Below are 142222 nucleotides of genomic sequence, written 5' to 3'. Positions count from 1 at the left end.
GCAGAGCTAATCTGCTACCCTCCGGTGAAGAGGAGGTTGGGGTGGGGAAGGGCTACAACTCAGTGACAGAGCAATGAGGTGGTAGAGTTGCGATGGAGTGAGCTCCCGTTGCTCTGTCCCAGCTCCTGCCAACCTAGCAATTCAAAAGCACACCAGTGCAAGTAGATAAATAGGTACCGCTATGGGTGGAAGGTAAACGGCGTTTCTGTGAGCTCTGGTTTCTGTCATGGTGTCCTCTTGCACCAGAAGCGGTTTAGTCATGCTGGCCACATGACCAGGAAAACTGTCTGTGGTCAAACATCGGCTCCCTTGGCCAGTAAAGTGAGAAGAGCGCAACAATCCCATAGTCACCTTTGACTGGACTTAACTGTCCAGGGGTCATTTACCTTTACGTAAAGCGATGGTGCTGGAGGAGACTCTTGAGAGTCTCATGGACTGCAAGAAGATCAAACCTATCCATTCTTAAGGAAATTAGCCCTGAGTGCTCACTGGAAGGACAGATCCTGAAGCTGAGACTCCAATACTTTGGCCACCTCATGAGAAGAGAAGACTCCCTGGAAAAGACCTGGTGCTGGGAAAGATGGAGGGCACAAGGAGAAGGGGACGACAGAGGACGATATGGTTGGACAGTGTTCTCGAAGCTACCAGCATGAGCTTGACCAAACTGCGGGAGGCAGTGGAGGCGTTCTCTGGTCCATGGGGTCACAAAGAGTCGGACACGACTAAATGACTAAACAACAACAGAGCGATGGCTTTGGCGGGTGGGGGCTCAGTCAGTCTCTAGGGCGGGCCAGCCCTGTCCATAGGACTCTTACAGACAGAGGTTATACTGGCCTTGCCTGACAGCTTGGCTTTATGACTCTTTCCTGCCATTTGGAGTTAAAGGTCTAGGAGAGTGTCCGTCTTTTGCATACTGCTGTAGCTCTATCCCCCAGCCCTTTTAAACTCCGAGGGGAATGTACACAGCTACCATGTCATCCTGCCTGTTTTCATGCCCCTGGGATCGGGTTTTATTTCCTATTGCATATGAGGAGATAAGAAACAGCTAGAAATTTGCTAGGGCAACCATTGAGGCTAGTTTCCCATCTGGCCCTCCAGCCTTTCCATGCCTGCTCTGACATTATAGCCCTCTGGCAAAGTATTGGTTTCCCTCCCTTCCTGTAGGATGGCCAAATTGCTGAGAGCTCAAGGCAGGCAAGCAGGCAGGCAAGCAAGCATTGCCCTCGGCCAGGTCTCAGCAGGAGGGTTCAAACCTGTTTAGGCTTTCAGCAATCTGGCCATTCGCAGACAACTGAGATAGGCATCAAACTGCTCTGGAGGGCGAAAAGAAAGAGGAAAAGCTATTCATATAATTTTTTCCTGTCTCCCTGGGTTGCGCAAGGCTAAGCCAGCTCACTTCCCCTTCTGAAAAGACCCCTCCAGGTTTATTGAGTGTTCATCCTGATTTGCTTGCACAAAGCTTATGCGGAGGCAAGATTATATCCTGTCTTTATTGACCATTCACTCCGATTGGTATACATGGGCAGTGGTGTGATAATAAGCAAAAAAAAAGCTAAATGAGAATAGGCATTGAAGGCATGACTCCCCCACTGATGTGAGCTGCGCTTCTGGTCCATGGTGGACCACTGATAATGCTCCCCTAGATTTATCTCAGTGATGGACCTGGGACATACACAATAAGGCTTGAGGTATCTTGTGTATCATAATCTAGCATTTATCCCAATAGCTTTGAAACAGCTACTATTTTTGCTATACCAGTCTTGACCATCCTCTCCCCCCCCCCATAAAGGAAAATCTGCCTTAACAAGGTGCGATTAGGCTACATACAACACAAGCACGATGCCCGCCCATCCCTCAAGAGTGTGTGGCTGGGGCACAGCAAATGCACCATAAATGTCTAATGTGGAATTGCCCACGGAGTCCAAGAGATCCTGAGAAGAAGCAAAACAAAGCTGTAATGAATCACTGGCTGCAAAGATGCTATGAAACTAACAAAGCTGATTTATTAAAATAGAAAGCACTAATATACAATTTTATTAAAAGAGGCAGCGCGGATATAAAATAGAAGATGCTAAGTTATTGAGCTGGCTTATGAGGATCCAAATCAAGGCAGCTGGCGGGTCTTAATGGAGATTTTATTCTTGAGGGCCAAACGGGGAATAGGCTGTCTGGAGGGATACTTGACTCTTGTGGACTCTTCAAAAGATAATATGAATACATTGGGCCAGTTTCAACTTTGCTGTTCTGCTCACTCAGCCTCCCTTTCCCTGCCTCCCCTTTCCCTGCCTCCCTTCCCATCATATGCTCCCTGCACCTCCCTCAAAGCCACTCTGGAGGGTGGGGAGAACACCCAGGACAGCACAGGGGAGAGGGGAGACAATTCCATTGGGCAAGCAGAAATGCTAGTGCTGATTGATGTAGCCCTACGTTAAGCAATGCATTCATTTTAATTACTGATATCCTTCCCAATAGCAATAAATTCATTCTTCCCCACACCTCTGAGTTTTTCCTTATTTCTCTCCAAAAGCTCTTGTATAGTGATCCTTAAAAATATTTATATTCTTAGCTGTTGTCCATACTCCTAAATATTAAACTTTCTTCTCAATCATCAGTTCCATTACTTGTTGTAGGTCTTATTTAAATTGCTCTGTCACATTTTTCATCAATACTTTCATTTTGCTTTTATTTAGTTTAAAACCTGCTGCTTCTCTAAACTTGAGAATCTGTTCCAAGACCCTCAATATGCTAGCCACAGGGTCTTCTACTGTTTTCCTTTGGACCAGAACACCAAGGCCAAGGGTGGGCAGCCCGGGACCTCCATACATACTGTCTAGGCTTGTGCCCCAGGGACATCACTTTGATGCTGCTACCGCTGCAGTTTGACTTCACCTCTGAAGGCGCACTCCATTGTTTCTGTTATAAGAATTCTAAGGTCCCAAATATAAAATAAACGTTCATAAAAGTACGAGGCAAACACATACATAAGTATATAAACCACGTGTCTGAAATAGTACAGGAAAGCTATCCCGAAGCCATTTGCTGAAGAAGAAGAAGAAGAGTTTGGATTTGATATCCCGCCTTTCACTCCCTTTAAGGAGTCTCAAAGCGGCTAACATTCTCCTTTCCCTTCCTCCCCCACAACAAACACTCTGTGAGGTGAGTGGGGCTGAGAGACTTCAGAGAAGTGTGACTGGCCCAAGGTCACCCAGCAGCTGCAGGTGGAGGAGCGAAGACGCGAACCCGGTTCCCCAGATTACGAGTCCACCGCTCTTAACCACTGCACCACACTGGCTCCATTTTGGCTTTCCCAGTGAACTCAAATATTTCTCTGCAAGGAGAAAGGGAAAGCGAAAGCCTCCCCATTGTCTTTTGCTTACCAATCCTGTCTTAAGGGTGTATTTGTGTATGAATAGGGTGAGCCTGTGACCTGGATTCAGGAACTAAAAGTATTTACCATCACAAAAGAATGGCCAGGCTGCCCGTGTAAAGCAATCAGTGACCATTATCAGATATCCTGGCAGACAGGATTTCTGCTGTAGACCGCCTCCTTCTGTGATGTATGTATGATGTTTTAGGAGGGTGGTCTTGGGCTACAGGGTGGGCAATTTCAAAAGTCTGTGTAAGGGCTTGTGCACCATCGTTCTGGGTTCTCTCCTCCCTCCTGTGTGTGGTGAGTGGGGAACCCTGTTGCAACAGTTAATAAAGATCAGGCTTACTGGCTGCTTTGCTTCTCAATATTCTCTGGTTGGCCTCTGTTATTTTCTCCAACCGATAGGGAACCCACTTAAGGACTGTATACTGGCTCTTGGATACCCCATAAGGGAAAAAGAGCAGTTTCCCCCCTATAACATCACTCAAGACAGACGGAGGCCAACAACAACTTTCACAAAATCCACACTCTGGCTTAAGCACAGTCACCTCATGTTGCCAAAAGGAAAGAAAAAAGGCAGTCACTTGCAGTATGGCCTCTAGCTACTTTCAGCTTGTGAGAAGTCTTTTCCAGAAGAGCAGTTTGCCAGAGTATCTCTTGCTAATTACGAAGCCTCTCTCCACTCTGCCAGCTCCACTAACTTGGCCAGGATCACGCAGTCAGAAATGAAAGGGCGAGGGAACATCTCCATCGACCCTCTGGCACAAATCAAACCCATTGCTGCCCTGCAGGGATACTAATTGGCGATGTGCTTGCCTTTGGAAGCATCTGAAAAGGCACCTCCGTAGGGGTGCAGCATTGGCAGTGAAAAACATACAATGAGATTAAACCAAGCGGCTCTGGGGGAAGATACACCTCCCGTCAGGATCACCTGCTTCGTAGTCCTCGCCTGCGTATTTACACAGAGAGTTTTCCGCAAATGCATCTGTGCTCAAACAGGGTCATGTTAAATAAATAAACAAATCTAAAAACCAGTATAATATAATAATGGTACAAAACAAAAAGTACAGTATCTCTGCCAGCATAAAAAAGCATTTAAAAAGAAAGTCAAACGTCAGCATTCATTTAACATTCATCAAAAGTGAAGTGAACTTAAAGATCACCAATAAGTCCAATAAAAAAATCCAACAACTTCACATCCCAAAGTAACCCCCAAGCTGATGACTTATACCTGAAGGAGCATCTCCACCCCCATCGTTCAGCCATGAGGTCCAGCGCTGAGGGCCTTCTGGCAGTTCCCTCACTGCGAGAAGCCAAGTTACAGGGTACCAGGCAGAGGGCCTTCTCGGGAGTGGCGCCCGCCCTGTGGAATGCCCTCCCATCAGATGACAAGGAAATAAACAACTACAGTATCTGACTTTTAGAAGACATCTGAAGGCAGCCCTGTTTAGGGAAGTTTTTAATGTTTGGTGTTTTGTCGTGTTTTTAATATTCTGTTGGGAGCTGCCCAGAGTGGCTGGGGAAACCCAGCCAGATGGGTGGGGTATAAATAATGAAATAATGAAAGCCCCAAACTTTTATCCCTCAGCCCAATAAGCCAGAAGGTCCCCTCTGTGTTCCTCTAGAGGCAGCTCTGTTATGATGGCTTCTGGGAATGGAGGGTGGGGACAACCATTTCCCCAATGGGATTCCCAACACTGTACCTCTCTTGTCATGCTGTGTATGGTGTAGTGGTTAGAGTGTTGGATTAGGACTTGGGAGACCAGGGTTCAAAGCCCCCCTTGGCCATGAAATTCACTGGGTAACCTCAGGGCCAGTCACAGTCTCTCAGCCTGACCTACCTCACAGGGTTGTTGTGAGGATAAAACGAGGGGGAGCAAAACCATGTACGCTACTTTGAGCTCCTTGTCAATAATAATAATAATAATAATAATAATAATAATAATAATAATAAAAGTTATTTATACCCCACCCATCTGGCTGGGTTCCCCCAGCCACTCTAGGTAGCTTCCAACAAAAGATTAAAATACAATAGTCCTTCAGATATTAAAAGCTTCCCTAAACAGGGCTGCCTTCAGATGTCTTCTAAAATCTTGGTATGAAAGGTGGGATACAAATGCAAAATTATGATAATGATGGGCATTTGATGGGCAGGCGGAGTTATTTCAGCAGCCTCTGAGTCTAAATATAAGCATGGCTTGGGGGGGGCAGGGATTTAGGAAGGCATTCCCAGCAGTGGCGTAGTGTGGGTTGTCAGCACCCGGGGCAAGGCAAGTAATTTGTGCCCCCTAACCCGTGGATTTGCGCCCCCTAACCCTAACCCCCAGATGTTGCGCCCGGTGCGGCCAGGCCCCCCCCTGCACCCCCCACGCTACGCCACTGATTCCCAGGGAGGAATTGGTGGATGCTGGGGATTGTAGCCAACTAACTTTTACTCAGAGTAAACCCATTGAAATTTATGGTCCTAACATAAGCCCCATCTGCACTACACATTTAATCAGCCATGGCTTCCCCCAAGGAATCCTGGGAGCTGTAGTATGCTAAGGGTGCTGAGAGTCGTTAGGAGACCCCATTCGCCCCAGAGAAGTATAGTTCCCAGAGTTCCCTGGGAAGAGGGATTGGCTGTTAAACAGCCCTGGAAATTGTCACTCTTTGTTGGAAACAGGGGTGTCCTAACAACTGTCAGGACCCTCAACAAACTACCAGTCCCAGAATTCTTTGAGCGAAGCCATGGGCAATAACCCCGCAAAAAGAATTCATTCAATTGTTCCTACATGCTGCCCTTCAAACCAAATTCTCTGGGTGGCTCGCAGAAGCAATAAAATACAGAAGACAATTCGCGATGCAGTCACTGAATGCGGAACAAAATGAAGCCCCCAAATCCCACCAACGCACCCGCCTACCGAAAACAACCACCACCACCAATGAAATCAGCATGAATTGCAGCAGCTCAGACAATTAAAACCAGCATAAAATCCAGCAAGGGGGAACTTGACACAAAAATAGGAACACCCAATGGAATGCATTTTAAAAACATGGGAGAACATAGAAGACAGGAGTGATCCTGTTGGATTAGACCAAAGACCCATCTGTTCAGTCCGACTGAGCACTAAAAAGAAGTTTTCCCGGGGGGGGAGGAGCAGTGGGACAAGAGGAAGTGTGGATGACACTTCAATTGAATCACACCCCCCAAATCCATAATTCAGTGGCAAACTCTGTCCGATACTGGAGATTCGGGGTTTCTAAAACCAGCACTTTGAAAAGTAGAACTGGAAACAGAATGGAAGGAATTGCAAATGTGACAGAGCGTTGGTGACATACAGAGCTATTTAAAATTCCCCATCACTAACCTGACCACCTACTGCGTGGGCCAACCGAGGCACAGGGTATATGTCATGAACAGATAGCTATCTCTCCAGAGACAGACGGACAGAGAATGAGAGACCTTCTGGAGCATGTCAAACATTTTCTGACTGATCCATATAACACCTCCCCAACTGTAAAAACATGATTTCCCCCTGAATAACCCAAGCTCTCTTGTATCCTCAGAGGCAGTTTCCAACAAAGTGAATCAGAGCTGGGAACGCAGCCCAGATGTTCTCCCATCTATATCGGCTACCCCGTTCTTTCTGTGTGCAAAGTTAATTACTATTTATGAAGAGCTTTCATCTTTATTTCAAAAGTGTCGTTGTTTGGTGAGCCACAACACTGGCACATGCATATAGATAGATAGATGTATGCTCATCTGACATAATCATGATTCAGATCTGCACCTACCAAGATAAAGGACACAGATGGAGGAGAATTGGGGTGGAGCAAGGTGCAGCAAAAGGGCTGCTGGAGCAGCAAGGATAGGGCCGGCCCTTCATTAGGTAGAATGAGGCAACTGGCTCAGGGGATCAGGAATAGGCACTGAGGAGTTGGAGGACAGGGCTGGGTATGCTGCTCTGTACTCCTCAAGTTGCCCAACTGACCCTGTGGTGGTCAAGGATGCTTTCTCAGTGACGTAGTTTCGGGGGGCACAAGGCACAAAAGTGTTACAGGGTGCAAAATTACAACACCTGGCGCTGCCTCAATATAGCTGCGTGCTTCCGTCGCAGGGCTCCACTGAAAATGAATTTTCTTTGAAAACCAGGAATTCACCTCTCCAGACAACAGAACGATTCTTCTGTTCTATATCTCTGCGGCTGCACTCTCCTGGGTGATGCGGACCCTATTAAGCAGTTGAATGTGCATGTGTACTCTGTTTCCCTCCCGCACAGCCCTGGGCACTGGCAACCCATGCTACACCACTGCCAGAGTTGAAATGAGATTCAACACAAGTGTGGTAAACTCAGAATAAACCTTGGTGACAGCCAAGGCTTTTTTCAGCTGGAACTTGCTGGAACTCAATTCCGGCACCTCTCAGGTGGGCACCATTGCCATTATAAGAGAATGAGGTGTTTGTGGTGAGTTCCTCTTTTTCTAGAAAAATAGCACTGGTTACAGCTCATGGTTTGCCTGGAGCAAGAATGATGCACTAAGCCAAGCCATAACTTAGCTTGCAGCAACAGGAGGACAGAACAGCTATGATCTCTTTTTTGGGAGCCCGCACACTCACACATCTGCTCTAAGCCGTGGTTTGGCTTAGCATTCCACCTAAAATTTACTGTGAAGAAATTCCAGAATCTAGCACTCAAGGATTGGGAAGCAAATCCTCCAATGGGGACTGTGCAAAGACAGCTTTATATACATGAAGAAATATCCACAAAGAATTTTCCATCTAAAAGGAGTTGGAAAGTAAAAGACTCTGGTGCTTGCAGAAACCTTGAAGACAGATGTGTCCTTGGTGGCAGCTTGCCTTGTTTGATTTAGAGATGCTGTTGAGAGAGCACCTTTCAAACACCAGACCATGCCTGTAAGATTTACACCCCAGTACTAGGAGATAACTCTTTTTGTTCAAACTGCTCTGCCCTGGTGAAATTATTTCGGGCTAGGTCATACATATTTGCAACTTCAGGTGTTAGATCTTATCATTAATTCAGTTTTGGAGATTAGATCCCACTGCCATTCGATTTCAGAATGGTTTATGATATAAAGTTCTGTTTTTAAAAGGGGGTATGTGGATTTCTCCACTGTATGGGAATACATTTATCTCTACAACATCCATTATTTCTGGAACATTTTAACGCAAATCTGGACATCAGCTTCCACAGTGACAATAGCTCCAAATTAGGAAATAAAAGAGATTGTGCATAGTTGCCTGGTTTGACAATACCATTTTTGCTAGTTGTGTTTGTGTCTCTCGGCTGCTGAGAGGGGTAGGTGAATGTATCAATTTCAGTGTGTCCTTTTCCCACTCTTAATTCTATTTGCCAGGTTGCTGCATCAGTTTGCATTTAAAAAAAATATCCTAAAATTCATCAGCATTTTAGTGCTAATTTCCCGTAATGTAAACATTTGGGTAAACACTATATTTTCCCAAATATAATGCATTTTTATGTATTATTTTCAGCAATATACCCAGTATGCATTTCTGTGCACTCTTTCCACTAATAACTGCATTTTTCTACACATTATTTCATTGAAGAACTGCACCACGAAATTCAAGATATGCAAATTTAAAGGATTAACTGTGTTTTAGATTGCATATTGCATCAGAATGAGCAAACTTAGTTGTTGTTGTTTAGTCGCTTAGTCGTGTCCGATTCTTCATGACCCCATGGACCAGAGCACGCCAGGCACTCCTGTCTTCCACTGCCTCCCGCAGTTTGGTCAAACTCATGCTGGTAGCTTTGAGAACACTGTCCAACCATCGTGTCCTCTGTCGTCCCCTTCTTCTTGTGCCCTCCACCTTTCCCAACATCAGGGTCTTTTCCAGGGAGTCTTCTCTTCTCATGAGGTGGCCAAAGTATTGGAGCCTCAGCTTCAGGATCTGTCCTTCTAGTGAGCACTCAGGGCTGATTTCCTTCAGAATGGATAGGTTTGATCTTCTTGCAGTCCATGGGACTCTCAAGAGTCTCCTCCAGCACCATAATTCAAAAACATCAATTATTCGGCGATCAGCCACCTTTATGGTCTAGCTCTCACTTCCATACATCACTACTGGGAAAACCATAGCTTTAACTATATGGACCTTACAAACTTAGTAGGTATGCATTAAAATTTGAACTGAACTAAATTTTGTTCTCTGTCCCTAGCCTAGGTTAGGCTGTGATTCAGTTTGTGCTTTGTTTCAGAAAGTACAAAACCAGTAAACTTGCCTTTATACGCGTGCTGGATCGAATTCCACCCCCACCCCCAATCCCTACTTCCTTGTAAACACCCAGGATCTTAGCCTTAGTGGCTTGAGCTGCAGAAGACAATCCAAACTGAATGGAATTCCTATACTCCTGCAACTCATCAATCTTTCCATTTTATAATTGGTTTTCCACCATACTCATGCATCATCACCCCTTTCTGGAAAATAAAATGCTCTGAATTAATTTCATAGGGATTATTTATTGGTCCTCTATTGTCAACGATCTGTTCCATGTTGCGCTTTCCAGTTTTATAGCGTCTATGAGGTAAATAGAGGGGGGGACCCGTTAAGACTCCTGCTGGTGGATGAGGGCTGAAATCATTGCCTCTCTGTTCCTGAACGCGAAACTGAAAATCATCTGGGTATCAACAAAGCCATCATCATTTGCAAAGACAAGGTCCTGCTGTTCCCCAGTATTGTTAGTGATTGACTTCCCCCACCACCATATATATATATATATATATATATATATATATATATATATATATATATATTGCTGAATAGAGATGACTTGGCCACATGCTCTGGTAACTTCCAGATTGGATTGTTGTAATCCACTCTACTCCACTCTATTTGGAACTGCCCTTAAAGACAACTCAGAAGCTTCAATTGGTCCAAAATGCAGATGCCAGATTGTTGGCTGGGGTTCCCTTCAGGTCTCATATGCTAATCGCTGTTTTAAAACAGTTGCACCAGCTTCCTGTTTGTTTCTGGGCCCAATTGAAAGGTGCTCACATTAGTGTTTTGTTATGTACTGAGCTGAATCCTAGAACAATAGGATCCAGAATGCCACAGTCTGATGGGTCCACAGGAGCCACCCAATCCAGCTCCAGGTGGAAGTGACTCAGTGACCTGATTGGCCTGCAGGAGCAGCCAGTCAGGCTCCTGGAGGAAGTGAATCAGCAACCTGAGTGGCTTACAGGAGCAGCCCAGAATTAGCCAATCATGCGGGGCCCATTGTGCAAATAATGTATATATAGCTAGACGTTTTGGGGAAAGTTTCATTCATTGCTACTACGAGTTGAATATTTCAGCTCTGCGTATATTTCATGTTTAAAGCCCTACATGACTCAGGCCCCAAACACCTCCTTCCTTACAGACCTACTCAAGTGCTAAGATCAGCGGAAGATGCCCTATTGGTTGCTCCACCGCCTTCAAAAACTCAAAATTCACTCACACACCCCATTGCCTCTCACTTTCCATTCTACAGCATAGTTGCAGTGCTCCCTGGGGCTCCACACCCAGTGGAACTGAACCGGTTGTGCTCTCCTAAATCCACCTCTAGTAGGCCAGCTCCTACAGCCTTTTGCCTAATTTTATGAGGGTGGCAAGGAGGAAGAAACTTGAGGAAGGGGCAGCATAAAGAGAGAGAAAATGAGGGGGCCCCACTCACTCTACTAGCCACAATAGTGGGTTCTACCTCCACATTTAGAGGCAATATTGTTCTGAACCAATCCTTTGGTTCCAGCACTTGGTTCCAACCCTGTCCACTTTCGCCTCCAGTCTCACCCATTGCCAGCACACAAACCTGCAAACTACCCCCAGCTGAATGCAGCCTTTGACAGGAAAAAAAGGTTTTCCATCCCTGCTGCAACTTCTCTCTTTGTATGCCACTAACAAATCTGGTATTTTTGCAAGTCTGGCAGAGCGAGATGAGTGCTTCTAGGCGCCTTGACAATCCAGTCAGCTGAGCACCCCGTCAGCGCCAAAATCCCAGCACAACAGTCCTTATAAAGCCTTGGGGCTTGCACCTCTGTTCAAGCAACCTGTCTCTGGCATGAGGGCTCTGCTTGTCTCCTGACAGTCAGTATTTTGTGGGGGGGTGTCTGAGCACATATCTGGAAATGCAGATCTGTGCAATGAATGTGTATTAAAGCAGTCCATCACCCTTTCAATTTATTTATTTATTTTTAAACAGACTTTATACATTGAGCAAAACGATGGGGAAACTTGCTGAAAAGTGTGGGATGAAGGAACGATTAATGGGAAGACTCTTACAGTAAGTACCATGGAAGCAACTCAGGAAGAATTCAGAAGGATAAATGCTCATTGTCATATAACCAGCCCACAAACAAATCAGAAAGAATTAGCAATAGAGAGATCCAGCTCCGATGGCCTTCTGGCAGTTCCCTCACTGTGAGAAGTGAGGTTACAGGGAACCAGACAGAGGGCCTAAATAGGGCTGCCTTCAGATGTCTTCTAAAAGTCTGGTAGTTGTTGTTCTCTTTGACATCTGGTGGGAGGGCATTCCACAGGGTGGGCGCCACTACCGAGAAGGCCCTCTGACTGGTTCCCTGTAACTTGGCTTCTCGCAGTGAGGGAACCGCCAGAAGGCCCTCGACGCTGGACCTCAGTGTCCGGGCAGAACGATGGTGATGGAGATGCTCCTTCAGGAATACAGGACCAAGGCCGTTTAGGGCTTTAAAGGTCAGCACCAACACTTTGAATTGTGCTCAGAAATGCAGAGCAAGCTTGTCCACTCCACTCTGGCCCACAGGAGCACCAGGGCGGCAACGGCAGCGAAGGGAAGATGAATGGCGAGAAACGGCTGGCTCCAGAGTGGGGCTGCTTAAAATGGCACTCACCCCCCAGCCCCCTTCCTCCTCTAGGCAGGGTGGGGAGAAGCCAGGAGGAGGGAGGGAGGAGGCGCAGCCATGGTGTGTGTGAGGGAGGGGGGGAATGGAATGGCGCAGGGAGGAAAAGGCGCAGCCCGAATGAACAGAATCCCCATGCCAATCCACGTACAGTCCACGGGCCAGATCCTGAAGGCAATTGGGCCTGATCCGGCCCGCGGACCTTAGTTTTCCGACCCCTGGTCTAACCTGTGCATTAGCTTTGTGCAAGCAACTCAGGATGAATGCTCAGTCAATGGGTCATCTGCAAGACCCATCTTCCTGGCTTCTGATTCTTCGGCTCTTGAGCTCTCTATCTGACTTTGATTGCCTGCCCAATTCTGTCTCCCCTGATTCTCATTTGCTGCTCTGGAAGTCAAATGTTGCCTGATCTGAATTACCAACCCACTTATTGGACAGGCAGGAGTCTGGTGTCCTGAAGTCTGACCCTGCCGAGGCCAGATGCAGACAAAAGGATCAATTGGATGCTCTAATTGCCTATCACCAACAGCCAGATGTTCCAACCTCCTCTTGCCCTCATCTGCCTCATCTTCTCTTTCCTTCAACGTCGCTTCTCTCCCCAGCTTTAATTAGCCCATAGCAAAGGTCAGCATTACAATGAGGAATACCAAATGACAGATCATTACATCAGCCAGACTTCAAGGTCTAGGGGTAGCAGCTCCCTTCATCTCATAAATACCAAAGAGGGAAATGTGGTCAATAAGAGGTCATCCCATTCCAAAGATCAGTTCAAAAAACTGCTGATTGGATGTCCATGTTTTCTGCATCGTTGGCTGGGGCTGCAGCCTGCCAATCTTTTTCTACACCAGGAAAAAAATTCTAGGAAATGCTTGCCATGGAAATAGACATTGATTATTCCTTTTAGTCACCCTGTAGTACACAAAATGTGATGTTTAATTGGATCAAATCCGTATTCTGAATGAAGTGTCAAAGCTAATCAATTATTTCCAGCTTGTTAAAAACTTTCTGTGCCTCAGCTGTGGTTCTTAATTGGGGGGGGGGGAGGGTTCCTTAATGGATCTCAGGAGGAAAATAGGGAATGTATCAGAACAGTAGATGAAATGCTTAAGAGTAGATGTCACACTGATGAAAGGAGATTGGTTTGTGTTAATATGAATCATACAAAGTTATAGAAACAGAAACTAAGTGAAGCAACAGGGCAAATTAAATATTGAACCTGCTAGTAGAAAGCTGATGGAACTCTTCTTCAGACAGAATCAGAAAAACTCAAGATCTAAAAATGGCTCCTCCAAGATTTATTTTATTGTTAAATATCAAGGTGGAAAACAACAATATATGCCAATACAATAAACACAAGATTCATAAAGACAATATCAGATAATCACAAAGATGGCAGGCTCATTTTGGAAAACAACTGAATAGGACTGTTGACATATTGTTTTAGGTAACTCCTCCCCTTAGGAGACAGAGCTTTTAAGAGTTATTTGCCAAAGAACCCTGTTATCCAGTCAAGTTGCTGGAAAGAAATACAGTTCTTTCTGAATAACATAATGCAACAGAAGCATGAAAGGAATATTAGAAAACCACACAGAAGCAGCAGCTTTATAATAATGAAAGCTAACAAAATATTCCTCATGTCTGACTGCACCCCTGATATTCGCAGGAGAATTCTGAGCCAGACCTTTATTACTTAATATAACTCCATCAACGTTCATGGTCTTTCCAGTGTACAAGAGCAGAGGTCTCTGCCTGAGGAGCTTACAATCTGAATGCCATCCCTCATAAGTTGGACTTGTGGCTGCAGGCACCTAGACAAGGCTCTGGGTACAGAGGCAAAGGGATCGCCACTTTACCTGTGTTCCCATATTACTACTGCTATTCATTTATTTTTTTATTTACTATTAATTTTCAAGGGTTCTCCTATCTGCGGAGGCTGATGGCTTTCCATTTGTGAGAGGAAGTACATATTGCAAACCAACTTAATTTCCCAAAGGCCCAAAGAAGACTTCTGTAATTACTTGGCTCCGTGACCACAAACCCCGCCTTACTCTGTAATGAAGCCAGATGGATCTTTAGCAACACAGTAGCTCAGGTGGAGTTTTCTCAGAGTTAGAAGATTGAAGGGAATTTCACTGGGTATGAGTAAATTTTGTCAGAAGAAGGGGAAAGCATAATAAAACCACAGGGTCCTGCCATCGTGAAACTGATGAGACTTTGAATACTGTCTGCTTGTTTCCTGAAACATTTCCCCCTTTTAAATATCTCAATACTAGGGATGGATGGCTGGATTGGCCTAAAGTCAGATTGTTTGCTTGGGCTGTGTACCAGATTCTGTCAAAGCCTGAAGTCCAAATGGAATTGGGCAAATTCAAGAGGATCTGGGCTTGGGCCAAGTAGGGATCAGTCAGCCTGGGATTGCCCTGGGTTAGGCCATCTGGAGTGATCCAAAGATGTCAGGTGGCAAAATAAATCAGTTAATTTTGGGTATAATCAATATTTAAAGCTGGGGTTGAGAATCTGTGGATATGATCAGACTACAATTCCCATCATCCCTGAAATAATAGTTACTGGTGGCAAAATAGGGTTCCCATTTTTCATCTTCCGCAATAGCCTATCCTAGGCCTGATACCTGCATATATTAACAATTTATCCTTAATTTCCATAGTATCTTTGTTCATTAAACATTGAGGAGTATTTGTGTGTCCTTTACTTCCTGAAACATGCCTACTGGTTGATTGATGACTAGTCAGCCGCCATCATCTCTCTGTCTTTTGTGGTTCCACGCAAACACCAAAGCAGGTTAAATTGAGGCCATGGAGGGCCATTGCCCATCGCTGGTGAGGCTGCCTCTTCCTCAGTAAGAGCTCACCCACAATTCTGCTTGCCCTGTGCTTAGAAAGCATGTCTGAGAGGTTTTTCACTGGTTCCAAGCTTTCTGGTCAGAGGTCTGAGTAGTTTTTTTGTTTGTCCTTCCCCGGGAAAACCTGCAGGTTACTGCTGAAGAGGAACAAATCAAAGAAAACCCAATTGATGTTTGCTCGGATTCAGTGGTAAACAGCAGGTTTTCCCCCCCCGGGGGGGGGGGAAGGGGCAGGACAAGTGGAATTGTGGACAAGCCCATATCACCAGCAGGCCCAGTGATGATCCAGATTTATTTTTGCTCAGTGGGGAGAATGATGTACAGTCAAATAAATCCACAGACTTCTCAGAGCCAGAGGCCTCCAGTAGCAGACTTTGGGCTCTCAGCTTTTGGCAGTACCCTGTGTGGTGCTAAAATTCAGTGCCCCCCCCCCCAGCCTCTCGCACTCTGTCCCACAGCATTGGAGCCACACCAGTCGAGCTACCCTAAAACCACATCTGGAGACTTACATGTCCCAGCAGTTAAAAATTTCAGTTCTTTGCAATCAGCAGCGTGTGTGAAAATGCATCGCCATTGCGAGAGAAAGGCGACAGAGAGGTTGCACTTAAGTTGAGATACTCAAGAGCCACAGTGAAGAGCCAAAAGTCCCAGTCCCCATCCCCCAACTCAAGTGCTTCTGAACAGCTGTGCTTGACTGTAGCCTCTTTTCTGCCTGAGAGACCAACAAATTGCTGGTACATCATAACGAGAGGCTAAATTATGACTTCATTGCTAGCCGTCTGTCTACTGCGACATGCAGGGAGTTTTTGAAAGGCAGAAGGATCTGGACAGACACAGTTAAGGGGGGGAGAAATTAAGTTCAGTTCATATCTAAAGGCAAATCTGCAGATTCTGATGTAATGTGCAAATTGACGTCCTTTGAGATACACATATCTCCAAAATTGAGAATGCAGCACATTATAAACACACTCCTTTTTTTTCTGGAAAGCAATCATAAGGTTGTCTGCCCTCTCTCACTTCGACTAAATTAGTCAATTTCTTCACATTTATTGCAACCCAATCTGTAATCATTCAGTCTTCCAGTGTGGGAGTTCTTGTCTTTTCCCAGTTATAAAATATGGATATTCATGCAGCAGTTAATATATTAATAGCCCTTTCTTTGTTATCTAGTAAGATTATGATCTTTGACATATCCAAGGTCTGTGGGATTCATGAGCAGTATGCCTTCTGCCATGGCTTCTATTTCTGTTGAAATCTTGCTCCAGAGTTTCTTTACTTTAGGACAAGTCCAGAAAATATGCTGCATGTTGGCGTTGCTTGCTGTTCTAAATATAGAATTAAGACGTGGCAGTGTCTTATAAAAACTTTGCAATTGATACTTAAGAGTTTGCAGTGGTATTTTCAATCAAAGTCACTTCAATACTTTAGTTCTGAAGGCTCAGGTAGCCTCAGTAGTGCAGAGTGCCTTCCATCAGCTTCAGCTGATGGCCCAGATCCTCCCCTATCTGGACAGGGATAGCCTAACTTCTATTGTCTAGCTCTGGTAACCTCTAGGTCAGGCTACTACAATGTGTTATACATGGGGCTGCCTCTGAAGATGTTTCAGAAACTTCAGCTGGTGAAGAATCTGGTGGACAGAATGACGCAAGACGGATTGAGCATATAATCCCAGTACATTTCCAAACACAAATCAAGGTGTTGGTGCTGACCTTTAAAGCCCTAAATGGCCTCGGTCCCGTATACCTGAAGGAGCATCTCCACCCCCATTGTTCACCCCGGACACTGAGATCCAGCGCTGAGGGCCTTCTGGCAATTCCCTCACTGTGAGAAGTGAGGTTACAGGGAACCAGACAGAGGGCCTTCTCGGCAGTGGCACCCACCCTGTGGAGCACCCTCCCATCAGATGTCAAGGAAATAAGCAGCTATCTTACTTTTAAAAGATATCTGAAGGCAGCCCTGTTTAGGGAAGTTTTTAATATTTAATGCTGTATTGTTTTTAACACTCGACTGGGAGCTGCCGAGAGTGGCTGGGAAACTCAGCCAGATGGGCAGGGTATAAATATATTATTATTATTATTATTATTATTATTATTATTATTATTATTATTATTACACCAATCCTGCCCTGACTGCCAATTAGTTTTCAGGCCTAATTCAAAGTGCTGGTTTTGACCTATAAAACCTAAAATGGCTCAGGACCGCAATACCTCAAGGACCGCCTCTCCTCATATGAACCGACTTGGACCCTGCGATCATCATCTGAGGCTCTTCTTTGTGTAGCTCCTTCATGAGAGGTCTGGAGGGCGGCAACACGGGAACAGGCCTTTTCTGCAGTGGCTTCCCATTTATGGAATGCTCTCCCCACATAGACTTGCCTGGCACCTTCCTTAGGCACCAGGCCAAAACGTTTCTCTATGACCAGGCCTTTGGCTGATGAACCATCTAAATGTGTTTGTGAGAGGGGGTTATTGGTTTCTTTGCTTCTTATTAAGTTGTCATAGAATCGCAGAAACATAGAATTGCAGAGTTGGAAGGTACCACAAGGGTCATCTAGTCCAACCCCCACAATGCAGAAACCTTTTGCCCAATGTGGGACTCAAACCCAAGACCCTGAGATTAAGAGTCTTCACGCTCTACCGACTGAGCTAACGTACTCTCCTCATTTGTATTTTTATGTTGTAAACTGCCTGTAATCTTTGAATGAAGGGTGGTATAGACATTGAATAAGTAAAATAAAGAAACAGATAAATAAAAATTGATAGTTTGGATCCTCATCCCTTTCTTTGTTCTTCAGTTCATACACCAGGGCTGGGCACAATGTCCAGTTTGCATGTGGAAGACACAAGGTTCCATCTCGACCTTCCCCAGGAGAGTGTAAGCAATATTGAGCTACATAAGTCAATGACTCTGTATCAGGCAGTTTCCTGTATTCCCAGTGTTCTTCCCTTGTTTGTTATTCAGAGAGACTCAGCCATGGTGTGTGCTTAAAGAGTGGCATGTCAGAAACAAAATTACAGGGTTTGGGGTTGGAGATTGGGGCAGGGTGCTGCAGAGAGAGAAACATTCAGAATCTTCAATAGCAGTCAATCGACAGCTGCACTTAACAATGGTTATAATTTCAGTGCTGATGTTGCCTTGCAGAAGGTTCTGCTGCCTTCATCGTTCCAGCCTGAGTCACATTGGCAAGGGAAGACAACTGGAGGAGCAGGAGCGAAAGAGTTATCATCAACATCAACACCACCATCTGAAATCATCTTAGTTAAAAAAGTAGAGACATCACCTTGCCAACAAAGGTCCGTATAGTAAAAGCCATGGTTTTCCCAGTAGTGATGTATGGAAGTGAAAGCTGGACCATAAAGAAGGCTGATCGCCGAAGAATTGATGCTTTTGAATTATGGTGCTGGAGGAGACTCTTGAGAGTCCCATGGACTGCAAGAAGATCAAACCTATCCATTCTTAAGGAAATCAGCCCTGAGTGTTCACTGGAAGGACAGATCCTGAAGCTGAGGCTTCAATACTTTGGCCACCTCATGAGAAGAGAAGACTCCCTGGAAAAGACCCTGATGTTGGGAAAGATGGAGGGCACAAGGAGAAGGGAACGACAGAGGACAAGATGGTCGAATAGTGTTCTCGAAGCTACCAGCATGCGTTTGGCCAAACTGCAGGGGGCAGTGAAAGACAGAAGTGCCTGGCATGCTCTGGTCCATGGGGTCACGAAGAGTCGGACACGACTAAACAACTAAACAACAACAACATCCAGATGTCCTGGGCCCATTTTTGTTCAACGTCTTTATAAATGACTTGGGTGAAGGTGTTGAGGGGATGCTCATCAAATTTGCAGAGGACACCAAACTGGGAGGGTTGACTAATGTAGAGTTGCCATTATTTCAAAGAGCAAAAAGAGGACATATTTGCTACTTTTAACTATGGATCTCTATGATGACTCTCATCATGAAAAAGAGGACACGTCCTGGAAAAAGAGGACATATGGCAACCCTAGAATGCCACAGAAGATGGGGCAAAGTGCACATTAAAATGTATGTTGAAACAAAATTTTAAAAATTCCTTCCAGTAGCACCTTAGAGACCAACTAAGTTTGTTACTGGCATGAGCTTTCGTGTGCATGCACACTTCTTCAGATACACTGAAACAGAAGTCACCAGACCCTTATATATAGTGAGAGGGTGGGGAGGGGCATTACTCAGAAGGGTGGTAGGAATGGGTGATTGGCTGATAGGTGTGGTAAACCTGCTGACAACTGTTAACGACCGCAATTGGTCTTACAGGAAAAAGCAAATTCCTCTAGTAAGTTATTATTTTCACTAATACATACATTTTAATTACAGTTTGGTAGCCATGGTGGTCTGCTGTAGTCGAAACAAAATAAAAAAAATCCTTCCAGTAGAACCTTAGATCATGCTTTTTGCCCCTGGGCAATTCGGCTCTAGGAACCACGCATTTGCTCCATAAGACACACAGACTTTTCCCCTTACTTTTTAGGAAGAAAAAAGTGTGTCTTATGGAGCAAAAAATACGGTACTGCTCCAAAATCCCACGAACTCCCTAGACACAATCAAAAACAATGGGAGGATGACATAGGCTATGAGATTAACCCCACTCAATGGACCAGAATGTGGTCTAAACCCCCTTTAAATCCATATCAACGAAAAGAAAAGAACTCACTCTGAAACTCGCCTACAGGTGGTACCTAGCACCAAGAAAACTAGCGCTAATACGCCCCGGAACCTCACCAAAATGCTGGAGAGGGTGCACCTCCACGGACACATACCTCCACATGTGGTGGGAGTGCCCCAAAATCCAACTATTCTGGACAACAACCATACGAGAAATAAGTAAAATAAGCAAGCAAGTATTAGAAATAACCCCAGAATTGACCCTACTAAACATCTTCCAAGACAATAATGCCCATTTACACCACAAAGAACTCATAACCCACCTACTTTCAGCAGCTAGAAACACCATAACCAGACACTGGAGAGACCAGTCAGGAGTAAGCATGGACCAATGGTACCAAATAGTATGGGAAACAGCCCTACTAGAAAAATTAACCAAAAAACTGAAACTGACATGGGGACATACAGAAGAAGACGCCTTCACCCCGGTATGGCTCCCCTTTATCACATACACAGCCCAACAAGACAATGACAAAAATCCACCAACAGCATATAAATCAATATGGCTAACCTGATCCAAAACACACACACACCCCACTCACACATAAAAACAAAGATCACCACAGCCAACCACAAATGAACAACCACACCCTAGGCCAACCCCAACCTCTCTCACCCCCCAAAGGAACACAAGTGAACAGCAAAGAACCTACACAAGAAGCGCTGACACAAAACCCCACATAAATTAATTAAAATAGAAACATCGCCACCCGACCCCACCCCCATTCACCTTTCCCCCCTCCACCTCTTTCCCCCTTTTCTTCCTAATGTCTCAACAAATGAAACTGATTTGTAAAAATGTTACATTGGGGGGGGGAGAGAATACAAGAGAGAGATGTTGCACAACTTTTGTACATCAAGAAAATCTTTAATAAAAAAAAAGTGTCTGGTGAAAAAAAAAACCAGAAAGGTCATGCAGCAACAACTAGCGACACCACCAATTCTGTCACGGACAATACAAGAGGCTACAGGGGTCCTGAGCCTTCGGTTTCCATGGCATTGTATGCAACAGGGAAAGGAGGGGGGATCACTAGTGATTACAAGGATACAACTTGAAGTGGCGGGGAGGAGGCCATCTCTTTTTCAGATGCGCTGCCTTTCCCAAACTTGCCTTTATCTAGGTTGCTAATGGAAGCAGCTGTTGCAAACGCCCACACCTCTGTTTCAGAAAATGTATAATGTGCCTTGCTTATTCATCTCAGAAGTCCATCCCCTCTGATGCAACAGTTATCCTGTGTGTGCTCATTCATGTGTTTTTCCATAGGACCATAGAAATGTAGAGTTGGAAGGGATACAATCCCCTGCAAAACATCTAGTCCAACCCCCTGAAATACAGGAATCAGAATCCCTAAAGAATCCCTGACCGATGGCCACCTAGCTTCTGTTTAAGAACTTCCAGTGGAGGGAAAAAGAAGGAACCTTTTACCACATGTGGTGGACGTGCCCCAAGGTAAAAGACTTATGGGAAAGGATTTATAATGAACTGAAAAAAGTATTGACAAACACATTTATTAAGAAACCAGAGGCCTTTTTACTTGGTATAGTGGGGGGGGGTTGAAATCCCCAAAAAGGATGTTACTTTTTTTTTCTGTATGCCACAACAGCTGTGAGAATATTACTAGCGAAGAATTGGAAGAAACAAGATTTACCAACTATCGAAGAATGGCAGATGAAGATGATGGACTATATGGAACTTGCCGGACTGACTGGGAGACTCCAGGACCAGAGAGAAGAGACGGTGGAAGAAGATTGGAAGAAGTTTAAAGAATATTTGGAAAAAAATATGTTAATATTTAAATCTTAGAATAGCTTTGGAAGTGGATATAGGCTGTAGGGTTAGAAGTAGAAGATAGTGTATTTTAAAATAGTATTACTTGTAAGGGATAAAATGTGAAGATTTTTATGGTAAAAGTAAGTGTGATTTTAAAAATAGTTAAAAATTATGATATATGTAAACTTCTAAAGATGAGGTAAAATGAAAATCAGATAGGGGGGACTTGGGGAAGCTTACCTAACAATGTTTAGGAAAAATAATGATAAGACAAGAATTTGTTTGTATTGTTTGTTTTTCTGTTTATGTTGTTTATTTGTGTTATAAAATGAATAAAATTTTTTGAGGGGGGGGGAGAACTTCCAGTGGAGGAGAATCCACCACCTGCCAAGGTAGTCTGTTTCACTGTTGAACAGCTCTTTCCCTCAGAAAGTTATTCCTAATGTTTGATTGGAATCTCCTTTCCTGTAATTTGAATCCACTGATTTAGGCCCTACTTCCTTGGTGCATGTGAAACATCCCATGATGGTTCCCAACTATAATCCTCCAATCCTATAAGAAGATTACAAATTCAGGAAGTCTACTTCAAGGGATATACTTGTTCCTTAAATTCCCTGCTCGAAATGGTCTTTAAACAGACCATAAAGGAACGGACAGATCAGCCTTTTTACAATTTGTGTCAGGTTCTGCATGTGTGCAGAATGCATTCTGTCCCAATTCCGCAATGATCTGCAAATATATAAAAATAAAAATCCATACAAGAGTTTGTATTTGAGTATTTAAACATATACTTAAAAACATGTTTCATCCCAAAATATTATTTCATTTTTTAATCTTGGTGTACACCTTTCAAAATGTATTTTATCCTAACATATGCATTTTTACACATTTTTGTATGCTATTTTAGCAGAAGACTGTAGCGCTTGATTTTGAGAAGTGCAAAATCTAAAGGATAACTATGTTCTGATCCCCAGTACTTGTCCAGGAGAGGCAAACTAAGTTAGTTCTCTTAAATATGCAAAGAAAACGTTTCCCCCCTACAAGATATTGTTATCCTTCCAGCAATCTCGAACTTTTCCAATTGGTATGACTGTCTCTCCTGTCAAAGCCCCTGAAGATGAACTGATTGGCCCACTGCTATTACTGATATCCATGGACCATTGTCAGCTACAGAGGTGAAGCATGAAGAAGTCTGGACTGAAAGCAGCCCCTGAATTACAATGCCTTCCTCAGCCAGTCAGCTATTGGCTGCTTTGGGTGGGAACCCACAACAGACATCCAGACTCAGCTCAGCTTCTGGAAGGAAGCCAGAGGTTCTATCCTCCATCAAGTCATCCAACAGCTTGGCTTGATACAGTTAAGCTGGCTGAGAGCAGGAGGAGGTTGTCCCATATGACTGAAGCCTGGAGCATCATGCATTGGGTCTGTTGTTGTGCTGTTACGATTCATAGGCAGCTGAAAGGCTGATTTGGCTGCCTGTCAGCAGCAGCAGGAGGTTAGGAGGATTGGATTTCGGTGGCTTTGTAGAGTGGACTCATCGTTGCATCAGCAAAAAAAGGTCACCGTACCTTTCATAGGACAGAAAACTGGTTCCAGTTCCACACACATTTTATTTTATTGCCCATTTTATGCAAAAATAAGTATGATAAGTATTTGGCCCTCTTAATGAAGGAGGGGGTTGATCACACTGAGTCTTCCAGGGTGTCTAATCTGCTGAACAATTATAGGAATGACATTGTGGAGAATGTGGCAAGATTTTTGAGTGACGCCATTTAATTACATCACTATAGGTCCTAAAAGCCATTTTCATACCTGATAATGTCTGGACAGATTTATCCCAAAGTATCTCCTACTATGTTTTGTTAACTGTGTTGTGCTCTGATCCATGTATACAATGCACTTTTTCTATGCCAATAAAGGAGATTGTTTGAGTGACTGACTGATTGATTGATTGATTGATTCCAGATCATCCTCACAACATATGGCCTTGAATGGGGGAGAGGGTCTTCTTTTTTCACTAAAACAGGATAGCGATAGGGTGGCTCAACTCATTCCTCAAAAGTGAGCTTAGCCTCCTTTCCAGCACCTACTATCCAGGAGGAAAAGCTTCAATAAAATGACAGACAGACCCAGACCCAACATCTGCAGTCAGTACCTTCAAAACAGCTGCCAGGGCCCCAGCAGAACTCACCGCTGCACTGGTCCCCCTACTGGTGTTGGGGTCTGCAGCTTGCCATTTTAAGCTCCTACACACATATCCCTGTCCAGTTCTGAAGGGGAACAGGCTGGCTTCAGTCTGAACCAGGTAAGAACAGGACCTCGGACAGCTCCAAGGAAACCTTGGTTGCACAAGCTCTCTCCTGAGATACAGTAGCTGCTGATAGGTTGTCACGGCAGGGAGCTACAGCCAGGTATCGCCTTATATAAGCAGGCAAGACCTGGTGTGTGGTGCTCTCCATCTTCTTGTCGGACCTGCTTATGTACAATGGAGTTTCAAGCAAAACACAACCTAGGTTTCTCCGAAAGAAGAAATTGAAGCACTCCAATTAATTTGCCTATGTACTTGCACAGAAACTAGCTGAAAGGCAACATTTGGAGATCTGCATTGATCGTTACAATGCATCCTTAATTGTTATTGTTGCATAATAGAAGATTATTGTATAGTCTTAGAAGGGGGCCAGGCTGTGAGAGGGCACGATAGTGGCTAGCATGAAGGCATACCTCACTTCTGAATTTGCTCCCAGCTCCCTCCAGAGGAAGAGCCATAGCTCAGTGGCTGAGCTTCTGTTTGGCATGCAGGAGTTATCTAGGGAAAATATCCCAGTCTGAATGAGCCGCTCTTCTTGAGAGCTGCTGCCAGTCAGTGTAGACAATGTGGAGATAGCTGAACCAATGGTCTGACTTAGTATAGGGCAGCTTCTTGTGATCCTCAGCACTTGCTAACTGTTCCAATGGAGAAGCCCTGATGATGTTACACACAAATGACTCTAAGAAAACCCTGACTTCCCTCCCCCCCCTTTATTTTCTTTTCACAAGCACACATCTGGCACACTGTGGGAGTCAAGGAAGCCGCTGGAGTGGCAATTCTGTGTGAAATGGTAGCAAAAAGGTTAAGGATCACTTCTTCCCAGTAGCTCCTCCACTTAAAATCTCAGCCTCGTTTACGCACCTTAGACTTGGGGCGGAGGGGGGGGGGATAGAAGAGTGGGAAAGAGTTTTCCCTGGAAAGGAAAGGAAATGAATTCAGCTATTTTAATCTTGTGTTATGAAACCAAGGCATAAAAACTAGCATTCACACTTTTGAAAAGTCTAATAGGGAGCTCTAAATTTGCAAACTTCAAGTGGGAGTTTCCAAGTATAGACACACTTTTTCATTCACGCCCCATTGCAAGATGGGGTGTGTAGGGAAATATGAAGGTGGGGAGCCCTGCTGGGCAAATGAGGGGCTGCTGCAGGAGGTGTTGGGGTGCCATGTGCTCAACGTGGGCTCTACACCCAGAGACACGCACTCACAGAAAGGGAGAGAGATTCAGGTGTGTGAATGAGCAGTGGTTATGGAAGCATGGTCCCTTCAGGCAACCCTCCTGAGAAAATTAACCTAAAGGCAGATCCATGCTACACACATAAAAATGGGCAGATCCACGCTACACATTTAAAGCATATGCAACACAAATTTAAAGCACACGACATCTCCCCAAGAATTCTGGGAGCTGTAGTTTACCAAAGGTGCAAGAAATGGCAGCTCCGTGAGGAGGAAACTACAGTTCCCAGGATTCTTTGTGGGGGAAAGAATGCACTTCAAATGTGTTTTGACTATGCTTCTTTTTATATAATGTTTTTATTTGATTTTAAATAGTATAAACATATGACAAACAACAATTCAAAGTCCAAATCTCAAGATTACGCTGAGCCTCCTGACTTCCCTCCATCCCTTCCATGGGTCCTAATTATAATATTTACAACTGTATTTCAATATTTATCCAAATTTTTATCCTTCTAAATTATCCATACTTTCTGTTACTTTACAAGGGTGGTTAAAATCCTGCCAGTGTTTTAACTTGCTTGCAGTGGTCTCGTAAGTAAATCATAAACTTTTCCCAGTCTTTTTAAAAGTTCTTGACTTCTGAGCTTCCCAGTTAATTTTGCCATTTCGGCGTGGTCCATCATCTTGGTTAGCCATTCTTCTCTGGTCAGGGTTGTTTCTTCCTTCCATCTCTGGGCTGGTAGTATCCGTGTGGCTGTTGTCACATACATACAGTGGCGTAGCGTGGGTTGTCAGCACCCGGGGCAAGGCAAATAATTTGTGCCCCCTAACCCGTGGATTTGCACCCCCTAACCCGTGGATTTGTGCCCCCTAACACGTGGGTTTGCGCCCCCTAACCCCCCAGATGTTGCGCCCAGTGCGGCCGGCCCCCCCTGCACCCCCCACGCTACGCCACTGCATACATAAACATCAGCAAGTTATGTTTATGTATTTGAGTATGCTTTAAATGTATAGTCCGGATCTTCCTTTCATCTGTGTACAGTGGTACCTTGGGTTACATACGCTTCAGGTTACATACGCTGCAGGTTACAGACTCCACTAACCCAGAAATAGTGCTTCAGGTTAAGAACTTTGTTTCAGGATGAGAACAGAAATCGTGCTCCGGCGGCGTGGCAGGAGCAGGAGGCCCCATTAGCTAAAGTGGTGCTTCAGGTTAAGAACAATTTCAGGTTAAGAACAGACCTCCAGAACGAATTAAGTACTTAACCTGAGGTACCACTGTACACACTATACATTTAAGGCACATTTAAAACACACTCCCATCCCCTACAATATTCCCAAAGTTGGGAACAGAGTGATCAGGAATGTGGCATTCAGCAGTGTGTGTGTGTGTGTGTGTGTGTGGTAGAGGTTAAACCAGGCTTCCTCAAACTTGGCCCTCCAGTTGTTTTGAGACTACAATTCCCATCATCCTTGACCACTGGTCCTGCTAGCTAGGGATCATGGGAGTTGTAGGCCAAAAACATCTGGAGGGCCGAATTTGAGGAAGCCTGGTTTAAAGCTTTCCTTCCTGTGCTATTCCACTGCACAAAAATAAATTACCACCTCTGTACCTGCCTTAAGTTAGGCTGTTCTAAGTAAACAAATTGTGCTTTAACCGGGAGCAGACTCTTTTTGTGAAAGGACTGTGAGTTACTGAAAACCAATCCCTAGGCTCGCAACGTGCTCAGAAGCACCCTGTTCTTTCATTCCAGTTCCCTCTTCCACTTGGTAGCTCTTGAGATTCCTGAAAAAGAAGACGTGGGGATGAACTCCTTTTCCTGCACAGCTGATTGCATTCTGGCTACATCCTTTTCACACCTCTTTGTTTTCATGGGACAACCATCTGCTTTTAAATGATGTTTCACTTACCATTGGAAGCACCCTTGGCAGAGTTTGCCCCCAAAAGGAAGCTTTTAAATATTTTCAAATAAAAGAATCCCCCAGTTCTGAAGCACAATTGAGCAAGCATCCCATTTTGTGCGCCCTCTGCTGGAAGAAGAGTATCCCAAATGGGCCAATGATGCTCTCTCTTCCTTCTGTAGCAGAATGGCCCAATCTATGCCTTGGGAACCAGTTGAGTAATTAAATAAAAGATAATGAAAGCACTGGACCCAATTAAAGGTACTACTGCTGGATCATGAAATTGTGAACTGGTGGGCTGTTTGAGTGTTGTAGCAAGACTGATGGAGGCGAAAACTGTTAAGGCCCAGGAATTCAGGCATCTGTTCCATTCCATGGTTTTTTAAAAAGAATTTTTGAGAGCCAATAAGCATGTTGGCTGCTTGCAAGAAGTGATGGGGAGGGATGCAGGCTATACAATCATTCCGAGTAAATGTAGGACTCCGTTTCTTACTTTTTGGAACTGCTTTCATGAGAGTTCTGAAGCACATTTACATTTCAATAGGGTTGCCATATGTCTGGAATTTCCAGGACATAGCCGGGATTCGGCCATCAGAAACAGTGTCCGGGTGGAAATTGATGAAATGTCCAGGAAAATCTGGACATATGGCAACTCATGTCGGAAGTGTAGATTTTGGTGAATATCCTTAAAAATAGCTCAAAAACTTCTTTTGTTCTTTGAGATTTTGCAAAACAAAATTCAGCAACTTTGCCAAACAAAAGCTCAACAAGATTTTCACTTTTTGAAATATGGCAACCCTAACTTAAATAGCATGGCTCCCCCCACCCCACCCCCAAATCCTGGGACATGTAGTTTCCCCCATCCTCACAGTGCTACAAACTACAAGATTCTTTGGAAGAATTCATATTCTTTCAAACACGACAGTATTTGCACCTGGTCCTGCCTACTTTTTACACTTTGCAATGTACAGACCCCCAAGCAGCGGAAAGTCCTTTAATTAAGTCTGTTTAATTAAGCAGACTTTTGACCTTGTGCTGATATATTTTTCTTTTCTGATGCTCTTTTCTTCCATTTAATTTACAGTTTTGCACATTTTTAGCTCACCGATGCTGTTGGATTTGTAAGCCGCCCAGAGTAGCTGAGGAAACCCAGCCAGATGGGTGGGGTATAAATAATAAAAATATCATCATCATCTGCTCATATTTGCTAGCTCAATGGCTTACCATTTTAACGCAGGGATGGGGAGCATCCCAGAAGATACTGGCATACAACTCTCAACAACCAGCATGGGCAATGGTCAGAGATAGTGGGAGCTGGAGTCCAGCAACATCTGGGAAAACCACAGGCAGGGCCGAATTAATAATAATAATAATAATAATAATAATAATAATAATAATAATAAATTATCTGTACCCTGCCCATCTGTGGCCCTGAGCACCAAAAAGATTATGGTCCCCACCATATGTAATCCAAAATAAAACCAATTTTATTTTTCGGAATGACACAAAACTTACATGTATGCTAAAAGGCACATGCATGTATGTCATGTACAACACATGGCAGCACCTGATTTCCCCACATTGTTTTGATCTAAATCAGCAGGACACCCCGTAGTTGAGGTGGGAATAAGTAATGAAAAGAGAGCAGGAAAATGGGGGAAGAGTGCAGAGCGGCAAATTCTTTCAAAGAAAGTATCTTCATCAGCTTTGCTGGTGTCCTAAGCACGAGACCTGCTTCCGTCCAGTTTGGACGACTAGCTTCCATCCAATTGGAAATGCTGTGGTTAAGCCGATGTGCTTGCGTTGTGGAATCCGTTGTGCATGCGTAAATGACAAGAGCATGTGCCGATGATGTGCTTCATGGAAAGGAGTTGGGGGGGGGGTAAAGAAACAGATAACAAATCAGGTAATGGTGTGTACAGCCATGCAAAATGTGATTTAAAATGCAGTATGGGGGGCAGGGAGAAAACCTCGCTGCCCTTGGTTTGGCAACAACTGGAAGGACACACCCCCCTGAGTCAGATCAAAACAAATTCCATCCAGGGCTGCTGGGATTACGAAACAATTATTGTTCTCTTTGCCCATGGAGTTTTCTTGGCAGGGATACTGGAGTGGCTTGCCGGTTCCTGCTCCAGGTAGATCACGTTTGGTCAAAACTCTCCACTATGACCTGTCCATCTTGGGTGGCCCTGCACAGCATAGCTCATAGCTTCTCTGAGTTATTCAAGCCCCTTCGCCACGGCAAGGCAGTGATCCATGAAGGGAAAGATGGAGGGCACAAGGAGAAGGGGATGACAGAGGATGAGATGGTTGGACAGTGTTCTTGAAGCTACCAGCATGAGTTTGACCGAACTGCAGGAGGCAGTGGAAGACAGGAGTGCCTGGCCTGCTCTGGTCCATGGGGCCACGAAGAGTCGGACACAACTAAACAACAACAACCCCCACTTTGGAAAAAGAGAAAATAGTTATTCAGGCCAGTCTCCAGCACTAAGCAAAACCCATGTTAATGTTCATTATTTTGCTTTTTCAGCAAATGTGCTTCTCCCAAGTATGAAGGTGGTGCTGCCACAACAAGACAAGGCTACACCTGTTGGATTTTCCAGGTCTCCTTGCTTAAACATAGCCCTTTTTTGTTGTTCCATTGTCTTCAATCAGACCCCACTTCAAACGTGCTCAAGTCTGAAGCATTTCCCTATTATTATCAAGTATCATGATACTCTCCAGCGAGCCAAACCCCTACAAAAGGCCATGAATGTCTTGTTAAGAAAGATTTTGCTCATCTTGGCTGTTTTCCCAAGCAGCCTTTTTAAACGGCTGCTTCATTTCCAGGGCACTTTGCAAGAAAGGCAGAACATTCGCCGCTTCATTCGCTCCCACTCCAAATCTAGCACTGTGGCTTCTCACTATTAGCCTTTCTGGACCTTGCGTCATTAATTTCTTTACAGATCTTTTGATCTAGCTAGAAAAAAGGGAGAAAAAGAAATGTGATTTTCTATCCGTGGTCCATGTCTGCCCAACTGCTGCTTACTGCTGCCATCTTGTGAGCTGTTTTTAAAACTACAATTACATTTAAAGGAGTTCTGCTGATTTAATCAAGGGTGAGTCGTGAATCCAGCAAGAATGAAATTTCACTAATGATTATTTCATTATTGAATAACGACTATAAAATGTTTGCAAATATTTTAGCGAATAGGATGAAAAAGGTATTAAAGGAAATGATTCATAGGGATCAAACAAGTTTCCTTCCTGGTAGGCAGATGAAAGATAACATAAGAAATATAATCAACATAATGGAGTATCTGTCAAACAGGAAGGATAAACAAGCGATGTTGATATTTGTGGATGCCGAGAAGGCCTTTGATAATATTTCTTGGGAATTTATGTTAAAGAATTTGGAATATATGGATATGGGTCAATCTTTTCTGAGTGGTATAAAGGCAATATATTCGGAGCAGAGAAGAGATAGAACATTTTGGTCAGGTGTCTGGCTTTAAGTTAAATAGGAAAAAAACTAAAATGGTTGCTAAGAATTTGGATCAAGAGACAATAGAAAAAATACAGCAACAAACAGAGATGAATGTGGTTAAGAAAGTTAAGTATTTAGGGATTACGTTAACTCCCAGGAGTATTGACCTGTTTCAAAACAATTATGTACCAATATGGAATAAAATTAAACGTGACCTAGAGGTGTGGGGAAGAATGAAACTATCATTATGGGGAAGAATTGCAACGATAAAGATGAGCGTGCTACCGAAAATGTTGTTTCTGTTTCAAACAATTCCAATTCACACCATACATTTAAGGCACGGCAGAACCACCTTGAGAAGTCATGGTTTCCCTCAAAGAATTCTGGGAAATGTAGTTAGTTAAGGCTACAGAAATCTGCTTGGAGACCCCTATTGCCCTCAGAGCTACAATTCTATGAGTGGTTTAGCAATCCATTTCTCTTCACAGGTAACTGAGAATTATAGCTCTTCCAAAAGTAACAATCTTTTTTTTCTGCACAGCTCATTTTATTTTTGGCTGGAAGCATCTCATGGCTGGCTGATCCCTGCTTTTGTCTACACGGGACAACCATTTTTAGATTATTTTTTATCGCACATAGTGTCACTCCGATGTTATTTCTGGTTACTATTATTATTGCATATTTTTTGTTTTGAATTATGTTTTACATGCTGCTAGAAACAGCCTTGAGGCTTACCTGAAAAGGCAGCTTATTAATATTTTCAATACGGCAATCACCCTATTCTGAAGCTGACTTGAGTAAGAATCCCATTTTTTGCTGCGTTTGCAAGCTGCACGCCCCTAAACTTCAAATTGGTCCTAGGGATGGTGTATAATAAGCAATAAAAATGCAGGCGACAAAAACAGAATCAACGGCCCCGCAGAAGATGTGCACACTCAAGAGTTATCAAAACTCAATTTATTTCAAATGTTAGAATTTTTACAGATTCACATCTCTCCTGCAAAAAAATAAAAACCACTTTTTGCTTCCCTTGCTTCCTAAAAACAAAATAAAAACAAAATAAAAGTACTCAGGGCGCCCAAATATTGCCGACAACTCGGCATTTTCCCCAAACACAGCCCATTGTAGGGCTGGCAAGATCTTCAAAACGTGGTTGAAGGAGACAACAGCAAGAAAGTGGGCAGAAGAGATTGACACAAAGTTTCTATCCCAGTCGGATTACCGCACACGATCCGTTCGTTGGTACAATTCAGTATTTTTCCTCCACCGCCTTTACCAAAGCCTACATCTGCCCCACAGGGCCAACACTCAGCACAGGGTGTGGCCCTCCAATGTTGTTGGACTCCAATTCCCATCATCCCTGGCTGTTGGCCATACAGGCTGGGGCTGATGGGAGTTGGAGTCTAGCACCTGGAGCGATACAGGCTTCCTGCGGCTGATGCAGATAGAAACTAAATACGGGTACCAAGATGGAGAGTCAGGGCAACAGCTCCCTTGCAACCTCCCAGGATTACAGACACAGCTTTAAATAGGCAGCCGTCTACAGGATATATCCAAAATAATAGAACTGATGCCTCTACCTCAAGAATTCTGAATCAGGGAAAACATTTGAGCACAGGCAACTTCCCTGAACCGTCACACAGCCACCCAGATGGGAGAAGCTGCACTCTGGGGCTCTTGAAAGGAAAGGCAATGGTCCTTTGGGGCTGTGGCAGGCATGGCTAACCTCTGACCCTGCAGATGTTGGACTACAACTCCCATCATCCCTGACTGTTGGCCATGTCAGCCAGGGCTGATAGGAGCTGGGAATCCAACCACATTGGGAGGGCTACACATTCCCCATCCCTGTGCTCCAGAGTCACTCCGCAGCAGAGTTCGCAGCTGCCAGAGAACTCTTTAAGACGTCCATGTGTATAAACAAGGAACCAGGGTCACCCTCAAGAACCATCTCTTGCCTCAGCCAGGAAGGTGGCGGCAGAAGCTTGAAACTACACCTAGATTAGAGAGAAGGCAGTCCTCCCCTTAAAAACAGCGTTCTCCAAACTGGTACCTGCCAGGTGTCCCTAGACTACAACTCCCATCATCCCTGACCGCACTGGTTTGGGGCTGATGGGAGCTGAAGTCCATAGCTTTCAGAGGGCACCAGGTTTGGTAAGGCTGCCTTCGATGGGTGTACAAATTAATCCATCTCCCAGGACCAAAGAGGGACTGAATGCCAAAACTGAGAAAATGGTGACTTTTGAGGGAAGAGTCTAGGAGATAAAAGCCCCGGGTTTGATGGCGAAACCAGGACAACTTGTGCAGAATTCAGAAGCAGGGCAAATCAGATAGTGGAGAGGGAACAAAAGGACCGTGTGTATCCAAAGCCAAATGCTATCCCTTGTCTTGTTTATTTTTATTTTTTTTAAATAAGACCTTGTCCTGACTATCAATAGCTTTGAGAGCAGTGAGGGAAGCCATTTTTTAAACAAATACCAACATCTTAAGGGAATTATTTTATATTGGCTAATTTTTCTCCCTAGAGAAATATCAGAAAGTTTTCCGCAGGAGCCCCGTCCCCCAAGACTCAGGAAAGTGCTGCCCCCTGGTGGGTTCTCTCCGGGGCTGCAGGAACAGTTTGTCAACTCTGCCGCTCCTTGACGAGGAGGACGGTGTGCTGCCCTCCGCCGGTCACCGAGAGAACGCTGCGATTCTCCAGCTGCTGGCCAGACATCTGAACGGGGCTCCAGGCATCCTCTTCGTCCCCAGTGGCAAGCTGGAGGTTAGACCCCATGCCCCAGGCAAATGCGCGGCCTACAGAGGACAGGGAAAGTAGGACAGTGAAAAAGAGCCCGAAGCAGTTGTACCTAAAGCTGGCTGGGCAATGCATGCCAGGGCTTCTCACATAACCATTGCATATTATTCACAGCATGAAGAGGTGCAATACTCAGTTTAAGTTTCTAGACCTCATGAGTTAAATTATCAGAAGACCAAAAATTCTTGCTTTGGGGGGGAAAACCGAAGCTCAGAAACTGGAAACTTCAAGGCCAAAATATAAGAACAAGTCTCGAACTATAAATATTTAGGAATGGGGGTCCAGGCATCAGAATCCCAGTTGAGCCAGAATGAGAAAGCGATGCCAGTGTTGGGGGCTTAAGATCAGCTGAACCACTACATCCTAAGCTGCTCATCTTGCCATTGGATCCCACCCTACCCCCCGCAAGACAGAAAGTCATTTCAATGGGTCTACCCTAAGTAGAACATAGCTGAATGCCCTCCACCTGTATATTCAAGTTACTACTGACTAGTAGCTTCATTCCCTGCAGCGCCACAGATTCCGCACCTGCCAACCCAGCGCCCGGTTCAGACTCACCGTCTTCCGTAACCGCAAAGCCAACCCGTTCCCCACAGGCGACCGATGACACTTTCGGCAGCCCAGGGACAGCCGTGGGGGCGTTCTTGTCCGACGCTCCCTCTCCCAGGCCCAACATGCCGTAGTCTGCCCTGCCAAGGCTACACACGGTTCCTGCAGAAGGTGGGAGAAGAGACATCGCTCTGTTAGGAGAGATTCAGTGAAGAGCGCCACAGGCAGGCTTAGGATCAACGAGGGACCGACCATCACCCAAACTGAGGGTGAAGGCGGTTTGGGCCACAGCCCTCTCTGAACATCTGAAGAGCTGTTCAACGGTCTCCCTCGGGAGGTGGTGGTCTCTCCTTCCTTGGAGGTTTTTAAGCAGAAGATGGATGGCCATCTGTCACGGGAGCTCTTAATGAGATTCCTGCATTGCAGGGGGTTGGACTAGATGTCCCCATGGTGTCCCTTCCAACTCTACAATTTTGTCACTGGAGAGAGGTTGCTTAACCTGACAGGCATGGTAAGGCCTGGTTCCCTTTCATACATTCCATGAATACAGTGGTACCTCGGGTTAAGAACTTAATTCGTTCTGGAGGTCCGTTCATAACCTGAAACTGTTCTTAACCTGAAGCACCACTTTAGCCAATGGGGCCTCCCGCTGCCGCCGGAGCACAATTTCTGTTCTCATCCTGAAGCAAAGTTCTTAACCTGAGGTACTATTTCTGGGTTAGCAGAGTCTGTAACCTGAAGCGTCTGTAACCCAAGGTACCACTGTAGTTGCACACAGATCCTCACATATCTGCGCTGCACCATACGACAATGTGGAGAGGGCTGCCTGGATGTGGATTGTGTTGCTCAACTATCATTGCATTGCAACAGGAAAAGATCCTTCGCCTTTGCATGCACACTCCTTTCCACTTGACTGTGTTGAGCGTGGATGGTTTGAAAGCCTTAAATGAATAGATTTCTGACCGGGGGGGGGGGGGAATTACAGCATTAAAAGAGTCCTGTATTGAGAAATCCAACCCCGATTTCATCTAAAGCAGCACTGGGGCCATGGCTCAGTTGCAGAGCAACTGCTATGCATGCAGAAGGTCCCAGTTTCATTCCCAGGAAGGACTGGGAGAGACTCGCTTACCTGAAACCTCCGGAGAGCTACTGCCAGTCTGTGTAGACACTGCTGAGCTAGATGGACCCGCGGTCTCGCTTGGTATAAGGCATTTATGTTCCTTGGTACTGTTGCCTCCGCTCCTTTGAAGTCATGGAGCCTGCAGCCCTCCTCATGTTGTTGGACTACAACTCCCATCATCCCCTGCCAGCGTGACCAGGGATGATGGGTGCTGTAGTCCAACACCTTCTGGAGGGCCATAATTTCCCCATCCCATATTATGTTCCTCTCCTCCAGCCCATCAAAGAGCAGCCACTCACCTTCCGAGTCCAGACACACAGTGTGATGCTGCCCAGCTGAGAAGCCAACCCAGGATCTGGTGGAGTTCTTGAACGCCGTCAGAACCTTTGGCGAATAGTAGGTGTCAATTCCTTGTGATCCTGGGCGATAAGCAAGAAAACCCAAGCCAGTTAATAATGTGTACTGCAGAATCCGAGACCAGGGAGAAGATCTGGTGGAAAAGGACTGGAAGAAATTTAAAGACTACCTGCAGACACATTATAAAATCTATGAATGTTAAAATGATGTGAGATATGAAATAATATGGCATTAGTGAATAAGTGATGACTATGTAATAAGGAATCTAATAGGGATGAAAATACGGAAATAAGACTTATTTAAATATTTTAACAGATAATGAGATTTGAAAGAGGACAGGGATTTGCTGAATTTGATGGTAAACAGGAACACAGGGAAGGGAGGTGCGGGGAAGCCAGGAAATAGGGTTAAGAAACTCAGAACTTCAAAAGAAAAATGTTTATTCTTTCCTTTTTATGTACTCTTTATACTCTATACTTTATGTTTTGTAATGTTTTGTATTGTTTTTATATGTTTTTATGTATCTCTTTAAAAAAAAATTCTAATAAATACCTTTAAATAATAATAATAATAATGTGTACTGTATAGTTATGGGAGAGAAAGAGGACTTGAAGAATTCAACCTGGCATCTTGGAGGTTTAAATCTCAACGCATCTTGACATAGTCTTAGCCCCAAGCTTACAGAGGTTGCCACCAAGTTAGACTAGAATGATCTGAGACTGGTGTGGGCAACCTTTTGTCCCCAAGGGCTATAGCAGCAGCACACACGGACACTTTTGAAGTCTCTCTCTTAGCTGAGGCTGAAGAAGGGCAGACCCGTCTCCAGCCCAGCAGGAAGAGAAAAACCCTTTGAAAATCAATATTGCACCTTGGGCCCAAGTCCATCCATTCTGGAATCATTTTTAGGCATTTACACAGGATTAAAAGGGGGGGGAAGGATGGGTTTCCAAATGTGGAAGAAGAATCTAATCAGGGTTCAAGATCTTGTAACTAAGGGATTGGTCACTTCATACTCAGAAGTTAAAAGCAAGTTTCAGGGCAGAAACCCCAGAGCAAAAATCTATTCATTTTTGGTCAAATAGGAAACTGAACTGAAACGATTATTTCATGAAATGGGTCCAACAACCAGGGGGAAAGTCCTACTGGATATATGGGAAAACCTGCGGAAATCTGCACATGAATTTTCTTTAAATGTAGAGAAGAGAAAACTGTTTTAAAATCATGAGAGCGGATTGTATATCGCTCATGTAAAGATAAATAAAATCAACAAAATCTATCCAGACACATTCTGTAAGGGCCAAAAAGGCGGGTGTTTGATCTGTTTTTAATTAAAAAGGGAGCAGGCATCCAGGGGAAATAGGTTTGGCAATCCATATCCGCCATTGCACCCAATGTGTTTTGACGATACAAAATTTGCCTTAAAGCGCAATCCACAGAACGTAACCCCCTTGTAAGCTGGAAGTCGCCTGTACTCCCTTCTGTTAAAAAAAAAGGAGGGGACCACAAAAACCCTTTCCTTTTTTTCAAAGGCTAAGGTGTTTCATAGCGTTACGGATTCTCCGGGTTATGAAAGGGAGGGAGGGCAGGAGACAAACCGTACTCATGTAGGAAGGGGCATCTTCATTTTCAAAGTGTGTTTTTTTTTCTGCTCAGGTGAAAGAAAAGTCAAACCCATCCCTGACCCCAGCAAAGAGAGACATCGTTTCCACCAACCACCTGTTTGGCAGGCTGAAGGGAGGAGGGGGCAGTAGCAAATTTGGGCATAGAGAGATGAAAATTTGCTGCAACAGCACTGGGCAAACAGTACAGGAAGAAGGGGAAAGCCCTACAGGGCCTGCAGGATACCGATCTGCGCAGCGGAGGCTGATCCATTAAGGCACACAGGACAAGGCACCATTGACCTCCACCAGCTGTGTGCTGGTCACCCAGTTTCTCACCCAAGGGGAACCAGCCATCACCGCATCTGCCATTGAGGACATTGATTCTGGGAAAGGTTGCTGCATGTTCTTACTCTGTGGTGCAATCCAGGTGCTGGGAGCTGCTCCCTTTTCCCTTGGCAAAAGAGGGACAACCGAGTCAACCCCACCTTCCCTCCCGCAAATTTGGCACATTTTGGAAGACCCTCGAAAAACAGCTCCCACCAAGTCCGCTTGGCTCCTTCTGAGCCTGGACGACAGCACGAAGGTGGCCAACTCACCCAGCTGGTAGTAATTGGAGAGGCCAAACCCAATGACATGGCCCTCCTGGGTGATGGCGATGGTGGAGTAAGAACCGCAGAAGACGTCCCGGATCTGCCCCTTGGTCTTGCAGCCTCTCTGCTTGATAGCAACAGCTTGTGGGAGCAGCAGCCGTTCTGGAAGAAAAGGGGCGGGAGAAGGAATGCTTAGGAGGATTTGGGTGGGGGGTTTGGGGGGTTGGTAGAGGGAAGGAAGAAGCCATCCAGCACAAAGATGCCCTGGGTAGCCAAGCCTTCCTTCTGGAATATAATGTAGCCTCCCTTATGGGAAATCTCAAAGGTCTCCTGTCTGGGTCCCCTCCCTTTAAAGCAGGTGTGGGGAAAGTGGGGCAGGGAAGAAGACCAAGGCTCTCTACCTTGGCCCCTAAAGACTCTTGCCAAGGCTGTGACAGGAGCAGGCCAGCAGTAAATGACACCAAGTAAGTTGGAGTTACCATATTTTTTCGTGGATAAAACTATGCCTTTTGCTTTAAAAAAAAAAGGCAAAAATTGGTTGTCGTCTTATACATGGATACTGAAAGCAGAGGGGGGATGTGCGATTAATGGCAGCAGCTAGCAGGAGATTGGCAGCGGTGATGGGGCAGGTGATTGGCAGCTGTGGAGAGGCGGCAGGTGATTGGTGGCTCTGGCAAGTGGGTGGGCGGGCTGTTGGTGGCAGCGAGTGGGCAGACAATTGGCGGCTGCAGCGAGGTGTGCGATTGGCAGTGGCTGTGGCAAGCGATTGGTAGTGTCAGGCAGGTGGGTGAGCGATTGGCACCTCCCCCACCCCCCCAAAAAAGCTAAACAACTTAATTTCTTAATTTTGGGTTAAAAAAATAGGTGTTGTCTTATACACGAGGGCGTCTTATACACGGAAAAATACGGTAACTCTTTATTGGCAAAAACAGGAGTGTCAGGCCAAATGAGCACAGCAACTCATCTCTGGCAGGTCTTGCCCACATGAAGCAGTTGTTGAGATTGAAGGTCCCCTGCCTTCCCACAGCTGCCTAAGTCCCCTCCTGAGACTATGCCTGTGTGAAGCCAACTTCTCCGCCCTCTTCACGCCTCTTCTGATTCTAGGAGACTGGGGGAGGGGAGATTGTGAGAGGGGGGGAGACGACTCTCACCAGCTGGACTCCGCTTTTGGCTGAGAGTTAATGACTGTTACTTCAACACTCTCTCTCACTGCCCCAATCCACTCTCAACATGCCCCCCTTCCCATCATCACCAGTGACGCGGGGCAAAAAATGTCCCAGCGCCTTGTTTTTCCACGTGTTCATTCACAACTATGAACAGATTCAAAATGCAAATGCAGTATTACTGGGCAAGCTTGGCACTGTCAAAGAGTTTTGCTTGAGTTCCAAAATACAAGTAAAATGCATGTGCGAAACTAGATCACTCTCTAGAGCAGAGGCAGTCAGGCTAGTGCCCTACAGAGGTTGTTGGACTCCAACTTCCATCAGTTCCAGCCATTTTGTCCAATGGTCGTGGATGATAGGAGTTGGAGTCCAGGAAAATCTGGAGGGCACCATGTTGATAACCCTACTCTAGGGCATAATAAATTTTTCCAATTCTCAGAGGAATTGGGGGGGGCACAACAACAGGGCATTTTTCCAATTCTATTTTTACCCTAAATTGCATAGATTTTTTTCCCAAACAGGATGGAATCTATAAAGTTTTCCCGATTCAAGATTTTCCAGAAAACCCTTACCACTGGTCACCACCACCCTCAGACCACTCCAAAGCAACAGAATGAATCTAATGCCAATAAACTCACCCAATCCTTTTCTTCCTCCTCTGGCAGTGAAGACTTGGGGGACTCGCCCCAGTTGGCCGTTGTCTCCGCAACCGCAGGTGTAAAGTCCTCCTGCCATGGACACTAATGCCAAGTGATGGCTCCCTGAGAAGCGAAAGCAGAGGCATAAAACTACCCCATCTGTGATGAGTTGGTTCTTTAATCCCACATCAAACAATTAGGTTTCCAAAGCAGAGTTTTGATGGCTTGGGTGGGAGACTGAAAGACAGCCAGATTGGGACATTCTTCTGCGGCTATATTAGCTACCTGATATCCCACCTATGGGAGACCGCACAGGAAATTACATCAAGGAGGAACACAGGAGAACAAGGAAAATGTCCTCTTTACTACAACCCAAATCTATCAACTTGAGATAACCGCTTCAGTCTCCTATACAGGAAATAAAAATTCAACACTGGAAAGTCAACACACCAGTTTGCATAAGGGGAAATGGTTGCTGTGCATCACTCACTGGCCTGGTTCACACACAACACGAAACAGGACTTATATAACTATGCCTTAGTGTTATGTGTGAGCCCTGCGCAGCAACTTAACGATGGTCTGTTTACTGCCAACCAACTTCAATCTGAAGTCATGCTTTGCTGTTGGCTTACAAACCTTGACTTGTTTTACCTATGGCTTTGTGTTATGTGCAAACCCAGCACTCATTCTTAAGCATGGTTTCTTTGACCACCTCACCCCAGTCTACACACAATCAACACACCTTAGCTGGTTTGACAGTCAATGCAAAGCGGATAGGAAAATTCTGCCTAAGGCAATTAGGGATTTTTTTAAAGGCAAAATAATATTAGAATTGGAGCTTTCAGAGATGCAAAAGGGAAATTGTATATTATTGCTCAGGAACTTGGCAGTCATATATATACAGGATATAACAAATTTTTATATTATAGATGTATGTTCTGTATTATTTTAATATTATTGCCTCATACAAGTTTGTCATGGCCTTTGGCTCTAACAATAAACTTATGAACTTGAACCTCACCACACCGAAAAGGCACAAGGCAAGAAAAGTTGGCAAACAAAAACTTTGGAGTGACAGGTCATGGTTTGTTTGACTGCCAGAAGGACAACTCCCTGTTAAAAAAACCATGGTTTAGTGTGATATGCAAACCAGGCCTCTGTGACTCACCTGAGGCAATTTTAACGACTGGCACATCCAACTGCAGCTCCACAGGAACAGCACTGCCACTGCTAGACTCCAACTGCTCTCCGCCCTTCAAAGGAGCCAGTAAACCGATGACTCCATTCTCATCCTGAGTAGAGGCAGATGCAGAAAGAGAAAGGTTTAGCTGGCAATCCAGAACAGAGGGGCTGAATAAGTCTGAATTCCTCCAAAGCAAGGCAGGCAACATACCCGGAAAGCTCCCCAGATGAAGACACGCCCGTCGTCTGTCAGTGCCGCCGTGTGGCTGTCCCCAGCAGAAACCTGCACCACCTTCTCCTTCAGATCAACAAGCCCCGGCACAAAATCTGACCCCTCCTCTGAAGTGTCCCTCCCCAAGGCACCCTCGTCGTTGCAACCAAAAGTGTAAATCTGCGAAACAGGAGAAAACGAAGAAAGCGTCTTGCAGGGCCAGACCAAAGGCAGATCAAGTCCTGGCAAATCCTGATTTCCACAGTGGCAGGTGTCTCTGGAAAACCCACATGGGGGAGATTAAAGGTCAGGAACTGGTAACTCAGAGCTACCATGACTAGCAGCCATTCTCCATGACTCTGTCTATAGGGAGGGCCATAGCTCAGTGGTAGAGCATCAGCCTTGCATGCAGAAGGTCCCAGGTTCAATCCCCAGCATCTCCAGGCAGCCCTGGAAAGCCATTGTCAGTCAGTGTTGACAATCCTGAGCAAAAGGAACCAATGGCCTGGCTCAGAATAAAGGCAGCTTCCCCATTTTAAAGCCATCTATGGTGATTGCTGCCAACACAGTTGTGGTCAAAAAGGGCTACACTGTGGAAAGGGAAGCCAAGAGGAAATCCAAGGGCCCGTTATTTCAGATGGAGGGATGAGACAGTGTGGCAATCGGAGAACAACTTTCAGCAAGAAGCAGGGAACCCTGCTGCATCTGCAAAGCAGCTTGAGCCGCTGGTCTTCAGCTGGCGGGGCAGGACTCACAAGTAGGCCACCACCATGTCTTCATCACCACTGCCTGTCTCTTTGGCACAGAGGTGGAGAACTTCAGGCCCAGGGACCACATGCGTCACTCCAGGCCTTGGGACTGTTCCCAGGCGGACACTTTCCCTAGGTCTTGCTTCACGCCCTCCATGAGGCTAGTTTCTACACACACCTCCATCCTGGCATTTTTCTGAGTTCAAAATCAAGTTACAGCTGGGCAAAACGACTTGGGGTGCAAGGAAGGGACAAAAAAGGGGTGTGAGGAGGGGGCATGGCCTAAAGAGTCTCACAAAGGCCAGACAGAGGCATAGAGGGTCTTTTTTGGCCTCTGGGCCTGAGGTTTCCCCCACTACAATGCTTTGGGGGTTTGCAAGCACTACTAAAGGAATGCAAATTGTTACAACGCAGGTGGCGGAGGCACGACGAGACTCACTTGGCCTGTTTCACTGAGGCACACCGTGTGAACCCCTCCCGCTTCAGCCTGGATGATCTTCTCGGGGAGCTGCAGCAGGGCAGGCCTCTTCCGCGCCAAGACGTCCGGTCCGAGGCCCAATTGCCCAAGGTCGCCCTGCCCCAAGGTCAGAACCAGTCCGGGCTCCGTCTGGTGCGACTGATGGCTGACTGGAGAGGAACCGTGAGGAGGAGTCAGAAATGGAATACATGGGGCAGGGGCAAGAGAAGAAGTATCACATGACCACCCAAGTCCATTCAGGAAGCTCTCGGCTCAGGACCCAACCGTTCTGAGCCAACATATGGCCCTCCTGATGTTGGGCTCCAACTCCCATCAAACCCCAGCCAGTATGGTAAATAGCCAGAGCTGCTGGGAGCTGCAGCCAACATCTAGAGGACAACAGACGACTAATAGCACCCTTAGGAAACTTCATTTCCCAGGATTCCTTCAGGGAAGGCATGACTGCATCATAACATGTCATGGTGCTGATGGTGCTTAAACAAACATGGCTCCTCCACATACTGGTGTCAGTTACATGCTTTTGTGAGCTTTGAAGGCTACAGGAATTGCATGTGACAGTGGTTGCAACGCACAGCAGCCTCCGACAAAGTGGGTGGGTGGCAGAGAAGGCTCTCAGCAGATTGGCGTGGACAGGCCAAGACAGGGGACTCCCCATTTACGCGGGGGTTATGTTCCAGGCCCCCATGCACATAATTGCACAAAAATGCCAAGCACCCTGGAGAGCCCCTCTGGGTCAGAAACAGACCCATATTAGAGTCCGAAAAGGTTCTCTTCAGACTCTGGTGAGGATCTCCCCCTGAACCAGAGGGGCAGAGGAGCTTTGTGGGGCTTCTTAGCCTCCCGACTTAACAGCTGACATGCGAGGTAGCGCAGCAACATCAGCCACTTCCCTGTGCATCAGAGGAGGAAGCCCTGCTGACCCTCCAGCTCACGCAAAGACCCTCCCCAGAGCCCAAAGAGGATGCCGTCTTCAGGCTCCTGGGAGGGTCTCCTCGCAAACTGGATGCTTAGTGAGCTGGTCAACCAAGCCCCACCGTCCCTCTGGCTCGTGGTTGGTTGACCAGGTGCTCCCCCTTTCCAGGTACCATTTCTGGGTGCCCGGCACCACACACAAACAGAACATGAGTAAATGGGGAGTGGCCTGTAGTCATTTATTATTATTATTATTAGGACTTATTTCAAAAAGCTTAACAAACTAATGGGTGAGATCCCAATGGATTCAAGTTACAAAAAAGGAGATTCTGACTAAACATCAGGAAGAACTTTCTGAAGGTAAGAGCTGTTCAACAGTGGAACAGACACCCATGAGAGGTTGTGGACTCTCTTTCCTTTGAGACTTTGAAGCAGGGGTTGTCACTGTTGAAATTCCTGCATTGCAGTGGGTTGAACTAATGAGCCTCGGGGTCTCTTCCAACTCTACACTTCTATGCATCCGATTGTCATAGGCTGTGTGATCCTTGTCGTATATTTTGCTGTTTCTATGGCTTGCAAACCACCCTGTGTAAAGAGATATAGAATGCCAGTATACAAATTAAATGAAAAACGGAACGCAACCTCACCTTTAGTCCGCTTCACTTTGACAGCGTCATCTTTTTCCAGCACCCGTTTTCTTGGCATGTTTCTTTAGTGCTGTTAGGGAGGGAGAAGTGGAAGAAATCCCCAGTCAAAACATGAAAGGCTGCCATGGTCCAAATCACAAAGCAGGATTACTTCACAGGAGCATTCTTGAGTTCTCCTTCATAGGTAATATTTTTAGTACAGTGCTTCTTATATTTTAACTGGGAAGCTGTGAGTTTAATGGAACACGCAAAGCCATTTTCTGAATTGAAAACAAATACTCCCTTTTCTTAGGTACAGCGATTTTTGTGCTCTGTTTGTATGATCCCTGCCCTTGTGTTTCATAATGCTCCTAGAGCTGTGAATCTCTAATGAAAACATCTGCCTTTCTGTTTCCATAGAAGACTGCTCTGCTCATCTACAAATATTCAGCAATATGTTATGTGTCCCAAGAAAGTCTGTAGGAGGCATCTTGAAGTGTTTTGAATCCCCCCCCCCCAAATATATTTGGCTACCAGGGGGGGCGGGGGCACAGATCACAGAAAGGGAACCTGGGCCTTTCATATGTGGTTGGACCCCCATTCAGTGTGGCCAATGATAAAGAAGGATGGGAGTTTGAGTCCGGCCACATCTGGGGCCCACAGGTTCTCTCCATCCCTGCCTTATGTTCTACAGCTGCAGCAAGAGGGTAAATAGGATCCTTAAGTGTTGGATGAGACCAGGAAGATGACGCCAATGCAGAAAGCGAGAACCTGTCCCTCAATAGCGATGAAAATGTTTTGGCCGCCAAACTTTCAGAGCCTAACCGAAGCAAACTCAAAAGTCAAAGCCCTCCATTGTTCCACATCTCCCCAAGGCCATTTGCCATGGTGCCTGGCCCAAGAAATTTGGAGGGGGGTGTCATTATCATTATACACACAGTGTCTCACTGGCCCCAGGGCCACCTGTTCCATCCTCTCATGGTTTGGCCTGGAAAAGCACAGCATCAGAAAAGATGTGAGGGGGAAATTGCCAATTTTTTTTAAAAAAGGACACAAGAAGGATCAGAAAACGCTTCGAGGCATCATACATGGTTGACTTTGGGAGATGCTTAAATGAACACTTTTCCAGCTCCAATGAACAGGGGTAATGTGTGAATAACTGGATTAGGGGAACAAAGGCCAGCTCTGGCCAAGAAGAATTTTACTTGACGTACTTTGCACAATGCAGGAAATTAACTTCACTGGTCTTTACACCAAGCCCCCTGTCCCACCACCAACCCAGCGAGTTACGCAACTCATGCCACTTTGCACAGCTTTTGCTTCCTTTGCAGGATAAATAACATAAAATGGAATATGCTTGTTTAATTTAACAGTAATGCAATGTTGAAGACTTGTTATTGGCTGCGGCGGGAATGTGCCTCTTTGGTTTCAGCAGGCATGGCAAAACTTATAAAAAGTGTATAATTCATTGCAATAAATCTAAGTGTCACAGGACATCAAGGACACAGATTCCTCAACGCAATTTCTGCAGGAGAGTAGATGTCACGTAATCTGGTACGGTTATTTTAGCACCATGAAAACAAACTAGATTCATGTTTGGCTTTGGTCAAATCTATTTTAGGCAGTTTTATGCCACTTTAATTTCTCTGACTGCCCCCAAAGAACACAGAGAAATGCCGTCTTGTGAACTGGTGAGAATCCACAACACAGGGCAGGAATTTCTCCAGTGCTTTATTTTTCCGTGGGAAATTTCCCATTTCATAAGCTCATTAGTACCAATGAATGGATGTCAAATGCAGGCACAATGACTAGGCAAGCTTCCCCGTTTCAATGTTTTTAGCTTTGCTTACTAAATACAAGTAAAATAAACATGCTATCACACTAGAGGCATCACAAAAAAATACAATGCAAACTGAAAATGTTCCAATGCAAATTAGGTTAATTTGCACAGGAGACATTTCCAGAAAACTTTCCAATTCAAAATTTTCCAGGAAACTCATGCCACTGCTGAGAATTCTTTATTTGGGATTCCTAGCTCCTAGTCTCACAAAACTACAATTCCCAAAAACACCCTGGGAAATGGCCAACGACTAATAAATCAGTTTGCATCTGTACAGTATTGTGATTGTATTTCCCTGGTATGATGCACCTTCTAAATCCCTTCCCGGTGCAATATCCCATATAAAGAGAATAGCTGGAAGGTTCCATGGAGACAGGACTATACCCTGCTGCCTTTTTAGCCTTTTGGGGTGTAATTTTGTGTATTTCTACACAAGTGAGGAAGTGTGTACAGTCTTCAAAGAATGAGGAAAAGATCTCAAAAAGTTGGCCCATTCTCCAGGGCGCCCTGATGCTGTTAATCAGCATGGAAAAAGTAATAAATAGCAACAATAGGAATAGACACAGCTAGTGAGACTAGCTATAAAGACTTTGACTGGCAGCAGTCCAGGGTTTCAGGTTGTATTTTCCATCATTTAGTACTACCTGGTCCTTTTAACTATGGATACCAAGGACTGAATATGGCATCTTTAATGTACAAAGCATGTACATTACTACTGAGCTATGATTCTTAACTGACCATAGTAAGACCCCCCCCTGAGATAAGATCGAAGGTCTATGTATTCCAACCTCCTGTTCACCTAAGGCAGCGGTTCTCAACCTATGGATCCCCAGATGTTGTTGGACTACAAATCCCATCATCGCTGAGCTCCGGCCTTGCTAGCTAGGGGTGATGGGAGTTGTAGTTCAACAACATCTGGGGACCCACAGGTTGAGAAAGGCTGCCCTAAGGGGCCAACCAGATGCCAACGGAAAGCCTATAAGCAGAACATGAGAACAAAAGCTGGGCACTTACTCATCATAGAATTGTAGAGCTGGAAGGGACCCTGAGGGTCATCTAGTCCAACCCCCTGCAATGCAGGAATCTCAGCTAAAACATCCATGACAATTGCTATGGATTGGAAGCTGTCTTGTACCAGATCTACTTGTCCTTCTGCACTAAACATTTAAAGCAATATCATACCACTTTAAACAGTCACGGTTTCCCCCCAAAGAATCCTGGGAACTGCAGTCTGTTATGGGTGCTGCGAGTTGTTAGGACATACAAACACACACATAAAAAGGTAAAGGACCCCTGACAGTTAAGTCCAGTCGCAAACGACTCTGGGGTTGCGGCACTCATCTCGTTTTACTGGCAGAGGGAGCCGACGTTTGTCCGCAGTTTTTCCGGTCATGTGGCCAGCATGACTAAGCCACTTCTGGCGAAACCAGAGCAGTGCACGGAAACACTGTTTACCTTCCTGCCGAAGCAGTACCTATTTATCTACTTGCACTTTGACGTGCTTTCAAACTGCTAGGTTGGCAGGAGCAGGGACCGAGCAAAGGGAGCTCAACCCGTCGCGGGGATTCGAACCACCAACCTTCCGATCGGCAAGCCCTAGGCTCTGTGGTTCACATCACCCACCACACACATACAGACCTACAATTCTTAGAGTGGTTGAACAATAAATCCCTCTTCCCAGTGAACTCTTGAGAACTGTAGTTCTGCGAAGGGAATATCAAGGGGCATGCAGAAAACAGCTGGGTGGCTTGTCACTAACTATATATTTAAAAAAACACACACAACAACAACCCTGCAGTAGATGCTCACACAGCAATTAGAATCACAGAAATGTAGAGTTTGAAGGGACCTTGCACAACTGCATTCGACTTCTCTGCCAATGAACACCACACCTGTTCAATAGTTCCACCTGTTGCACAGCTGAGGGCATGAGAGGCTGTCTGGAAACAAAGATGAGCCCTGACTGCAAAATAAACCAGTTGTGCTGAAAGGCAAAAGGCAGCTAAGAAGCCAAGCTTCAGATCAGGACACACACACACACAGAGTTCATTTTTTCTCTCTCTGCAGCAACCAAAGAGACCCAGATACCTCGTAATCCCTCTCAGCCACAGATCCCTGGACTACAAAACAGGGAAATCAATACTGGCCTACCTAACAAGGTTGTTGAGAGGATTACAGAGAAAGCAGAAGTGAAGTGCTTTGAACACCCAACACCCTTATACACTTTTTAAAAAAGAGAGAGAGAAGATAAAGTGGTTTATAAACTAGAAAATAAATGTAGAACATTATCATTACATTGCAACTACTAAAATGTATCTGTGAAGCGTCCTGTTGTTCAAACAATGTTAGGTTGTGTTTGTGCGAAGGCTCCCTGGACTTGGTCAAAAAAGAAGGAACTGTAAGATATATTTGAGGAGGAAAAGTAAAATGTACCTGGGAACTGGGTGAATGCAGTCTATTATTTCTTCTGACTGACGCATGACACGTGAAGAAAGAGCCTTCGGGCCAGATTCAACTACTCAGTTCCACCACCAGATGCCAGTGCAAGAAATCCAGCTGTCCCGAATCTCCCACCCACGCACCCACCTTCCTGTTTATGGGATGGCCTCAGGTCCCAGTACTACCAGGGAGGAAAACACCTCCGCCCGCTTTCTCCACCCGCGGATCATTTTACGCTCCTCTATCATGTTCTACCGCCGTGCCCCCACCCCACCCCCGCGCCAACTCCCCTTCTATTTCCCTTTCCCGCAACTCTCAAGGAAGCTGCCTGGATTTGAATTTCCCGCGCTGGCACTCCCTTCCTTTCCCGCTGTTGCAAGCCGCCCGAGGAGAGAGGGAGGGAAGAGAGAACCTCCGACTTTCTCCTTCTCCCAGGAAACGTTCTCCCAGGAGGGAGCGCGCGCACTCGCCACCCGGCTTTGGAACGCGAGCCTGCAACTTCGCGTTCCATCCGTAGAACGTTCAGACACCAGCCACGCCGCTCTCAAGCCACGTGGGGACGAGGCCGGTCGGGCCCTTCCAGAACTTAAGACGAGATTCAAAGGGGGCGAAGCGCACCAAACCCGGGCTGGTTCTCTCTTTCTCACCCCACCGCAACCGACCGTCCTCGGCAACCCCCGTTCCGCCATGCTGCTGCTGCCGGCGGCGGCAGACTCACCTCGTTACTTGCCTTATATTCGCTTCCCCACTCCCAAGTCCGACAAGTCTTCTGTTCCTCTTCCCCACAAGCACTCCCTCTGCCTTGCCCCCTCCCCTCCTCCCTCCCTCCCCTGGCGTCCTTATCCGTTCGAGCATGCGCACTGAGGCGCCCCGGCGCAGATACCATTGGCTGGCAAGAAAGGAGGAACAGAGAAAATTTACTCCGGAGCGCCAACTATCGGTCGCTGCAAAGCAGGGAAAGGAGATCCCATCCCCCAACCATTCGAACAAGACTGAGGTTAAATAGAAGAGGTAAAGCCCGGACGCCGCTTCAGAGGGTGGATCACTGATCATTTGGCTGAAGCCTGAATACACGTACACATGTAATGATCTTAATAAAGTGGGCTCTTTTTCAGGCCACGATCCTAATTACACTTAGCTGGGGGAGTAAGTGAACACTACAGAGTACCTAGAATTTGACTATGTTTAGTTGCAGTCCTGCACACGTTTACTTGGGAATAAGCCCGAATGGACACATGAGGGATTTAAGACTATACTTTCAGGGATCATTTCTATAGTTTGTAACTAGAGAAGTGGACACATGGGGGACTTGGGCGTAAACGTGCCTCGGGTTAGGCTGTGTGGAGCGCAACAAAACTCTGATCATTACTTTTATTGGTAGTATTGCTTTTACTACTATCTCCTTTACTAGTATATCTTCAAAGATGCTGAAGGCTCACCCAAGGCACATGGCTCACCCAATTTCCATTTTATCCTCAAAACAACCCTGTGAGATAGGTTACCCCTCACAGAGCTACAATTCCCAAACAACCCTTAAACAACAGTGCCCAGAATTCTTAAGAGGGAGTTTCAAATGTGTTCTAAAGGTACAAGCCTGTAAGTCCAATTACCTCTGAAGAGAAATTTAGCTGGAGAGAACACAGGTGCCATGGAGGAAGGATTCCCCAACAGGGGTGGGGAATCTGCCATCCTCCAAAGTGTGTTAGAATAAAACTTTTCTCTTGCCCATGCTAGCTGGGGCTGATAGTTGAGAATCCATCTGGACCCAACATAGTAATCACTGTCTTGTCAATCATCCACTCATTTTGCCATGGGCTTTCTTCCAGCAAGGACAGAGATAGTCCTACAAAGGGACTTGGAGAAAGTTTCCACATAAACCTTAAAACCAGGAAATGAACACACCCCACACAAAAAACCCCCCTCTGCATTGGGACTCTTCAGTGGATGCCCTTGGGTTTTGGGAAAGTGTACTATAGGAGTGTACTTGCTTTCCTGTCTCTCACAAGCTGCATTAGAGTCAAACCCATCAGTCAATCTAGCTTGCATTGACTGTCAACAGCTCTCCAAGGTTACTTTCCCTGCCCTACCTGGATATGCTAGTGACTGAAGCTAGGACCTTTGCATGCAAAATAGATACTGTTCCAGTTTCAGCTTATCCCGTGCTTGCTGCAGTTGCTGTTTGAACAGGTAATTTGGGAGGGCAGCAGCATGAGTCACTTAATTACAGGAAGCAAAGTTTTGCAATGCACAGAATACATGTACTGGCCAGTAAAGATGGATTGTTTGATTAGTTAAAGGTCAGGCTGAGCAATCACAATGCACTAAAAATATACTTTCAATGGTCACATGGTGCTGTTTTTTAAGTTTTGCACACTGTTTTTAGTGCTACCTGGAACCTGTTGTAAAATTTTCAAGCTTTAGTTTCTTCGTAACTGGAGAGTAACCATCACCTGCAATTTACCTAAAACCAAATTCCAGAGTGCACTAGGACTGGCTGAACATGGAAGTCTACATGCAATTGCTTAACATGTTGGACAAAGAGGCCTGGGTTTATTTCAGAGGACAAACTGGGTGATCTTTGGCTAACCAAATGCCTAGTCACAGGACCGTTGTACAGATAACATGGAAGAACTGTATCCCCTTAAGCTGATCACTAAACTTCTAGAAATTTGCTGTCATAATTACAGACTATGTTATTTGATAGGCACAGGAATTACATGGGAAGGATGCGAACAGCAAGCTACAGTTGCAGTCTACTTTGAATAAGATCTGTGCAGGAGGTACCAGAATTTGCAGGAAAAGACACAGTATAAAGCTTCATTGTATTAACTTACAAGAGCTTGTGATGGAGCTTGCTATCTCGACCCTCTTTCCTCAAAATGTCAAGCCTTTCTAACTTGTGAGCCTGAGGGATAATCTTAATACTGATTTTTGCTGAGGTTTTGGCTAAAGGGCGGGGTATAAATGCCACATGTGATCACATAATCAGCAACTCACTGGTGTGTGCAAAGAACAAAATCTCAAGTTCACTTCCCACAATTGGTAAGCTAAAGAAACTGCACACTTCAATTAGGCAAACACAAAAGACTAGATAAACTGACGTGATCAACAATTCCAAAATATCAGATACTGTGCATCTGCCAATACCTTTTGTTTTTTCTGTTATAGCCAATGCTACTCCTACTCAGGGTAGACAACCAAAATTTATGGACATAGCTATCTTAGGTCCATTAATTTCAATGGGTCTACTGTGAGCAGAACCTAGTTGGATGCAACCCTGTTTCAAAGTCCATTTTAAATTGTCAGACATTGTTGGAGCATGGTAGAGCTGCATAATCTCATCTTCTGTCGTCTGTATACCCATTTTCTCTAACAACGTCAATACCAACTGCAGATCATGTCCTAACACATGAATAAAAAAATTTACAGAATAATATGCTTTATTGGTGTTCAACAAGCCATCTCTTACAGGTAAATAGCATAGTTCTGTTACTTGCAAGGGGGAAAAGGCATGCGTGCAGTTGTCAAATTCTGCAAATGCAGAAAACCTCTTCATCCCAACCGGTTAATTTGGTTTTGGACCATTATCTTTGTCTGCATTTAAGTCTTTCCCTTGACCACCTTTGCTCAGAACACACAAGCAGTGTGTCACAGATCTTGCTGTTTTGTTACCACTATGGCAGCACCTGCTAATCAGGGAAAAAACAAGGTGATAATTCTCCACATTAAGGCTTTGGAGGTCATTCCTGCTCATTAGTATCCACAGCAATGCAGCTTTTCTTCCATCATGTTGCTGCCAGAGAAAGCTAGCATAGTGCCCTGTCAATGTTGGGGCCTTCCGAATCCTGCCAGCCTAGTCGGCAACCAGGGATGATGGGAATTGTAGACTTGAAGGCATACTGAAGGTGGAGACCCAAGGTAGCCATTTCTCCAAGATTGTTCTGTTGATCTGTAGGACTCTTGTTCTCTTCTGACCTATGCTTAAATAGCTGATGCTTTCACAAGACCACATCCTCAGCATCTTCTCCAGCTCTTTTTCTCCTGGTTGTTATTCTTCCTTTTAAAATGGCCTGATAAATAAAAACAAAAACATCAACAGGCTGTTTCTGGTTCTCAGCTTCCCGAACATAAAATCAGCACATTTCAACTCATTTTAAAGCTTTTTTTGCATTGTACAGACTTGTAAGTCACTTTGAGACTTTGAGGAGAAAGCAATGAAAAATTAACTGAGGGAGAGAAATCAATCAAGCATCCACTAATAAAAAGCAGGACCTCAATCATTCCAATGTAAAAACAAAACAAAACACCAGACCCCTATGTAAAGACTTCAAACTAGTCACTGCACAAGCATTGAAATTATAATAATAATACATTTTTATTTATATCCCATCCTCCCCAGCCAAGACCGGGCTCAGGGTGGCTAACAACCAACCAATAATAAAAAGTTGATTAAAATACAATTTAAAAGATTAAGACACAACATTAAAACAATTAGGGAGCAATCTCTTCATAGGAGAAAGGAAAAAGAAAGAGGGGGAGGGAATCAAACTGATTATGAGCCAAAGGCCAGGTGGAACAACTCTTTCTTACAGGCCCTGTAAGAGATCAGATCTCGCAGGGCCCTGGTCTCAAGAGACAGAGCATTCCACCAGGCCAGCGTTGCGAAGGCCCTGGCTCTGGTTGAGGCTAATCTAACTTCCTTAGGGCCCGGGACCTCTAGGGTGTTGCTATATACGGACCTCCGTGGGGAATACCAGGAAAGGCGGTTCCATAGGTACGAGGGTCCTAGGAATTATGAGAATATATGGAAGGACCAACTTGAACAAGCCCAATTGTGCCGTTTACAAAACTTGCATTGAGTAAGACTCAATATATCTGTGGCCCCCATAGCTTCTTCCAACCAAGAACCACAAGCTTAGGCTTATTAACACAATTACGACATAAAACTCTGGTGCATATGCCTCTTACAAGGCCATTAAGTGCCTTAATTTTTCACATGCCTCATGCCATACTACCAAAAACTCAAAGAGCAAGGCAAAAATTGAACGAAAGAGCCCTGTTGGATCAGGCCAAATGGCCACCTAATCCATCATCCTGTGGCCAACCAGATCCCCCAGTCGGAACCCTACAAGATTTAATAAGGGTTTATGAATGAAGCAGCAAACAAGCACATGTCTCCTGCATGGTTTATCTCCTCAGTCACCGTCCGAAGACTCAGAGAAGCTGTAGGAATATGCAGGTTGCAGACCACGAGGGCCCAGCTTGCTCTCCAACAGTGTGGAAGGGGACTATACGTCACAGAGCCCAAAGGCCTACGCTCCCATACGCCACATGGATAGAGCTGAGAGAGAGCAACCTCTCCAGATATCCCCGTTGGTTGAAGGCAGGACGAATTGCAAAGTGCCTCTACAGTATAAGAAGTTACTAGCGTCTATACCAGCATGCCCCAAGGTGGTACCTTATATTTGTTGGGACTCCAACTCCCATTAGCCTCAGCCAACAAACCAGAGTTTATTGAGATGGGAGATTATGATGAGAGTAGTAGCCCAGCAACATCTGGCACATTGGGAAAACACTTAATATCCGCTTCCAATATAATGATCCCAAGCGACTACAAAGACTGTTGAATGCAGGCCAGCAGGACATTAGAAAACTCTTCTGGAAGGACAAAGCAACCCTTTTACCTGGTTGACTCTTGTGGAGCTCCAGTGTCCATGATGTGCAGGATCCTCACCACACCCAGAGGTCAGCCCCTCATCCTTGCTCAGGCCCCAGGTATGATATACAACTAGAGGCATGACATAGGAAAATGCAGAATACCTGCTACTAAGAATAAAAAACCAGGGTTATCTTTCAGAATTGGGTCTCTGAAAGCGGAGGGCATTTGCCCAACAAGAAAAAACAACAACAGACAACCCCTGAATAAATCTGCACTCCCACATACATGCCATACCCTCCACCCCCCACAATATCCTTTAAAAGTGATTGTAATTTTTATGATCAGGAGAAAACTGTTGGGGTCTCTTTGAAAAGTGTACTGAAAACAAAACCCTATTAGCAAAGCTCTTGCTTGAGGAGTGTCTCCTGCATGGTTTATCTCCTCAGTCACCGTCCGAAGACTCAGAGAAGCAGTAGGAATATGCAGGTTGCAGACCGCGAGGGCCCAGCTCGCTCTCCAACGGTGTGGAAGGGGACTATACGTCACAGAGCCCAAAGGCCTACGCTCCCATACGCCACATGGACAGAGCTGAGAGAGAGCAACCTCTTCAGATATCCCCGTTGGGTTGACAGCAGGATCAACAGCAAGTGCATTTGTAGAAAGCTGTCTATTGTCTAGGCCAGCATCGCCAATGACCTAGAATGGGCACTGTGGTCCAACACAGCTTATGCCCTTTCAGAATTACTTATACCAAGACAGCATTTTTTATTTCAATGCACTTTTAATCTAAACCTAAGAATACAGCAATATTTTCACAGTGGAGTTTATAAAGACAACACCCCACAGTGGCCTTAACGACACACACACACCACAGGCCACAACAGGCAAATAGGAAAAAATAATTATTCTCGTGAATACCTTGAGAGTTAAAACTGCTGTACATACCCATTTAAGGATTATATGTCCATTCCAACAGCATGCAATGAACTTTCAAGCGTACTGGAATGGGAAGAACAGAATTGTACAATAGTTGAGACAGCTGCTTCTCAAACTGAGAGTCCCAATGTATTCCTGGGGTGCTCACACTATGGGTATGTGTCTGTATCATTTCTCTCTCCCCACCCCCCGCCCCAAATTTCTAGGGATTTTAAAGAAAATTCATGATGGGCCCACAGCACTTCTGTTGTGGATCCTCTTGGAGCAACTTGGTTACCGACCCCCTGCATATTAAATGCTATATATAAGCAATATGTACTCTAACAACAATACGCTAATTAAAACATGGAATATATAATATGCAATTGCCCAGTGTTAAATTTGAACTTGAAAGTCTTATTTTCTTTTTCAGCGAGGAGATAGGACTAGAAAGCTTAGCTGCTTTGCCGCCATAGTTTTTTGCTGATGCTATTGGGCGGGGAAGATGTTCTGGTTGATTTCTATGAATTGCACGTCATTTTATAATAACTCTTTTTTACTTAAGCTCTTAAAAATATTGCTAAGTGGCCTGGAAACCTTTCTGCAACAGGCTACTTGTAAGTTCAATAACTAATAATAGAAGGAGCAAAGCTCAGTGGTAGATGATCTGTTTTGCATGCAGAAGGTTCCAGGTTCAATCCTTGGCATCTCCAGGTAGGGTTGGTAATGACCCCTGCCTAAATCCATGGGGAGCCACTGCCAGTCAGTGTAGACAGCATTGAGCTTGATGGACAAATGGTCTTAACTCTGTATAAGGCAGCTTTCTATGTTCCTAGGTAAATTTTATTTATAAATGGACCTCACTCCCAAAGGTTTAAGCAGCACTGGATTAAACACAACTTTTTAACAATACCACACTAGCACAAAGCAACAGCTACGGTAAGGATATACTATCAAAGTGAAGCAATGTCTCCTGCATGGTTTATCTCCTCAGTCACCGTCCGAAGACTCAGAGAAGCAGTAGGAATATGCAGTTTGCAGACCACAAGGGCCCAGCTTGCTCTCCAACGGTGTGGAAGGGGACTATACGTCACAGAGCCCAAAGGCCTACGCTCCCATACGCCACATGGATAGAGCTGAGAGAGAGCAACCTCTCCAGATATCCCCATTGGTTGAAGGCAGGACGAATTGCAAAGTGCCTCTACAGTATAAGAAGTTGTTGTTGCTTAGTCGTGTCCGACTCTTCGTGACCCCATGGACCAGAGCACACCAGGCACAACTTTTATATGCCTGTTGTCTTTGTCCGTGGAGTTTTCTTGGCAGGGATACTGGAGTGGCTTGCCAGTTCCTGCTCCAGTATAAGAATTTACTAGCCTCTATACCAGCATGCCCCAAGGTGGTACCTTATATTTGTTGGGACTCCAACTCCCATTAGCCTCAGCCAATAAACCAGAGTTTATTGAGATGGGAGATTATGATGAGAGTAGTAGCCCAGCAACATCTGGCACATTGGGAAAACGCTTAATATCCGAATATCCGCTTCCAATATAATGATCCCAAGCGACTACAAAGACTGTTGAATGCAGGCCAGCAGGATATTAGAAAACTCTCTTCTGGAAGGACAAAGCAACCCTTTTACCTGGTTGACTCTTGTGGAGCTGCAGTGTCCATGATGCACAGATGTCTGATCCTCACCACACCCAGAGGTCAGCCCCTCATCCTTGCTCAGGACCCAGGTATGATATACAACTAGCGGCATGACATACCAAATGCAGAATACCTGCTACCAAGAATAAAAAGCAGGGTTATCTTTCAGAATTGGGCCTCTGAAAGTGGAGGGCATTTGCCCAACAAGAAAAAAACCAACAGGCAACCCTTGAACAAATCTGCACTCCCACATACGTGCCATACCCTCCACCCCCCAATATCCTTTAAAAGTGATTGTAATTTTTATGATCAGGAGAAAACTGTTGTGGTGTCTTTGAAAACAAAACCCTATTAGCAAAGCTTTTGCTTGAGGAGTGTCTCCTGCATGGTTTATCTCCTCAGTCACCGTCCGAAGACTCAGAGAAGCAGTAGGAATATGCAGGTTGCAGACCGCGAGGGCCCAGCTTGCTCTCCAACGGTGTGGAAGGGGACTATACGTCACAGAGCCCATAGGCCTACGCTCCCATACGCCACATGGACAGAGCTGAGAGAGAGCAACCTCTCCAGATATCCCCGTTGGGTTGACAGCAGGATGAAGTGCCTCCATTTCTAGACGTTTTATAGTCTCTAGGTCAGCAAGGGCCAAGTACGCTCAAAATACTGGTGCCCCAACTCCCAAGGGTAAAGTACAAGGAGCAGAACTTTATTTTTGCAGTGGAGACAAGTGATGTGCTCCATAAGGAGTTTGAACTTTCCTTTAGAAATCTCTGGGAAGGAGGCTGTGTACACACTTTACCTTCAAAATACATTCTAAACGCATTTTCCCCCTCCCCAAGAATTATGGGCACTGTAGTTTACCCCTCATAGTTGCCAGTAACTTCTAAACTGCAGTGCTACAGTAAAGCATATGCTTCAAAGTTATATACACAGCCAAAGTATAACATCTGCATATATTCCATTTGTATAAAATTATGCTGTTCCTATCTTTGCAAGTCTTCCCAACCAATTGCCTTTCAGGTATTGCAAGACTACAACTCCCAAGCATTCTTGGCTATTGGCCATGCTGACTGGGGCCCAGTAAGAGCTGTACGTACTTCAAAACATCTGGAGTGCACCAGATTGATGAAGGCTAATTCAGGTAATTTGCTGATTAAGATCAAACAAAAAAAATTATCCAATACCTTGAATTCCCAAACTGGACATGTTCACCTGTGGATCAAAAGCCCTCTTCACCAGCATCTTATGAGGTTCTCAATGCTTTCAGACCAGAAAGAACAAAAGTGTGCATTAGTGTATTGTAACTGCATGAAATATAGCTTCATACAGTACCATTGGCACCAAGGAAGATACAGCCTAGCATCCAATAATACCCTGCATAAACATTAAACCCAAAGTTGTATTTCATTATAAATGCTTGGTTTCAAGCAAGCTTTAAACTTTAAAGCATCACAAAGACCAGAAAAACTGTTAGGCAAGTCTGTATTCTTGCAGATTAAATGCTTCAGTCTCAGTTTTTAAATACAATCTTGCTTTAAATTATCAAAGTTGAAATGTTTATCCCCACCCAACAGCACCGTGATATGCACATGTGTACACTGTTAAGAGGTCACTAGCAAGGAGAAAAAAAGGTTTCAAATTAAGCATAGGATCATGCTAGTGCAGGTTTTTAGTGGTTCAATAAATATAAACCAACAAGCATGAGGCTTGTTCTGAGGATGAAATGGGAAGAGGGGGGAACCTGGTACACCACCTTGAGCTCCTTTAAGGAAAGGTGAAAAACTAAACAATAAAACATTTTAGCGAGGTAGGCAAGATCCAATTTGCCTTGCAAGTTTAACAGAACTTCACAAAGAAGACACCCATGCAAACGGGTAGAAATGAGGCTGGTCATAGCTTTCTTCCCAACCAAAGAGGATTCCCAGATAGAAACCAGGGAAGTCCACTGCAAGCAGAGGAATGGTTGCTGTAGGGCACCATTCTTTCCAGACCTCAAAAACAAATTGCGAGCCATGCCGGCTGCCGTCCTCCAAAATACACCGACTTGCAGTACTGTTGAATTTCTGCCTGCCGCCACACACTTTCAAGGTGCAGGAACTCTCCCCCTCCCAATATTTTATTTTATAATCTTTTGGATGGAGTTTTCTGTGGCACTAACTGCAACAACGGCGCTCCTTCAACGCTGAAATTCAAGAAACGAGCGGAAATTCAATAGGGAAAATCTCATCACTGCATCTTCCGTAGTTTCCTTCATTTATTAAGATATCAAAACGGTGCAATTATAAAAGCAACTTAATTAATCACTTATAGTTATTACATTCACTAACTTATTGCTTCTTGTGAGATTAAAATGCCGCGCTTCCCGCTCTTTTAAGGCAGAGGCAGCAGCTCCGCCACTTACCTCTTCTTCCCACGCGCCTAGAAAAGAATGTGGGACGCACGACGTGGGCATTTATAACGCGCAGGGGCTGACGGGAAAGAGCAAGCCGCCCGACTGCACGGCGCATGCGGCAAGGGTTTCCCGTCGAAGGAGAAGGCGTAAAAAGCCCACGAGTTTCATCTATTTAGGTATCCTCACTTCCGGTTCTCAATCGGCTTTTTCAGCATGCGGGGCAATGTGGGGCGGAAAGGCATATATGAATAGTATTATATATTTTTTTTTAAAAATCGAACAACAAAAAAATGGTCATCGGCGCATATTTGAGAGCACTGCACTTCTGTCTCCAGATTTCTCTCTGCCTCTCCCGCTTAAACCTTACTCCACTACAGCTAATTCTACCAGTTTTGTCCCGCACATGGTGGAGTATATCGATGGCCAATGGGAACCGAACTTTTTACAGATTCATGAAGACTGCACCTTTCAGGGTATTTTATTTTTTTCTATTTAAACAACGGCGACACAACGCATGCGTAATAGCGAAGTGGGGGGGAAGAGAGAGAGGGAGGAAGGGAGAGGATGGAGGGATGCAGAGGAGCAGTGATTGGTTGAACTCCAAGGTGGTGCCGAGTTGAAAGAGAAGGAGATTCTAAGAAAAGAGACTCCGACGCCGTTCTGACAACAAGGGCTCCCTCTACCGAGTGAAATGGCAATGGCCACTCGTGCGGAACGGAGGCCGAAGGAGGAGCCCCCGTTATGTACCGGTATTTTAATAAATATTAGTTTGTATGTGCCCAGCGACGAATGAAAGTCTATCTTGTATTTTTGCTTCACCTTCATATTTTAAATGATCTTAGAGTGGCTGTCTTATTGCAAAAGAATTTTAGAAATACACTTGAAAGAGAAACAAATTAAAATAAAATAATAAAAAAAATCCTTCCTGTAGCACCTTAGAGACCAACTAAGTTAGTTACTGGTATGAGCTTTCGTGTGCATGCACACTTCTTCAGATAAGCTCATTCCAATAACTAACTTAAGGTGCTACTGGAAATAATTTTTTTTATTTTATTATTTTATTTTGTTTCGACTACGGCAGACCAATAGGGCTACCTACGTGTAACTAGAACTTGAAAGAGAAGTTGCTGAATTACAACTCATTACCAAACTAAAAACTATGGAGAGACCTGGTCTGAATAGAGATATTGGATTCATGTCCCATTATACATACTAAAGCTAATTTTGGTCATCTATCCTTTAAAAATCCCTTGCCCTTCCCTGTGGAACCAACTGCCATAACAGTCACCAACAGTTATAAGGTTGAAGCGATCTCTGCTTCAGAGTATCTGACGAAGTGTGTATTACACACGAACGCTCATACCTTGAAAGCTTATATTTAGTTGATCTTTAAGGTGCCACTGGAATTGTTTTTTAAAAATCATCTTTCAGTTTGTTATTTATTATGACTATGACAGATCAACACGGCTATCCACCTGAATCTATATTTTAAATGAGTTCATCTATTCTATTTTTTTTTTTAATCACATCAGCTTAAAAAAAAAAATTATCGTTTGACCAAAACTATGTGCTTAAGATCCAATAATAATAATAATAATAAGCATGGCAGAAAACCGGAAAGTGTTTGGGACAGATGCTTGGAGCTGTGCATGGCTTTATATATTATCACTTGCAACATAAGAAAAGCTCTGCTTGGCTGCCCTGTAACCAGCCTAAAAAGTTCAGGGTGGGGACACCCAGCAAGCAGTTTGGGGCATCGTATTCCCCTGTACATATTAATGCTTTACTTTGTATTCATTAAGGCTATGTTCTTCAATTGTACTCTGATCAATCAATTGCCTCACAAAGTTGTAATGTAACTTCCAGCTGGTATACATTACCCAACTGATAGGTAAATTTGCACTGGCAGATCAGAAGATGTGGTCTAGACATACTGAAAATTATGATGTATTATAACATTTGTTTCATAACATTTTATTGAGTTTTCCAATTTAATAATCCAATAAAAAACACATTATATTCCAAATTACAACAAAATCCAGGAGAAGGGTCCAGCAGGTTCTGCAAATTGGTGCTGCCTGTCAGGAGTACTCCCCTTTCAGTAACCCCCCTACACACTCTCTAGCAAGGGAAGGGGCCAGTGCAATGAGAGCAAGAGGGGGAGGTTGACCAGCCAAGGGAAGAGAAGTAGCTGGAGTCTCTGGTGCCACCCAAGCGTTCAGAGCCCCACCGCCATCACCAGTCTACCTTATCTAGGAGGAGTTACAGAAGGAAGGAGCATATACTGTAGATCAGCTGGTGCATAGAAGTGAACATCTGGCCTAACATCATCTGCTGGACACCAGGACTTAAATACCTGTTTGTGGGAATTTGTGTTTGCTCCAACCTTCTGTGGCTACAGCAACTGTGCCTTAGGGAACTGATGCACCTGTTCCCTGTATCAATGAATGCTATAAACTAGAAACCTTTGGACTACTATCTGATTTTGTGGAGAGCCGGGACAGACGGCCAGGTAGCTGTGGAAGTCTCACACCCCACACACCCACACCTATCAGGAAGCTGTCTCCAAATCACTTCCTCCTTCAGGATCCACAGTTGATTTTCTGCCTTGTGGAAGTAGGCAGAGTTTTTTTGGGCTCCCACATGGGTACAATAGCCAAATATTTCCTCCAATAGCAAATAGGCAGTACTACAGGGTCTCTGATCCAGTTCACAGTGGGGTTCTTCTGGAGTGCAGGAAACCAGGGAAGATCAAGCCCAAGGAGAAGGCCAAGAGTATTCACCAGCCACATTCCTCTTTCTGTGACATGACAGCAAACAGAAAAGTTCATTATGGAGTCTGACTGGTGAAAGGGTCAGGTTCTGAAGCACACCACCTTTCTGGCCCAAGCACCACTGCACAAAAAAGAAAATGGCTCATTTAGTGCAATAATTTGCTATCCCTGAGCCAATGGATAGGACAGCTGCTCTTGTTTTTCAGTTCACAGTAACTGTGACAGGAGGTCTTTGGATCAGCTGACTACCACAAACTGCTGCATTTTCTGCCCGAGCGAACGTATAACAGCCCCTTGGCAGAGTCTGCCTTCTCCCCATTGTACTGTAATATCTAACGGTTTCTGTATTCTGTAGTTCAGTGGAAGGAGAGAAAATAAAAACCCCAAATGATGCTGGCCGCATAATTCTCTCACACACAAACACATGTTAAAGCTAGCTAATGCTAGCTTTAATTTAGTTAAAGCTAGCTAATGCTAGCTTTAATTTAGGACTCATTCTCCATTCTCCCTCTACCATTCCATTTTCTATTTTCAACTTGGAGCCAACAATTTTTGGTTGTTGGGCCAACTCTTCACTGGGCTGTCCCTTCTCATGGGAGAGTGAGTTTTAACTGTTACAGGCCGAAGAGAGGCTGGGACCAGGTACTCTGGGTCCACATGTTTCTCAGATAAGCCCCTTAAGTAAACTTTTTGCATATTAAGAGGCTTGACAGGAGATATCTGACAGGCTGGCTGACAGGCTATCTGTCCGGAGATGTTGCCTCCAATGCCGCTTGCATTCCCCATCATTCTGCACTGGCACCCCACGTTGGACGGCGCTGGGAGCATGTGCCGACAGCAGAAAAGCCAGCAAAGGAACCCACAGCTTGGTGCACACAACAGGATGCATCGCACAGTGCCCACAACGTTACATGGTGGTCCGAGTGCTGCGCGTGCAGCCGAAACAGTTAACTGCCATGTGGGGGGGAGGCAGCGGGCAGACAGCACAGCGACTGTGCGTGCTGCCCAACATTTTGTCCCCCCCACCACAGAACCTGCACCCCCCCTTCGTACGCCTCTGTGCGTGGGATGCTGGCACCCCTTTTGATTGGTGCTGTGAGTCCCTGCAAGTCCCTAAAGGTTCTAAAAGTACTGTATTTTTTGCTCTATAAGACTCACTTTTTCCCTCCTAAAAAGTAAGGGGAAATCTGTGTGCGTCTTATGGAGCGAATGGAGGCTGTGCAGCTATCCCAGAAGCCAGAATAGCAAGAGGGATCGCTGCTTTCACTGCACAGCAATCCCTCTTGTTGTTCTGGCTTCTGAGATTCAGAATATTTTTTTTTTCTTGTTTTCCTCCTCCTAAAACTAGGTGCATCTAATGGTCTGGTGCGTCCTATAGAAAAATACGATAAACAACTACAGTATTTCCTAAAAAAAAAGTCAACAACTTTGGGGATCCCCCCCTAAAAAAGGTCAACAACTCTGGGCAACCTTTTATTGAGGGTGAAAGAGGAGAGCGCAAAATATGGTCTGAACCTCAACATCAAAAAAACGAAGATCATCGCCACTGGTCCCATCACCTCCTGGCAAATAGAAGGGGAAGAAATGGAGGCAGTAAGAGATTTTACTTTCTTGGGCTCCATGATCACTGCAGATGGTGACAGCAGTCACGAAATTAAAACACGCCTGCTCCTTGGGAGAAAAGCAATGACAAACCTAGACAGCATCTTAAAAAGTAGAGACATCACCTTGCCAACAAAGGTCCATATAGTAAAAGCTATGGTTTTCCCAGTAGTGATGTATGGAAGTGAGAGCTGGACCATAAAGAAGGCTGATCGCCGAAGAATTGATGCTTTTGAATTATGGTGCTGGAGGAGACTCTTGAGAGTCCCATGGACTGCAAGAAGATCAAACGTATCCATTCTTAAGGAAATCAGCCCTGAGTGCTCACTGGAAGGACAGATTGTGAAGCTGAGGCTCCAATACTTTGGCCACCTCATGAGAAGAGAAGACTCCCTGGAAAAGACCCTGATGTTGGGAAAGATGGAGGGCAGAAGGAGAAGGGGATGACAGAGGATGAGATGGTTGGATGGTGTTCTTGAAGCTACCAGCATGAGTTTGATCAAACTGCAGGAGGCAGTGGAGGACAGAAGTGTCTGGCGTGCTCTGGTCCATGGGGTCACGAAGAGTCGGACACGACTAAATGACTAAACAACAACAACAAGTTTCATTGAACTCAGTGCAATAAGGGACCCCTGACCATTAGGTCCAGTCGTGTCCAACTCTGGGGTTGTGGCGCTCATCTCGCTTTATTGGCCGAGGGAGCTGGCGTGGTCATGTGGCCAGCATGACTAAGCCGCTTCTGGCGAACCAGAGCAGCGCATGGAAACACCGTTTACCTTCCCACCGGAGCAGTACCTATTTATCTACTTGCACTTTGACGTGCTTTCAAACTGCTAAGTTGGCAGGAGCAGGGTCCGAGCAATCCCCGTCGCGGGGATTCAAACCACCAACCTTCTGATCAGCAAGTCCTAGGCTCTGTGGTTTAACCCACAGTGCCACCCGCGTCCCCAACATGCAGAATACTGCACAGTTAAGTAGCTATTGAGTGTTAAAAATGCAGCTTGTGGCCTTCCCTTTGCATACTACCCAGCTCCCCAAAATCTCCATTTTGAAAATTTAGCACAATTCCACTTTGTTTGAAGCTCCAGGCACCCTCAGCTGCCCCCTCTAGGTGACAGAGGATGCCCTGCGAAGGTGACTAAACACTGTAACTTCTTATTACCCACAGAACAGTTCAGGGCTTCCCTCTAGTGGCTAGAAATTGTCAAAAGGCATGTTTTGATGTGTTTCAATGCAGAGGTGAACAGCCTTCCAGCTGGCAAGATCAACTTTGTTTTCTACCACACACCCATAACTGGAGCCAGGTACAAAAGACATGCACTTAAAGATTTTGGAGGCTGGGAATTTTTTCTCGAGTAATGGAACTGAGGTGAGTTCACAGTCCTTCCATCCAAATATCTGTTCCTGATCAGCTCTTTCCTCTCAGCTTTACTCATTTTAGCAGTATAATTTCAGGGGGAAGTTGTTTTGTTGTTGCCACAGCATATCACCCAGAGATCTACCAGTAGTTCCTGATCTATTTTGTTCCTGCCTCTGTGATGTAGCCCAAGTTCCTACATATTTTGGATATTTCTTGTCAGGGGGCCCTTGACAGTGTCTTCCTCAGGGGTCAGCAAACTTTTCCAGCAGGGGGCCAGTCCACTGTCCCTCAGACCTTGTGGGGGGGCCGGAGTATATTTTTTTTAGGGGGGATGAATGAATTCCTATGCCCCCAAAATAAGCCAGAGATGCATTTTAAATAAAAGCACATATTCTACTCATGTAAAAACAGGCTGCTTCCCGGACTGCCCCTGGGCTGGATTGAGAAGGCAATTGGGCTGGACCCGGCCCCCGGGCCTTAGTTTGCCTACCCATGCTCTTGCTCCTAAGGAAAGCATTGGGCTGAACGCAATGCAATGCTTTCTCATAGAGGAAGTGTGGATCTGTGACTTGGGTAGTCCAAACCATCGGGTAGTCTGACCATCAGTTCCTTATGTGAAAATGTCAGGCTTGAATGAGGCCGACAGAATAGGTTGCAATGCCAGCTTGGCCCTGTGGGTTTGTGTGTGGTGCTTTCAACCGTTACTCTGGTTTGCAAAGTGGTTCACAGGCCCCTGAAGTCTGGCAAAGCCTGGTGTTAGTGGTTAGAGTGCTGGACTTGGAATCTCATATTCAAATCTTTGCTGAGCTACAAAGGTCACTGGGTCACCTTGGGCCACTCACATGTCCCGAATTTAACCTACTTTGCAGGGTAGGATAAAATAAGGTGACTATTGAGTCTGCCACTCTTGAGCTCCTCAGAGGAAATGTGAGAGGTGATTGTGTTGAGGGATAAAGGGTGGGGGGAATATTCTGGCCCCTCACTCTGAGAATTTACACCTTCCTCTGAGAGTTGGAGAAGAAGATTAAAATCTTGTAACCACAAGCTAGTTGCTGTGAGATCCAGCTGTCTTCTCTATGCCCAAATGGGGCTGAGGCAGGAACTCAGTTCCTCTCACATTTTAAAGTGAACCCTACCTAATTCACACATTCCAAAACAAGAATTGAATAAAAATGCATCTATCTTTAGAAATTCTCCAACTAAAACATGTATATTAAGGGAAAGAATATTGGCGAGAACTATGCACAAAAATGTATCTAGGGAAATCTGCTTGGGGGAAAAAGTGCATAGGGAAAATTTGCAATAAAATGCTAACAGATTTTCATGAGGATTTTAAAAAACACACCCACACATTGCAAAAATATGTATAGCAAAAATAGTGCTCCATCAGTGTTAGATTGATTTGATAAACATGAACTATCAGAGTGTCAAATTTAACATAATACAGTAGTTAATAAACAATTGTCCAAGTTCTTATTTGTTCATCAACCATCAGGACAATATTCAACCACATAGTGCCTTTGCTTTATTGTAAATATGCAGACTGCATATAGATTACATATATGTTTGCGATAATCAACATTTGTAAATAAAATTTTGTTATAAATATGAAAAAAAATCACCAACTGGTGTAGACATGCGGCAAACTGAGCTGAAGAATGGGAGCATAAGAAACTGAAGTTGAGAGATTGGATCATCTGTCGGTGTCTCTTGGCTTTTCATTTTTCCAATTTGAATTTATGTTCCCCACATTTCCACATCAACTTGCAATTATTATTATTTTTAAAGGTCGTCATGAAAACCCAGCAGCATTTTAGTGTGAATTTCTCCTGATATGCATATTTTTCTATGCAACTTTGCCAAATGTATGCACTTTTACAAAGCAATTTCCCCTAATAGAGCTTTATGTTATTTCCACTAATATACATCAATATGCACACTTTACCTTAGTATATGCATTTTTGTACGCATTACTCGGCTAGCGAATGGCAATGCAAAAAGCAGGTTTTGAAGATGGCTTCTGCTCATGTATTGTTTTGGAAAATGTGAATTAGGCCTGTTCACTTTTACATGTGGACTGAATCAAATTCCTTCCCCTCCTTATGAGCTCCAAGCCACTTTTTGCATGAACACCCGACCCACCAGCTGGGCTCCTTAGACAGCTCCAAATGTCAGTCTTCAGAGGCTCGATCCTTGCAGTCCACTCCGGCCCAGGTAGCAGCTTTGGTTCCAGGCCCGGCTTTCCCGCAAGCTTTGTGGGTAGGTGTTTCCTCCTCTCTCTCCCCGCTTGACTCAGCCTTAGCTCTCCTGCTAGGGCTGTTTCTGAGCTGCATTGAGAAAGTACAAGGCAGGCAGAGGAGGAAGAGGAAAGTGGGGATGACTCAAGAGAGCAAACTTCTGCTTTGCTCGTGAAAGAGCCGAGGAGGCTCCTCCAGGATCCTTCTGCTGCCACAGTGACACTCAGTCGCGCACACCCCACCATCCTCTGGCCGGCTGGGTCTTGCAGGGTAGGGACCCCACCTGGGCAGGTAACTTCCTCCTTCTCCTTTCCTGTTGGCAGACGCTTCGGGCGTGAGACTCAGGAGTCCCACCTTTGCAGGAGCATATGGGAGAGCTGAGACAGGATCCGGGAGGGAAGGAACTGTGTAATATGCTGCGGAGTTGGTTTGGCTCTCAAGTTTCTGCTTGTCTCTCCGTCTCCCAGATCCTGTTCAGCTGCGAATGCCTGTTTGGGGAGTGCCTGGAGGGAAGCGTACGTATATTTGTGTGTGATGGCCGCTTGCCCATGCTGGTTGCCCGAGAGCTACAGTATACATATGCTTTGCCCGCGGTGCAATTTCAGTCATTTTAGGCTTGGATTTAATGGGGGCTTTTTTTCTTTTTCTTTTTTGGAAAGGTGGGCCCCCCTTGTTACTTGACTTCACTGGTTTCAAAATGGGATGAGCCAGCGTTCTTGCGTTTCCGGGAGCCCCCCTGCTAATCTGCATGCTGTGGGACCATTTTGCCACAAAATCCTGCCCTACCCTGCCCTGTTCTCCTGTTTTGATACCACTCAAAGGCGCCACACTTCCCCCTTCGCATGGAGCACCCAAGAAGATTGGCAGGGCAGGGGGTGTTTGTGTGAAAGAACGGTTGGTTTGCAGACCCAGCTCCCAAGTGATGGAGTCCCACTGAGAGAGGGGTCTCCTAAGGGGGTCCCCAGGCACCTCAGAGCTAGTGGTTCTGCCAGGGTGGGACTGTGGGGCAAAAGTGTAGAGCCCCCACCTGAGCAGGAGCAGGAGAGTCTCCAATCACAGCAGGGCCAATTTTACAATTTTAGTCTCTGAAGTCAAGGGGAAGGTATAGCTCAGTGGTGCAGCGTCTGCCTTGCATGCAGAAGGTCTTGGGACTCCCGGTCTGAAATCCTCAAGAGCAGCTGTCTGCCAGTGCAGAGAGTACTGAGCTAAATGGACTGTTGGACTGGCTCAGTGTAAGGCAGCTTCCTGTGTTCCTATGTAACCATTTTGAAGTAAGTGAAGGAATGCACATTACTATTTAAAACTCCCCGGCTCCAGCCAGGAGACCATTGGCTCTAGAGTCTAAAATTACCAAAGTGCACTGCTGTCCCAGAGGTGACACATGCGCAACCCCAATAAAAACAGCAAAGGCAGTGAACTGGCAGTCGGTAGGCCGTCCATCCCTTTGCATGCAAGATGCCTGTGCTTTTAGCAGCTGGCAAAAACGGGAGCATTTTGTTCGTCTTGCGTTTTCATGCAAAGTTACCTGATTTGCAATTCCTGAGCGAAGGCATAGCTGTCCTTCAAAATGCATACTTCTCTGAATTTTTTTAGCGCAGTTTGCCAAACCAAAAAATGCAGAGATTGGTGAAAATGATGTACGAAACTGCTCTGCATTAGAGGGAAAGATTAGCAAAAAGCTTATATTAGATAAAATTGGGCACCAAACTGCATATTTTAGGAGAAATTGATGTGAAAATGCATATGGATTTTGTGCAGATTTTTGTGGGGGAAATGGCCAATTGGTACAGAAACAGGGTGAACTGAACTTGAGGTTGGCAAAATGAGAGCATGAAAGAATCCAAATTTGACAGATTCACGTATCCCTAGACGGGAATCAAACATGGAGTGCTGTTGCCTGTCATCACCCCCTTTGCTCTGAAACAAGTTGCTCCTGGACAGTAATGTTTTTTCCTCACAAAATGTGCAACTGCTTGACCAGGCTCCATGAGCTGTTAAAAACGGAGACTGTAGTGTCCCACCCCAGAATTGGGTGCAGATAGATAAAGGAAAGTGCAATGGGGTCAAACAGCACTAGGTTCCTTCTCCTTAGGTTAGTCAGAATTTGGAGGGACGTGAGCTGTCTTAAAGCAACAACTACTGCTCGTATTTGGGGAGAATGTTCTCCTTTTAATATTTTTCTTGTCTCGTTCCCTGTTTGATAGCCTCAGAAAGTAAACAAGGGCACCCTTAACTTGCAGTCCCTCCAATTAAGATTGGCCTTTATCTGTTAATCAACTAATTGTTTAATTCATTAATCCAATTAAAGTTGGCAACCCTCATATTTAATACCCTGAACTCATTTGTATGGGGTGTGTACTGTATACAAATGTATATATGGCTGAGGGTGTTCTTTGTTTGGCTAAGGTGTACCTGTGTGTCCAACAGGTGGAGTTTTGTAGGTGCTTTTAGTGTGTCACGGGGCTATTTGCAAAAGTTTGATCAGCTTGTGCATTTGATTGTTTTTGTTTCTGCTGTGCTCTTCTGTATTTTGTGCACTGTATACTGCTTATTTTCCTGTATCCCGCCCACAATAGTGGCTGAGCACCTCTCTCTTGTTTCCATCGGAGACAGAAATAGAACCACAACCTGAACATATTTAGGAGTGTGGTAAGACTTCAGCCACATTGGTTCCTTGTGTGAGGAGGAGGCATGTTTGTTTGTGTCTGTAAAGGTCCTAGTTCTTCAGAAGAACTCTGGTCCTTGAGTTTGTTTCTGGCAGTTTCCTCAAGACAGTAGTCATCTTTGCCTTCAAGGGATGCTCATGGTACCACGATCATTTGAGACTGAGGGAGCCTGCTTAGCTCAGTTGGTTAGAGCATGGTGCTGATAACGCCAAAGTTGCAGGTTCGATTCTCGGTATGGGACAACTGCATATTCCTGCATTGCAGGGGGTCGGACTAGGTGATCCCCAGAGTCCCTTCCAACTTTACAATTCTATAATCTCTCACACGTCCGCTTGTCGTGTGATGAGTAAGCATGGGTCTGAGAGCTTTCCTGTCAATATTTCTAGGCTCGGGTCCTAGCAGTTTTCCGTTGGCCCCGCTGCTTTCCTCAGAAAAACCTGATTGACATTTGTTCTGATTTCGCAGAAAGCAGTGGGATTTCCCGGAAGGGAAGTGGCAGGGCAAACAGAAGTCTGGACGAGCCCTAATATTTGCTGATTATCTGGGACTACAGTGGTATCTCTGGTTATGAACTTAATTCGTTTTGGAGGTCCGTTCTTAACCTGAAACCGTTCTTAGCCTGAGGTACCACTTTGGCTAATGGGGCCTCCTGCTGCCGCCAGCACACAATTTCTGTTCTCATCCTGAGGTAAAGTTCTTAACCTGAGGTACTACGTCCGGGTTATCAGAGTCTGAAGTGTTTGTAACCTGAGGTGTTTGTAACCCGAGGAACCACTGTACTGGTTGCTGAATTGTAACACTTAGACTGCAGGTGTTTTATAAACCTAAAAGCATGTATGTACCCTGGAGTTGTTGGTTTCTTAATGAACAGTCATGACTTTAGTCACTGTGAAATTTGAAGCACTGCTTTTAACTACCTCAGTGTTTCTCAAACTTGGGATCCCAGCTGTTGTTGGACTACAACTCCCACCATCCCTAGCTAGCAGAACTGGTTGTCAGGAGTGATGGGAGTTGTAGTCCAACAACAGCTGGGGGGCAGGACCCAAGATTTTTTTTTAAATGAGGTAGTTAAAAGCAATGCTCCAAAACATGTTTGGCCTTGGCTACATTCACACCATACATTTAAAGCACTAGGATAACACTTTAAACAGTCATGGCTTCCTGAAAAGAATCCTGGGAGTTGTAGTTTGTTAAGGGTGCTGAGTGTTGTTAGGAGGCCCATGCAAGTTTTTGTTCCTGAATAACAATAACCCCTGCAGACTTACTAAACTTCTGAATTAGAACGTTTTAGCAGCGGAACAAGAGGAAACTGGACTATAACTTGGAAAGAACATTAGGGGGAGTTTTATTAAAAGATTTGAAGTTAAATGGTTTTAAAAATAATTATAAAAAGAAAAAGCCAACAAGGAGTTGGGGGAAAAATGTGACTTATGGATTTTAAGAATTCCAGGCAGACAACAAGGATTGGTGGTCAGGGGGAAACTAAACCGGGGACGGGGGGGGGGGGGAGAAATAGAATCCAAAGGCTTGTCAACTTTTTTCTGGATTGGCTTTTTTGTTTATCTACTATATTTCTTTATTTCTTATTTTCTTATATTTCTACTGTGTGGGGTGTCATTATCATAAAAAAAAAGGGAAATTGTGGAACGGAAAGGGGGCGGGCCCTGTGGAGAGAACTTTTGTCTGTTATTAAGTGTATTGATGAGGATTGTATAAACTTAAATCTAAACTTGACTAATGGTTTAAACAAACTAAGTTTTAATTTGAACTGAGAGCTTGTGGAACCAACAATATGATAGGGGAATATGGTAGGGGTGGGGGAAGGAGGGAGTCCCAGAAAGTGGGTATATGAAAATCAGGCTTTGAATGTATTTTAATCTTTTCTTTCTGTATTTCTGAAAATCTTAATAAATATTATTATAAAAAAAAAAAGGAGGCCCATATTCCCTTCACAGAGCTACAATTCCCATAGCTCACTGTGAAGTTGATTGGGAATTGTAGCCTTGACTGTTTAAAGTGGTATCACATTGATTTAAATGCCATATTATATAGAATGATGAGCCCTTTCTAGCATAACAGCTTCTTGTTTCTAAATCACATGGCAAGATCCAGGCCTTGTCTAAGCTGGTTCTTTCTTGGTTGTCTGAACACAAAAATGCTGAGCTGCTGCCTTTCATCTCTTACTTAAGTGCCTATCAAGATGTGAAATGTTACTTTAAAGTGTTTGAATTCTTAAAAAAAATATTTGCAAAGGTAACAAAAACAAGAAAAGAAATGTGTTTGAGTTGCAGCAATCCCATAATACATACAAACATATCCAGTTAAGGAGCTGGGACTGAACAACTTGCAAGGTGTCTGCAGACAAACACTGGCTCCCTTGGCCAATAGAAAAAGATGAGCACTGCAACCCCAGAGTCATCTGCGACTGGACCTAACAGTCAGGGGTACCTTTACCTTTTTATCCAGTTAAGATTTAAGGTAACATCCACCTATGCCACTTTAAAACAGCCATAGCTCTGCCGCCCCCCCAATAATCCTGTGAACTGTCATTTGTTAAGGGTGCTGCAAGTTGTTAGTAATAATAATAATAATAAAAAATTTTATTTATATCCCGCCCTCCCCAGCCAAAGCCGGGCTCAGGGCGGCTAACAACAATAGAAACAATCAAACAATCAGATAATCGCACATTCTAAAAATATTTCATTATAAAATCAATTAAAATCAAATTAATGGCAACTGATTAAGCAAGATTCTATGCAGGTTGCCAGAGGAGGGAGTCAGGCTGCGCCCTGACCAAAGGCCTGGTGGAACAACTCTGTCTTGCAGGCCCTGCGGAAGGATGTCAAGTCCCGCAGGGCCCTAGTCTCTTGTGACAGAGCGTTCCACCAGATTGGAGCCGCAGCCGAGAAGGCCCTGGCTCTAGTTGAGGCCAGCCTAACCTCTCTGAGGCCTGGGACCTTAAGGATGTTATTATTTGCAGACCGTAGTAGACCTCTGTTCCCCTCACAGGGCTACAATCAGGGGTGCCTAGTGACAGTGCCCCCCCCAATCACTTTACCACACACCTGTGTGCCAGAAGGATGGGAAACTTCTGCATTTGATCTCACTTCAACAGCAGCGGTTTGTCACCATGCAAATAAACTATATATCATAAACCCCATCGTAGGATAGACTTCAGTGTATACAGCCTATTAATCACTCCTGAGTTTTTATGAAAGGAAACTTGATGAGCCATTGTGGCATAGTGGTTAGAGTGCAGGACTAGGACCAGGGAGACCAGGGTTCAAATCCCCCACTTGGCTATTGTTATAAGAAAAAACTGCTCCTTTTCCCTTATGGGGTACCCAAGAGCCCATATAAAGTCCTTTTGTAGGTTTAAGGCAGGATTTGTGAGCGAAGAGCGAAGAGACAAAGGGGAGGGTTTTCCCATTTCTTCCCTCCTTGCAGAGAAACATTTGAGGTCAATTTGGGAGAGACAAAATGTTTCAGGACTTTTTTCCTGTACTGTTTCAGACATGCAGTTTATATATTTGTTTGCTTGGCACATTTATTTTATATCTTAGACGTTATAATTCTCGTAACACCATGAAAACAACTTGCATACAAAAATGTCTTATATTGGGGTGGGGTGTGTGGACTGCTTGCAATGTGTGTATCAGTCACAATTGTATATACAAACATGTATATCAGGCTAAAATGCTGACACGTTTTCATGGGGATTTAAAATAAATAAATAAATATATTGCTGAAGAAATGTGGCAAGTTGGATTTAGGATTGGAAAGACAAGAAACTGCAATAACTGCTCATGCTGCCATTTAAAAGATATCTTGAGTTTAATGAGCAAAACGGATGCCTGGTGTGATTTTATTACTTTAAAAGAAGAAAATAGCTTAAGGCTTAAGAGTGGTTCGGAGAGGCTTACAAATCATCAAGCGATCAATAAATGAGAGTCTCTGACCTCAGGTTTGCAATTTAAAAAAAGACGCAGCACTGAAGGAAAATGGTTTAGGAGAAAAGAGAGGGTGGCAGCAAAGCAAAGTTATCAGTTGCAAGTTGTTCTAATGAACAGCTAGAGTGGAGCAATTCAGGGAAGGAGGCACAAAAGGTGCTAGACTCTTAGCTGTGCCCATAAGGTGGCCCTGCTGCATCCCTTTCCCTCCTTCCTCTGCTGCATCCTGATGGAATGGCTGCTGCCAGGTTTTGGCTGAATATGATTCAGATGGATTGGGGAGGACAAGCTGAGACCTGCTGCAAGCTGCACACTCCTGAAGGGAGTGGGGAGAAGATCAAGGGAGAGAAGGGCTGGATCTCTTTTGCAGGTGGCTGGGGATGAAGCTTGCAAAACAGCCCGACAGCTGCCAATCTGCCTGTGGGGCACTTGTTAACACAGGGTGGGGGGGGAGGGAAATGGGGAATTCCTTCTTCCTGTCCCAGAGGAATGAGTCCCTCAGGGTGGAAAGCAGGCTGAGCTGGGCTGGTTCAGAGTTGAATGTTGATTTTCTGGGAAGAGCGCTAGGCAAATCCTGGACTGGATCTCTGGGCTGGAGTAGAGACCAGTTTCCTTGTTCCTTGCGTGCCAAGGCACTTCTCCATCCTCAAAACAGTGCCTGCCTTTCTTGGAGACGAGGTACATCCCATTCCACAAGCCAAGCTGTTTACTCAAAATACCATTATGCAAAGTAAGGCATTTATGACCACAAACTATTTGCAGAAACGTTTGCATGCCTTTATTGTAGATGGAAGTGTTTGGAATGTGTTGGGTTGTGTGTGGATATGGTGGCCTATGAGTTGCAGGGGCAAGGAGAAAAGCAGTTGAAGGAGCTGGGTGTGTTTAGTCCACAGTGTCTTTTAACAGAGGGGTTGGGAGCCTCTGGCCTGGGGGCTGAAAGTGGCCCTCTAGGACTGTCTATCTGGCCCTCAGGACCCTCTCCAGCCCCTACTGGCCCTACTCTGTGCCCTCCTTGAGTTCTTTTGCCTGGCTGACCTGTGATAATGCCTATGGCTTGGCTGAGTTGCGCTTACAGAAACTCCTGGCTCTTGCCCACCTTGGATGTCACCTGCAGTGCATAGGTAAGAGTCCCACCCATTGCTCTGCCCACTTTTGTCTCTGCCCCTTCTGCTTTTCCTCTGGACCCACCAACCACTGGAATGTTGCCCCCAAAAAGTTACGTATTAGAGATGTAGCCCTCAGGCTGAAGAAAAGTTCAGATGGAACATGCAGAAGCCAAAAAACAACAACAACAGAAGGTTTCTCCTGATCTGTTGTCATTTGATGCTCTCTCTGCCACTGGCACATGGTGATAACCTGAAGGAGCAGAAATAATTTTGAAAGCTGCTTTATAAAAATGGAATAAACGTGTCTGCTCCACCCCTTACTCATCAAGCACTATACCTGAGCAGCCAGGTGCAACCAGGCTGTCTCCTGAACCACCAGGTATTGCCCTTTGCCCTCTGGTATTAGGTGCCACAGCTCTCCAGTCAACCCTCTCTCTGTTTGAGAGAGCTTTGGCAGAAGTTTTGGGGAAGGGAAAAACAACCAAGACTGGCTTCTTTTTTTTGTCAAGTAAGCCGGTTGCCTCATTCTGGAGATAATGATATTTCTGGCTGTTTCTTATGCAACCTTCCTCCATCCAGTTGCCCAAGAATGCACCATATCTTTCCCAACACAAGCTTCAGAGGGAAGCTAGAAACTAGATTGCTGACTGTCCGAGAGGAGGTGGATGGGGGCCAGGGGAGGTGACGTAGTCTTAGATAAAATGTGGTTGATATAACCCAGGGCCAGGGGTGTGGAACCTCAGGGCTGTGTGGCCCTTGGAAAACTTCCCCAATCACATTCTCTTCTCCACTGGCCACACCCCTCAGTATAGCCTACAGGGCAAAGGAAACATTCACATTTATTGCTCCGCCCACTTTTGCATGTGGCCCTCAAAAGATTGTACAGAAGGGAATGTGGCCCTCATGCTGAAAAAGTTTTCCCATCTCTGTAAATAACCTATAGTAATGAAACAGCGCTGCCTGTTTATACTCCGTTCCTGTGATTCAGTAAGCAATATTGCACACCCCTGAAATCTCTTGCCACCCATTGCAAACAATGAGTACTGTCCTGACCCAAGACATTTTTTCTGCACCAAATTCCCCGCTCCTGGCAAGGGGTCGGGGGCTGTCCATTACCCCTTGCTCTGAAAAAAAAATCCCAGATCACCACAACCTTCCCACTTCTACACTACAGATTATAGGACTGGGCCTATGCTACAAATGATCAGAATCTCTGTATCTTGGCATTCTTGACCAAAGTGATTTTGAAATGGGCAGGTTTAGTAATTAACAGAGCCCCCCCCCCCCGCTACATGGCCCTTAATAGGAAACACCTGCCGCAATGTCTTTGTGATCACCTGCATAATTGCTAAGCAGTGAGGCAAAAGTTGGAACATGGACAAACCTTTTTGTTTGGTGCCTGAACGCTCTTTAAATAACAAGCAATGTTTAACCGTGTCTTGGGCTTGAACCTGAACTGGAGAAATGTTGTGGGAAGGGAGCAGCAGACTGGAAGCTGTGAGCTGAGCCAGTGTCTGTGTGTGTGTGTCTGTGTGTGTGTGTGTGTGGAGGGAGAGGCTGTGTTTGTGCAGGGTGTGATTCCTTGCACAGAGTAAACTTCAGGTGGCTGTAAAAAAAGGAAAAGGAAAAGCCCATTGAAATCTCTCCAGCATGCAGGTGTGTGTGTTTGCAAGTAGGAATTCCCCAGAGTTCCATCCTGGACTTGGGCAAGGGCTAGGCTGAAAATGAAGGGAGTGCATGTGTCTGCGAGGGACTGAAGTGGTAGCAGTCTGGCAAAGCTTGCCCAGCTTTCCTGGGGAACCACAGACCCAGGAGCTGAATGTGGCCCTCCAGAAACTCTCCATCTGGCCCCTGGAACTTTCTCCAAGCCGCACCTCTCCCTGGCCCTCTTGCTTGTCTGGAAAGAGGGGGGCGGCTAGCCCATTGTACAAAGGTAAAAGTTGCATTAGTTGCCCCACCCACTTTTGCCTCTGGCCACATGTGCCTCCCAAAAGGTTGCTCAGGAAAGAATGCAGATCTTGGGGTATAAAGTTGGGCATCCAGACCTACTCTAGGCTTAGGAATCACTTATAACACCCCAAATATGGAAAGAAATTGAATGTGACCCTAAAAGTAATCCTACTTTCATAACATCTGAGCTGAGGGTCACCCAATAAAGCTGAATGGTGGGAGATTCAGGACAGGCAGAGAGAAGCCTTTTTTCACACAGCCCTCGGGATGGTCTCAATTTTGTTTCTCCGCTTTCCAGTCTTAAATTAAGTTATCCACATGCTGCAGAAATTTGCATAATAATATACATATATATTTAATCCCTCCTGAAAATTAACCAGCATTTTAGTGCGGATTTTTGGCTTTGGGAAGGTGGTTCAAGGGCTCTGAGATGCTGCCAGAGCCATCACAGCTTTTGCACAGATGTGGTGGGAATAAATAAACCGAGAATGGGTTTCCTCCGCTCTCCATTTGTTTATTTATTTCCCACCCAGCCATGCAAAGTTGTGGCTGTGTAAGTAAGTACCTACAACACCCAGGATCAAAAGCAACATGACTCTGAATGGCAGATACTGGGCAGCCATTGCCTCATATAATCTACTTGTGGGCTTCCCATGTCCATCAGCTAATGTAGGGATGTTGGACTAAATGGGTGTTTGGCCTGATCCAGCAGCGCTCTTCTTTTAGTGTTTTAAACTAATCTGGGTGTTCACATTATCTGCTATAGATAAAGGCACAAACCACATCACATCCTGTGATCTGTCAAACTGGGTTTCCTGCTTTGCTCCCTGTTTTGCGGGTTGGGGGTAGCAGAAGGTGTTTGTTGTACAAATGTTTGCATCCCACTGAAAAGGCACAACCTCCCTGTAATTGTTCTGGATGGCAGGATTATCGTCTCATCTACATGTTTGAGTGCTGAATCGTCACCAGCGTACTTCTTCCTTTCTCTTTCTTTTTTTGAATATTCGAATATTTTTGAAGTAATTGCTGAATGCTTGATATCTGTATTGAACATGGGATTTCAGTACTGGATAACATTCAGTTCAGAAGTGGTGGTCAGGGCAAGTGAAGAGGCGATGTTAACATGACTTGAGTAAAAATGCCTCTTCCAGATTATTGAGACATGAACTTTTGTCGCTTAGGGGCTGTTTCATCAGATACAGGAAGTGGACCAAGAAAGTGGCAGGTTGAGGCATCCTGCACAATAGCACGCTGAGAAAGCAAGAACCCAAGGCAACAGGAATGTGAAACCCACATCCGCATTGTTGTAGCATTTTCTTTTGGTTTTTGCATTTTTCTTGATCTTTAGCTTCTCAGCCTCTAAAATGCACCTTTTACCTTTGGATTGGTATAGGCTAAGAGGGGTACACATCTGGAATACATATCTATAGATCCTGTCCAAGGTATTTTGGTGCCCAAGGCAGATTTATTTCCCCTAGTATAGTGCATTCTTATTGTTCATTTTCACTAATAGGTATTTGTATGCGCAGTTTACTTTAGTATATGTATTTTGTACACATTACCGGAGTACAAAATTTGGAGAAGTGCGAATTACAAAGTGTTTCCCTGCAAATTGTACTGGAAAGTGCAAACTAGCTAGGTTTGATAACTGAATTGAATAGATTACTTAACATTTAGGGGAGGAATTCAAAATAGTGTATGAGATTTTTTTTTTTAATCCTAAAACATCATAAAATTACAACAAAATGCAAATCCATAGAACGACTATTTAGAGTGGTATGTTACAGCTTTAAATGTAAAGCACAGGCAAGGCCTTAGTTCAGTCTGCTTGAATTGCACCCCTTGAGTTGCACAGAAGCTGTTGCAAAGTGTCCTGCTTTAGGGCACTCCATCTGCATTTTTCTTCCACTGCGTTTCTCTTCCATCTTCAGGATACAGCACAGATGCACTGCAAGTGTGCCTTGTTTCTACTCTAGCTGTGTCTCTTTCTCCGTAAACACAGATGGGGTTGGATAACTTGTTGTAGAACCCCTGCTGTATCTAATTGTTCCATGTCCACAGTTTGGCCTTCCTATGAAAAACTATAATCCAGAAGCATTGTTACTTAGATGCTTCCCATCCTGTGGCTGTAGAAGCATTTCCCGCCAGTGTACAGCTGAACTCCTGAAGCAGTTTCTTGAAGAGATGCTTTGGGCTGCAGTTGCTACCATCCTTGACCCATGACCGTAATGATAGGAGGGCGTTGGACAAGGGGGTGTTTAAAAATAAGGACAAGGAATCCGTGTCAACAGATTTCTTCTCAGAAATCACCTGGGGAGACATTCTCCACAAAAGCAGTACTTGGTAATAGGAAACAAACCCTTTAGTTTAGGTACATCTGTACAGCACAGATGTAGAACGGTCTTGTTCGTCATTCCCTCTTCCCTCAGGGAACTCTGGGAACTGTAGTTTTGTGGGGGGAGGGCTAGGGATCTCAGATAGCTGTCTCAGAGGCCCAGCCGACTACAGTGCCCAAGGTTCTTTGGAACAATTCATGGCAGTTCAACTGATTTTTAAATTAACATCAATGTGTTCCGCTTGAGAATGAGCTTCTGGCATTAAAATTGTGTCTTTCCTGCCTTTCTCTTTCAGCTGGTTGTGGCCTTGTCTCTCAAAATGGTCGATCAGGACGGAGTGTAGTCTCCCATGGAGCATCACCTAGAAGGCTTCTTGAGAGCCTATGGCAAAGAGTGGGATAATAATACTGGCCTGTTGGCTGGACCTCCCGTTTCCATGTCGCAGGATGATGTACTGACAAGCCAAACCAGAAGGGCCTTTCAGAAGAGCAGCGTTTAGACCCTGGTGAAGTTGGCTTGCGACTCTCACACGGAGTACTTCCCTCCCCCCCGCCCCCCATGGATCAAGACATTGGCATGGACTCCTTGCTGGACCTCAGCTTTCTGACTGAGGAGGAGCAGAACGCCATTGCGGAAGTGCTGCGGAGAGACTCGCAGCTGCGGATGTCGGAGGAAGGACGCATCAGGTGAGAAGCAGCTTGGTGGTGGTAGCTCCAACATGTATGGACACAGAGGCTTCCTTATACCAGGATCAGCTGATGGAGTCTGGTCCATTAGGGCACTGCCCCACCAAGCTGTCTTGGTCACTGAAAAGGAAACACAGTAGTACTTCGGGTTACATACGCTTCAGGTTACATACGCTTCAGGTTACAGACTCTGCTAACCCAGAAATAGTACCTCAGGTTAAGAACTTTGCTTCAGGATGAGAACAGAAATCGGGCTCCGGCGGCGCAGCAGCAGCGGGAGGCCCCATTAGCTAAAGTGGTGCTTCAGGTTAAGAACGGACCTCTGGAATGAATTAAGTACTTAACCCGAGGTTCCACTGTAAATGCCATAGGCAGAGGAGATTCCCATAATCACTAATTTATTCAGCTGAGTAAAACAGAGCAGGCGAGCCACACTCACCAGCGTGATGGTGAAGCCGCCGCAAATAGCCTTTGTTCATACTTTTTATAGGCACCCCCGCTGCCTTTCCCCCTTTCGAGTTTCTTTGCACTGATCGAAACAGGACACCCTGCCTGGAGACCTTGAAGGGGAGAGTGGCCTAGCAGAGGGAGGTTTTCCTGAAAATCGCCCAGCAACGTTATCTGGTCTTCACATATTTGTGGCTCACCCTCCTAAATTCTAAAGCAGGCAGTTTTTCACAGAAGCAAAATGGCGTTTGTTAGGCTAACCAAGAAACAGGACAAGGACAGGGCTCTGTGGCTCTTCCTGAGACCCCAGACACTAACCCCAGTCTTCCCTCAGCAAGCCTCCACCTGCCTTGCTTTCATTTCCAGGTTTGTGGCACTGACAGTCTCAATGATACCCTTGAAGAACTCAGCAGGGAGGAGGCTGGGGACAAAACTAGACTTAGTGGGCTCTGCTAAAAAGTGAAAGATATACAGCTGAGGAGAAAATAACAGGCTGAGAACCTCTCCCTCTCTTTCTCTCATTATGGCAACTGGCTGAAAAGCAATACAAAACAAACTGGCTAGGCTGGTTTATTTTGTATTCTGCCGCTCTCCCCTCCCCCCCCCCCCAGTCCTAACCTGAGTTCTGTTAACAAAGGAGCACACTTTCTTTAGCTGGAATGGAGCAAATCATAGCTATAATTCACCTGAGTCAGTAAAAATTCTGGGAGGGGCCCCGGCTCAGTGGCAGAGCATTTGTTTTACATGTACAACGTCCCAGGTTCAACCCCCAGCTTCTCCAAGTAGGGCTGGGAGGGAACCCTTGCCTGAAACCCCAGAGATCTGCTGCCAGCCAGTGCAAACAGTACTGAACTATAGAGCCCAATGGTCTGGTTTGGTTATACCTCCTTTGATTCTGTCTATATAGGAAGGAATTGTTGGGGGCAGGTGGAGGATGAAATTTTTCAGTCCCTGGATTCTCTCTTTGTGGGCATTTGGGATGGAATTTATGAGGCACCTTTGGAAGGATTTCCTAGCTCAGCTGCCAGAGTGGAAATGGTTTTCAGAAATGGTTCTGAGCTGAAATGGTTCTGAAATGTGGTGCCCAGTGATGGCGAGTTGCAGCTGTTGTGCAGTTTTTGGCAATTGCTGAAGATGTGCCTTTTCACCCTGGCCTCAGACACCTGCGATGTATGTTTTCAGGCCTCACCCTGTTCCTGCGACTGCAATTGGCTTTAGTTGTTTTTAATGCTGAATTTAAAATTGTTGTAAACTGCCCTGGGAACAGCTGGTAAAGGGCATGTCGTAAATTTTATTTTTATTATTTCATATGAGTGGAAGCCTGCAACAAAATGTTGCAGCATGAAATGCTTCAGTTCAGAATTCTAGCCAGCCTGCCATGCCTTCTTCCAGGGTGCTACCATTCTGTCACCCCACTCCACAATTTTTCACTTCCTGCCCCCAAAAGTCAGTCAGCATTCCATGGCCCAGATGGCAGGGCATGGGGAGCTTTGACCCTCTATATATTTGAACTACAGCGCTCATCATTCCTGGCTATTAGCAGTGCTGGCTGAGGCTGACGGGAAATGGAGTCTATCAGCACCTGGGGGTGGGACACAGGTTCTGCATCTCTGGGATATAGGATAGGGTTACTTATTCTTAGACGGTCGGCACAATATTACATATGTGAATTCAGAAGTAATTCCCATTGAGTTCAGTGAGGGTTACTCCCTGGTAAATGTGCCTAGGAGATTGCAGCCTGAGATTCTGCTCTAGAGAAGCAATCCTCACCTGCTCGCTTGTCTTTCTTCCCTCAAGCAAACTGCGTGAGTCCGTCTCGGATCCCAGCTGGTTGAAGATCCTGTCAGGGGACTGGTTCTGCGATGTCCGTTCAAAGCGGCACCGGCACAATCATTTTGGTGCAGACATTGTCCGGGCTTCCATCCGTCGCAAGAAGAAGCCCAAAGGTAAGGGAGAGAGAAGACCTTCTTCCTGGCTGCCATCCCTGCAGTGCTAAAGCGCTGATCTCTCTCCTCACACTTCTAAACCAGGGGCAAAAGGGATGTGGATGTATTTAAGTCCACAAGTGGGATGGGAGAGTCTGTGGTCCTTCAGGTGTTGTAGAACAGGTGTGCAGACCTGTGGGCTGAATGTGGCCCTCTGGACCTCTCAATCTGGCCCTCAGACGTTTCTCCAGTCACATACCATCTTCCCGAGTCACTCCTCTCACTTGCTCTGCATTGCAATCTCCTTGAGAGTTTTTGCCTGGCTAGAATGTGCCCTTGAACAATTAATAATCATAATAATATATGTATTACCCACCCTTCACCCTAAGGTCCTAGGGCATGTTACAACATTAAAACACAATATTAAAGACAGTTTAGAATACACACACAAAGATATGTACAAGGCGTGACTGGAAAGTTCAGTGAATGGCCGCAGAAATCGTACAGTGAGAAATATTTGAACATACAATTGGCATCAGAAACCCAGGAAATGCTCACAATTGTGTACTGAGATGAAACTGTAACTCGAAAGACAGTGTATGAGTGGTTTAAGCGTTTCCGTGAAGGGCGGCAAACCATCGAAAATGACCTTCAGTCTGGCAGACCCTCAACAAGCAGAATGGCGAAAAATGTCGACAGAGTTCATGAGTTATTGATGCGGGATCAGCGTTTGTCCGTCTGAATGATGGTGAAAGAATTGCATATTCCACGTGAAATCGTTACTGAGGTCACTGAGTTGTCCCACCCTCCATATTCTCCCGATCTGGCCCCACCAGATTTCTTTCTTTCCCCAAAACTGAAATCTGCACTGAAAGGGCACAGATTTTCCAACATTTCACACATCCAAGCTGCTGTGAGGAGGGAACTGAAAGCAGTATGAAAAGAGAATTTCTCCAGAAGTTTCCAACAGTTCTACGAACATTGTCAATGGTGCATTGTATCAGAGGGGGGCTACTTTGAAGGCCTGTAAGGTATGTATGTTCAAATATTTCTCACTGTCCGGTTTCTGTGACCATTCACTGAACTTTCCAGTCACACCTTGTATATGTGTGTGTCTGTATGTAGATGCACACACACAAACATACACACACAAACATCTGTCTCCTCTTGCTTGCTTGGATGGAGGATAGAGATGGGTGTGTGTTGAAACTAACCTGCCATACAAGGGTAAAATGTATATTTATTGTCCTGCCTGTTTTTGCCCCTGGCCCTGCCCACCAGTTGCATGTGCCCCCCCCGAAGGGAATGCAGCCCTCAGGGGAAAGACTCTTCCTCATCACAAGAACATGAGAAGCGTGTGCTGGATCAGGCCAATAGCCCATCTGGTCCAGAATCCTCTAACTCCCAATGGCCACCCAGATGCCTGTGGGAAGCCTGCAAGCAGGACCTGAGCACAGGAGCACTTCCCCCCTCCCCATATGGCTTCCAACAAGCGACATACGGAGAGACGCAGCTTTTACTTGTCACAAAGCAGGTGAACAGGACCCAAAGCAACGAGCCAGCTTAGGAGACCTGGAGGTGATAAGTGAACCCCCAGCGGAGGAGGAGAACGCGGCGGATGCAGTGGATGGGTGAGAAGCATGGGCAGTTTGGGTGTGTGGACGGGGGGGGGGGGGACCTTGCCTTTTCATTAGGGAATGTTGGCTTCTCCAGGAGAGAGGGTCCAATGTCTAAAAGGAGCGTCTCCACCCCCATCATTATACCCGGACACTGAGGTCCAGCGCCAAGGGCCTTCTGGTGGTTCCCTCACTGCAAGAAGCTACCCCTTCTTGGTAGTGGCACCTGCCCTGTGGAACACCCTCCCACCAGATTTCAAAGAGAACAACACCTACCAGACTTGTAGACGATATCTGAAGACAGCCCTGTCTAGGGAAGCTTTTAATGTTTGAGGCATTACTGTATTTTAATATCGTCTTGGAAGCCGCCCAGAGTGGCTGGGGAAACTGCCGGGCTACCAGTCATGTCTGGGGCTTAGAGGGGGGGAAAATCAAATCCTTGGTATTAAATAATGAAAGCAGCTTTGTTTAAGGTGGATTGCAGCTTAGGGGTGATTTTTAGTCAAGATCGCAGCTGGGGAAGAAGGGTTATACTTTATGGAATTCACTGGAACTCAGTTCTGGCCCCTCTCAGCTGGGCGGCATAGCCATTCTAAGAGAACAAGGGAGGTGTTCATGGTAATTTTTGTCACCTCTTTTTCTAGAAAAAAAATAGCACTGGTTATACCATCCCTCCCTATTGGTTGTGGTCCTGATGAAAATTGGAGGGGCTTTTGCACCTAGGGTTACCCTTTTAAAAGATCCTGATGTGTCTGATAGCCAAGCAGTTAGCATAGCGTACCATTTAACCCTAAATAACCAAGATGGATAAAGAAGATAAATATTTTTTAAAGGAGGCAGTGTTTTAGCACAGGACTGGGGAACATCTGGCCCTCCAGATGTTGGTGGATTACAGTTCCCATCACTCCTGATTTTTGGCCCTGCTGGCTGGGGATGATGTCAGAGGGGGCACATTATCTGGACGGGCCAACATCTCCATGATTTAACACAAGAGTTCCAAAACTGTGGTGTGTGGACCACCAGTGCTCTGTGAGCTTCATTCAGGTGGTCCATGGCATGTCTGTGGATTTGAGATTGAAGACAGGATTTGGCACCTGCATCTCATCAAAGGTTCATCTTGATTTTTAAATCTATTCATGTTGCTTCTTTTAGTTCTTAAATTGTGTTTTATGTTTTACAGTATGCATTCTGTGGAATTTGAACTGTAACACAATAACATGCAGTATGTAAGGAATAAAGGAAGCAATAAAAATGCAGTCGGAAATCATGCGGCATCTAGCACAGCACATCTACAACAGGCAGAAGAATCATTAAGACCCTAAATAATTTTCAAGTTGTCCATGGGGGCAGATGGGGGAATTTGGGAACCACTGGCTTAATAGAATCTTGTAGCTACAAAGATGAGGCTGCAATCCTAAACCAATCCTGAGCCTCAATACCTGCGAATAAGCCTCAATAGCTTCTGAGTAGGCATGTTTAGAATTGCATTGCTTAGCCAAGTTGCTGGGCAAGAGGAGAGGGCAGCAGTTTGCCTGTATGTAAGCAGGGGGCAGATTCCTGCAAAGAAATATGGAGTTTCGCAAACCAAAGACTGAGTACATGTCTTTATCTCCTTTCTGCACTAGCGGAATGTGTTTGTGATAAGGCTGTGGTCTAAGTTCATCAGAAAGTCAGTGAGCATTAGCTGAGATTGGCGTTGGGTCTTAGAGGCTCACCAAAGATCTACATGACTTCCAAGTGAATTATCAGCATCCTCTTTTATGTGTAAATGTGTTTATATTTGAATGTATTTTTATTTGTGGTTAAGAATATTGGGAACTGTACTTTACCCCTCAAAGAGCTACAGTTTCCAGCAATGTTAACAAACTACAGATCCTAGGATTTTTCGGGTGTGTGCTTCAAACGTATGAGGTGGATGCAGAACTTGCTCCTTGGAGAAAAAAGAAAATAATTTTATGAACCAGAGAGCTTTCACCTAAAGAGGGAAAATCTCTCCATTTCTTCATAGGCTCCCAAGTGTGACAGATCCTCAGCCATCCATGTCGAAAGAGACTCAGGTGAGTTCACTTGGCTGGTGGGGTAAGCTTCACTGTGATAACAAAACCTATTTGACGGGGGGGGGATAGGAATATACAGTAGAAAGCTGCATTACACCACTGGCCCATCTAGTTCAGTACTGCCTGCACTGATTGGCAGCAGCTGCCCAGGTTTTCAGACCAAAAGGTTAGTACTGCTCAGAGTAGATCAATTGAAATTAATGGGCAAGATTAATTTAGGTCCACTAATCCCAATGGGTCTACTCTGATTTCAGTTTAGTTGGATATGACCCCACGAGTCTTTTCCAGCCCTACCTGCAGATGCTGGAGAATGAACCTGGGACCTTCTGCCCACAAGGCAACAAGCCTTCTCTTTGTCTCCCATTTATGGAAGGGCATCTAATATTCCAAGTGGGTTTTGATATTGGGGCTTGTGTTGTGTTTCAAAACAAAAGTCCTGGAGCAGCACCTAGCACATTTTGAACATAAGGAGAGTCATACTGGGTCGCACCAAAGACCTGTCTACTTTTCCACAGTGGCCAATAGTCCTCTCCCACCTGTGTTCCCCATCGACTGACATGATGTCTGGAGGCAGGAGATAACTAGCTTGTCTAGCAACTATTGATAGCCAGACCTTTAAAGCCTATTTGAAACACATTTTCTGCCCGCTGCCTCAGCAGGAATACAGCAGTACCTCGGGTTACAAACACCTCGGGTTACAGACTCCGCTAACCCAGAAGTAGTACCTCGGGTTAAGAACTTTGCTTCAGGATGAGAACAGAAATCATGCGGCGGCGGTGCGGTGGCAGCGTGAGAACCCGTTAGCTAAAGTGGTACCTCAGGTTAAGAACAGTTTCAGGTTAAGAACGGGCCACCGGAACAAATTAAGTATGTAACCAGAGGTACCACTGTACTGGAAATTGTAGTTTACTCTTCACAGTCCTGCAGTTCCCAGCACTCTTAACAGATTGTAGTTTGCGGGGGAAAATAAAACATGCTTTTGAACGTGTGTGTGCCGCCTGAGTCAGACGGATGGTCTGTTTGGCACAGCATGGTCTACTCTGACTGGTAGCCGGTCTCCCAAGTTCTGTTGTGGTCCCTGGCCTTTTGTCGTAGCATTTTAGCAAGAGATGACGAGTGCCAAACCCAGGGCTTCCTGCATGTAAGTGTGTCGCTGCCACTGAACTGCGGTCTCTGCTTTTGGTTAGACACAAGCTCAGCGGTTTCTGCTTGAGATAAAGGCCAACTTGAGCTTTCCAAATAGTAAATCTATCTTATCTGTCATGTGTGTGTGTGTGTGTGTGTGTTTGTGTGTGTGTGTTTGTGTGTGTGTGTGTAAATAATTATCTGTGGCCAGAGCCAGAGCCAAAAAAGGGGTGGGATCTGTTTTCCCTCCTTTTGCCACTGCTTCACTCTCTCTTTCTGCCCCTCCTTGCCTTTCAGGCTGCAGGGAGCAGGATGAGAGGGAAATGTATGACCTGATAGCTTGCAGAAGGCTTTTGAAGATGCCCTGCACATTTGTCAGGCTGAGGAATAAGACACGGTGGTACCCCCTGCCCAAATTTTCCCTTCTATGTCCAGAAGGCAGCTGAATCTTTGCCCATACCTTGGCCACATATTTAAAGCGCTCTTATTACCCATTAACAGTAATAGCTTCCCCCAAAGCATCCAGGGAGTTGCCGTTTGTTAAGGGTGCTGAGAGTTTTAGGAGACAACCCTATTCCCCTCACTGGGCTACAATACTCAGAGTCTCCTGGGAAGAGGGATTGCCTCTGGGAATTGTAGCTCTGAGAGGGGGATAGGGGTCTCCTAACAGCTTTCAGCCTCCTCAACAAAAAACCAAGGGTTAATAATAATGATAATAATAATAATAATAATATAAACCTTTATTGTCACTACACCATCTGTGTGCAGTGAAATTAAACGAGCCCCCCAAGGAGCTGTGTGCTTTAAATATATGGTGTGTTGTAACCAGGCTCTTAAATCTGATGTGCAATGAGGTCTCCAGGGTTTGTTTGGTTTGTAGGTGGGCAGCAGCATGGGGAGGGACGCTTGGGCAAAAATGCCTGTGCTCCTTCTCTGAGTCGGCTCGCTTCCTCTTGGCTGCCGTCATCACTGCCTCTTTTCTTGCCCTCTCTCTGTGTGTCCCACCCACGCAGCCGCCCAAAGGAAGAGCACAAGCACATGCGGGGTGGGTGGGGGGGTGGCATTCTTCCATCTCCGTGCTCTGTTCAGGCTATGAGAGGATTTCCAGGGATTGGCAAAGGGCTCCCCTGCGGGGGCTGGGCCCTGGTAGATGTCTGATGATGCCAGCTCATCCTGACCCTGCCAATAGGTCAGTGGGGAGCAGGCAACAGAATGACACCAGCTGTCGGTGCTCCTGAAAATGTCAAGGCACAGATTTGGCTCCCTGAATGAAACTTGGAAATGAACATGCTTTAAAAACAACAACAACAACCCAGTTCCTCATTTTGAGAACCAGGCTTCCTAAAACCTAAAGGGAGAAGGAGGCTGGTCTTTGTTTGCATTACTCTGAATGCAGAAGGCAGCAGGTTTTTGTTTTTTATGTTTTTCACCTACAGATTGGTTGCCTGGGAGGTCTGAGGTGCTTTCATTATCTGTGCTCCTTTGGCATGAGGGTCACAGATCTGGGTGGTAGTAATTGATGCTGTTTGCATATGCAGATAAGAATCCAAATACATTTCCTATTATCAGACTATTTGTAGTCATTGAACCCAGCTTGCGGCTTCTCTCTCTTTTTAGATGGCTGACTTGACTCTGCAAGATGTGATCCAGTCCCCAGAGCAGATGCCTGAAAACAAGCCAGGTAAAATAACAGCATCAACAACAGCATCACACACAGGGTGGTATTCAGTTACATTTTACTCAAGAGTAGAACCATTGAAATTCATGGGTCTAACTTTGCCATGTTCATTAATTATGGTGGGTCTACCCTGAGCAACACATAGTTGAATGCCACCCAGTGTGTGTGCATGCGTGAGACACTTAGTGTGTGCATACGTGAGAAAAAGCAGAGGTTAAGCAAACTGGACTATTATTGAGACAGTGATTTCCATAGTTCCAGGGCAGGTTGCAGCACACTTTAATTCAGTTCTGGCTCCCTTGGCGGCAGCTGAAAGGTGTGTGTGACATGCGGCACAGGGAAGCTGAGGTTCCCAAGCAATTTATTGTCTTGTACAGCATCATGGCTGGCTGAGCCATCCATCAGGAAGACCCTGGTTCGAATTTCACTACAGACTATTCATGGTGAAGTGGCTTGATAACGCCACAGCCTCTTAGCCTCAGTCCTTCATTAGTATTATGGGAGTTGCCTACCAGATAGCAAGAAGACGTGTTTCTGAAGCTCTTCGGAGGCTTGGAAGCACGATGCCCTGCTATGTAATTGTTCTACTTGAGTCTTGCACAGAACTGAGTTTCCCTCCCTCCCCTAATGTCCCTATCCTTTAATGCAGAGAGAAGCGACTCGTTTAGTAGCCTCAGCTCAGAGACTGGAGAAGAGGAGCAGCAGAACAGCAGCGTGCCAGCCATCATGGTCACCATGCAGGTATGAGGTGTTGCTAGGCAAGTGAATAACATCTTCCCTCTGGACCAGGGGTGGGCAACCCACAGCCCTCCAGGTGCTGTTAGACTACAGCTACCTTCAGCCTCATCCTGCAAAGCCGGTGGCCAGGAATGATGGGAGTTGTAGCCCAGCACTATCTAGGGAGCCACTGGCTGCCCACCCTTGATGTGAGCACTGTGTACTCTAAATAGAGGCCTGAGTAAACACAAGCCAAGTAAAAACTATTGTGTGTCCTAGTGCATGGGACTTGAGACTGGGTTAAGATTTATGTTCTGTCATGGAGAAATTGAGTGGCTGTTTTGTTTATGTTTATGTCATCATAGAATTATAGAGTTTTCTCTGCCCCAATTCCCGATCTGGAAAATTGGGTACTACCTGTCCATCATTTGCCCTTCACTGAAAGAGTTGAGGGTTGTTATTGTTGTTTTTTAAAAAATCACTCCTGTGGCACAGAAAGTTCAGCTCTGCCTGCATCATTGGTATTTGAGTAGCTCTCTTACTCAGTGGTGTCCTGCAGCTCAAAAGTCTAGAAATTGGCGTTATTAAAAGGTGCTACATTGTAGGAAGGCTGTGAGGATAAGCTCCCGTTTTCCTAATTGTTTTTCTAGAAGCATAGAGTTGGGAGGGACTCCAAGGGTCATCTAGTCCAACCCCCTGCAATGTGGGGCTCAAAGGCATGTCCTTGAGGTGAAGAGTCTCATGCTCTCCCAACTGATCTGTTACCTACCTTGTCTTTTACATCCTTAGAGCAACGAGAGTCTTGAAAATGGCCAGGAAAGCACTTTGGATACATCACCTCCAAAGAACAATGCAGTGGGTTCCCGGAATAAACTGATGAGCACCAGTTCCTCGTTTTCCAGTCTAAGCTCATCCACAGTATGTGACTGGGGAGGGGTGGGAGGAGCCGTGGCTCAGTGACGGGGGCAGCTTTTTAGCATGGGGAATGGAAGAGAAAATATATCGACTTTCACTTTGCAATCTGTCAGGGGGCTATCAGGAGAGCAGGTTCATCAACAGGTCAGAAGGGAGACTCAAAGTAAAGTCAGCTGTTTTATTCAGGAAATTAGTATACCACAGATATCACTCAGGCACAGCTACCCTCAGTGAAGACATTGCCAAGACTGGCTCTTGACACCTCCTCCTCCTTCTAAACCAGAGGTCGGCAACCTAAGGCCCATGGGCTGGAAGCGGCCCATGAGGGTCACTTAACCGACCCATGAACTGCCCCCGAAACGAGCCGCCTGCTCGGCGTGTCCCTGTGCACTGCGCTAAACCGGTGCAATGCGGCGCGGGGACTTTCTTCCGCGACTCTGGAAACAGCTTCTGCGCATGCCCAGACACCAGAAATTGCTTCTGCACAGGCATGATTTTTGGCGTCTGGGCATGCGCAGAAGCAATTTCCGGCGCCACGGACATGCGCAGAGGATCTCCGTGGGAGTGATCTGGCCCTATGCCTTGCCAAACCCTGCTCTAAACCTTTTCCAGATGTCTTCCAAGCAGACACAAATTCTGGAGGGTAGGAGCTCCCCCCACCCCACCCTGGGCTTTTCTTGCTTTCTGTTCAGCTATGTGTAAAGTTCTGTGTGACCTTGGAGTCAAGGAACAAGGGGAACTCAATGCAGAGGGACTGGGCAGCTGTGAAACTGTTGCCCCTCCTTGTCTTCTCCTTCAGATCCTGAACTCAAATTGTGTCCCTCTGCACCCTGTCCTTGGAGGGCTCCCTGCCTCTCGTTCTTCTTCTTCACTCAAGCCTCCTGTGCCTTCCACCTCCCAGCTTCCTCTCTCCTCTGATCTGTCTTCTGTGTCCCACCACCAGTCCCCTGGGTCTGAGCCTTTTTCCTCCATGGCTTCCCTAGGGGGTTTCTCAGCTGGAGCCTCCCACCACCCGTCATCATTCCCAGCCAGTTCCAGACAAACGTCCCCCCATTCGTTTTCCTCCCCACCAACCCCACAGTTCACACGATTGGGAAGTGTGCGCAAAAGTGCATAAATGAAAATGACACACACAAATACATTATATTAGGGGAAATTTCTTGGACGAACATGTATGCTAGGCATTTTTCACATGGACTTTAAAAAAAATGCAGACTGATGTGGAAATGGGGCGCACTGAATTTAAGATTGGAAAAATACAGAAACAGAGAAAAGCCAAGAGGTACTTCTGTCCAGGAGGACCCTCTCTTTTGGAAGTAAAAGCACAGATTAAAAAAAAAAAAGGTAGGGCAGTGATGGTAGAAGGAGACAAAACTATACAAAGAAAACCATAGAATCATAGAACTATAGAGTTGGAAGGGACCATAAGTGTCATCTAATCAAACCCCCTGCGATTCAGGAATCTTTTGCCCAGCATGGGGCTCAAACCCACGACCCAGAGATTAAGAGTCTCATGCTCTGCTGACTGAGCTATGCGCCTTTTTAAAGGGAGGTTGTCACCTGCCCTGGGGTAGGCATCCGATTGGTGAATAGAAAAAGTTTTATTTCAGAAATCCCTGTGGAAACCCTTGAAATTGCCATTAAGGCTACAGAAAATGAATTGGCTCCAAAGGCCCATCAGGCTTAGATGAATTGATTTCTAGTTTCAGAACTCAGATTTGCATTTCCCCTCTGCTCACACCAAGGATTTCCCCCCTTTTGTTTCTTAGCGAGTGGCAAAGTAATTTATTGCAACCATGAGCAGGATTCCTTTGCACAGGGTACACTTGGGAATAATGAGCACTTTTACATGTTCTCTTTCATCTTCGCCTGTGAAGGCTCATTATGGAGAGCTCTGGGTTCATCCCGGATCTCCTGTCCCTCATCCATGCTCTCTGTTTGGATCCTGCCTCTTTTGACTCTGATCCCGCCTGCTTTGTTGCAGATGAGTGGCAGCATGATGAGTGTGTTCAGTGACAACGACATTGGAAATGTGGACGTCCGCGGCTGCATCCAGTTCTCCCTGCAGTATGACTCCAGGAAGAAGGCGCTGCATATTCAAGTCATCCAGTGCCGAGACTTGGCTGAAGCCAAGAAGCAGCGATCAGATCCGTAGGTTTGGGGTTGGGGGGCTTAGAATTGTAGAGTTGGAAGGGACCCCAAGGGTCATCTAGTCCAACCCCCTAAAATGTAGGAATCACAGCTGAAACATCCATGACAGACCACCATCCAACCTCTGCTTGCTCTTAGCTGCACTTGTCAGCTTCCGTGCAACTCCCCTGATCTATCCAAGCAGCACAACTATTGCAGGTGGGTTTTTAGAGCAGGTGCAGGGAACACCAAACCCAGCGGACAAATGGGGCCCTCAAGCCCTTTCTGTTTGGCCCTCTCCCCAGACCACACCTCTCCCTGGCCCTGCTTTGCACCCCAAGAGTTTTTGCCTGGCTGGAATGTCTGATGACACCTCTTGCTTGTCTGGATGGAGCATGTGTGATTGCATGTAGAAATTAGCCTAGCTAGCACACCAAAGTAGCATTAACACTGCTGCTGCTCTTCCTTCTTCCTCCCAGGTACGTCAAGTCCTACCTCCTTCCTGACAAATCCAACCACAGTAAGAGAAAAACTGCTGTCAAGAAGAGGAGCCTAGATCCCATCTTCAACGAGACCCTTAAGGTGAGGGTTGTAGCTCCTAGTGGTGTGAGAACACTTTAAGGAGGATGTGGATGAATTCAGGCCTGTGCAGAGAGAGGGGCAGCCAGGTACACTTGCCCTGGGTCTTGGAGGGCTAAGCTGGCAGGGGGGCCTTGCCAGGGGCCTGCTGGACTTACATTGTCATGCCAAGAATGCCCTGTTTTTCCCAGCCGACGGGGGACTTCTGCCCTGGACCCCAGACAAGCTCTGCATGGGCCTGGAAAGGGTTCAGTGGACTGCAAGGAAGACAGTCAGTGGGGTATGGGAAAAGAGTCCTGTGAGGATGGGTTGAAGGAGCTGGGCATGTGTAGCCTAGAGAAGGGAGTGCTAGACAGGGACTAGGATACCACTCTTTAAATACCCAGACTACCCCCAGGCAAAAGAGGGCTTGGTTGCCCCAGGCGGCAGGACTATATCTTACGAACTTAACTTGCAGGAGGGTTGATTAGGCTCGTTCCCATTGTTTTGTTTCGTTCTCCCTTTTCTTGCTTCTCTCCTCTTCCTGCCCTCCTGCAACATTCCTGGCTTTGCAGTACAAGATTGAGAAAGCTGACCTGCAAGGCCGGATCCTGAACCTCTCTGTCTGGCATCACGATGCCTTGAGCCGAAACCTCTTCATGGGAGAAGTGGAGATTGCGTTGAATTCCTGGGACTGGAGCAACACGAGTCCTCAGTGGTACAACCTCCAGCCTAGGGTAAGTTTCCTCCATACAGAAATTGCAAAATGATATAAACAAGACCAATAAACAAGTAAACGATTCTGTTGTAAGACAAACAAGCAAAACTACAGCAACCAATGGCCCTGGCAACAGTTCCCTCACCCTATTTCACTGATGGCTGCTCACACATTTTCCCTATTGCCCGCTCCCTCATTTTTAGCTTACTAGGGTGCTGCTTTATACTGAGTCCAACCATGGCTCTATTCAGCTCAGCAGTGACTGGCAACAGCTCTCCAGTGTTTCAGGCCAGGGTCCTCTTCCAGCCCTCTCTGAGCCCTCTCTCAGAAGGTTGGGCCTGGAACCTTCTGTGTTCGGAGCAGTTGCTGTGCCACTGAGCTATGACTGTGCCCATTTGGACAGCTCTTTTGCTAGCAGAGTGACTGGAAGAAAGCAGACAGAGTTCAGGGAGAAAAGAAACTGGTCACATTTTACCACTAGCAAGCTGAACAGAAAATGGGGCTTGTCTTTCCTAGGTCAGGGGGGAAACTCCTCTGAACAACCTTTCCTCCCATCTCCTCCAACTTTCAGGTCTCAATCAACTTCTGGCTTCAAATTCTTCTTCTTCTTCATTGGCAGCTAACTCCCAGACTGGCTCGAACTTGCAGCCAATCAGAGTCTGTGGTCATCCAGACCAATTACAGAATCATCCTTGTGTCATCTCTACTTTGTGCTTCCAGCACATTTAATGCAAGGCTGGGCAACACTGAGGGACCTGACTTGGGGGGGGGGCAGGATTTGTGTGTCTGTGTAGTGGGGTGCAAGCTGGCAGTGGGCACAGCCATAGCCTAAAATGGGTGGGGCCGCCTTTTTTCTCCCAGCCACAGGCTTTATGCCATATTGAGAACGAACTGGGCCCTGGCTTCCCATTTGTTTTGTAAGCAGCGTAGGAAATGTCACCTCTCCCCAAAGCCAGTTCACCAGGCTCATGCAGTGCTGCAGTTTGACTGTGGAGGTGGACAGAGGGGGGTTTAAGGCAATGTAACTGGTTCTGCTTCACTGAGTGCTGAGCCTAGGGGGCGCCACAGGGCGCCACAACTGTGAAGTAGTGCATTGAGCAGAACGGAAGATGATAGACCAGGCTGCGGGTGGGCAAATTTTGGCCTCACGCAGGGTGCTGCTGAACTTTGACAGAGCAAGGTCCACCCCTGAGGTAGAGCAGAGCCATGGTGGCTTGCAGCCACCGAAAGCCTTATCCTCCGTGAGTTCGCCTCATTCCCTTTTAAAGCCGTCCAGGCTGGTGACAATCGCTGCATTTAGCAACTCCCTGGCGGCATTTCCTCAAAGGGTGTGCCTGTGAAGGGCTCAGTTCAGTGCAAGTCATCCCTGCAACCCAGGCAGCAACTGTGCTCATTCCACAATAGTCGAAAGGGCTTGCTGCATCAGTAAGCTGGTGCAATCAGTGTCTGAGAGCCGTTGCATAAACCCCCACAAACTGTTTCATTGTTTTTCTCCCCACCCCAAATGCACCTCTTCCTCTTGAGCATTTCAAAACCTGCTTCTGGAGAATCGCCCAAAACAAGACTCAGACACCACTCAGGGCTGGGCCTGCCCCATCATTGCGTCTTAAACTAGAGGGTGTTTAAAGCTTTGTTCTCCTTTCTTAAACATCCAGGGCTTTTTGCTGCTGTATGGGTCAGCAACTGAAGGCCCAGGCCCAATCTTGGCTCCTCAAGGGGCATCTCTTGGCTTTCAGAGCTGCCGACACGAGGTAAAGGTAAAGGGACCCTGACCATTAGGTCCAGTCATGGATGACTCTGGGGTTGCGGTGCTCATCTCGCTTTATTGGCCAAGGGGGCCGGCGTTTGTCTGCATACAGCTTCCAGGTCATGTGGCCAGCATGATTAAGCCGCTTCTGGCGAACCAGAGCAGCGCACGGAAACACTGTTTACCTTCCCGCTGGAGCGGTGCCTATTTATCTACTTGCACTTTGACGTGTTTTCGAACTGCTAGGTTGGCAGGACACTAGAGGAGGCAAAAGAATGCTCTTTGTGTTTATTGTTCTATCTATTTCCCATCTTTCCTCCAAGAAGCTTCAGTTCTACCCCCTTCCCCATTTTCTCCTCACAACAGGCCTGTGAGGTAGGTTAGGCTGAGAGCTGGTGAATGGGCTGCCCAGTGGGCCTCATGGCTGAGTGGGTGCTCTGAGCCCTGGTCTCCCAGCACTCAAACCACCACACCAGATTCTCTGGACTGAATAGCAACAGGAGTTGCAGAAAGCATGTTAGAAAGGGGGTGGCTTTGAAAGAACACGGGTCAAACTTATGGAGCATAAGTATGCTTCAGAGCACCAGTCATTGGAAATGGCAGGATGGGAGAGGCCTCCTGCACTCAGATCCAACTTGCAGGCTTCCTATGGGCATTCTTGGTTGACCACAAGATGCTGGACTAGATGGGTGACTGGCGGGATCCCACAAGATTCTTCTTACATTCATCTCAAAGAGTAGCAAGGGGGAGCCTTAGCCCATCGTTCCACATGCCTTTCTCAATATGGGCCTCCAGCAAGCACCGTACTCCAGCAAGGATATTATGTGTTTATGTGATAAACCAGGTCAGATCATTGGTTCTCCTAGCCTGCTGGCAGGGTCTCACGCAGAGGTCTGGAGATGCAGGGGACTGAGCCAGGGTGGACGCACAGCAGGTGTCCTGCCAGTGAGCTCCTCCCCTTAAAGGGTGACATTAGATGGGAGTCTGAGCCTTGACTTTGCATCCTTTGAGATGCCCCCTCTGAGAAGTCTAGTGGCTACACAGGGTGCCATTTGCTTTTCCTGAGTTTCTTTCTTCCCTTTTCATTTTAAGAATATGCTAATAGCTTTCTGTGCATATAGGAAACCACTTTATACCGAGTCAGCCCAGTCTAGCTCAATACTCTGACTGGCAGCAGCTCTCCAGTATTCCAGGCCAGGGACATTGCTTGCCATACCTGGAGGCGCCAGAGATTGAAGCCAGGACCGTCTGCATACAGGGTGGATGCTACTTCCGCTAACCTACAGACTGTCCTCTACTTTCTTGGTTGCAAAATGTTTAATGCAAGACGTTCTATTGACCATGCAGGAACCTCCCATGTGAGTGTTGCTGTTCCGTCACAGAGGGAGGAAGAGACACAGAAGGTTTGCTCTCCCCCCCCCCATACCTTTTGTGATGGATTTCCTTTGCTTCGTTCCCAGACCCCAGTCACTCCTGATGCTCTCTGCAGCCGTGGCATCCTCAACCTGGCATTGAAGTTCATCCCGGCTGGATCAGGAGGTGAGATCAAGGCCCTGTTTCTTCCAGACCTCCCACCAGCAGCACCACCCTCTGGGTTTTTGGATTGGGGTGGGAGGATTTCTGCAAGCCCCCCCCCCGGTAGACATTAGCCCAATTTGACTTGGCGGGGGGGAGGGGAGAATCCTTAAAGAAATATGGGAATCAGCCAGCCACGAACCAAACGGATGTTCCAGAATCTACGATTTAAGGGAGAGGTGCTGGGAGGTGAGAGGCAGGGGGAAGCTGGAGGAATCCTAACTTCCTTCAACCCTATAGAGCAGGCAGCCCCAAACCCGGCCCTCCAGATGTTTTGGGACTACAATTCCCATCACCCCTGACCACTGGTCCTGTTAGCTAGGGATGATGGGAGTTGTAGTCCCAAAACATCTGGAAGGCTGAGTTTGGGGGTGCCTGCTATAGAGGCTTGTAGACAGAAAAGTCTTGAGGATGGAAGATCTGCCATGTACATTGGGTGCCCGGGTGAGTTGTTGTTGCTGTCCTGACAGCAAAGGAATTCGGTTGGTCTGATGTCTTTGCGAAGAAGACATGCCAAATATTCACCTGCCATTTCTTTGCCTTTGCCTATATTAGCTGGACTATTGGAAGCCCAAAGCAATTTTGTTTATTACATTTACATATCACTCATCCATCCATTTTCCTTATTGGACAGTTCAGCAGAGTAACTTGTAAAAAGGCTAGAAAAGGGGAGAGAAGGAAAGAACAGACAGATGAATTATAGCCTGATAGAATCAGGGAATGGGATCTCCAAGAGAGGTCCTGATGTGGCTTCAGCCCCATTGGCCTAAATTGTGTTTTGAGGGATTATCTATTTGTTTCAAATGTGTGTGTGGAACATAGGAATCTGCCTTATACAGAGTCAGGCCTTTGTCTGCCTAACTCAGTGTTGTACACACGGAGTGGCAGCAGCTCTCTGGGGTTTCAGGCAGGGTTCTCTCCCAGCCCTACCTGGGACCTTCTGCATGCAGGGCGGATGCTCTCTGACCAAGATATGGCCCTTCCCTAGGGGTATTGCTGTTCTTCTGTACTTGGTATTCACGGCGCCTTGACAAAAAAAACCCTAAAAAAAAACCCATTGGTATAATAAAAACCAAATGCCAGGGTTAAAATTGAGAGAACAAGGTGCCGTTCTACATAAATAGCAACCATAAATGCAGCAGTTTGGCTAGGAGTAGACAGATCAACCCAGTAGAAGACTAAGTAAATAGGACAGGCTTTGCCCGATACTCAAAGGTAATGACAAAGGCATCAAGTAGATCTCACTAGGGAGGGATCTAGTCCATCTGCATGAAACTACAGGACTGGTCACCTACCTAACCTCTGCAGGTATGGTCTACCTCCTCTCAGTGATGTCAGCTGCTTGAAAAGGTTCATATGGGGTCAGGTGACCTTCCAAGTACCCCGGTCCCAAGCCACTTAGTGTAGAGGTGGAGAACCAGATATTTTTGGGACTCCCTTAACCCCGGACTAGCATGGCTAATGGTCAGGGTTGACAGAAATTAAATTCCAGCAGCATTTGGAGACCACAAGTTCCCCACCCCTGATTTAGGGCTTTAATCAGCTTAAGAACCAATAGCAATTTCATCTGTCTTGGATCCAGCTGTCAGCAGGAGATTCCAGCTACCAGCAGGATTGGATCTAAAATTCGGTAGGTGTTGGGTCGGAAGAGACTGTGCTTGGCCTCTGAATCCACCTTCATTGTCACGGCTTTCTTTCAGGGGAAGGGCTTCCTCCCACTGGTGAGCTTCACATCTGGGTGAAGGATGCGCAGAACATCATTCCCCACCGGGGCAGCACAGCAGACTCTTTCGTCCAGTGGTAAGTGCCTGTTGCTCTTGGGTCTCTTCCAGATGACCTGTCTATTGAGCATGCATCCTGATCTGTTTGCAGAGTTTACAAAGGGGAGCTCAGTCAATGCCTGTTATTTATTTAGCATTCATTCTGACTGATGTGCATTATGCAATGTTGTATCAAGCCGTTGCCATCCCACATTACCCAGTGAATTTCGCCATCACTTTCCTTGTTGCAAAAATCCTGATTTGGGGGTGGGGGTGGGGAAGTGGGTTTGTTGCCAACAGAACCAAATCAGCTTTTAATTAGGCAACCTGGATTTGCCAGGATGTGATTGGATCCCATCAATCTGGAATTGTCCTTAAGCCCTCTTACAGTGGGGAAGGGGCTAGGGTTAATGGAGGGGAAGGGGTGGTTCAAATGCTAAGCAGGGCACTGTATGCAGCCTGATGTATAGTTACAAGAGCACGTTTCCCGCTTTGGACTCAGAGTGGGCAATCACAGTTTGGTTTTTAGAATGAGCTCCTTGCCTGTAGAAAGCCAGCACAGCAGGGACACAGCTCTGGTGAGCCTGCTCTCCTTGCCTGGCTAGTTTTCTATCTGCAGGGAGTCATTTTGTTTCCAAGGAGGAACCTTCTGAACTGCAATCCATCACCTGCGCTGGGTTCTCTCCCAGTCCTACCTGACGATGCAGGGCTTGAGCCTGTGACCACCTGCAGTCAAAGCAGATCCTCTGGCCACTAGGCTTCAGAACCTTCCTTGTCTCCCCTTGCAGCTACATCCTCCCTGACGACAGCAAGGTGAGCCGGCAGAGGACCCGCATCGTGAAGAAGAGCCTCAGCCCCACTTTCAACCACACCATGGTTTACGATGGGTTCCAGGCCAAGGACTTGGCTGAGGCATGTGCAGAGTTCACCATCTGGGACCAGGAGACATTCTCTAAGCAGCAGCTCGGAGGCATCCGGCTCAGCCTTGGCACCGGTGAGGCAGCAAAGTGTTGTGGGAATGTTGGGTTTTGAGTTTTAGACTGTTGAGGGCTGTGTGTGTGTGTGTATTGAATCTGCACCTTATTGAGGGAAGGAAAATGAGCCAGGTGCTGGATTCCAGATTAGAGGGGGCCCTTAGTACAATGTCCCCAATCCCTCAGTTAGGTTATGTAGGCCTGGTGTCAGAGTTCCAGTTGGCAGTGGAGGGGGGCCAGGGACTCTTAACTTTCCACAATGGCTGAGAGTGTGGTGGGAATTGTGGGAAATTTAAAGGGTGCTCACCCAGAGTATTGAGAGTATTGGAGGGTAAACAGTTTAATGGAGAGGTGGGCAGGACAGAGGGTGCCCAGACATGCCATGTTCTGGTGCCTTGCAATACACCTTTCTGTCTGATGGTCACACAGGGAACAGCTACGGCCTGCCTGTCTCCTGGATGGATTCGACGGAAGAGGAGCGCCATGCCTGGGAGATGGTGTTCAAGCAGCCTGGGCAGTGGGTGGAAGCGAGTCTTCCCTTGAGGACCAACTTGAACCCTAGGACTTAATCCCAAACTACAGCAGGACACCCGTTCTTGGAGTGATGGAGGAAAAGCTGATCGGCTTCCCTAGCAGCAGCCTCCTGGATGCAAATGAACAGGCCCAGAATCTCTGCAGGACTTGCAACCACAGTGGTTTCTGAAGGGCAGCCCCTGGCAGGGGGACAGTAGATTTGTGCCAGGAGCCCATGGGCTGGCTGCTCTCCCAGACTTAAGGAGGGAGGTGAGCAGGTCTGACTCTTAAAAAGGACTTCTTTGAAGGCCTTGAGATGGTTTTCACACTGTACTTTAGGGGACACCAAAAGATGCCCCATGACAAGAACCATGCTGTGGCTACATCCATCTTCAATCTCTGTCCATCTCCTCCACATGCTATCAACATTGACAAGAGGCAGTGTCATGCTTTGTTTAAAAAATTTTTATTTACTTCCTCCACCCTGGACATTGCATTTCCATCCTTGTTGGTATTACGGCAAAACCTGAACAATCCCACTGTTTCCTTTCTGCCGTCCAATGGGACACCCAGAGTATCATTTCCCAGCCTCAATGGCTGCTACACTAATGACTCCTGGAGCTGTGTTTTCTGCAGCAGGCCAGAGACGAATCGCCATCCAGCACTGCCGTGAATGATGCAACCAGGGCTTTTTCCACTGCTGACTCTGAAGTGACCTCCCACCCCTTGCAGGGTAGCTCAGAATCTCCCTGCCTCTCTTCCGCTGAAATCCAGGTCACAGGACAAAGCACCCTTTGTCTTCCTTTGTCTCAAGCCGAGAGAGAACTGCAGATTTTTGCAGTGCCACAGAAATCGTCTCCTCCAGACGTGATTTGCTTGAGGTGCCAGAATGGACCAGTACCACCTTTCCCATCACCAAGGGTTAAATGGAAAGTCAGTTCACATCACCTCTGTGTGAGGGCAAGTCTGGAATCTTGTTCTGCTTACTGCTGGGGAAGAAGGTCTATGCCAACCAGATCCTGCTGTCCTCCAAACAGATTAAGGGCTTCCCTTGGCCTGGCTCTTGCTCTGCTTCGGGCTGTAACTTCTGGCTGAGTGTTTGCCGATGCTCCGAGATGGCTTTCCAGAGGCGGCACACCATCCCCCCTCTGCCAAGACAAGACCATGGAAAGATTCAGATGGTGAACATGCTATATTGCGCCTCTCGGGTCGTTGAGCCAACGGGACTTGCAGTGCTCCAAGTGACAGGGCACAGCAGATCATTGGAAGATGCCATCCAAACACCTGGACCACTCAGAACCCAACTAGACACAAGGGGTGATGCTTTGTACACAACTTGAATCAAGTGCCTTAACCTGTCAGCTGCTGCTTCCTAAGCAGCCTCCATGCTAATGGTGTTTCAGCTTTATAAGAGGTAGCAGCACTTGGGTTGCAGTCCCTCCGAGCAAGGATACTCAGGCTCCAGGCCTTCCTCCTGGGCGAACTGCAACTAAATTCTGTAACTATAATAAATAGCAAAAAATAAACAAATTCTGCTTAAAATAATCATGCAGGCAGAAGTTTGGATTTTTTTTATTATTATTATCATGGGCTCGGTAGAGTGGTGAGAAAGGAGGGCTGCCTTTTGGGGGAGAGGAGCCAACATAAGTGCCTTACTAGATCTGATGACAACTCTTCTGTGTTGTGTTGAGAATGGAGCCAAAACCACCCAGGGGAGTTGTGCACAGGGAAAACACACGGCTGCCCCATGGACTCCGCATTTGCAGCAGCCCCATTTGACTGCTCTATTAAAAAGCGTGGAGGAATGCGTTGCGCAAAGGCAGCCGTCGACCCACCGCAGAGACTTCAGTGAGGAAGGTACAGATCTGGGAAGTCCATTTTGCAACCCAGATCCAATGAATTTCTTAATCCCCCCTACCTGCCCACCTAAGCTGCCTCTCACCTACCTGATACCGGTATACCGGAGGTCGTCAGGCATAGCACAGTTGAGCAAGTCAGGCAGGGTGAAGCCATGGTGTGAGAGCTAGGAAAGAGACATGCAACTGCTTTAGCTGTGGCTGGCCAGAGAACAGGGAAGTTGACAGACCCACTCCAGAGAAACCACCTCTCTGGCTGAGAAAGGTAATGGAAGTGGAGAAGAGTGCAATTATTATTCTTATTTATTTATTCTAATTAACTATCTATGCTGCCCTTCATCCAAGGATCACAAGGCTATTTACAATATAAAACCACAAAAATACATAATGCAGTCACAAACCAAAACCATACCTCTCATCAGTTTAAAAGGCCAGAGATAGTTTAATTAGCTACAGAGAAATATTTTCATGTGGCACCTAAAGAGATGTAATAAAGGCACTAGGTGAACCTCCTTGGGGACAGCATTCCACAAATGGGGAGCCACCGCAGAAAAGGCCCCAACTCTCATGGTGGCCAACCAGCTGCTTGTAGAAAACGCCCACTTGTGATTCCCAGCAACTGCTTCTGACTATGGAGTCAGTACATAGACACCATGGTGAGTAGCTGTTGATAGCCTAGCTTCCCATAAGTTTGTGTAATCCACTTTTATGGCCATCTCCACTAGTGACCAACACCACATCCCGTGGGAGCAAATTCTCTAGCTTGCATGAAAAGTAACTTCCTTTTGTCTGCTCTGAGTTTTCTAATGTTCAACTTCATTGAACAGCCCAGGTTCTAGTATTATGAAAGAGGGAGAAAAACTTTTAATCTATTTTTTCTACACCATGCATGGCTTTACACATACCTACTATGTCCCTGCTTACTCATCTTGCCCCTGCCTGCCCAAATTTAAAAGCCCCAGAACTTTTCTTCACGGGGGAGTTGCTCCAACTCCTTGATAATTTCGGCTGCTCTTTTCTGAAACTCTCCCAGCAATAAAATGTCCCTTCTGAGTTAAGCCAACCTAATGACATTCTCTTCCCCCACCCCCTACAAACTGTGTTTAAAAACAGGCACTTCTGCCTGGAGGCTGGGCCAAACCACGGAGCCAGGAGCTGATGCTTAAAACACCCCCCTCCAAAAAGGAATCTACCGTTGCAATTGTGGCTTTGTCAGCCCCGTGTTTTTCCAACCACTCTGCGAGGACGGGATCTGCAGTCTCTTCTTCTTCTCTCTCCCAGGAATGCATTGGGGAAGTAGTGTCTCCTGGGAACGCAGGAGAAAAAAGGAAGAGGTTCTTAAAAAGGTTTCTTCAGTGCCTTGTGTGATTAACTTCTGCTTCCTAAAACCATAAAGCATGATCTTCCCACAGCACCTTGTTTTAGGTGCATTTTGGTTCTGAAAGGCACCCAAACTGGCACCTTTCGGGGAGCAGGGGGGGAGAATGAGATAATGGGACAGTGGGCTAAAGATGCCACACGCAATGTCTTGCCTGGAGAAGAGGAAGAATGAAGTGTGTATCTGTGTGTGAGCGCACAGACACATGTGCACAGGAGTGTGGAAGAGGACACAACTATCACTGCATATCTGTGTGTGATGTTGCACAAGCACAGAACAGGATACTGGTGGCAAGAGCTGCTGCCAGTCAGTGTAGACAGCACCAAGCTAGATGAACTAACAGTCTGACTTGGCATAAGGCAGTTTCCAATGTTCCCATGGTTTCAAAATTTTGGCTGGGTATATAATTTCAACTTGTTTAGCACAGAGGTTGCATAGCTCGGCTTACGGCTCCTCATGATGGAACAAGCTCAGGTGCTGATTCCAGCCTGAGCCTCCTGTGCCAGTGACCTCACCTCTCAGCTTGGCTCCTCTTAGAGCCCAGGAATCGGCTTCCACACTCCACAGTGCCTCCTGCAGAAGCTTCTGGCATTCCCGCTCCTTCTTCATCAGCTCCCACTGCAGCCTGGCAGGGCCAGAAAGGGTTAGAGAGTGAACTTGTTTGCAAGTGCATGCAGAAAAAAGATTAGAGTGGGGGTCGGATTGCTCTGCTAGCGTGTCCAACTGCGAAAAAGTAGGTTGCATTTGAGATGTTGGTGTTCCTGGCTGGCAGGGCAGTCACATCCTCTGCCCTAGAAAGTCTCGTCCTACTGAGGAGGGGTGGCTGGGATTAAGCCCAAGTGATGTGTGGATTCTGCACATGCTCAGACATGCACATGCTCCTTTAACGTGACGACACATATTTCAAAGGCCAAACATTGGCACTGAAAACAGGTTGCTGTGCTTTACAGCTTCTGTGGCTGGGCCCTGAATAAGACTACCCTGTGCCAGCGAGTAGTCAACCTGGTGCATGCTGGATGTTGCTGGACTACAATTCCCATCATCCCTAACCACTGAGGTCCCCAGCAAGAGTGCTGCTCTGCTCAGGTTCCTCTGGGAGGCTTCCCATCAAGGCATGTGGGGACTCAATGGGCCTTTGATCTGAACCATCTGGGTTCTCCTTGTGCTGTTAATGGACTTGCTGGCTGGGACTGGTGGGAACTGGACTCCAGCGACTATCAGTGACCACCATTCTAACACACAGCAGGAGGAGCCATTTCTCGAGGTGCTGCTGGACTCCAGCTCCCATCAGCCCCAGCAAGCATGCCCAACGGCCAAGGATGATGGGAGTTGTAGTCCAACAGAATCTGGAGGGCCCCAGCTCTGCTCTAAAGCCCTCAAAAAAAGGGGCAGAGGCCTGTTGCCCCTTTGCTGCTCACCCCACTCCAGCCTAAAGGAGAGAAGCCAGAAAGCGCTTACCTTCTTGTCTCCGCCTGCAGCTCATTCAGCTGAGCCATGAGAGGCAAACGGCCATTCAGGGAATGCTGGGAGTCTATCCAGCTGCTGCTGCTAGTGCCGATCCCAGAACTTGGTGTGTCCATGCTGTCCTTGAGGGCAAGGTCCTGGCTTTTCAAAGACTGCAGCTCCTGGGGCAACAGGCTCTCTTCCTCCTCATGGCTTGCTTGTTCGTGGCCTTCCTCCCGGGAGGACCACGGCTTCACCTTGAGTTCTGGAAAGGCAAAATGTGTGCGATAGAAGAGGGGCGAAGGGTGGGCAAGGCGGTTGCCCAACATAGTGTCAGACAGCGGTGATTCCACAGCTCAGTGGTAAGAGCGCATGCATTGGCATGCAGGACTCCAAAGCTGTACCCTGGCACCTTCGCTCAAAAAAGCACATTCCCAACTGTTTGTGCCAGGAACACACACATCCTGTGTCACCACCTGGGAGACTGTGGTTCAAATCCCCCCTCAGCCATGCAGCTCCTTGGGTGACCTTGGGCCAGTTACTGCCTCCCAGGATAAAACGAGAAGGGTAACAACCACAAACACCACCTGGAGTTCCTTGTATGAAATGACAGAATATGAATGCAATAAACCTTCTTCTTCAGCTCCTCAGACCCGGAGTATTCCAGACTGTATTCAGAGTGAGCCAACCTTCTATTCCGCCCATTTCTCCTACCTGTCAAGAGGATGGTGAAAGCTGCCTGGACCGCCTGCCCCATGAGGTTATCCAAGGCGAACACCCAGTGAGGCTTGATCTGGAGCTTCCGCAGCGCCTGCTTTACCTGTGGAGGTGGGAGACGGAGAGGAGACAGGCTCAGGATGCCTCCTTCCTCTGCTTAGTTCTCTAGGCACTCCTCGCCTTTGCCATTCTGGCTTCACCAAAACACTGAATATAGTTGCCACAGAGATGGCATTTCATAGGGTTGAGGGGGAGGACTTGTGGACTATCTAGTCCAGGGGTTATTAATCTTTTTTGGACCAATCAGGACATTTTGAGAAAGTGCTGTGGCCTGCATGTTGAATTTTATTCCTGCCCTTTGAGATGGTAGCTATCCCTCCTTCCTTTGTCTTATCTGCATATTTGGTAAGGATTCTGTCCATCTAAGACCATCCTGGTGGGATCCATTTTTCTTAACTAGATTCCCTAAGACCAATCAACTGCAGCCAAGAACTGGGTCAGTTGAGAAGACATACACCAGCATTACGGGGAGGATAAAAGTACCCCTGAGCACGTTCTGAGGAATTTGAGGAGCGACCTCTCAGCCTTTCTGCAGGCAATAATCACTCCGGCCTCCCTTTCAAGTTTTCTTCATTTTAAACACACAGAGATGAAACAGCAGCAACAGCTATAAAAAAAATAATCTAAAAGTCGGCAGTCAGATCTTGCGGCCCTTCAGATGTTGCTGGACTACAACTCCCATGACTGCTGAGCCATGCTGGCTGGGGCTGATGGGAGCTGGAGTCCAACAGAATCTGGAGAAGCATAGGTTCCCCATCCCTGGAGTGGTAAGGTGGAAAGAAAGAAAGAAAGAAAGAAAGAAAGAAAGAAAGAAAGAAAGAAAGCTGGATGTTTATGATGCAGTCATGTGCGTGTACAGGAGAACTGAAACAGTCCTGAAGCAGTCAGCTCCCCAGACAATCTTACTCGGCTACGAGTGATCGCCAAAAAAGCTATATAGACACCCTCTGTGCAAATATATATGATGCTTGTGCTGTGTCATGCTAGAACCTTCTCAAAGCCTGGTAAGCGCTTGCCGGGCTTCAGGAAGAAGGCATGAGGGCTCTGACAGGGTCCTAGGGCCTCCTTCCTAAAGCTGAGCAAGGGCTTACCAGACTTTGAGAAGGAGGTAGGAGGGCTCTAGGACCCTGCCAGAGCCTCACGCCTCCTTCCCAAAGCCTGGTTAGGCTGGCGCTGTGAGGGAATTAAATGGCCTTGCATAGGGCAGCATATTACCAAGGTGCGCCCCGAGCACTGCAAGGGAACACTGCAGACACTTTTCATGAGGGATCCCAGCCACACTGACCCAAGCCCACTTACGGTGTCCTGGAAGGTGAAGAGGGGCGCTTGCAGCTGACAAAGGCTCAGGCCATCTGCCTGCAAGCTGGTCTGGATTTGGAGCAAGTCGTGAGCCAGCTGCTTGCGGTTGGGGGAGCGGATGTATCTCTTGAGGCAGGAGACCAGCTGAGAGATGTGGTCCAAGGAGACTGGGCTCTGAGGGGAAGGCGAAGAAGGAGGCCAGGCCTGGAACGGAGACACACAACCGGAAACAAAACAGAACAGAGCTGAGGGCCAGGGGAAAAGCCATGGCACTGTGCCTATTGCCAAGTGTGGGAATTCTGCTTTGCCTCTGTTTATCATCTCTCCTGCAGGGATGGGATGAGGGAGGCGCTGCAGCCCAGAAACATCCGGAGGCCTGCAGATTCCTCATCCCCCAAACTAAAAGCCAGTGTGGTGTCACAGCTGGCATGTTGGGCCTGGGAGACCAGAGATCAAGTCCCTGCTCAACCGTGAGAAATTCACTGGGTGACCTGGGGCCAGTCACGGTCTCTGAGCCTCACCTACCTCACAGGGTTGTTGTGAGGATAAAATTGGGAGGAAGAGAACCACGGACACCACCCTGTGCTTCTTGGAGAAAAGGTGGGATATAAATGCAAGAAAGAAAATAACTGGCACACTCCTCTCAGTTCCCCCTTTGCTCTGGGACTTGACGTCTAGTGGCTACCCTACAATATTCATAATCAAAGGTTTGGGTGGCAGAAATGCTGCAGTTTCTCCCACGTCTTCCCTGGAGGTTGCTGAAGACTGCACACCCTGAGGGAAGGCAGAAGCAAGGGAGCCAGGCCAGGGAACACACACACCAACAGCTCCCAGCTGAAAAGAGAAGACTGCCAGTTTTCTTTTTTATATAATGTATTTGTTTTCATGTTTAAACTGTAAGCTGCCTTGGCGAAAAGGGGGTATATAAACCCAGAATAAATAAACTTGTGCTCCCAACACAACTTCTGCAAGAATCCACAGGGAGGATGGGTTTTATTCCTCTTCCATTTCTACATTTGGGGCTGAGGAAGGAAAGAGGAGACTTGGGATTTGGCAACGCTTTAATTCAGGCTTCCCCAGCCTGGTGACCTCCTGGGGTTTTTTTGAACTACAACTCCCATCAGCCTCTGCAAACATGACAAACTGCCGGGTATGTTGGGAATTGTAGTTCAACAACTGTCTGGAAGGCCCTGGTTCCTTAGCCCACAAAAACCCAAGTGGTGCTTACCTCATCCTGGGCCTCAAAGAGCGCAGCAGAAATACTGGGCAGCTCCTCTGTCAGGACCTTGTGGAGGGTGGCTCTCCGCTCGCTATCCTTCCTCAGCAAGAACAAGCAGCCGCTCTCCTCGTGGGAGGAAGAGGAGAGGCTGAGGTCAACATTGAGCAGTTCCTCAGGGGCCCTGTGTAGACACATAGCAATTGAGGGGACGGATCCCGAAGGAACATTGGCTGGGGATGGAGGGGTGGGAACGCTGCCACTCTGGGGCAGCTGGCAATGTGAGCCGTCCATGAGAACGCAGGTTGTGATGAATTCTTACCAGAAGCACAGATAGGAAACCTCATTCAGAATGAGCGCTGCGTTCCTTTCGGGGGAATCTTGTGGGGGCCACTTGCCAGAGCAACAAATGAGACTCACCAGGCAAGCAAGAGGCATTGGGACCAAGGCCAGTGAGAGGAACCAAAGATCAGACTAAGGATTTGCAGGCCGTATCTCTCACCGACCTGAAGTGCTTTTGCCCAGCTGGAATGTGTCTTTGAACTGAGACAATACCCTTTATATATATATATAAAAGAAATTGCCAAATTATTCAAGGTGTGCAGGGAGCACAAAAAGCCTCGAGATGACAGTGGATCTGACCTTAGCCACCCCTGCTTAAAATTATTTCTGTTGTCATTTGGAAGTGTGTGGATATTGCAGTATCGTGAGGAGCTGTGGAAAATATTAGGAACATGTGACCCTTCAGATGTTGTCTCAGAAGCCTGGCCAGTGGTCCAAGATAATGGATGTTGCAATCCAACAATGTCTGAAGGGCCACACATTGCCCATCCCTGTTGCAAGGGAATCAACGTTCCCCAGGAACAAATCCGAAAGGTTGTCACTGCTTTGGCTTGATTTACCTAGCAAAAAGTACAGAGTGCATCTGCTCACTTGTTAAGAACAGAAATCATATTGTGACTTTTTGAAGAGTTCAAAAGACATCAGATATCACAGTAATGCTGGTACTGGAAACTCGCAGTGACAGGAGCAAAGGGTTGCCACCAGGTGGCGGTCAGATCCTTCTTTATTTTCTCAGCCACCGATTTTGTGCACAACCTGAGCTGACTAGTTTAGAACCAGGCTGAAGAAGACGGGCCAACAATATTTACCATTCTGGCCAAAATCGCCATTTGAGAGAAAGATGGCTTTCGTTTCTTTGCCTCCTCTGCTTGCTTTTTTTAAAAATAGCATATTTGTTTTCATTTTCTGTCTTGTACGCCGGGGAGCCTGTGCCTGACGGCAGGAGAAGTTTTCCACGCATGTGGGGCCACAAATATTAAAGTGGCTGCCACTTGACACCTCTTGGACCAGAAGCAGCAATGCAGCTGCAGCTCAGGCACAGGCAGGTTTCATGGCAAAGCTAACGTGCACCATCCCTGTGGCAATGTGGATAGGCAGTAGAGCACACCAAGTTTCCAAGTAGATTAAATCACCTGTTCAGATACTTTTGTGGAGTCTCCATTCCATAGGGCACAAGCTATACTGTAAACCTGCCTGAGTTAAGCTCCCCACTCCCTGCTTCCCTTCTGCTCCAGGCCTTACCTGAGATAGGTGGGCCTCTGAGCCACTTCACTGGTGCTCCGAGACAGAGAGACGTTCAAGGACTGCAATGATGAAGAACGTTTCTGGGACTCACTGACACCCTCTGCTGAAATTGACCTTTCTGGCACATTTGGAGGAGACAGCTCGTCTGTAGGAAGAAGAGAGAGGAGTGCAAGGCTGGCTGCAAAGTACCGTAAATTTCGCTCCATAACACGCAGTTTTTTTCTCCTAGAAAGTAAGGGGAAATGTCTGTGCGTGTTATGGAGCGAATGCCTACAGATGGCGGGGGAATTTGCTGCAGTCGTGAGCAGTCCGTGGCTCGCTTTGAAACAGCAAAGCGGGTGTAAGCGGCTCCTGTCAGCTAGCGGAGCCGGGGAGGAGGGAGAGAAGCAGAGCGGGAGTTGGCTGCTTTAAAACAACCCCATGCTCTCTGTCCCTGCCTGCAGTTTTTTGCTGTCCGATTTTGGATTAGCCACTGTAGGGGCTGTGTGTGTGTGTGAGGGCTCCTCCTCCTGCTTCCCCTTCACTCTCCCAGCCCCCTGCGCTCTCCCTCCGACTTTAGGATTGACACTGTGTGTGTCTCCGTGTGTGTGAGGGCTCCTCCTCCTGCTTCCCCTTCACTCTCCCAGCCCCCTGCGCTCTCCCTCCGACTTTAGGATTGACACTGTGTGTGTCTCCGTGTGTGTGAGGGCTCCTCCTCCTGCTTCCCCCTCACTCTCCCAGCCCCCTGCGCTCTCCCTCCAACTTTAGGATTGACACTGTGTGTGTCTCCGTGTGTGTGAGGGCTCCTCCTCCTGCTTCCCCTTCACTCTCCCAGCCCCCTGCGCTCTCCCTCCGACTTTAGAATTGACACTCTGTGTGTCTGTGTGAGGGCTCCTTCTCTTGCTTCCCATTCACTCTCCCAGCGCCCCTGCACGCCCCTGCGACTTTAGGATTGACACTGTGTGTCTGTGTGTGTGTGTGAGGGCTCCTTCTCCTTCTCTTGCTTCCATTCACTCTCCCTGCGCCCCTGCACTCTCCCAGCGCCCTGCGACTTTAGGGCCAGTTCTCTCTCCCCCCCCCTCTCTCTCTCTCTCTCTCTGTGTGTGTGTGCGTGTGTGTGTGTTTTGACCTCACTGCGCTTGTTGGGGAGGAGTGTTGGTCGCAATTTTTCTTGATTTGTCTCAGAATGGTTACTATCATGGTTTCCTTGCCGGGGAGGAGGGATAGAAGCAGAGCCTGCTTGTTTTAAAGGAGCAAAGCCGGAGAGGAGCCTCTCCTGCATTATTCGCAGCATCCTTCTCCACACCCCCCCCCCACGTGTGCTCCTTGTCCCTTGAGTGTTTTTCCTTCCCTCCCCACTTAAAACGTGGTTACAAAGCACGGATCCACATGGATCCTCAGGATTTTTGTATTGGGCTACCCCAAACTCACTGTCAGATCACATGTCTGTGGCCACAGCATGAACCACAAAAATCATACATCCACTGTTTCGTTGAGAATATTTCTTTCTTGTTTTCCTCCTCTAAAAACTGTGTGCGTGTTATGGTCAGGTGCGTGTTATAGAGCGAAAAATACGGTACTGCTCTGGCACCTTCCAAACAATCAGGAGCCCCAGCCTGACTTGGCTCACAGATTAATTAATAATAATAATAATTTATTTATACCCCGCCCATCTGGCTGGGTTTCCCCAGCCACTCTGGGCGGCTTCCAAAAAAATATTAAAATACAACAGTCCTTCTGATATTAAAATCTTCCCTAAACTGGGCTGCCTTCAGATGTCTTCTAAAAGTCTGGTAGTTGTTTTTTCCTTTGACATCTGGTGGGAGGGTGTTCCACAGGCGGGTGCCACTACCGAGAAGGCCCTCTGCCCGGTTCCCTGGTTCCCTGCCTTACCTGTCACCACTGGGCTCCTGGATTTCCTCCTACTGGGTGCCTTCAGAAAGGGTTCCTGAAGCAAGGCAGCAGCAGTCGCCCGCTTGTCTGGATCAGCCTCAAAACAACTCAGGATAAAGGCCTTGGCTTCATCCGACATGGAATCGGGCACCTCGGGGTGGATCTTGAACATGCCCACCTAAGAAAAGGCAAACAACTGGCAATAGTATACACAGTGCACCACCCGAAAACATGAGTCTTGCTCCCCATTTATGGTGGGAATCGATAGGCCAGGGTAGTCAGCTTCTGTCAGTTTTTAAGAAATGAGGAAGATGTTTTATTACACCAAGTCAGGCTGTTGATCCATCTAGCTCAGTATTGTCTGCACAGACTGGCAGTGGCTCTCCAGGCTTCCTGGCCTATTTGAAAATCCCAGGGATTCAACCAGGGCCCTTCTGCATGTGAAGCACAACATGCTCTACCTCTGAGCTACAGCCCTTCCTCTTTGTGAAAAGACACTAAGTCAAGGGCAGAGGCCTTGGTTTGTCTGCAGTGCTGGGTCACAAGCTGTTTATGGAACTATCCTGGTCCTCAAAGCTCAGGCTGAATAATGGAGGCTGCTGTATTCTGACTGCTAGCCCATCTACAAACCTAAGCAGGGTCCGGTATGGTTTCCAATTGGCTGGGGGGGCCACGTGCTGAGATTCCTTCATTGCAGGGGGTTGAACTAAATGACTCTCGGGGTCCCTTCCAATGCTACAACTATGATTATATGCAGGGTCTAAATGGTGCAAAAAGATCTAATGGAACCTAAACCCTAAAGGACTGCACTACTTGCATTCACACATACACCAGACTTGCTGTAACAGTCCCAGACAGAGGCTGGTGCAACTAGCCAATGAGTTGGCCTGCTCTGCTGGTCTTCCACAAAGCGCTGAGCAACCCAGGAATACCCAGCCCTAGAATCATCTAAAAGGAGTCTGCTGAGAGGGCTGGGGAGCTGATGATGACCATGTCTTCCATAAACCCTCTCTCCCTTTTTGGTATCCTGGCTGCAGTTAGAAGGAAAGGTGAGAAGGAATGCTATGCTGCTGAGAAAAGGGAAGTTCCCCTAGAATCAGAGCTGCTTTGGGGCTGGGCAGCAAGTGAACCAGGGAAGAGGTTGTCAGTCCACTTGGACTACCCATTCTCATATACTTCTTCCTGCCTAGTGGAGAAACTGGGCAGAGACTGTTAGAATTCCTGCTCCATGATTGCAGTCATGGGATTTTTGTCTATCACATGACGGTATATGTTTTGATTCCACAGAGTGGGAAGTGACAGAGACAGGATGTTTGTGTTACTGTGTTCCGTGAAGTGGGACTATTGTCCTCTGCTCTTTTTCTCTTTGCTGTCTGATGCTAGAGAGAGAGGCAGCCATGTTGCAGGGCTCCATGTGTGTTTATATGTAAATAAAGTAGATTAGCCAAAATGCTGAGTTGCTGAGGTCTGTTATGCATGATGGGCAAACTCCGCAGATCCCTAAGCGTGCCGGTGTCGGTTGGCATCGGTCGCTGTGATGTTCGGGCTGAAGAAAGCTTTTGAAGCTCCCGAACGAAAGACCAGGAGGGAGGGAACATGCCAGTCGGGCATGTGCCTCTGACAGGGTCCTACTTGAGTGTAGGCTGAGCTCCTGACAGAGACAACTCCTGCAAGGATCCCCTCCTCCCTGCAGGAAAACTGCCAAGTGTTCTTCCCAGCTGTGCAGAAGGGCGCAAATCCAAGCCTCACCTTGAACATGGCGGCCTGCGGGCTGCCCAGCTCGAAGAAAGGGGGCTTGCCTGTCGCCATCTCAATGATGGTGCAGCCCATGGACCAGATGTCAGCCGGCTTGCCATAGCCACGGGGTCCCTGATCAATGACCTCTGGGGCCATGTACTGCAAGGTGCCTAAGGAAGGAAGAGAGAAACCAAGAAGGAAGAAGTCATGGGAGCCTCATCCCAATGCCCGAGAGCCCAGATGAGTCGGCTCTCTTCCCCAAGCGACGCAGAGCTGCACACACACTTACCTGTGAATGTCTCTGTACTGGGGCTGATCCCCGCCAGCCTCTTGGATGTGCCAAAGTCTGAAATTTTCAACACTCCACTGTACGTGTTGATCAGGACGTTATCACCCTGTTTATCCATGAAAAGCCAAGTCAGTGATTTGGAGATCAACAAGGCACTCAAGTTATGAGGGCTTCCTCCAACTGCAAACAGGCCTGGCACCAGTGTATTGGCATCCCTGGATGGCTGCAAGGGTCTCGGGACTACAAAGGCCTTGCTGATGATGTCTGCCCTAGACATGCACCTCAGGTAATTCCCTGCACAACCTGCGAGCGCCAGATGGCTAGATCCAGCCAGCTTTTTAATTTCCCACACTGCCTCTGAGTGAGCATCACTCTGTGGCATGGAGAGAACTGTACATGGTAACCAGACCCAGCTGCCCAATGCTGTTCAAGGGCACTGCCTTAGCAGCCAGGGAAGCCTGTCAGGGATGGCAAAAGAAGAGCGGGCTCAACGATAGACACTTCACCCAAAGCCTCTTCAACCCTGGACTGGGAACAGTGAAAAAAGGAGTGGCAGTGCCAAAAACTCCCCCCTTTCCACAAAAACAAAACCCCAAGGACTGTTGCTTAGAAATTCAACTGTAGTAGTAACTTCATCATCAATTTATTATGATCCACAGACCAGGAATGCGGCAAAAATAAAGCCATACAATGCTCCATAATCTTAAGCATAGAGCAAAACAGAAAGCAATGTATTATCTAAATGCCACCAGCTCAAGTATACATATTGACAGGATAACGAATGTCTTAAATAGCTCCCAAATATAATATTTCCAACTTCAGGTGGTTAATTGCCTTCTTGTTCTCACTGTCCCTGATAAAGAAAATCCGGGCATTACTAATGACACACACAGGGTTTTATCTCCCAGTAAATATTTAACATAAAATTTAGCTGACCTTCCTGGTTTGGCCAATAAAGGGGCAATCATCTGCTGATGAGTGCCAGCATAAAAAATATTTTCCACAGATGTTCCAGCTCCTGGTTATTACAAGGACAAACCCTCAAGGAACACCAGCCTATTCCTCCCCAGAGCAACCGAGAAGGGCATCACATTAAATCTGGCCAGAGCAAAAGCTGTGCGATAATTAACTGCATGCAAATTCCTAAAATAAGCAGCTAGCTGAAAATCATTAAGGATCGTCTTTAAGAAATGCCTAAGGAGCAAGGCAAGCAGGCTGTGCATGAGCTAGCCAAAATGTCCTGAAAAGAAATATCCCATGTAGTCTTTGTTTTACCAAAGCTAATGCAGAGTCAAAACCCAAATGAAGGAGGAAAAGGAAAGCTGCGTGAAAAGAGCTACTTGATCCCTGCCAGGTCTGGCAATGCCACACAGAGATCTAGCACCAACAACATGTCTACACCTGGCAGCCCAAGCTGAGGTGGCTCTCACCTTGATGTCCCTGTGGACGATCTGGTTGTCGTGCAGGTAGCGCAGCCCCTCTAGGATTTGCTTGGTGTAGAAAACGATGGTGGGCTCGTTGTCTTTCAGGGGGCCCCACATGGAGCGCAGAAGAGAGGAAAGGCTTCCTAGATTTTTGCGGTGGGGAGAGAGGGACACGGAACATTATAGAGGCTGTTTTCTTATACAGGGATTAGACAAATGCATGGAGCACAAGGCTATCAACAACTACTAGTCATGTCCACTGCAGTCCTTGCATCAGTAACCTCAAGGCTGAATTACTGCAGTGCTCTCTGTGGTAAACCTAAACCCTAATATCGCGCCTCAGTCACTGAGGTAAGGCGCATCGGCGGTCATTCCCTGAGCTAGTGGGGCTCATCTGACAGCAACAAGAAACTGAGCTTTTAGTCTCATCGGCCCAGTCGCATGTGGCCAACCAAGATTCAGCTTCTCTTTTAAGCTGTGAACACCTTTTGTGACAACCTTCCTGTGCTGCTCTGCTGATGCAAACAATTAAGAAAGCATCTTTATTGGTGGTCTCTGGTGTTTTTTTTTAATTTTACATGGGGGTTTTCCCCCACATTGCATATTTACTGCATATACAGTGGTACCTCGGGTTACAGACGCTTCAGGTTACATACACTTCAGGTTACAGACTACGCTAACCCAGAAATAGAACCTCGGGTTAAGAACTTTGCTTCAGGATGAGAACAGAAATTGCGTGGCAGCAGCAGGAGGCCCCATTAGCTAAAGTGGTGCTTCAGGTTAAGAACAGTTTCAGGTTAAGAACAAACCTGTGGAACGAATTAAGTACTTAACCCGAGGTACCACTGTACTTACCCCCAGGTACCTCCTCCATGAAGATCTTGAGGAAGCCATCTTGACTGACAGAGCCCAAATAGCGAACAATGTTCTTGTGTCTCAGGCGTTTGTGGAGAGCAATCTCTTCGTGAAGGGGCTGCGAGTATCTGAAGCGCAAGTGTGGCATGTATGAATGACAGGTGAATACACAACTCTCTCAGAGGCAGCAGCCAGGGGATGCCATGCCCCTCCCCCCATGCTGAGCATATTCCTGCCAAGTAGGATAGCCATGCGTCCTACTTTAGAGAGGACGGTCCTCTCTTTGAAGGGCTCTCCAGTCAAAGTCCGATTTAAAGACAAAGAACCCTCAGAAGGGAGAGCAGCAGCTGGGTCTTTGAAGCTGCCCATAACCTATTAATTGGGAGCTAAGTGAATCACAGGCTATTATTAATAATAATATTAATGATGATAATGATGATAGCAGCTCCTGAGCAGAAGACTGAGTAGGCACGAAGGTCATCTGGTCACAGTCTTCCCTAATATGCACTGGATTTTTGTTTAAGTTACAATCATTATTCCCAAATTTGCGTCTACACATAACAATTAGCATATTTGGGTTTTGTGCAAATCTTTTTTGGTGATGCGTAAGTGGGAATCTGATTTCAAAGACATCCCAGAGTTCTTGCAATGTGAAAGAAGCCCCAGATTCCCCCAGATTTCAAAGACATCCCAGAGTTCTTGCAATGTGAAAGAAGCCCCAGATTCCCCCAGAGCGGTCTGGCCATTCTAAGGATAGGGGAAGGAAATAGTTGGGTTCACATTTTAGCATAAACATACCAAATTCACACTTCCTAAACAAATGCACAAACTGAAAGATGGCTCATCTTTGAAATTTGAACTCCTCGCTAATTTTGTGATACAGCACTCCAACAAAAAATGTGCACAAAAATGTGTATATCCATGAAAACAATGTACAAAAAAAGGCTTTGTACTAGGGAAAATTGCTTGCAAAAGCATAGGCAAGACAGCATACAAAAATGGCAATATTTGGAGAAATGCACACAAAAATTAGTATGAATGTTAATAGCCTAATTAAAAGAGGGGAAAATACACACAAGTGCATAAGTGTGATGAACTGAGCTTAAGACTAAAGAAACAAGAAGCCAAAATTGACAATATTAGTAATTCCTTCCCTGCTTTTCGCAACTCTTACCTGCTGTCACGCTCTGGGATCTCCTTAATGGCAATGCGCACCTGATTGCTGAGGTCCCGGCCAGCGTAGACCACCCCATAGGTGCCTTTACCTAGAATCACCCTGTCGCCTGCTTCCGTGCGTTCGTAGTCATACTGTGCAAGTCAAAGAACACACACAGAGTTATGGAACTTAAAAGGTGAAATCTCTATACGCAGAACCCTGTCTTGGCCTGTTCACCACTGGGCTTGGCCATTTTCCACATCTGCCTTCACAGCCATTGTTTGACAGGCCCTGACAAAAGTTCCCAGTTCCTGAAACCAAGGAGTGTCCTCTTCTGCCAGCTCACCTCGAGTTCCTCCAGGGAGCTGCAGCTATTCACTTCCTCACCCATCTCTGCCATGAAGGAGCGGACCAGTTCGCAAAACCTAATGTAAAAGAGTAGAGGGGGGAGAAAAAACCCCTAAGAGAATGGACACCAGCACAAAGAACCATCCTGTTATCATTGGGTTCAGAATCAAAGGCTAAAAGCCCAGACTAGACGGGTTGAATAAAAGACTGAAAATTTGGAAGAATTATGCAAACGGATAAGGGAGAGAGGACTGAGAACTAAACCCGAAGTTATTGCAGCTTAATTTGGAAGGAAAGGGTGAAAGGATATTTCAGAGGATGGGGCGGGTGAGTCGAAGCCAAGCAGGGAACACACTCTCTATCTCCAGAGATCCTTCTAGCAGCTACTATTACTATTTTAATTTATTTGTTTGTGCAAAGCTCTGGGAGAAAAGCTATGTACAGTGGTACCTCGGTTATGAACTTAATTCGTTCTGGGGGTCCGTTCTTAACCAGAAACCGTTCTTAACCTGATGTGCACTTTTGCTAATGGGGCCTCCCGCCGGCGGCGCATGATTTCCGTTCTCATCCTGAGGCAAAGTTCTCAACCTGAGGTACTACTTCCGGGTTAGCGGAGTTTGTAACCTGAAGTGTTTGTAACTCGAGGTACCACTGTGATAGTAAAACATCATTCCAGCGGGGTTCAGGGAGGGGGGGGGGGAAATGACAGCCACCAGTTGCCAGATAGAGCTGTAAGAACAGAGTTGCCCACCACCATTTTCAGTTAAAATGCATTCTCCACCCACCCATTTTGTCACCTGCAAATTGAGTAATAAAGTGGGGGAGGGGCAGTTTGGGCTCAACTCTAAAAAAAGGGAAAATAAAAAGAAAACCTTGAAATTTAGAACAGGAACAGGAAATCTGGTGCTTCAGATTTTCATTTCCTTATTCCATGCAAACTCTGTGGATGTGAAGCTATATTTGCAGCCATTTATTCATGCTGACACTCTTAAACTCCACACCTTGAGCCAGCAGTTTTCATGTTTGGGCATGCGAGGGAAGGTGGTGATTACAAGTTTAAAATTACTTCCCTCTGAGCATCAACAGGGTTTATCTCCAATTCAATTTCTTTAGAGCTGAGGGGGCAGAAATCAGATTTGAGAACCCGAACTCCTTTTTATTTACTTTGCCTTCCCTGACCCTCGTTGACTTTAATGTTTACGAACACGTTTTCAGAACCCACACTGCAGCTGCAGGCCTGGCAAGCGGGCAGTGGAGATCCAAACATCATGTGTCTCCATGGTCACACATGATGAAGAAGAAAGGCCATCAATGGTACCCGGTTTCTTGAGTCTGCAATGTAACCCCTGGGAAACACTCTGTCTAGAGCAGCAGCCTGCAGAAGATGCTCCCTTTCCCCGAGTAGGGAATGTAGTTGGGTTGTGGTTGTTTTTAATTGTCCCTCTTCCAAAGGTTGCGGGTTGTCCCTCTGCTGCCCATTCATGTCCCCCCACTCACCAGCGGCAATGGTACTGGGTAGGGAAGTACAGCTGGAAGTCTTCTGCTGTGTGCAGAACATAGAGGAAGCAGCACCGCTCATCGCACTTGGAGATACTGGCAAGAAAAAAAGATAGGAGTGGAAGGACTTCAGCAAGTCTCCTTTCCTTATCAGCGCAAGCCTGTGTCTTGCTTTAAAACCTGCCTCTCTCTGTGGCCCACCAGCCCAAGTTGCTCGCATCAGCCTCAGGGGCTTACCAGCCACAGACCAGACCCCATTCTCCTTGAGATGCTAGCTTTCTAGGTGCAATGATGTTTTATTTATTTCTATTTGCATGGAGGAGCATTGACATGTGAGCTACAGTACGAAGTGGGAGAAAAATACATTTTAAGGACAAACTGACCTAACTCACCAATCCCAGACTTCAGTGTAGATTGGAATGCACTTAATCTTGGGGGTGGGCTGTGACTCACGTCATAAGACAGATGCTTGTAGAAGGTCCCAAGTTCAATACCTGGCATCTCCAGGTAGGGCTGGGAAAGATTTGTACCTGAAACTCTGGAGTGCTTCTGCCAGTCAGTGTAGACAACACAGAACTGGATGGAGCCAGGGTCTGACTCCATATAAGGCAGCTTCCTGCATTCCTCTCAGTCAAATTACACACTTCTACAAATTTTGCAGTGCATTTTCTTTTGATAGAAAATGCACAAAAATGTGTAGTGGGATCTCATAAAAAGGCAGCTTCTCATGTGCCCTCTCTGCCCAGTGCTCTCTACTGCAAGTGCCACCTGGCTAGCTCTGTTTTCTCAGGGGAGGGGCTGTACGTCAACAGTCTATTGGCTTTGCATGCCAATTCTTGTGGGTTAATCTCCAATGTCTCAGGAGGGCTGGGGAAGACTTCTGCCTGAAATTGTAGTGACCTTCGGCCACCCAGTGCACTAGGAGTAGCCAATGCGGTGCCCTCCAGATGTTGCTGAACTACAGCTCCCATAATTCCTGACCATGTACCATGCTGGCTGGAGGTGATGGGAATTGGAGTCCACCATGGAAGGCACCATGTTGGATACCCCAGGAATAGGCAATGGTGTGCTAAATGCACCAATGGTTTTTCTTGACAGTGTCCTATGTCCCTATTTAAATCAGCCCTTTATTTCAGGGTCTTGAGAACTAGAACTTTTTTTTTTTTTTTTTTTTAGGGGAAGAACCGTAAGTCAGTGATGTATCTCAAGGAAGGACTGGGAAAGCCCTTGAAACCACAGCGAGTTACTGTTCGTTAGTGTAGTCAATACTAAGCAATGTGGCTTATTTCTCTGACCTGGTATAAAGGCTGCTTCTTATCTTAAACACTATCCTAGCCTTAAAGACAAGGAATTCAAACTATTTGTTTTATATAAAAAAAATAATCATCACCTGATTCCACGGATGGAAGATGTTGGGAATGTCCACTTGGAAATCCCTTCCTGTAAAGAGACCCAAAAGGTAAAAGAAACATACAATGCCCCGAGTGGGGAAACACAGGAAATTGAGACCCACACCCAGAGGGATAAGCAGCCATGAAGATTTATAATGCATAAAGACTGGAAATCTAAATAGAATGAAAGTAATTACATGAACTTTTGTTACTTGTATTTTTTGTAATTATAAGAGTTTTTAAAAAGTTCTATTTTAAATTGTTGTAACTTGTTTTGCAACCTTAGGATGGTGGGCGGGTAATAAATTAAAATTAAAAAAATTAAAATCAGAAAAAGAAACTGACCCGGGGCCACAATTCTGGACCTACCTCTTCTGGAGAGCCAATGTGGCTCAGTGTCACTGATTTTTGCCCTTCTTGACTGCAGACACTGAGCTGAGATGGCTGCAACACTCTGCCCAACTCCAGAATCAAGACCTGTTGGAACAGGTGGCGAGTTAGATTGGTAGTTAACTTACATGCCGCTTCTTATTTCAGCAAAAATCTCAAAGCGGCTGACATATGTCATAGTGAGCATAGAGAAGACAACACACATAACCTCCCTTTGGATCTGTGCTGCTACGGGACCAGGCTCCTGGTGTTACTATTAGTATATGAGGCCCTCAATGGCTTGAGACCAGTCTACCTGCAGGATCGCCTTAACCCCACATGTGCCCATTTGACTGCTTTGATCTGCAGAACCATCACTGAAACGAGCACAGTGAAGGTGCCCGCCTGATGGGAGGAAGTTCCAAAGTTTGGGTGCTTCCTTACAAATGTGGAATGAGTATCATGTGGTACCTGTAACAGTGCTGGTTCATCAGGGCAGCCAAGGCTGACTCAGTCCTGTGGTCAGGTGTGAGCACAGCTAATTGACTGGTTCATCTTATGGGATATAGTGATGATATTCTCAGATGTGATGCCTGGGGCGACAACTGGAGGCCAGGGGAAAAAGGTGTGTGTGTTTGTGTTCATACACACTATACATTTCCAGCATATCTCTCCACCCTGCCAAGAATCATGGGAGCTGCAGTTTGCGAAGGTTGCTGGGAATTATAGCTCAGTGAGGGGTGAACTACAGTTCCCAGAACTTTGGGAGGAAAATGCACTGCAAATGTATGGTGTGTATGCAGCCTGTTGTGTGTCGAGATTATAAATGACTGCAGAGGAAAAGTGGCTTGAGAAAGCTTGGAATATTCCAGAGTTTCTTGGTGCAAGCTGAGAGGGCTGCATTGGTGTTGCTCCAGGACCAGTTTTTGCATGGCAAAAAATCAACCTGCGATGTTTTGCAAGCCACCAATCTGCAAGGTAAACAGGCCCCTGTCTCAAGGAAGCTACAACCCAAATTTCCACAATGGAGGGAGATGAGAAAAGGAAGGGTTAGGAGAGACTAAAGTTCACAAATTTGAGCAGAAGTAGATAATTTGGCTTTGTTTCACCTAGAGGTAAGAACTAGGAGTTATCCCAAAGGCTTCTCTCAAGGAGAAGATTTGTAGAGGGGAATTAAAGGGAGAGAGAAGCATCTGCACAATTTTCTCTTGCCCCGCAAATCTGTCAGCACATGAATTTACACAAACAGCGAGAGGGTGGGGGGAGAGAGAGACTGCCCAGTCCTCTCTCCAACCCAGCTATGCAAAGCTTGCCCTGAATTTTATATAGCTTAAGGGAGGACATATGAAAGAGCACCTTAGGCAAGAAAGGCTTTGCTACAGCAGAAGAGGAAATTTCCTAAGAATCTCATTCTGCAACTCTGCTGAAACTGAAAGATGAGCAAGGCAAAGTTTTGTATGCATAAGGTCACAGCATTGATATGGCCATCAAAATGCCATTTAATCCCGATTCAAACTTTCTGGGCAAAATCGGATAAATTAAAAAAGCCTCTTGCTGATGGTCAGCTTGCAATTTCTGAATGAATCGTTTACAATGTTAAGTCACTATCTTAGAAGCACCCAAGATCTCAGGCAAAAGGGCTGGAAAACCCTCTAAGACCTTGGAGAGTTGCAGAACAGAAAATCGTGGGGGAAATGGTTTGATGCCATGTATATGACCTTTTATGCAGACTGGACTATGCCACTTCAGACAGCAGGTTGGGCATAGCCTTTTTGATGGCTACCCCATACAAAAATGAAACAGAACACCCCCCATAAACAAAGAACTAGCATATTAGTTATGCTAGCTCACACCTCATCCAGATGTGCTCATTTTCTAAGCCACAGTTTGAAATGGCAAAGTCCGTTTTACCATTGGAGTGCTCTGCCACCCCCAGAACCACTTTGTTTTGCTGCTACTGCCTCTAGTAGGATGGAAAGCAACAGATGCCACAGTAGTGTAGCAAAGGAGCAGGCAGGAGGAAAAGCTGGTAGTTCAGTAGAGGTTTTGCCAAAGCACCAACGTTCATTGCCTCCTTACCAGACACTCCTCTGTGGAGACAAAGGGCTGGCAGGAATCCATCAAGAAGCCAAGCCAGAAATCAACCAGCTCCTGTTTAGGTGACCAGGTGTCGGGGGCAGTGTTGAAATGACTATAGATTACGTAAGTCTCCTTGATAGATGTCAAGAACCTGAACCAATAATTGGGCAGGGGGCAGAAGAGAACAGAGTTAAAAAAGAAAGAAGCACACACTTCAAACAGACCCACACAGTCTGCAAAGGGTGAAGTAAGTTAAAGTTTCTACCCAATGCAAGTGGTCTGCATCACATATTATTTATTATTATTTCCTACATTTATATACTACCTTTTCAGTCAAGGCAGTGTACATGGTTCTTCCCCTCCTCATTTAATCGCCACAACAACCCTGACTGGTCCAAGGTAAGCCAGTGAGCTCCATGGCTGAGCAGAGGTTCAAAATCTGTTGTCCCACCACACTGAACAAGGAGGAAATCACTTCCTCTTCAGAAACCTGCCCTCTCCCAGCACCTCCTTCGACACTCACAACTCCAGTTCATCTCAATGGGTTGTCAGCTAGTTAGTCTTCCTTGCCCCCCACCCCTACCCCGTTTCCCATGAGGACACAAAGTTCCCACCACGCACCAAATTGGAGCGTTGAGCTTGTAAAGTTTCTCCGAGGCCTGGATGATTTTGTCAAAGTCGCCGGTCAGGATACTGGCGCCCAGGTAAAAACCCACATCCCAGTAATGTTGCATCTTTTCCAAGCATCCCTTCCTGCCCAGGACACAGCTCACCTTCATACCTAAGGAAGGAAGGACGAGAAGCAAGGGAGATTTTTCTAAACTGCAACAGGTATGTTTTGGGGGAGGGGGCGGGGGCAGTGGCAGGGATTTCTGAGGGGAATTTTCAAAATGGTCACGACATTCTGGCTAAACCGGGGGTTACCATTCTATTGGCTACAACATAACACATTTTTCAAGCCTCATTTCAGCAGGGAGAAGAGGCAGAGGGAAAGGGGCCCTGAAAGCATCTTACCACTTTGAACAGTCACAGCTTCCCACAAAGCATTCTGGGAAACCACTACTCCCCACATGGAGCGACAATTCCCAGAGTTCCCTGGGAGCAGGGATTGGTTGTTTAAACACTCTGGGAATGGTAGCTCTGTGAGGGAAACAGGGCACTCCTAACACCTCTCAGCACCCTTAACAAACGACAGCTCCCAGGATTTTTTTGGGAGAAGCCACCACTGTTTAAAGCGGCAGGATAACTGCATTAAATATATAGTGTAGATGGGGCGATAATTGCTCTTTTCATATGATCCCGCCCACCACCCAGCCAATATTCCCTGTCTCAAAACGTTCATTGAATTGGACACTTAACACTATCGCTTGGAAATGAATCAACCAGATTTTGTGTTTATATATATATAGAGAGAGAGAGAGAGAGAGAGAGAAAATAATAAAGAACACTGTCAATATCTTGGTTTTAGATCAGAATGATGATTCACACATCCGGCAACCCTTACGAGACACAGATGGGAACAAGCAGCCCCGCACCTAACTGCCGAAGTTGCATGGAGGTTTCGAACTTGTGTCCAGCAGCGATGAGGAAGACAACGGAGTTAATCCCAGCATGGAGGCTCGGGTCTGTTAAAAAGGCCTTGTGATACCTGAGGAATCAGAAGAACAAGGAAATATCAGACCTGAAAGCTAACTAGGAAGGCTGCAATTCAGACCCAGCAAATAAGCCAAATGGGTGAAAAAAGAGAGGACAGGTTGCTTGCACCTTCAATCATGTCTAGGAGTTTCACCTGGCCACCCTACCACCACCAAGCCATCCCACAAGCAATGAGCATTTAAGAGATTTCCACGCCTGCAGCCATAGTTTAAAGCAGAAGTGCAAGTTCAGCAAAGATCCCTTTCCGTTCCTCACCAGTAAAAGGCCTGGTCTCTCTTTTCGGCATCAGTGAAGCCAGAATCAATGAACATGTCCTTATAGATGCGGCCGCACATGCAGTACAGGTCAGGCGCTGCCCGTTCAGGCTTCTCCACCAGGGGCAGGATAACAGAGAGAGCCTTCTCCCGATCGCCAGGCTGGTTCCGCCTGCAAATGCATAGCACACACAGTCACACACACAGCCTCAGAAGCCCCAATGCTGGGACAAGAGCAGCCACAGTGCAGGAAGAACACCAGCGCTGCCCATCTGCTACTGTGTTAGGACCTTAATGTCGGGATCCACAGGGATGCCATCACCAAGGAGAACTGATGGCCCATGTAAGGGGAGATCAGAATTTCCTGGTTATGAAGGCACAGAGACTCCAGAGTCCAAGGTGTGGGTTTAGCACCATGCCGCAGAGGCCAAACATCCAGGTTGTCTCAGCATAGTCATTGACTAGAGACCCTGCCCACGGGGTACTGCCTTCTGCATACTTAAAGGGCCAATGCCTTCTGCTACATCCATTGGTCCCATCAAGATAATGGGCGTTCCAGCTGTGGAGATCCCTCCTCCATGCCCTCTGGATTCGCTGAGGAGTCTGCAAACCAGCCATGAGAGTCCATTGGCAGAGGTGTGTCCTCAGGACTCAGGGAAAGCTCTGGTGTCTGCAGACACCCATGGGATAGACCAGGGAGTGGGGATCCATCTCCTCTTCAGAGCTCCCATTGCCAGAAGACACCACTTAAGTGTACTAATGTCCATGCGCATCAGGGAAGCCGAGGGTAGGGAGGCCTAACAGGGCTGAGAATAGAGGCCCATCCTTACCTGACAATGTTCCTCACCTGTCAAGGGCAAAGGCATAGTGAAAGCAGATGTTGTGCTGCTCGGCGACATTGCAAGTCGGCAGGGCCTGTAAGGTCTCCACTAGAGTGATGATGCCATTGCAATCCTGCAGAAGACATAAAGTGAAGCCGCAATAGGCAGACGCGCACACACAGCTTTCAACTATACCCAAACTCAGTTCAGCCCCAAATACACATGGTTCCTACTCTAGGAACCTGCCATGAAACACCACACACCAGGATGTGTAAGGGGGGGTGTTCAGGTGCTCAGTGGTGGGGCACCTATCCATGGGTGTTGAATGCCTGCATGGCATCGGTGCGCATTGCTGGAGTTGACCGCTGCAGTGGAAGTACTGGGTTGAGAGGGGGTCACGTCTGCCCTGGGGAACAGACGTCAAAACATTCTGCTGGCTGCCGCTGACGGCATTTGGGCTGAATTTGTGCGCATTAACTGGCCACGGCACGAGGGTCGAGGGGCCCTGTGGATCAGCTCACCTGTGCATCACGGTAGGACAGAATAAAGTTCATGACAATATCAAGGCTGAGGCATTCGACGCTGTCCAGTCGCTGCTGGATACTGGTCAGCTCACGGCTCAGCTGCTCCCCGCTGTACCTTTCGCGAGCCCTGCGGATGTCCCTTCGGATCATCTCCCGAAAGTAGCCGCTGGAGAAAACAAGAAGGAAAGGATAGCGCCCCTTGGCTTACCCCAAGAGGGGAAGGCATGTTTACCCAGGGCCAGTGCTATATATAGTAGAAGTGGGGGATCTGGGGGCCAAATGCAGCCCTCGAGGCCTCTCCCTCTGGCCCTCAAAACTCTCCCCAGGTCATGCCCCTCACTGGCCCTTCTCCACAGCGCACATGTTTTTGCCTGGCTGAAAAGCCGTCCTTGCTCTCTGATCACACCTCCTGCTTATCTGGGTGGAGAGCAGAGACTGGTGTTTGTGTACATGTAAAAACTGCCTTCTGTATAAAGGTAAAATTTACATGCATTGCTCCACCCACTTTTGCCTCTGGCCCACCACTGATATGTGGCGTCCAGAATGTTGTCTTGAAGGGAATGCAGTTCTGGGGCTGGAAAGGGCTCCCCATCCCCACTAATATACTAACAGGAAACTCATTCTCCCAGTGCCCTTTCCATGTAGCCAAAACAGGACCATCCATGCACAAGAGGGAGGCATCTGCAGGCTTGAGGTACGCTGAAGACTGGCAGTATGGAAAACCTTTAGCGGGGGGAATGGCCTAAGCAGTGGAGGTGGGAGGAGCACCCAAAACAGTCCAGTGTGGACTGACTGTGCTCAACAGCCACTGAATGCTGCACTTCTATTGGGGGAGGTGGAAATGAAATGGAGTATCCTGAGAAAGAGCATGCCTGGCTAGAACCCTGAGCGGTCCCACTTGACTTCCATGTCTGTTCCCATTGCTCAGACAGAATTAACACTCAAGACTTTCTTCCATACACAGGGCTAATGTGTGGAGGGTATTTTTAAATTTTATTTGAGCTAATTTATATGCTGCTTAATCGCTAGAATTTCTAAGCAGTATCCCCCTTTTTTAGAGAAAAAATGGCTAAAATCAATGAAAACAGTATCATTAAAAGCAGGGAGCAGACAGCCCTGCCAACTTTTGCCCATAGGCCTTGGACATCTGCAAAGGGATGCCTATCTATAGGACGCAGGGCTGCCTGCGTGTTAGTAATAATTTTATTTTATTTTTAAATTACCCACCCTTCAAGCTAAGGTCCCAGGGCAGCTTACAGGTTTAGAACACAATATTAAAAACCACTTAAAACGGACTGCCACTGGTAACAGCGTGCTCAGTTGTGATGCAATCGCAGAGGCCCACCACAGCTTCCTGCAAAGTTCTAGAAACAGTAGGAAGGATCCATTTATTCTGGTTTTCAGCAGAATGGGAAAACACACTGCTATTCTAGGTTTCTTTCCTAAGATGAAAGGCTCCCCAAATGAGATGGCACTTCCTGCTTCTTTAAGTCCAGCAACCTGCAGGCCAGCTATGGCCCCAGGAGCCTCTTCATCCAACTCAGAGAATCCCTTTCTTTCCCGCCCGCAGCAATTAGCAATTTGAGCCAATTAGAGGCTTTTTTTTTTCAAGCCAGAGAGCAGTGTGGAACAGCAGCTGAGGAACAGAGAAGTTAACACTTCCCTTTCCATGCACTATGAGACACACTCTCAAAATCACTCAGATTTTTCAAGATTTAATTGCTCCCACAGAGGAAGTTTCTTGATCTGGCAGGTTGCAGCTGGGTTAATCCTCTGCTCCCCATTCCCCCATGATCTTTTTCCCCACCCCAAACCTGCTGCATGACATTCAGGAGCTTGAAAACAGGCTCCTCTGAATGCCAATGGAAGGTTGTTTTCAAGTCTAATTGCTGTGTGGCTCTTTGTGGGAATTGTAGCTGCTGGGCAGGGAAGCACTAACTGCAATCTCTATAATGATCATTTCCCCCTCTTGAAATTAGGCTTGGGGAAAACGCTTTCCCCTCACCCCCCAAGTCTAACAGCTTACTGGGAGGGAGTGTACGCAGTTTATTTAAGTTCTGGGGATGAGAAATGCTATTCTCCTGCGCCATTCATTCTGGAACACAGGAAACTGCCATGTCTTTTTGCTTTGTTTCAGGGTGGTAGACTAGATGATCCAGCAAGCACTTTTTCTTACGTTAAGAAAACCATCCAGGGCTTGGAGGTTCGTGAGTGCATGGAATACCACAGAGGAACAGCATCTCCCTGCATCAGCTATAGGCCTGGCCCCCACCGCCCCTCACTTAAGTCTTGCATGACACTGTGCGGCTGCCCTGTCCTCAGCTGCTCCTCTGCTGCAACTTCCTGTTTTCCTTCAGAAGCTCAACAGACCAACTCACAGCTACCCTTGAACAAGAACCTTTTTTGTCCAGTATTTCTCCATTCGCCAGCTCAGCATGCTACACCTCGGCCATCAAGATGTGTGGCATTTCTGTAATTATATCCCCTGCAGGGTAATGGTTACCACCTCACCTAGATCATTCATAAAACCAGGTCTGTCTCTAGAAGAGCTAGTTCTCACCCAGCCATGCAGTTTCACTGGATAGATTGTTAAACCACCCTGGGAAACTGTAGGACTGTGAGAGGAATAGAGGGTCTCCTGTCAACTCTCGACACCTTTCACAAACTAGAGTTCCCAGGATTATCTGAGGGAATCTATGACTGTTTGAAGTGGCATTACTTCTTTATGAAAAGGGAGAAAAATATATACAGTCATACCTCAGGCTGAGTAACAGAGCACGTTACTTCCTGGTTTCGCCGCTCGCGCATGCGCAGATGGTCAAAATGATGTCACGCGCATGCGCAGAAGCGGCGAAACGCGACCCGCGCACACGCAGACATGCTGTCGCGTCTTACATTATGTTCAGAATGTGAACGGGGCTCCAGAATGGATCCCGTTCGCATCCCGAGGTACCACTGTAAAGTGGAATGAGACAGCCTTAAATGTAAGGAGAGGGTGTGGCCAGAGTTCAACAGGTTCAAGTACCCGCTCTTATTAAGCAATAGGCTTTCCCTCTTTCTTGGGGCTGCCTTTGCTTCCCCAAAGGTAGTGTGTCAGAATCCTTCCCCTTAACTCGCTGGAAGGCTGTCTTTCCTGATACTCTAACTTGAACTCAGTGAAATGCACTTGATTCTGCTGCACCTCCCGGGATTCTTGAGAAGTGCTGTGAGTTACAAGCTGTCCTCAGCAATTCTAAGAATCTGCCCCAGCTATGATTAGGGCACCGATAACAGAATGCAGAGGATCAAGACGACCCTGGTATCTTTTTACGGAATCTCGAACATCTCAGTTTTGCAGTAAAAAAGAAAGAACAGCTTACATGGTTACTAGGAAAACTATGAAGACACACAGAGCCCAGCAAGAAATCATAGCCCAGTACTTTGCATGCGGAAAGTCCCACGTCCAACCCCCGGCATTCCTAAGTACGTCTGAGAAATGCCCCCTGGAGAGCCACTGCCAGTCACTGCTAACAATACTCAGCTAGAGGAACCAATTGTCTGACTTGGTATGAAGCAGCTTCCCGTGTAAGGCAATGGGCGAGTCTGGCAAGCACCCCACCAAGATAACGCATAAGCTAGGCCTGAATGCTGCGCCCTTTTTGCTACGGCAAAAACCTGTGACAATGAGTGGAGCGGGTTGTAGAATTTTACTGTTAATCTGGAAGTTATCACGCCAGATGCCCCAACTGCTAAAACAACCTCCCCAAAATACCTTTGGAGAGAAATACGAATAAGCTGGGATATTCTCTTCTTGAGGTTTTGCGGGGTCGCTTGAGTTCCCGCGCGACCATCTGCAGGCTTCCAGAGCTGGCCACACCAAGAGGGCCTTGCCTGGCAAGCAAGGCAGGGAGCTTAAAAGCTCTTTTCGCACCAGGAAAACCACAGAAACTTGCACTCTCTCACACACACACCTCCATCCTCTACTACCTAGGCAAGATCATATTTCAAGGACTTCTTCAACCAGGCAAAAGCAGCTGGGGAGAGTGTGGAGGATGTCCGGTGAGGAGTGTGATCCTGGGAGGCCACACCTAACTCCCGTTGCTGCGCTAGTTGAGTTCATGTATTGAAAGATGACTGGGGGGGGTGTTACCAGGTGTTGGTGGAGGTGCCCTCCAGCAGCCTTGCAAGCTGTGCTGTCAGGGGGGTGAAGAAGGCCTCCATGGTGAAGTTGTTAGGCTGGCAAAGCTCGCTCAGGCACATCATTGCATTCGGGTCGCAGCAGAAGACCTTGTTCTGGGCTGCCACCACGTAGGGGATTAAGGTATAGCTGCCGTTGCCATCCTAAAAGAGAATTAATGCTATGATCCCTCCACACACCCAGTTCTAAAACACTCATGGCACTATGAACATGTCAAAAAAAAAAAAACACCCCAAAAATACACCTGCACTGGCATCCTCCTGGAGGTTGAAGATTACATTATTCTTTTGTTTTAAATCTTTCACGTGCCTTTTGGGGAAAGGAAGACTTATAGGCCTTCCACTTTACCTTCACTGGTTCTGGAGCTGAGTTCTGGGTCAAAATTAAACTATTAGCTGAGGTGGCAGTAAAATAAGTGTTGCCACCTCTTCTCTAGGAACTGTTTCTATTCTGGGAAATCTGCTCAGATCAGCAAGATAAGGATCAAAGCTATGTGGTCTGAAGGCACATGATGCAGAAACCTCACAAAGCTAAGCAGGTCTGGTCAGTGCCTTCCCAGATCACCTGGGAACCTTATGGATGCCACCCTGAGGCCCATTATGGAAGAAAAACAGGATACAAGGCAAGTGTGGGGAACCTCTGGCCTTCCAGATGTTGCTGAACTACAACTCCCATCATCCCTGGCCATTGGCCATGCTTGATGAAGCTGATGGGAATTACATGTACAGTTCAGTAATGCAATGTGATGCAATAAATAAGGAATGGGAAACCTGTGCTTCTCCAGATATTGACTCCAACTCCCAACTTGCCAGTATGGGCAATGAATGATGGGAGATGGAGTCCAACCACAACTGGAAAGCCACAGGTTCCCCATCTATGTAATAAATAAACAAATAAGCAGACCTATTAGAGGTAGTATGTACCCAGTTCGTGGGGCGCAAAACTGTCCACCACATGAGTTTTGAGCAGTATTAGGGTGGGGGCAATTTATCTAAGCAGCAAAGAAAAATAGCATTTTTGGTTTCCAAAAATTGTGCCCAACACTTGAACCAACATGGACAAGTTTTTTGGTGAACCTATATGGTAGGGCTGGGGAATCTTTGGCTCTCCAGATGTCGCTTGACTCCAACTCCCATCAGCCCCAACTGACATAGCCAGTGGTCCGTCATGATGGGAGTTATAGTCCAACACCTGGAGGGCCAAAGGTTTCCCAGCTCTGCTTTATGGACTGAAAGGAGGCAGCATTCAAATGTAATGGTATTCTTTCAAATAGCAAATCCCTTTCTCTTCTTAGTTCAGTTCCCCCGCACTGTTTGGGTGGGGTGATGGTGGTGGTTTTTGGAAAACATACTTGCTATTTCACTTTGCAAACTACCCAGTCTCCAACATATATTTTTTTTAATTCAACCATAAGGATTTTGCCATGCGTGTTCCAAAAGCTGAAACAGCCGAGTTGGATAGATAATAAATCATGTGCAGTGCAACCTTATACACGTTTACGGAGAAGCCCCCACTATGTTCTGTGAGGCTCACTGTGCTCAATCTCCAGAAACAGATCATGAGTCTCATATGGTGCATGGTCAGAAAACCAAGTGGGACTTACTGAATTCTTCTGGAAGATCTCCTCCTAGAAAGGAGAAAGGCAAGGGGAGGTTATCATTAGCTGCTGGTACCAAAGAGCCAAACTGGATTTACTCAAAGGCTGATTAAGACTGTGTACACACCATACTTGAAAACACAACTGAAGAACACACACACATATCCCCAGTGTATTCTGCTAAAGTTTGCTGGGAATTACAGTTGTGCCTTGGTTTTCAAACAGCTTAGTTCTTGAATGTTTTGGCTCCCAAACACCGCAAACCCAGAAGTGACTGTTCCAGTTTGTGAACTATTTTTGGAAGATGAATGTCTGGCGGGGCTTCCACAGCTTCCGACTGGCTGCAGGATCTTCCTGCAGCCAATCAGAAGCCGTGCTTTGGTTTCCGAACGTTTTGGAAGTCAAACGGACTTCCAGGACGGATTCCATTTGACTTCCAAGGTACGACCATATAACTCTCAGAGGGGTAAACTATAGTGGCATATAAAAGGCACCATATAACTGTAGTAATAAATACATTGAAAAAATTAAAAGCAGCTGTTAGGGACAATGTACAGAATACATGTAAGCTATTAAAACTTTCAGGAACTGCAGGGCTTCAGCAAGGCACCACCACCAAGGGTTTCAAATCCATAGACTTTCTGAAGAAGCACAAGAACTTCCTGCAGGCTTGTTTCCGGTGTGTTTCTGGTTTCCGGTGTGTTTCTGTATGATGCCATAGCAGGCCAGAAGCCTCCCTTGAACTTGGTTGCCTATCTTGAAAACCCATGCCTGCAGGAAGTGAGGCAAGGAGGTCTCCTTCCAGTGACTTAATGCATCACTTTCTCTGGAAGCCTCCTGGGCCTCAACGCATGCCACAGAGTCATGCTCCTAGAGTGGCTGTTTACACATCACCAAGGAGGAGTAGAAATGCATCACCACAGACAAGGATACAGACCTCCATAAAAATGGCTTGCGCTAACTGATCCGTATGAATGCGTCACTATAATTTAAGCACAAATGCAATCTGTGGGGAAGATTGCTAGTGGGGAAGATTGTGAGCAGGTGATCTACTTAGTCTGCTGCCTGGGTGCTCAAAGCCCATTGGGGTGTTTTTTAAAAAAACTGATTAAACAATGAATGTCCCTTTGCACAACAGGCTACATTCAAGCCGTGCAAAAGTCGAAGGCTTCTACAGACACACACACGACATCCAGGCAAGCAAGAGGCATTATCATGATTCAAGGACCCATTCCAGTCAAACAAAAAGACTCTCCTTATTATGGAGGTAAAGTGTCCTTCAATCACTAGGCAATACTGTCCAGTTTGGCCTCTATTGACCCTTTATCTAATCTCCAGCTTTGTTAATGTTAGGAACTTAGATGGTAGGTTATCTCTCTCCATATCTAGGATCCCACTCTTGAATGGCTGAAATTACACTTAGGTAAAGGTAAAGGTACCCCTGCCCGTACGGGCCAGTCTTGCCAGACTCTAGGGTTGTGCGCTCATCTCACTTAAGAGGCCGGGAGCCAGCGCTGTCCGCAACACTTCCAGGTCACATGGCCAGCGTGACAAGCTGCATCTGGCAAGCCAGCACAGCACACGGAACGCCGTTTACCTTCCCGCTGGTAAGCGGTCCCTATTTATCTACTTGCACCCGGGGGTGCTTTTGAACTGCTAGGTTGGCAGGTGCTGGGACTGAACGACGGGAGCTCACCCCACTGTGGGGATTCGAACCGCCGACCATGCGATCGGCAAGTCCTAGGCGCTGAGGTTTTACCCACAGCGCCACCCGTGTCCCTACACTTACTTGTAGTGTAAATTACTTGTAAATTACACTTACTTGGATACAATACCCCTTAAATTTACCGGGGCTTACTTCTGAGTAGGCATGCATAAAGGTAAAGGGACCCCTGACCGTTAAGTCCAGTTGTGGACGACTCTGGGGTTGCCGAGGGAGCCGCCGTTTGTCTGCAGACAGTTTTTCCGGGTCATGTGGCCAGCATAACTAACCTGCTTCTGGCGAACCAGAGCAGCACACAGAAACGCTGTTTACCTTCCTGCTGGAGCAGTACCTATTTATCTACTTGCACTTTGACATGCTTTCAAACTGCTAAGTTGGCAGGAGCAGGGACCGAACAATGGGAGCTCACCCCGTCGTGGGGATTCGAACCGCTGACCTTCTGATCAGCTAGCCCTAGGCATGCATAGGATCACACTATTAAGCCATTTATCATACTTGCACCAGGGGCGCATCACTTCTTCCCCTGATAGCTTCCATATGTGCTTAGAAGACAAAACATCAATCCTGATCTGGATGGGTTGCACGTCTACACAGAACGAAGCTGGAGTGGTCTTTACTTCTGATACGCTAATGAAGAGACCAAGGGTTTGGTCACATGTAGGTAACAGTGAGATAATGAGCTCTCTACTGAAGCTGCTCTCTTGCCATGCTGCAGCCGTGCGATGTTTCCTTATCACATTAGATAGCTGTTAGTACAAGATCATGCAGAGTAACCACAAACTCATTAGAGCTTGCTGCTCCTACACACAGGCAACCCCCCAAAGGGGAATCCAAAGCAATTCTTGCAAGTGTTATCATGCATTAATATGTTGCACTGAGAGCCAGTGTGGTGTGGTGGTTAAGAGCGGTAGACTCGTAATCTGGGCAACCGGGTTCGCGTCTCCGCTCCTCCACGTGCAGCTGCTGGGTGACCTTGGGCCAGTCACACTTCTTTGAACTCTCTCAGCCCCACTTACCTCACAGAGTGTTTGTTGTGGGGAAGGAAGGGAAAGGAGAATGTTAGCTGCTTTGAGTCTCCTTCGGGTAGTGATAAAGCAGGATATCAAATCCAAACTCCTCCTCCTCTTCTTCACATCATCTGTGTGAGATGATGCAGCTTTTCTACAATGTACTACCTTATGCAGTGCAGCATGTGCCAAATCTGAAGAGGGGCTTTTGCTCTAAATGGGTTGTAAGTGGGGCAGGAAATGTCAAGCCTGGATGCTGAACGCAACCCCCCCAGGCTTCTCTGTCTGGCTACTGGGACTCTCCCCAGACCACACCCCTTATAGGCTCGGCTCGGCAACCTCCTTGAGTGCATTTGCCTGGCTAGAATGTGTCTTTAAACTCTTACAATACATCTTGCTTACCAAAATGGAGGGAAAAGGTTGGTGTGTTTGTGTGTAGAAACTAGCCTACTGTACAAAAGTTGTCCATAAAGGAAAGTGGCCCTCAGGTTGAAAAGCATTCCTCATCCCTGCTCTTGCCCTCTTCAGTCATCAATGCTTCTGTGTTACTCAGTATGGGACCGGGAATGTACCAGGTAGCACTGCCCCATAGAGTCTGTGTGAACATCTTGACCATCTGGGCCTTTTGTACATGCAAAGCTATACAAAAGGAGGATTCCATGTGAGCTGGAAATCTGGCTGATTGGTGTCCTGGGTCGCATGGGAACCTTTGTGCATATACCTGCATACAGAAAGGCTCTGTGGGGACAGGTGGTCATGCTGTTCAGGTGGACCATAGGGGACTGGGCTACAAAAGGGTCTCCCCACTTCCATGTTAGGTAATACAGAAGCATTAAGGTCAGAAGAGGACTTCTGGCATGCAGAGAACTGCATCCTAATGCAGCAAGTAGCTGTTAAGAGAAAAACCTTCACAATTTTTGAAGGTGTAAGCACCAGCTTCTTCGGAGAGCACACACTTTGCATGCAGAAGGTCCTAAGTTCAACCCCTGAAATTTCCAAGCTGGGCATAGAAATACCCCTTTGGAGATAATACTGAGCTAGATGCACCAATAGTCTGACTCAGCATAAAGCAGCTTCCCAGAGAATCTGTCTCTCCCCACTCTCCACTGGCCTAGAGCTAGATTGCTGTAGGACTGATTTAAGCCTTACATGTTGAAGGTCTTGCCTGTTTGCTTGACACAATCTTATCTGGGCAGCAGTGGGAGATGGAGGAAGGCTTCTTTTTGCAAGATGGCTGCAGATATTTTAAACCCATCAAGCATTCGTAGAAGGGAATAAACTATTTTTAGGTGCGGCTTTGCTGATATTATTTGCTGCTGGATGGTTGCCGTTATGACTTTATCTTCTGTGATAAAGTTCATCTATAAGTTCTTAGCCACCCTGTCCTGCAGACTGGAGGATGGGCAGGAAAGAAGGCACTTGAATCAATCCATCAATCAAACATTGCCCTGGGGGTAAATCTCTCTCTAAGGGCCGTATCCTACAGGACACTCGCCAACTTTGTTTTCTTTCTATTGACAAAATCTGTCATCTGCCACACATACATGCACTCACACCCGTGTTCTCCATTACGCACAAAAACATACTTGGGGGAACATTTCAGCAGAACAATCGCTGCACATGAAACATTTAAGAAACTCCTCCTATCCTTACTTCAGTCTTTCAGAGCAGATTCTAAGTGTCTTGATCATCAAGTCGGTAATGCTATCAGAGCAGGACTTTGGGGCAAAGGTCCAGGATTCCCCACCACCACCCACAGAATGAGCAGGAGGGCACTACAAATGCAGCAGGGCTGGCTGACCATTATTTTGAAGAAAGCGGGCGGGAGGGACACTGCACATATTTCTACCAAAAGACAGATGCCCCAGAAAGTCCAGATTCTAAAACTGCCTAACTATTCCCTTGCATGAAGGGTTTCCTCAAATCCCAACTGTCTAGCAAGTCTAAAGGCAGCCCACTCCTGCCCTATAGATGTTCCTCTGATCTGATCAAGTGGCCCTTTTTCCGGGTAGTCCAGCGTCTCAAAGCAATCTCCATGAACAGACTCCACCTGTAGAATTGAATTGCATCCCCGACTCACCCGGAGAGCCTGCAGCTCCGGAAAATCAGTGTAGCAGCACAGAAGGATGTTGTTGGTCATGCTGAAGCTTTCCCTCACCCCCAGGTGATAGAAGAGCGAGGGCTGGCACAGGCTGTTGCTCATCTCCACCACAACCACATCTGCAGGGAGGGAGAAAGAAGACACAGATACTACCACAGAGAGCACCAGCTTGCCCCCATCCTTCAGTTTGTTCTCACACCTCCCATCTTGTTTCTTGGGTTCAATCCTTTCTGAGACAGGTAGTTGGCAAAGGCTGCTGATATGGGGCTGTATACATACCATCAGCTTAAAACACAGCAAGGTTGTCCCTTCTCTCTATTTGGATTGAAGCCGAGTTGGGCGAAAATGCATCAAAGCACAGTTTTTCTCAAGAAACAAGATAGTTATGAATTCCAGTGTTAGAAACCCAGAAAGCTAGGCGCCAAATGGTTTCTTAAACCAAGGTTACAGTCACCAAAACAGAGTGTTTAGTTGCAATTTTGGGGCAAGGTGGCTCTCAAGTCTTATTTTTCAAATGATAGATAAATATCTGGCTAGTTCAGATGACAACCTTGATATAGGTTAAGAAATCTAAGAACTTAAAGAAGAAAAGTCACTTGATCCAGGGGCAATCCAAACACATATATGTATTGGCCTATTCCTACCTTTTATTCTTAATGGCGACACAGATCATTCATAACTTAATAATATTCTTCACAACTGTGAGCAGGGGAGTGGGGTGGGGTAAGTGAAGACAAGCTACAACAATTAACTACAGTGGTACCTCAGGTTACACATGCTTCAGGTTACATACGCTTCAGGTTACAGACTCCGCTAACCCAGAAATAGTGCTTCAGGTTAAGAACTTTGCTTCAAGATGAGAACAGAAATCGTGCTCTAGCGGCGCAGCGGCAGCGGGAGGCCCCATTAGCTAATGTTCAGGTTAAGAACAGTTTCAGGTTAAGAATGGACCTCCGGAACGAATTAAGTACTTAACCCGAGGTACCACTGTATAATGTTCACCAATCCTGCTCAGGTTGCGCAGAAAAATAATTTTGGTTCCTGAAATTCATTCTGATTGTGCAAATAGAATTCTACAGGATGTGTTGCTAGTATGTGAAAGCAGTCCAGATTCAATGATGCCCAGGCATGTACCTCCTGGGGTGGGGATGTCAGGCACCATCCTGGTGCCCAGGCATCTTCACTTGGTCACAATGCACCTGGTGCCTGCCTAATTTCGAACACTGTTTAATAAACAACAACAACAATAATACTTTATTTATACCCTGTCCATCTGGCTGGGTTTCCCCAGCCACTCTGGGTGGCTTCCAACAAAATATTAAAAATACATTAAAACATCAATCATTAAAAACTTCCCTCATCTTTCAGATGTCTTCTGAAAGTCAGATAGTTGTTTATTTCCTTGACATCTGACAGGGCGTTCCACAGGGCAGGCGCCACAACAGAGAAGGCCCTCTGCCTGGTTCCCTGTAACTTCACTTCTCACAGTGAGGGAACCGCCAGAAGGCCCTCAGAGCTGGACCTCAAAAGGCCCATCTCCCTCATCTCCAGAGAGATTTAACTTCTATAGATCATGAGGATGGGGCTGAAACCTAAAAACAGGCAACAGTCATCCATTTGAGCTCTTGAACAAATATTTAAAAGGCATCCCCAAAAGACAAGGGACAGCAGTTGATCATAAGCAGGTACCAAAAAATTTAGGTTGTCCCTGGTAAATGGGGGCCTTTTGAAGTATAGGATGTGTCATCCAGCTTCTTGAGTAGCTACTTGCCCAAGCTGCTCAACTTGTTAGGCAAGCTGTTCACTAGAAAGGTGTTCTACTCACACCCTTTGTGACTGCCATGAAAATTACTTGGCTTCTGTTCTGTCCACAGTGCAATTTCCACTCATATGCATAGGCTCCCTCCTCTGTCTGCCTGTCTGTTGACGTCTCTCTGTGTGTGTGTGCGCGCCTCTCCCTCCATCATTCCTTCCCTCCCCACACTTAGCATTGGGAACAGCTGTATCATGCCTTCCTGCAAGGATCCTGCATTAGGTGATCCAGCTAATTATTCTGTTCTGAACCACAGTCACAGTTACTCTGAATCCTGGAATCCTTCACAAGATCAACATGAGCCAACAGTGTGATGCAGCAGCAAAAAAGCTAATGTTATTCTAGGCTGCATCGATGGAAGCATAGTGTCCAGATCATAGCAAGTAATAGCACCACTCTATTCTGCCTTAGTCAGACCATACTTGGAATACTGTGTCCAATTCTGAGCACCACAATTTAAGAAGGCTGTGGACAAGCTGGAAGGTGTGCAGAGGAGTGCTTGAAGGAGCTGGGTATGTTTAGCCTGGAAAAGAGGGGACTGAGAGGAGATATGATAGCCATCTTCAGATATCTTAAGGGCTGTCACATGGAGGAGGGAGCATGCTTGTTTTCTCCTGCTCTGGAGGATAGGACTCAAACCAATGGCTTCAAGTTGCAATAAGGGAGATTCCGACTAAACACTAGGAAAAACTTTCTGACAGTAAGAGCTGTTCAGCAGTGGAAAAGACTCCCTAGAGAGACAGTGGATTCTTCTTCCTTGGAGGTTTTTAAGCAGAGGTTGGATGGCCATCTTGTCATGGATGCTCTAGCCGAGGTTTCTGCATTGAAGGGTTGGACTAAATGACCCTTAAAACCCTTCCAACTCTAAGATTCTCTGATAGGTATGTTTGGGGTGGAGTAGAATTAACCATATGACCCAAACATCACAAAACACAATTGGTACAGCCTGTGCAAAGTTTCTGTGAGAATCATAAAATGTGTAGATGATGATCATTTAAAACAGCTGTAACTGATAATAATAACACAGCCTTCATAGCCTTTAGGGATAGGCCATAGGTCAGTGGTAGAGCATCTGCTTTGCATTCAGAAAGTCCCAGGTTCAATCCCCAGAATCTCCAAGTAGGGCTGAGAGAGACTCCTGCCCAAAACCCCAGAGAGCAGCTGCCAGTCAGTGTGCAATACACTGAACACCTACGGGAGGGGGGACCTTTGTCAACATTGTGTCCTGAACCAATAGACTCAAACTTGCAGAAGAATTCTACTTCCATTTCACCAGTTTTGCCGGCTGTCTTTCGGGACACTAACAGCTGCTTATAAGTGCGAGTAGAAATTCACTAAATGGACGACATTACAACCCTCGTGGGGACATGCAGAGGAGCCCTGCAGCGGTGGACGCTGGCAACATCTGATCACATCTGCAGCGTCTCGGTCCACCCGAGACAACCCGGACGAAAACCGCGGCGTTAAGCTCTGACTTGCCAATGCCCTCCGCTCTCCCAGAGGGCAGGTTTCCTTCCCAGGTGAACTGACGGAACCGCTAGCCGGCCGAGGCAGAGGCTGCGTTTGCAGGGACTCACCTGCGTTGTAGAAAGTATCCAGGGGCGCGGTGTCCCCCAGCGCCACGGTGCCAAAAGGCAGCGTCGTCAGCTCCGTCGCCGGGACCTCCTTGCAGGCTTCCCGCAGGCATTGGAGAGGCAGAGGCTCTTCCAGATCCTCGGGGAAGATGTAAACCACGCTCAGGGGTCGGCCCCGACCGCTGCCACCGCCGCTGCTGCTGCCGCCCCCGTTGCTGCCGCCGCTGCCGCCGCCGCCCCCTCGGGCGCCCTGGCTCCCTGCAGAGACTGGCTTGCTGGGGGTGAGCGCGATCGCCAAAGGGTCCTGCCAGAGGCTCCCGGCGCTTCCCAGCTTGCTGCTGTCCTCTTCCATGCTGCGATTCCCTCGGAGTCAGAAAGCGCCTCTTTTAAAGAAACAAACGAGCCATTGCGCGGATTCGCCCCAAACGAACCAACAGGCAGAAAAGTTGCGTTTGTTTTTCCGCCCGCCTCCGATTTTAGGGTTATTTACAGCTCCCAAACTTGGTCCATCTCAGCCCCACGTGGGATCGCCAAGCCCCGCCCCGCCCCGCCAAACTTCCTCGACGAGTTCCCGAGGTGGGTGGGTCTCGCTGGGCATTTTTCTCCTTCCTGTGCTGCGCTGCTAGGGATCGACGCGGAGGCGCGCAGCGGGAGAGAAATGCCCCGCAGCCGGGAGCGGAGCGCAGGGAAGGGAGGCGCGGCGGGCGCGCTCTTCCGCCGCCTTTCCTGTTGGCGCAAACACCCCGAGACCAGCGCCAGCGCCCCCGGGGCGATTGTGCAAGAGGGGGCGGAGGAGGAGAGCGGCGAGCGCACACGCAGAGCCGTCTCCACGGCGTCTGCTCCGCGGTGCCTCCTCCTGGCACCCGCGTCCGGCTCCTTTTCCCCCCGCCGCTCCCACCTCCAGGAAGGGCGATATCCGGCACGTGCGCCACCTAAAGTATACAGCAAAGTAGAATGGCAACACGTGTGCTCCTAGGGCGCACACCGGGCGCACATTCTGCCCCCGAGAATCATGGAAGCTGTAGTTTACCTTTCACAGAGCTTTAATTCCCAGCTCTTTGCAAACTACAGTTCCCAGGATTCTCTGGGGGAGTGCTTCAAAAGTATGGTGTGTATGCAGCTGGTGTTTAATGGTGCTGTGGGTTAAACCAGCACCTAGGACTTGCCGATCAGAAGGTTGCTCGGTCCCAGCTCCTGCCAACCTAGCAGTTAGAAAGCACATCAAAAGTGCAAGTAGATAAATAGGTACCACTCCAGCAGGAAGGTAAACAGCGTTTCTATGCGCTGCTCTGGTTTGCCAGAAGCGGCTTAGTCATGCTGGCCACATGACCCGGAAGCTGTACACCGGCTCCCTCGGCCAATAAAGCGAGATGAGTGCCGCAACCCCAGAGTCGGCTACAATTGGACCTAATGGTCAGGGGTCCCTTTACCTTTACAGAGCATGATTAATGTGATTTCAGACAGCAGCTGTAAAATTCTGGAGAGCTACAGCAGGTCAGTGTTTCTGAAACAGTGGACCTTGGACAGCTCTCAGGTGGGCCTCAGGGCCACACAGGGTAGGATTATGTCATGTTATGGCCCTAAACCAGGTGGGGGAACCTCTGGCTCTCCGAATGCTGCTGAACTACAACCCCCATAAGCCCCAGCAAGCATGGCCATTGGCCAGGGATGATGGGAGTTGTAGTTTAGCAACACTAGGAGGGCCAGAGGCTCCTCACACCTGCCAGTTCTAAATCACATTTAAGATGCTGCATATTCTGCACCTGATGTCACCTGCCGCCAATGCTGTTTGACAGCTTATGGACACCTGGCCCAAAGAAATGCTGATTTCTGCAGATTTAAACCAAACATGACATATAACATTGTAGCCATTACATACTGTATATTTTTGTCACATCAGGACAATAATGTCTGTTTTAGAGCCTGTTTTCTTACTTTTTTAACCAGTTGCGTAAAAGTTGAAATGTAGTGTATTTATTTATGAATTGGTATTCAGCTTGTGTGCAAATCCTGCACTGCCTCCACTGCACTGACGTGGCAGCCTGGAACATGCCATTCCTGGTCATTGAACCTCCCTGGGCGATGGAATACTGCAGGTTGATGTGTGAAGACACCAGTAGTATTTCTGAAGCTTTTTGTAATGAGGATGTGTTGGTACTAGAATCGGGGTGGGGCTGTGTGGGTTGGAAGCTGCAACCTGGAGAAAACACCTGGTGCAGATGCATCTTTAAAGCCACGTGGAAAACTCTTAAGAGCACAAGTAAGTCCTACTGGTTCTTATTTGAGGCAGGGAGAGAGAGGAAGTGGAGAACTGAAAGAGGGCATATGGAAAGAAAAACAACCACCAGGGATGGAGAGGTGTAAAAGTCTACAGCTAATTTTCCCCATCTTCTCCAGACAGTCCTGCCAGCAGGAGGTCAGCGGGTGCACTGCCTAGGCTGGATCACTCTGTTAGTAAATTTGTCCCACGTCACTTTCCAAAGAATGAGAGTTTGCTTCTAAGAACTGGAACGCTTCTGGTTTGTTGTTGGTTTTTTAAATGCCACCCAGGAGTGGAAATATTCTACCCACCTAAGCCTGGCCTGCACAGGACTTGCCTCATTCTGGATTTTTTTCTGATTACCATCATCCTTACTATGTGCTTAAGTAATTGTGGTGGGGAATCCCCTTTTTCTCTCTTGAAGGGTGTGAGGAGCAACATAAGGAAGTTCTTTTAAACAAAAGTTTAGGCTCAATTCCTGGCATCTCCACAAAGGACTGGGAGAAATCTCCCAGTTTGTGTGTAGACCATACTGAGCCAGATGGAGCAGTGGGATGTCTCCGTATAAACTTCCTGTGTGAGCCTAAGGGAAAGTAATAAAAATCTTTCCAGGCTGAAAAATTTCTGTTCTTTTTCCATTGGTGTCATCAGTGCAGGACTTTTGGACAGAGTGAGCAGGAGAGCCCTCAAACCACAGCACGGCTGGTGTACCACATGCTAAAGTAATTCACATTTCCATC

General features: G+C 46.6%; 3 protein-coding genes and 1 long non-coding RNA gene across 11 annotated transcripts; 1 reads left to right on the top strand and 3 right to left on the bottom strand.

Annotated features, from left to right (window-relative positions):
- Positions 1 to 31363: 31363 nt before the first annotated feature.
- Positions 31364 to 48485, bottom strand: RCC1 (regulator of chromosome condensation 1). Of its 2 annotated transcripts, none has more exons than XM_081920757.1 (10): positions 48401 to 48485; positions 43413 to 43482; positions 41815 to 42002; positions 40627 to 40806; positions 40402 to 40525; positions 39234 to 39356; positions 37439 to 37594; positions 35184 to 35303; positions 33774 to 33926; positions 31364 to 33214 (listed from the first exon to the last, which is right to left on the bottom strand). In XM_081920757.1, the coding sequence occupies exons 2-10, from the start codon at positions 43468 to 43470 to the stop codon at positions 33042 to 33044; spliced, it is 1275 nt and encodes a 424-aa protein (XP_081776883.1). In that variant the 5' UTR covers positions 43471 to 43482; positions 48401 to 48485; the 3' UTR covers positions 31364 to 33041. The 2 variants fall into 2 exon arrangements, with proteins under 2 accessions (XP_081776883.1, XP_081776884.1); XM_081920758.1 differs by having other exon boundaries at positions 48389 to 48471.
- A 2607-nt stretch (positions 48486 to 51092) lies between these two features.
- On the bottom strand, positions 51093 to 58341 carry LOC309375351. Of its 5 annotated transcripts, none has more exons than XR_014170837.1 (6): positions 58286 to 58341; positions 57073 to 57148; positions 55884 to 56027; positions 54248 to 54328; positions 53355 to 53496; positions 51093 to 51740 (listed from the first exon to the last, which is right to left on the bottom strand). It is a non-coding gene; the product is annotated as an uncharacterized lncRNA (long non-coding RNA). The 5 variants fall into 5 exon arrangements; XR_014170838.1 differs by having other exon boundaries at positions 53355 to 53493; XR_014170839.1 differs by having other exon boundaries at positions 54275 to 54328; positions 58286 to 58339.
- A 7954-nt stretch (positions 58342 to 66295) lies between these two features.
- SYTL1 (synaptotagmin like 1) lies at positions 66296 to 99850 on the top strand. Of its 3 annotated transcripts, XM_081920690.1 has the most exons (16): positions 66296 to 66544; positions 66721 to 66768; positions 78557 to 78947; positions 81192 to 81340; positions 82851 to 82950; positions 84944 to 84992; positions 87735 to 87798; positions 88445 to 88536; positions 89302 to 89430; positions 91412 to 91578; positions 92037 to 92139; positions 92691 to 92852; positions 96041 to 96119; positions 97856 to 97955; positions 98704 to 98909; positions 99319 to 99850. In XM_081920690.1, exons 3-16 carry the CDS (start codon positions 78820 to 78822, stop codon positions 99456 to 99458), a joined length of 1668 nt encoding a protein of 555 aa, XP_081776816.1. In that variant the 5' UTR covers positions 66296 to 66544; positions 66721 to 66768; positions 78557 to 78819; the 3' UTR covers positions 99459 to 99850. The 3 variants fall into 3 exon arrangements, with proteins under 3 accessions (XP_081776816.1, XP_081776817.1, XP_081776815.1); XM_081920691.1 differs by lacking the exon at positions 66721 to 66768 and having other exon boundaries at positions 82854 to 82950; XM_081920689.1 differs by lacking the exon at positions 66721 to 66768.
- On the bottom strand, positions 99850 to 139847 carry MAP3K6 (mitogen-activated protein kinase kinase kinase 6). Its single transcript, XM_081920506.1, has 29 exons — positions 139226 to 139847; positions 135815 to 135954; positions 131011 to 131034; positions 129360 to 129550; positions 125228 to 125396; positions 124733 to 124839; positions 123887 to 124057; positions 123511 to 123623; positions 122597 to 122756; positions 121976 to 122126; positions 119897 to 120004; positions 119527 to 119576; positions 118137 to 118232; positions 116638 to 116716; positions 116310 to 116443; positions 115136 to 115263; positions 114287 to 114423; positions 112857 to 112962; positions 112580 to 112737; positions 110831 to 111008; positions 108956 to 109103; positions 107384 to 107555; positions 106156 to 106359; positions 104794 to 104899; positions 104095 to 104344; positions 103152 to 103261; positions 102452 to 102564; positions 101349 to 101425; positions 99850 to 100550 (listed from the first exon to the last, which is right to left on the bottom strand). Exons 1-29 carry the CDS (start codon positions 139572 to 139574, stop codon positions 100406 to 100408), a joined length of 4074 nt encoding a protein of 1357 aa, XP_081776632.1. The 5' UTR covers positions 139575 to 139847; the 3' UTR covers positions 99850 to 100405.
- Positions 139848 to 142222: the final 2375 nt, after the last annotated feature.

This window comes from Podarcis melisellensis (genome assembly GCF_964234715.1).
Source record: "Podarcis melisellensis genome assembly, chromosome: 8".
NCBI lineage: Eukaryota > Metazoa > Chordata > Lepidosauria > Squamata > Lacertidae > Podarcis > Podarcis melisellensis.
The sequence above is the reverse complement of the archived record's forward strand: the minus strand, read 5'-3'. Positions and strand labels throughout refer to the sequence as shown.

Excerpts from the sequence above, each read along its gene's own strand:
- RCC1 (XM_081920757.1), bottom strand. The coding sequence starts at position 43,470 with ATGCCAAGAAAACGGGTGCTGGAAAAAGATGACGCTGTCAAAGTGAAG. Across the intron at positions 40,807-41,814 it reads GCCTCAGTGAAACAGGCCAA|ATTTACACTTTTGGTTGCAA; the intron begins GTGAGTCTCGTC and ends CCTGTTTCGCAG. Across the intron at positions 37,595-39,233 it reads AGGAGGAAGAAAAGGATTGG|AACGGCTGCTGCTCCCACAA; the intron begins GTGAGTTTATTG and ends CTTTTCTTCCAG.
- SYTL1 (XM_081920689.1), top strand. The coding sequence starts at position 78,820 with ATGGATCAAGACATTGGCATGGACTCCTTGCTGGACCTCAGCTTTCTG. Across the intron at positions 78,948-81,191 it reads TCGGAGGAAGGACGCATCAG|CAAACTGCGTGAGTCCGTCT; the intron begins GTGAGAAGCAGC and ends TCTTCCCTCAAG. Across the intron at positions 98,910-99,318 it reads CCGGCTCAGCCTTGGCACCG|GGAACAGCTACGGCCTGCCT; the intron begins GTGAGGCAGCAA and ends ATGGTCACACAG.
- MAP3K6 (XM_081920506.1), bottom strand. The coding sequence starts at position 139,574 with ATGGAAGAGGACAGCAGCAAGCTGGGAAGCGCCGGGAGCCTCTGGCAG. Across the intron at positions 125,397-129,359 it reads GGCACCTCCACCAACACCTG|CGGCTACTTTCGGGAGATGA; the intron begins GTAACACCCCCC and ends TGTTTTCTCCAG. Across the intron at positions 104,345-104,793 it reads TTTCACCATCCTCTTGACAG|AACTCAAGGTGAAGCCGTGG; the intron begins GTAGGAGAAATG and ends TTGCCTTTCCAG.